Source organism: Nicotiana tomentosiformis, chromosome 3, assembly GCF_000390325.3.
Source record: "Nicotiana tomentosiformis chromosome 3, ASM39032v3, whole genome shotgun sequence".
Classification (NCBI taxonomy): domain Eukaryota; kingdom Viridiplantae; phylum Streptophyta; class Magnoliopsida; order Solanales; family Solanaceae; genus Nicotiana; species Nicotiana tomentosiformis.
Window position 1 is genome coordinate 127,489,737 of NC_090814.1, and position 144,179 is coordinate 127,633,915.

Genomic DNA, 144,179 nt, shown 5'->3' on the forward strand with positions numbered 1-144,179 from the left:
TATGACTTCTTTTGGTGAGAACCAGTGGTAGTTCCATGTAATTTTAGTAGCGGACAACTTTTGAAGATGCCCTCTCCATGCTTCGACTCCCTTGGGGAAGCTACTATCTTCAGTAAAATCTTCAAACTCATCTCCAAGCTCATTGTGGCTCCAATGAACACTAAAATTTTCCTGTGTGGGATGACTGAGAAGGTGCTCTAAAAACCATATTTGGAGTATGATGTTACAGCCCTCAAAGAAATCCTTTCCTTCTCGACACTTGGTCAAGGCACAGTAAATATCAAACAATACTATAGGAATGATAGTGACGTCCTTTCTATGCAATAAAGTGGTGACTATGCCAGATAATCGAATATCAATATTTCTGTCATGCCTCGGGAAAACCATTGTCCCTAGAAATGCCACTAGGAATGCTTTCCGCCCATGGCTTTGCCAAGCTTTGTATCCAATTTTATTATCAAGCTCCTTTCCGTGCTTTGAAAATCCACCTGGACACCCATACCTGACGTACAAGAAATCCAATCGGACGTGCCTTCGTTCCACACTTGCTATTTTATTTTGGCTGATTGTCATATGCTCAAGGAACTCACTGCCAATGACATCCCTTGGGGCCAAGGGTCTCTTCTTCCGAAGCTCATCACCTAACATTGTGTATCCAGCTATCTCCTCCAAAGTGGGAGTCATTTCAAAACCATTAAAATGGAATACGTTGTAATTAGGATCCTAGAAATGCACCAATGCCTCGATTAAGTCCCTCCTTGGGTTGATCTCCATAATGTTCATAAAGTGACCCAGATGGTCCTTTATCTTTTCCTGCTCACAAATTCCCATATGTTCCCACTATTATCTCAACAACCGGGGTATTTTATGCACAAGCCAAATCTGTGAGGGCTCGTCATCTTTCGGTCTTTTGTTAGATCTTCTTTTTATTGCATCCATATCGCTCCTAAGTAGTAGAACATGAGGTTAGGACCGATGCAAGCTTAAATAATACAAAAGTCTCTGATACCTTGGGGTTTGACTCATGAAAGTTAGAAATGGCAATGTGGGACTCAAGTAACTAACCCTAACCGTGTTTTGAAGTAAGGGTTTACTGAAATTGAGCGGACACTCTCATTGGGAGATGATACAATTTCGAAAGATCAGTCAATTGTGACCATAATGGTAGGACTTGACCGATTTAGACGGGGCACCGAACCATAAAAGGGTTGCCTAGGTATCTTGCATAGGGTCAGGAATCGAGTGCGCGTAGTTCGTACAAGAGACAAAACTGGACTACAAACTACAAAGCCTTCTTACGAAAACGAACCTTTCGCACTTCCAAACATAGGGACAAAATGATAAAAAGTCGAAAAATAAATAAAATGGCTATTTCTACGAAAACGGATCATCGATACTCCCGAGAGAGGCTTAAAGGTTGTCTCGAAAAATTCTACGACCATAGGGACAAAACAATAAAAGGTAGACAAAAATAAAGAAAATGGCTATTTTTTCAAAAATGGCCCTTCGGTACTTCCGTTGAAGGTTTTAAGGGTGTCTCGGTTAAACGGCCAGACACGAGGGCCAAACAGTAAAAGGTGACCAAAAATAGCAAATTTATTTTTTAAAAATTTTATGCACATGCGTAACTTTTATGCTTTTTATTTTTTGAAAAATGTGGGTTGAACCCGATGGAGGTTGCCTACGTATCTCACATCCGGTGAGAATCAAACCCGCATAGTTCGATGATAAAATTTCCAATGAAACTAACTATATTTTCTCTCTTTATGAAAAATTAATCATGGACACCAAACGCACCAAATCACTTCGGTTTTTTTTTTTTTTAATTTTTAAAAGAACGAACATTTGTATAGAAATCGGGAGCATATTTTATTTTATTTTATTTTTCTCTGCTTATTCAACTAATCCACCCTAAAGCTGGTCAACATACAAGCCTCCCAAATAAAGTAACATGTAGCACATAAGTGAACATTATGATCTCAAAGAGGATACCTGTCTTATACGGACCCGACTCCTGTGTTGAGTTTCACTAAGTCAAATGCACTGATGTAAATAAAGTGAACCTACTAGGGATATCCGGTATGAGGTATGTTCTTCTAGGTTTAAATCCTGATGGAAAAGGTATCTAGACTGGCTTACTCGGGCGGACAAATCGAGCCGAGGAGCGTCAAGCGTCACCAGTAGTAGAACAACACTGGCTAGCTAACGGCTCTCTCGCCTAAGCATGTGTGACTAAATCTTTCACCAGAAACTGGTAGGCTAACTGGCTCTATCTCAAGACAGAAATTTTATGATGCTGGTAGAAAAACACAACATAAATAACTATAAGAAGACTCAGAGGGGTGCGAGAGAGGATACAATTTATATGTACAGTTCAACAATATCAAAACGGTAAAAAGTGGACAAGTAACACATTAGGCCCAAATAAATCACAATATATACAAAAATTAATAAAGTCAAATGAATTCAATGTACAAGCTCGAATTCTGAATATTCCCCAGCAGAGTCGCCAGAGCTGCCACACCCCTTTTCTACCCCCCAAAAAAGATAATATATGTTATTGATTGTGGCTTAAAGAGTTTTTTCAATTAAAGTGACAAACTTGAGTAGAGTTTATTTTATTGTTCAGAGTCGCCACTTGAAATTAATTTTTGAGTGTTCCAAGTCACCTTTTATTTGAATCCCTAATCAAAGGAAGGTTTGACTCTATTATTATTGGTCTGCAAAAACAAAGTTGAGGTAAGAAATTTTATTGACCGGGGAGAAGGTGTAAGGCATTCCCCGAGTCCCGTAGTTCTAGCACGGTCGCTTTATTGACTTAAAACTTGGCTTGAATTAATTTTGGACAAACTGTGATTTATATGATTTTCATGTTTTACTTATCCGCTTTTATCTCTTGATTATTAGAATTATTAAACAAAATGATTTGGATAATATTGCATTGTCATAACCACGCTACGCAAGCGAATGCGTGATCGAATAACAAAATTAATTAACTTATCATAATTGTGCCTCGCTAGCGAATCTGAAATCATGACAATCAATTATTTGTAGTACTTTTGAGAAATTACTACATTTGAGAAAACGTAATTTTCAGAAAATTATTAAAAAGTCACCTATGGCACTACGCAAGCGAATCCGCGAATTTAGCAAAGGATTAACTAAAACTAATGGGTATGGTATGAGATTATTGAACTAATTTATTAAATGTTAAACATCACATTACACAAGCGATTCCATGAAGTTGAAGCGCGCCTACTAATTGCCTAGCGTTTAAATCAATTACTAAGGTGATTAAGTTGTAAAGTTATTTTAATAAAAGAAAATTCTGATTTATTGAGATTAATTGACTAAGAAAATAAAAATAAAAATTGGGTCAACTTGTTATTTTAAAGAGTGGGCAGCCATCCAGCAACTTTTGGGAAGAAATGGGCAAATGAACTTTAAAGGCATTGGGCCTGCTAGGTGTTATATTCTTCTTGGGCTTAGCTGAAATTATTATGTGAATGAGTCTGACAAGCATTAGGAAATCTGGCCCAAAGTCCAATTAAAACAAGATTCAGCCCAAGATCAATTCATTAAAAATTTTAAAGGTACAAAAAAAAGATTAACTTGGATACAATCCAATTTAGACCCAATCCTCCTGTAATGAACTCGTTTCTTGGAGCAGAGAAAGACATTTGTAGGGAAGAAAATATATTTCCTAAGTATTGAATTCTTTAAGAAACCCATTAAGCTTCTAAGCTAGGAAAAGATTATTTTAAAACTTTTGGTTAATGATTTGCACCGAAACTAACCTGCTGCAAAATATTCCTAAAAAAATTTACTTTGGCTAGCTTATGCTTATTGACAAATAAAATTAGGTCTTTTCTTTTTGCAAAAATAACCAACTTTGTTCCCGATTATTTTATTCTTTTTTCGACATCTTAAAGAAGATAACAGATCCAAAAGGGGAAGTAAGTTAAACCTTTCATCTGACTACTACACACTTTGAATGCATGGTACTTGGAGAATATAATAGCCTATAGAAGGAACTTGATACTACTAAGTTTAACATGTGCAATATATCATACAAAAATAATAAAAATAAATAGCAGTGGTAAAAACAATAATCATCTAGTGATAAAAACAGCAAAACAGAAAGAACACCATTAATATTGCACAAACGAATAATGAACACAAGTACAACCAATTAATCAAGTCCTTCAAAATATACATCTTTTATCAATAAGTTTTTCAAATAAAAACTTTTAGAATGTAATCCTTTAAATTAAATATATCTCAAATATACTTCCTCCAAATAAATATCTTACGAATATAATTCTTTCAAATGCATTACTATTGCCATGTTCATATATGTGGCCTTATTTAAAAAATATTGCATAACACAAACACATTACTTAAAGAACATGAAAGCCCTCCTTGGATTAACGAAGCATCTTCTCATTAATACAAGGTTATAGTGAATTTATTACGCATGCTTACATACAAAACTATAAAAGAAACAGAATGTTGTTAAGCTTATAATAAATTGAAAAGAACTCAAATAGCTTCATTTCCATTCATTGTTGACCCCAAAAAATTACAGTACCATATGAGGGAATACCTGGATAACAGAAAAACAAAGATCAGTGATGAATGAACAGAAATTCCAGCAACAGTAACAACAGCCAATCAGTGTGAGAAACAGCGCAGAAAATCCCGCGAAGACACTTGAAACTAGTAACTAACAATCTCAGAACTTAGCCAAACGATTGCTTTATTTTCTTAATGATTTTGCACTCTATGAGTCACTCACAAAGCTCACAAATTTTAACTTACTAAAATATTCAGTTGCTGATCTTTTGTTCAAAGATATGTGTGTTCAAACAACTCTAAAGATGTGTCCCGGTATAAGATAGAGTGTGAGCCCCTTTTGCAGGAGAAGAGCAGACCTTTAAATAGGCAAATAAATAAGATTTTTTGAACAGATTTTGGTTCACCAAAATTCTATCCAAAAGACTGACTTTGTGTGTGATCACGCCCAACTATGCCTTGTAAGAAGGACTAAGCGGTCACTGCAAATATAACCCGATTCAAGTCCGGAGTCGAATCCCACAGGGAACTAACCTATTTACTACAACCTTAAATAATGCTAATGATAAGCTCAGACAACTTTCAGATGCAATAGTTTTATGAATAATCAGTGGAATTTATTTAGCCAAGGAAAAATGACAATAAAATTAGCAATAATCAAGATTAAAATTGAATTCAAGGGTAAAATGATCTAGGGCTATTGATTTCCCAATTGCCGGATTAATTCTCAACTCTTTAGCTATAATCTCGTCGTAATACTCTATGAGGATTATGAGTTCCGGGCTACCGTAATTACCTTTCGATCAATTACGATAATTTACTAGAAGCATTCTCTCGAACTACTCTAGTTAACAATTTATGCAACTCAGAATCATCCCACCAAAGCTTCGTTATTTCTAACCCCACTTTTAAATTCAAGTAATTAATCTCTTAACTTCCCCAAAGTGGTGTTGTTCAACAACAATCTAACCAAGTGTTCTTTCTCAAGCAACACAAGGTGAATAGACACGATTAATCGAGGGCCCTTTCAATTAACAACAATACAATACGTAATTGAACAATCATAGAACAAACACGGCTCAATTATAACAAAATAGAGTCAAGACTTCATCTAGTAATTGGTTCTATCAACCCTAGATAACAGATTTAGCTACTCATGCTAATGGAAAACAAATCACTAAAATAATTCATAATCAACAAATAGAAGTATCAAGAAGAAGATGAAAACTCTTAGGAATTTATCCGTCTCCTCCTCCTCGTTCTTGCCTCAAAAACATCTTCTAAAAGCAGCTCTCTCCCACTTCTGGGCGAGTTTAGGTTTCATATAGGTTTAGGTTAGTCGCCTAGGAAATTTCATAATTAACCCTGCGTGTTTGGCTTTCGTCTGCCCGTCCGCGGTCGTGGATCCGGCTGCGGATTTGGACTGCCTCACTGCCTTGAGTTCGCGGCCCACTCCGCAGCCGCGCACCTGGAGGGTTGTTTCGCTTGCTTTTCTCGCTCCTTTTTTATCGGGCTAACCTTCGATTGCCCTTTCACATTCTATGTTGACACCAAAACACTCGTTAGCTCCCTCCTAGCTCGGAGTAGCTCCTGCAAAGCATCGAATTCTTAATTAGAGCATTTTGTTATCTTTTAGCATTCAAATATCAATAAAGTGCGGCTAAATTAGAGTGTAAGTAGTGTCTAAATTGCATGAATATAGCCTACTATCAACACCCCACACTTAAACCATTGCTCGTCCCCGAGCAATCAAACCACACTCTAAGAGGCTTCACTGAGCGACTTCCCTACTCGTCACACCAAGAATATTTCATATAAATTGAGTACATTAGTGCAACATCTACACCTCAAGAGTTGACTCCCTCTAGCCATGCAATGTTCCTAACTGGCTTACTTACTCTATATCAAAGGTCCAGACTTACCTCTCCTTCATAAATCAAGTGCTTGCTCACAACAAAAGAGACTCATTTCAAAATCAGTAAAATTCACACACATTGAGGAACTTTAAAAGGAACAGAATTCACTCACCCTCAGAAATGACATTCTTGTGCCACAGAAAACGCACTATAGGCTTGTCCGTAGTATACGACTCTACTAATTGAGCTCACTCAGTCTATAATCAAGTAGGACTTTATTTGGATGTAATATAGGTTGTAGGTTGGGTAGGATATATTTGGATATATAATAGTGACTATACTTCCCTAAGCACTTTAATACATTTATTTTACAATCAAGTCCACACCTAAGTTAAACCAATATTTTCATTTTTTTTAACACCACATATACTACCCCACACTTCTTCTTTGAGTACAATCACCTTAAAAGCCACCAAAGATTTATTACCAATCAACATGATACACTATTAACAATGTTCTTCTCTTCTTTTTTTTTTCCAAGTGGCCTTTTCCAACAAGATTTACCTTTCTCCTTATTTCTTAGTTCCACTCAAAAGCTCCATTAACTACCCCACACATTATCCTTTGTAAATTCATAGTATTTCCAGTGCTTACGAGAGGTAAAGGATTCAAAAAGATGGTCAATTCAAACAAGGGATAGGGCTTGTAATGTGGTTGCCAAGGAAACAGGATTACAGGCTCAACGGAATTAACTATGGTACATAGCAAATAGGTGGGTGGAGTATGTATAAATATGGTTCAACAAAGAAATGCATATATCACTTCCCAGACTAAACAAGACTACCATTTCGCTTTGCAGACACACAGGGCAAGTTCTAGGTGTTAAATGTCGTGCACATAATATAACAAGCCTCCCACACACATGGCACATGACTCATACCAGATTAGATCATCAAACACTCAGATCAGGGTATTTCAGCCAAATTAAGAACATACATTTTAAGGCCTTCTTACAAGAGTCAACAAATGAGCCTAAGCGTCATACTAAAGTAACCGCTATATTCAAGGCATTACGAAATCAAACAAGGCTTCCTATTTTAATTCTGCCCATAGCCCATAAGTTCCTAACTAAAATAATAATAAAAAGCTAACTACATCCAGTTCAAACAAAACCATTGGAAAAGAACCGTGGTTTGAAGAAAAACCAAGGGGGAATTGATACACTACTACAAAAGAAAATCTCTTCTTTTCCACTTTAGTCCCTCAAGAAACCCGTCGAATGATATCTATCGTTGGGCCAAGTCGAAATTGATTTATACAAATAAACTACGAAACTATTTACATACAACAAAGTATCCCCCACCCCACATTTAAAAAGATGGCATGTCCCCATGTCATACAAAGTAAAGTAATGTGAGGTAAAGGAACTTCCTTGGTGGATCAGTCTTGATCGGAAACAGTGCCAGGGTGGAGATGACATGCTCTCCCTAGCGAACCCAGCCAGCCCATGATTTTCTTTTCTGACTTTGCATTTTAGGTTGCCAAAGCATCAACTCTGGTCCCCAATTCTGTGACGGAAATGCGCAGTCCTGCCATGTCTTATTCTAGGGTTGTCATTCGCGTGCTCCGTCTGACCTGGCATGGTCCTTCAGCCACTGCAGCTTGTTCCAGTAGGGGTGAGGCAGGTTCAACCTCCTCCTGCCCTTCATCGCCCTCTTCCTACGCATTAGAATCGTCACTATGAGCTGCTCCTAGTGCCACCGGGTCTTTCCCGATGGTCACTTTGTCTACCCGAAACTTTGCTTCTTTCTTTACCATGCTATCTGCATTTGGGTTCTCATGCACCCTTGCTACCCGGCATAATCTAGTGATCAGAAAGGGGAAAAAGAACCCATACCTCTTCTGTGTTGAACGGACGAACATCTCAGACTGAAGAACCTTGGCCACATCGAAGTCGTGGCCATTCACGAAGCACCATATCAAGGCTACTCTCGGACCATTTACCTCCGTGGTGTTGTGGGACGACAGTAAGCAACTGTTGATGATGTACAACCAGCATTTTCCTTCAAAAGTGAGTGAGGAAGAGTGTAGCTTCGATCCCGGCACAACCCACACTACCTCTTTGTATGGTGCACAGATAGTTCTGAAAAGCCTGTTCCGTGTGATGGGTTCTCTCCTGTAAGTATCATAGAAATATTCCTCCCCATTGAATTCAGGCAATCGATACACTCTCCTGATGGCTTCTAACGAGGCATCCACCCTCGTGTGTCACACAGTGCATATTCTATCCTCATGATCGGGGCAGTTGGCATAGAACTCCCGAACAAGCATCAAGTTACCCTCCTCCGACTCTTCGAAAAAACTGTCCAATATGCGCCTGATCAACTCCCGATACATATAATGGCATTCATCCTGGAGGGATGCCCGGTCAATACCCCTTTTCGGTACAAGTTTTTTAGTGGCCTTCAAACTGAAATAGTCTTGGGCAGCTTTGGAGACAAACCTGGTACGATCAAACTGAGCTGCACTGGTCTGTGCCCATCCCCGAGATGAGCCTCCATGACCACTTGATGAGGCCCTGGTAGCGCATCTCTTCCTTGAGGGTTGCATTTTACCTACATAATAAATACTACTATCAGTGGATAGAGAAATATGTGTCCCAATGGCGGTTACTCAGACTTCACTCGCACAATTGGTCACAATTTATCTTCAATACTCATTAAGGCAAATCAACAAACAGGTAGTGTGCATATGTACCCCAAGTCACCCAAAGATCCAATCAAACCTAACAATGGCTTCCTCCAAATCATTCAATTCAAATAGCCTCCATATACCACATATAAACCACAATCCAAATCCCAAATAAAAGTACCTATGATTTTACTACCCTATACAGAAAAGGAAAATAAAATTAAAAAAAATACTAAGAAAAAGGAATAAAATCATGTACTTACTTGGAGATCTTGAGAAGAACGGAGGTTGGAGATCGGTTGAGTGGAGAAGAGAAGGAAGGAGAAGAGTCTTGTATTAAAAGGAAAATATGGGGGAAAGGAAGGGTTTGGGTTCTTGAGGTTAGGGAGGGAAAAAGAGAAGTGGGGGGGAGTGAGGGGTTTGGGTTCTTGAGGTTAGGGAGGGAAGAAGAGAAGTGTGTGTGTGTGGGGGGGAGTGAGGGGTTTGGGTTCTTGAGGTTAGGGAGGGAAGAATAGAAGTGGGGGGGAATGAGGGGTTTGGGTTCTTAGAGTTAGGAAGGGAAGAAGAGAAGTGGGGAAATGGGGGGTTTGGGTTAAGGAAAATAAGGGGGTGGGGGATTAAAATAAAAAAAACTTACCTGGACAAGCCCGGGCTTCTGCGCCCCAATATGCAGTCCAATCCGCGGCCGCGGATTCTGGGCAGAGAGGGTTCCAAAATCTGCGGCCCAATCCGTGGTCCAATCCGCGGCCGCTGACGGGGGGCAGAACACAGGCCTAAATCCGCGGTCCAATCCGCGGCCGCGGATCTCCGTCTCCAGCTAATATTTGTGTTTGCCGCATTGTTTTACCTAGTCTTGGGTTAATTTCGACCCCCGAATCCTTCCGATGTGCATGATCTTTACCCTGCACATAGTAGGTCGGTCAAAGTCATTCAAAATCAATTACAACAAACAAATTAAGAAAAATAATGGGTTGCCTCCCAAAAAGTGCCTAAGTTAACGTCGCGGCACGATAATTTACAACAAACCATGGGTTGCCTCCCAGGAAGAGCCTAATTTAACGTCGTGTCATGATGCAGACTTTCATTATCACTCATCGTTTGTGTACTGGGGCTCTTCCAAAGTTATCAGCACTCTATCCCCTTTCTCTTCGACCATTCCAAGGTAATGTTTCAACCATTGCCCATTTACCATGAACACTTGCACTACTCTGAAGGGTCCTGACCATCTGGACTTCAACTTACTCGGAAACAACCTCAATCTCGAGTTGTATAACAACACTAGATCTCCGAGCATTAAGTTCCGATCTAAGATGTGCTTATCATGGATCATTTTCATCTTTTCTTTGTATAATCTGGCATTTTCAAAAGCATGGAACCTGAATTCCTTGAGCTCAGTAACTCAGTGACTCTGCTGGTGCCTGCGGTCTCTATATCCGGATTCAGCTGCCGCAGTGCCCAAAGTACTTTATGTTCGAGCTCTACCGGAAGGTGGAATGCCTTTTCAAACACCAACTTGTACGGTGACATACCAATTGGAGTTTTGAATGCTGTGCGGTATGCACATAATGCATCATCCAGCTTCTTCGCCCAATCAGTCTTTGTTGCATTCACTGTCTTTGTCAGGACACTTTTAATTTCTCTATTGGACACTTCAACTTGCCCGCTCGTCTGTGGGTGGTACAGTGTGGCTACTTTGTGGCAAACTCTATACTTTTCCAACAGACGTGCGAATGCTCTATTGCAAAAATGGGTTCCACCATCACTGATTATAGCTCTCGGGGTGCCAAAACGTGTGAAGATGTTTTTATTTAGGAAACTTGTTACCCATTTTGCATCATTGGTTGGGAGAGCCATTGCTTCGACCCACTTGGAGACATAGTCAACCGCTACCAATATATATTTGTTACCATACGAGCTGACGAACGGCCCCATAAAGTCAATCCCCCACATGTCAAAAACCTCCAACTCTTGAATTGTTGTTATCGGCATCTTGTGACGGTGAGATATGTTGCTTGTCCTTTGGCATTCATCGCAACTTTTGACCCAAGCATGGGCATCCTTGAACAGGGTAGGCCAATACAATCCCGATTCCAACACTTTTGCTGCTGTCCGAATTCCTCCAAAGTGTCCACCATATGGTGAAGCATGGCAAGCCTACAAAACAGAAGGTTGATCTTTCTCGGGGATACACTTCCGGATCATGTTATCTACACATATTTTAAACAATAGAGGTTTGTCCCAATAAAAGGCTCGACAGTCGCGGAAGAACTTTTTCTTTTGAATTGAGGAGAGTTCATAAGGTACAATACCGCTTGCTAAATAGTTAGCAATATCAGCATACCAGGGCGTCTCCTCCATTGTCACTGCAAGTAACTGTTCATCCGGGAATGTCTCTGTTATGTCTTCAACCTCCATTCTCTTTTCAGCTCCTTCCAATCTTGAGAGGTGGTCTGCCACTTGATTGTCTGTCCCCTTTCTGTCACAAATTTCCAGATCGAATTCTTGTAGCAAAAGAACCCAGCGAATCAAGCATGGCTTTGACTCCTTCTTTGCTATCAAGTACCTAATTGCCGCATGGTCAGTATAAATAATAACTTTTGAACCAATTAAGTACGACCTAAATTTGTCGAAGGCAAACACTACAACCAACATTTCCTTTTCCGTTACAGTGTAATTGAGCTGTGCACCGTTGAGCGTCCTGCTTGCATAGTAAATCAGGTGCATCATCTTGTCTTTTCACTGCCCCAAGACTGCTCCTATAGCATAATCACTGGCGTCGCACATGAGCTCGAATGGTTGCTCCCAGTTGGGTGCAACAATGATGGGTGCAGTTATCAGTCTCTTTTTCAGCTCCTCAAATGCCAACCTGCAATCATTAGAAAACACAAAGGGCTTATCCTTTTCAAGAAGTTTACATAAAGGGTTAGCAATTTTGAAAAAATCTTTTATGAATCGCCTGTAGAACCCGGCGTGCCCAAGGAAACTTCTCACTGCCTTGACAGAAGTGGGCGATGGCAATTTCTCAATCATATCAACTTTAGCATGGTCGGCCTCAATTCCCTTACTGGACACTCGATGCCCCAAAACTATTCCTTCTTGTACCATAAAATGGCACTTTTCCCAATTTAGCACCAAATTTGTCTCCACACATCTTTTGAGCACTCTTCTTAAATTGTAAAGACAATCTTCTAATGAATCCCCCACCACGGAGAAATCATCCATAAAAACCTCCATAATATCCTCCACCATGTCAGTGAAAATGGCTAACATGCACCGCTGGAATGTAGCTGGTGCATTGCAAAGTCCAAAGGGCATTCTCCGAAAGGCAAAGATGCCATATGGACAAGTGAAGGATGTTTTCTCTTTGTCTTCAGGGGCTATTGATATCTGGTTATACCCCGAATATCCATCCAAGAAATAGAAGTGGGACCGCCCAGCTAACCTGTCCAATATTTGGTCAATGAAAGGCAATGGGAAATGGTCCTTTCGAGTGGCTATGTTCAGTTTTCGATAGTCCATGCAAATCCTCCACCCCGTGACTGTACGAGTCGAGATCAACTCGTTATTCTCATTTTGTACGACCGTTATTCCTCCCTTTTTCGGCACACATTGGACAGGACTGACCCATAGGCTATCAGAGATGGGGAAGATAATACCCGCATCCAGCCACTTGATCACTTCCTTCTTTACTACTTCCTTCATATTTGGGTTCAGACATCGTTGATGTTCCCTGGAAGGTTTGTGCCCCTCTTCCAGAAGAATCTTGTGCATGCAAAAGACTGGGCTGATACCCTTTATGTCTGCCATGGTCCAACCAATGGCAGTCTTACATTCTTGAAATACCTTCAATAGTTTCTCTACATGCACAGCTAGCAAACCAGATGATATAATAATAGGCAAAGTAGAATTAGGCCACAAGAAAGCGTACCTAAGGTGGGCTGGAAGCGGTTTCAGGTCCAGCTGTGGTGGCTTCTTTATTGATGGTTTTGCAGGTGGTGTTGCTCTCTCTTCTAAGCGTAGGGGCTCGAACTGAGGTTCCCTTTTCCATAATCCTTGACCTTCGAGAGCCATGACCCACTCTGCCAACTCTTCACCGTCCATCTCTTCCAAATTCATCAAGTAGGCTTCTAGTGGATCCTTGACATTAAGGGTCTCATCCTCTTCTTGCAGTATCACATATACGGCCTCCACTAATGAGCAGTTTGCAAATTTACTGGGTCTCCTCATGGATTATTGAAAGTTGAATATTATTTTTTCATTGTTCAACCTCATTTTCAACTCTCCAGTCTCACAATCAATTAATGCTCTCCCAGTGGCTAAGAATGGCCTTCCCAGAATGATGTGTATCTCTTCATCCACCTGACAATCAAGAATAACAAAGTTTGCAGGAAATACAAATTTCCCCACTTGCACAAGCACATCATCAAGAATTCCTGTCGGTCTTTTGACTATGCGATCAGCCAGTTGCAGTAACATTGAGGTCGGTCTAGCTTTGCCAATGCCCAATTTCGTATAGATTGCCAAGGGCATCAAGTTTATGCTGGCTCCCAAGTCACACAATGCTTTAGCAACAACATAACTCCCAATAGTGCAATGGGATAGTGAAGCTACCTGGATCAGACACCTTTTGGGCCATAGGTTTTGTCACTACCGCGTTGCAGGTCTGTGTAAGAGTTATAGTGGACATGTCCTGGAAGTCAAATTTCCGCGACATCAGGTCCTTCATCATTTTTGCATACCCTGGCATTTCCCTCAAAGCATCCATCAGTGGAATATTCAATTGAATTTGTCGAAGCATTTCCATGAATTTCCTCTATTGATCATCTTTCTTTTGTTTTGCCAATCTCTGAGGGAATGGTGCAGGAATCAATCTTTGTCCATTACTTGATGTCTTTTCTTTGTTGGAAGCTTCTGGCACAAGAGGTGCCACCTGTTCTGAGACTTGTTCACCGTCCTTCTCCTTACCCTTGTCAACCTGTGCTTGTTCAATTACAACCTCAGTGAGCTCTTCTGACTCATCTATCTCTAATGTAACTGGAGTAGTTTTCGTAGTCTCTCTCCTAAATTGAGAAAATTCTTGCTCTCTGTCTAAATCTCTTCCATTCCTGAGACTCACTGCCATTATCTGATTTGGGTTCTGTTCCTTTAAGTTAATATTTTTATCTGCAGGCAATGTTCCTTGGAGGCGATTGTTCAAGGCCATAGATAGTTGTTCCAGTTGAGTTTCAATGCCTTTGATTGCTGAATCATGTGCTGCTAACTTTTCTTGCATCTTACCATTTGTTCCAATGAGTTGTTGCAGCATACCCCTGACTTCTACCATATTGTTGTCCTGTTGTTGATGAGGTGGTTGGTAGGCCAACTGTTGTTGGTGCTTCTAATTATAGCCCTGCTGCCTTTGATAAGGCACAACTTGACCTTGTGGTCGTGCGCCTCCAGAATTGGGGTTGTGTTGTGGAAGGTTGGGTCTGTACTGCTGGTTTGGTGTTGGTCCCCATTGTTGCCAACCTTGCCTCTGAACTCCAATATTATTGACATAATTCATGTCTTCTCTGAAGCCCTGATTGTTATTCTCTCCACTCCACGAGCACACATATGACTGGTTTATACAAGGAGTGCACAATCCTCCATTCATTGTATCAATAATGTGCACTTGTTTTGTACCCATCTCATCAATTTTCTTTGTCAGTATGCTCATCTGAGTCATGAGAGTGGCTATGTTCTCTGCATGGGAATTGTTTGGGTCAAGAGCAACAGAATGCACTATTGGTGTAAGTGTCGTACCTCTAGCCATCCAGCCTGAATTTTGAGTCATCTTGTCAAGAAGAATCTTGCACTCTGTAAATGTCTTGCTCAAAAATGCACCCCCAGCTGAAGCGTCTACATTAGCCTTCAAACTATCTGCTAAACCCATGTAGAATCTTTGTTCCAGCATCTGATCTGGAATGCCATGGTGTGGACACTTTACTAGCATACCCTTGAACCTCTCCCAGGTTTCTTGCAAGGACTCAGTTGGTTTTTGCCTGAACTGCAATATCTCATCAATCTGCCTTGCAGTCTTTTTGGGAGGATAAAATTTGTTTAAGAAATGTTTGACTAATCTTCCTAAGTGGCAATGGAGTTTATTGGGAGTGAATTCAGTCAAGTTTGAGCCTCTCCAGTTACAGAGAATGGAAACAGTAATAGCTTGATGGCTTCAGGAGTCACATTCGGCTGTCTTTGGGTCACACATATTGATAGAAAGTTCTTCAGATGTTGTTGTGGGTCTTCAATGTATGACCCGGAGAACAGTCCCTTATTTTGCAATAGATGCAGCATGTTGTTGGTGATCTGGAATGTCTCTGCTTGTATCTGAGGTACAGCAATGGCGGTGGCTAAGTTATCAGCAGTTAGTTGTGCCCAATCATATAGAGCAGCTTCTGGCACAAGAGGTGCCACCACTCCATTGTTTGGGTCAACCCGATTATTCCGATTGTTTTTGTTGACATCGTCCACGTTGTCCATTTCAATTTTGAGTGTGTGTTTTTGTTGTAACTGTTTGTTCTTCTTATTGGCTCGATTTAATGCCCTGAATGATTTCTCGGGGTCTGAAAGTCCTTCAAAAAGTTTACCAGCCCTCGAAGAGCTTCTAGGCATACACCTGAGTCACACGAGAATTCAAACGTGAGAATTTCAATTAAAAAAAAATTAAACACCGTAAGAAATTGATCCAAACTAAGAATCCTAGCAATTCTTCAAAGTTGTAATAAATAACACCGTTAGTTCCCCGGCAACGGCGCAAAATTTGATCACGCCCAACTATGCCTTGTAAGAAGGACTAAGCGATCACTGCAAATATAACCCGGTTCAAGTCCGGAGTCGAATCCCAAAGGGAACTAACCTATTTACTACAACCTTAAATAATGCTAATGATAAGCTCAGACAACTTCCAGATGCAATAGTTTTATGAATAATCAGTGGAATTTATTTAGCCAAGGAAAAATGACAATAAAATTAGCAATAATCAAGACTAAAATTGAATTCAAGGGTAAAAGGATCTAGAGCTATTGATTTTCCCAATTGCCGGATTAATTCTCAACTCTTTAGCTATAATCTCGATGTAATACTCTATGAGGATTATGAGTTCCGGGCTACCGTAATTACCTTTCGATCAATTACGATAACTTACTGGAAGCATTCTCTCGAACTACTCTAGTTAGCAATTTATGCAACTCAGAATCATCCCACCAAAGTTTCGTTATTTTTAACCCCCACTTTAAAATTCAAGTAATTAATCTCTTAACTTCCCCCAAAGTGTTATTGTTCAACAACAATCTAACCAAGTGTTCTTTCTCAAGCAACACAAGGTGAATAGACACGATTAATCGAGGGCCCTTTCAATTAACCACAATACAATACGTAATTGAACAATCATAGAACAAACACGGCTCAATTATAACAAAATAGAGTCAAGACTTCATCCAACAATTAGTTCCATCAACCCTAGATAACAGATTTAGCTACTCATGCTAATGGAAAACAAATCACTAAAATAATTCATAATCAACAAATAGAAGTATCAAGAAGAAGATGAAAACTCTTAGGAATTTATCCGTCTCCTCCTCCTCGTTCTTGCCTCAAAAAAATCTTCTAAAAATATCTCTATCCTACTTCTGGACGAGTTTAGGTTTCATATAGGTTTAGGTTAGTCTCCTAGAAAATTACATAATTAACCCTGCGTGTTTGGCTTTCGTCCGCGGCCGCGGATCCGGCCGCGGATTTGGACTGCCTCACTGCCTTGAGTCCGCGGCCCACTCCGTGGCCGCGCACCTGGAGGGGTCGTTTCGCTTGCTTTTCTCGCTCCTTTTTGACTGGGCTAACCTTCGATTGCCCTTTCACATTCCATGTTGACTCCAAAACACTCGTTAGCTCCCTTCTAGCTCGGAGTAGCTCCTGCAAAGTATCAAATTCTTAATTAGAGCATTTTGTTATCTTTTAGCATTCAAATATCAATAAAGTATGGCTAAATTAGAGTGTAAGTAGTGTCTAAATTGCATGAATATAGCCTACTATCAGTGTGCTAAACACTGTTCAAAAGCTGTCAAAAAGTATTGTATTTGTCACCACACAATGACTTTTGAGTTTTGTACTCCAAAGTCTTTGCACAGTAAAAATAACCAAATTTGTACTATTCCTTCTTTAATTTCAGCTTTATCAACACAAAATTCAAATACTCAAATTCAATAAAAACAAATTCACTAAGTACTTGAAACTTTTATCATAAACTATCACGACTAAGCGAATAGTTATTTCAAAACTAATGAATAAACTAATTATCAGTGATTAATAACTATGAACGACTAAGCTAACATAGATTAAACACAACTAATACTAAAAAAAATAATATAAATAATAAAAATAAAAATAAACAAATAAAAAATTATAAATTATAAATTATGCTAGACATAAACTAAATACAATACAATTAGAAAAAATAGACAAAGGAAACGAGAATAGGGGTATACCAAACGAGGGCGTTCGGGGTGATCGCCGGAATTTGGCCGAATTTTTAGTTGCCAGATTTTCGGGATGGAATTGGCATCAATAGGTAGGTCTTGATGAGCTATATCCATTAATGTAGGTATTGTGGGGTGGTAGTGGCCGGTAACTTCAAGATTTTAGGCAAAAAAGTGGCGGCTAAAGTTTTCTAGATCTAAAATTCAAGGAGTTTGAAGAGGTTTTGAAGGATTTGGTTTGGATATATGGAAAGAGGAGGTTGTGGAGATTGCATGGTGTGAATTTGGGGGTGTTTGGAGGTTGGCCGCCGCCGGTGGGCGATTTCCGGCGGGTGGCAGCGGTGGTGGGGGCGGATATGAGAGAGAGAGAGAGAGAGAGAGAGAGAGAGAGAGAGAGAGAGAGAGAGAGAGAGAAGAGAGAGGAAGAAGAAAAGAATTATGGGGGAAATGAGGGCATTTTTCAGATTTCTGAGGCTTTAAATACCTCTTGAGAGATCAAATATGGACCATTAGATCAAGGGGTGATCAATGGGTGAGATTTGATCTTGGGCCACTTAATGAAACGACGTAGCTTTGAGGCAAAACTACGTCGTTTCAGACACTTTCAAGGGCAGCCCCTTATCTTGCACTTTTGGCCACTTTCTCTTTCAAATTTAGCCCAATTTCTTCCTTAATCCTATTTATTAAACTAAATTTACACAAACGAATAAATTAATTAAGTAATATATTCAAATGATCAATTAACTAGATTAATTCACCAATTGAATAGTTAGTTAATTCCTAAAATGCACAAATAAAGAAAGAACTATCTTTTGGTATTTTTATGATAGGAAATATGCAATCAAAGACACAAAAATTGGGAAAAATAATTAAAGTAACAAAACATTAATGACTTTAGGAGGTGTTAAAACAGTGCAAAAATTAGGTATTCACACAGGGTGAAAAGTGCGCGGTCGATGCGCGGTTGATGCGCGTTCTGTCCGGGAAAAGTATCCTTTTTCGCGTAGGAGAAGATATAATTGTTTGGGCCCGACCCTACTTGGTATATATACATGAAAAATAGTATTTTGAGGACTTTTGACACGCTTTGGACCTAAGGAGGCAGAGACACAATAGGAGCAAGGCGGGGAATTCTTCTACGAGTTTTTCACTTCCTTCTTCCTATTTCCATTATTGGTTATAAATTCTAGTATTGTAGTTATGCATACTATTATGATTAGCTAATTTGTTATCTAGGATTTTAATGGAACCTCTTGGAGGATGAATTCTGGTTATATTTTAATATAATTTAACCCTTGAATTTGTCTATTTGTTCAACTACGTGCTTATTTCAGTTGATTGAATGGCCATCGATTGACTGTGCCTATTTATTATGTGTTGCTTGAGAAAGGATACATATTTAGGTGGTTGTTGAACAACGTCACTCCTAACGTATGTGAGAAATCAATACATCGGGTTTAAAGGTAGGTTTAGAAATAACAAAGCCTTGACGTGGTCATAATGAGCGGTTAGATAAAGCCAACTAGCGTAGTTCGAGAGAATATGTCTAGTAAATTGTTGTAGTTTCTCGAGAGAGAATTACGGCACCTAAAGTGCTCACGATCAGTAGAGAATACATAGGCGAAATTGTAGGGAACATAGCGGGAAGGATTCCAACATTTGGGAAAATCATAACTCTAGACCTCCTAAATTTAATCACCAACCCTTAGTATCTTTAGTTGTTAATTTAATGATTTAGTTTCTTAGTTAATTAGTTAGATATAATAATCTTAATCTTTATAACTTAAAAATTTATTCGAGCTTGTCTTCTCATTGATATTGAACAATTATGGCGAAACCTTAGTTCTCTGTGGGATTCGACTCCGGACTCTTAGATCGGATTATATTTGCAGCGAACGCTTATCCTTTTTAGGACTAGAGTTGGGCGTGATCAGTCAACCTATATGAAATTTGACCAATATTTTAGAATGTATTTTTTTTATCATATTGACATGAGAAAAATTAAAACTTATAGTACTTTTCGTATAGTTTTTAGTATCAAAATTTTAATTTTAAAATATTAAGTTGAACTAATTTAATTTAGTTTTAAAATTTAGTTAAATTGACTTTCGTTAAACGAAATAAGTCTATAAAACTGAAATAGAGAGAGTATTATATTTTCCAAATTCACCCTTCATACACCAAGCAGTAGAATGTTAATTAAATGAGATGTTTAAGAAAGATAAAAGGTACTTAGTAGTTTAAACGAATATTCTTATGATTAAATTATTCATGTCTTTAGTGGAATGTTAATTAAACGAACTTTTTGGTGTTGCTGCTAAATTATGAGCGATTCTCAACAAGAAACTTAGCCATAAGATATAGTAATAGATGTAATTTATAGTAATAATTTCTAGCTTTGCACCGAAAATTTGCAAAGGAGAAAGACACAGTGAGTAGAATTGATCAAGTGCTCTAATAAGATAAGAGTCTCGATTTCGAATGGGAGGCAGAATCATTAACATTATGCTAACTAGAAAGAAAAGTGGTTTCACTATCATATCATATGAAGACCATAATAGGGTTGCTACAATTTTGAGAAATTGCACACAATTCTTGGTTCATTTGGTAATAAAACCATCGTATCTATCCTACAGTCGAGTCGAGGTGTGCAGAAACTTTTTTTTTCTTTTTCTTGTAGTTAATTTTATCAATAATAAAATTCTCAAGTGTTTCTTACGTCATGTAAAAAATAAAAAGTTGCAAAAATAAGAAATACTAGAATCAACTTAGAACTAGTAGTATGTTCTAAGTTGATTTTTACAAACTGGATATCTAAGGTGTGCGCAAGCTGATCTGGGTTTCGAACAACTTTTTTTCATAATAGCGTCAAAATCAAAATTTCATCAATTTTCGCTAGTGATTGCCCGAGTTGGTGTGGTGATCTACAGTTAAAATAAAAATTCAACTCTCCTATTACCCATATTTTAAAAATTCTTGTGTGTGTTTTGAATGGAATGGATACGTTGCTACTGTATTTTATAGCCATAGAGAAGTTATATGAACACTCTGGAAAAAAATTCAAAATATATAACAGTTTATTTTATTTTTGGTGGCATTCAGGATATTATATAGTATAATTCTACAAGCCCATTTATTATTTTGGTAGGGATAATGATTTTATTTATATGAGTAGTTGTCAAAATTAATAGTAAAACTTATTGTACAAATGAGCTCTGTATACAGTTTCTTCTTGCAGTCTAATTTATGTAGGTTTTTGAAAGCAACTTGCAGACCTGAGGTACGACGACACGTACTATTTGAGTACACCAATTAATTTTGTCAGTTATGGAAAGTTAGGTTTTGGAATTAATTTGGAAATTTATGGTATTGTTAGGTTTTTTAGGGCAAACTGGTTTTACAAAGGCTCGTTATTTAATTAATATGGTCCTTTTTGTTTTACCATGATAAGATGCCTTTAGATGATTAATAAAAATGGTCCATTTGAGACATTTACTCTCAGTAATTCATTACATCATCCCTCTACTACTACTTTTTTTTTCTTTTTTTTGCTTTTCGAATGAACGTATTACCCTATATTTGTCCATTAACCAGGAAAACAAAATTTAGCTTCTTCAATATTCGGAAAACGAAAAACATAAAAAGAATCAGGCAATCGCATTTTAGAAAACTTTGAGAATTGTAATTGGCTATGAACCATTTAAATAAGTTAACTACACTTCAATCCTAGTAAATAAACTGCTTATTTAAACTTAAAAATTACTCCCTCCGGTTAACAATAAGTGATTTTTTTACTATTTCACACAGATTAAGAAACCCGCCTTTTAACATTAATTAACAATGAAATTGACCATATTAATATTTACAATCTCTTCACATAAATACTCCTAACACGTACTCCAACACTATTTACCCCAAGGGCAATGTAGAAAAAATAATAATTAATTCATTCTTAAAATCTGATCAGATTTTTTTGAACCACAAAAAAAGACAAAAAAATCAATCATGGACAAGAGGAAATAATTATTTAACTAACTTTTGGTGATACCCAAGAAAAAATCTAGAATAGAGGCTCCAGTTGCAGGAGGGACATTTGTGGGTTTTTTTGGGGCAAAATACATAAAGACCTCATTAAATTTGTCCAAAAAATAGGTTTGAACACTTAATTCAGAAAGCTCCAGCCTATTATACTGGTGTTTTGTTCCGGTTTTGAATTAAACATTGTAACACAATTTTATGCAGTATTTTTTTCTGATTTTGAATCAAAGATACCTCCAGTACTAAATGCTGCAGAGTTTATAGTTTTGACATATGTAATCATAAAAGTCTAGCATTTTATTCGGGACATTAGGGAAACCTTAAAAACTTAAATGTGTTCTTCTTATTTGAATCACATGTACTTGCAGTATAATCAGCTGGAAATTTATGAGTTTTAGATATTAATAAGAAAAGTCCAAGCATATTATACTGGCATTTTGTTCTGCACCATTTTATGTATTATTTTTTCTGATTTTGAATTAAAGATACCTCCAGTATTATATGCTGCAGAGTTTGTATCTTTCACATATGTAATCATAAAACTTTAGAATTTTATTCAGGACATTAGGAAAACCTTAAAAATTTAGATGTGTTTCTTCTCGTTTGAATCACAGATACTTTCAGTATAATTTACTGGAAGTTTTGGAGTTTTACATATTAAATTAAAAAAAAGTGCAGCATTTTATACTGGTGTTGTGTTCTATACCATTTTCTGGTTTTGAATCAAAGATACCTCCAGTACTATATGCTGCAGAGTTTATAGTTTTGACATATGTAATCATAAAAGTCTAGCATTTTATTCAGGACATTAGGGGATCCTTAAGAACTTAGATGTGTTCTTCTTATTTGAATCACAGATACTTCCAGTATAATCAGTTGGAAGTTTTTGAGTTTTAGATATTAATTAAGAAAATATTATACTGGCATTTTGTTCTGCACCATTTTATGTATTATTTTTTCTGGTTTTGAATTAAAGATACCTCCAGTACTATATGTTGTAGAGTTTGTATCTTTCACATATGTAATCATAAAAGTTTAGCATTTTATTCAGGATATTAGTCGAACCTTAAAAATTTTACATGTGTAATCACAGATACTTCCAGTATAATCTGCTGGAAGTTTATGAGTTTTACATATTAAATTAAGAAAAGTGCAGCATTTTATACTGGCGTTGTGTTCTATACCATTTTATACATAATATTTTTTAGTAGTTTGAATCAAAGATACCTCCAATACTATATGTTGGAGACTGTGTAGTTTTGACATATCTAACAATAAAATTCCATCTTTTTATTCAGAATAGTAGGTGAATCTTAAATATTTAGATATATTCTTGGTGTTTGAATCATACATACTTTCTGTATAATATTCTGGAAGTTTATAAGTTTAATATATCTATTCAGAAAGGTCCAGTATATTATACTGGATATTTTGTTCTGCAATTAATTCATCTGCCACCACTTTTACTGTGTATTTTTTAAAGAACTAGACATTTTCGGTATTTAGTGACAGCAGAAATTACTTGAAATTAAACTACATTTATATATTATACAATTAAGCACAGAATAAACGTTTTTCATATAAAATTTATAATAATATCAGAAGAATGCAGATATTATTAGTTACGATTTGAATTACAAACGAGAAGATATATTATACAATTAAGTACAGATTAACGCATTGAGAAGAATAAGAAGATCAAATCAGAAAATTCGAAGAATAAGAAGAATAATTGTGAGAGCTTACTTCAATCTGTAGATTACGCCGCAAGATTCTGGTAAAACAGAGTGAGAGGCCGTATTGCGTAAATTTATAAATAGAGTAGGGGTATTTTAGTCAATAACTTGTTCCTGTGCTAATTTAATGGTTAAATAAGGTTGACTATTGATTATGTGGCTAAATTTGATTGACAAGGCGTGAAAATGACTATTTATAAATTCTTGGTGAAGATTTCCTTTAGCAGTAAAGTGAAGACAAGATTTGGGCTGATATATTAAACAATTTCCCTAATTCAATTTTTTTTCTTTTCAAAATGGCATATTATAGTCTGTTTATTTCCTTTTTGTCAGTGTGTGTCTAAATTATAAGTTTGTTTGGCTGACTTGAATAATGTAATGGGACGATAAGAACAAGCCCGAAAAAACTAATCTAATGTGCTCTTCTAACTTCCGTGGACCAATAGAGAAGGATATTTAATTGTTTCTAAATATGCACTAACCAAATTGAAGTAGGGGTCGGAAATTACATACAGAGTGAAGTATTTATTTTAATCCAATATAATAGAAGATGAAAACAATAATAATGGATTTAAGTACATATATTTTATCAACAAAAACAAAAAAGACGGTCAATGAAATTACCGGACTAATGATACTCCCACACCGGGTATTAATTAGAAAGTTTTGTGGTTTAAAAACGGATTAGCGTGAGGAGTGTTCGCACCTGGTGTGGGGATGAGATGGTTTGCAACACATGTTGTGTCAAACCATATATACCTAAATCCATGCAAGTTTCAGTAGCTTACTACTACGGCGGTTCGTTTGGCCGGCTATGACCTTGTGGTTCACATCTCTATGTTGAATATTGTTCACTATCAAATTTCATTATTTAGCAAGAAAGCATTTGCAAATCCAGCTAGACTTCATAATTCTTGCCTGGTTTGTTTTCCCTCGTGTATTTTGGGTGTTGCATAGCTCTTCATGAGCTCACTAAAGAGATTATATATATATATATATAATTATTAATTGTATACAAATAGCGATTTTTTTGTTTTCAACCCGCCCCGCATAAGTTCTTTTAATTTTTTTTTTTCTATTTATCTTTCATTTCTATTGATTAGTAACATATTTTAATGACCCGCTTATCTATTTTCTCGTAACATGTTGCACAAAAAGTTAATGCTATTTATAAAACAGTTTTAGGACTAAAAATTTTATGATATCTATAAAATTTCACTTATCGATTAATCTATAAAGTAAAACTTTTAAAATTTGATGACTAAACTTAATGATCTACAAAATATTAGCACATGCGAATGGAAAAAATATATAACATCCCAAATAGATAAACTGGCATTGTAGTTTTGATAAACTATGAATTAATAGAAAATATCACTAGAATCAGACACATAATCAGGTAAATGTGTTTTGGAAAAGAAAAAAAAACAGAAAAAGCAACGATATAATTTTCCTATAGAAGATGGTTCAATATGTAGTTGAAGATTTTGATTAAACAAAGGAATTGACTTTCAGTGTTAGCCTAAAAGGCCCAAAACTGGATAAAGGAACTGGAGGGTAAAAGAACCCGCAACCCGCCCCCCGCTCCACACCCGCATAGCTTCAACCCGCACCGCACCCGCATAGGTTTAAACCCGCCCCGCCCCCGCCCCCGCCCCCGCACCCGCACCCGCCCCGCCCCCGCACCCGTCCCGCCCCATTGCCATTCCTAGGTGCCTTCTCGAGTACAAGAGCTTTCAACAATATATTAAAGTTCTTGAAGAAGGAATCAACGACAAGAGGGGTTGCTTTTATGGTCAGCATCCTCCACCTACAATTCCAGAGTTGTGGGTTCGAGTCACCAACAACAAAGAAAGTCGAAGGAGAATTAAAGGTGAAGAGGACTCAACAATAATTCTAGCAAAAGAGCATTATTCAGTTAATTGAATGGATATTCAGTTACATAAATAGTTGACTAAATTCAATATTTACTTTTTTTTTAGCCGGTACATATAGATTATACACAGTTATACATATATACATCCTTTTGCTATTTTTAGTTTAAAAGATTAGGTGGGCAACCATTTGGGTTAATTTTTCTAATTGGTATCTCTTAATTGAAGGCGTTTAACTTAATCTCTTACTTGAATATATATAAATTGTAAAATAAATTCATTTAGTTTTGGTAATTAGCAAATTTTAGTAAAATCAGATAAAATAATTTGTAATTTCATATAATATGAAATTGCTACAAGTCAATTATGTAATCAAAATTAAACTAAACCGTCCAGATTGACACGATAATAAACTAATATAATAGTGTGGAAGAGCTAGTTGTTCAAGAAAAATGAATCGATCCAATTAAAAAATTCGATATCTTTTTGAGGAATTTACATAGAATACAGCATTTTTAACATGAATTTAAATTTTCTAGAACTACTTTCACAAAATTACATAAAATACAGTTTATTTTAAAATTTTCAACGTTTTATGTCCCTAATATATCTCTTCTAAGATTCTCTCACCTAAAATGTACCCTAACATCTCTCTTAAGATTCTCTCTCACCTAAAAGTATCTATCATATCAATTTTTCCCTAATTTCTCCATTAATATATTGTACAAATGCATATTTTCTTATATAAATTATATATTATATAATTAAAAGTATTCAAAGCAATGCGTTATAATATATATATATATATATATATATATATATATATATATATATATATATATATTTCTCACACACATATTTCATTATTTCTTCACTAAATATACAGAACAATAAGTTGTATAATTCAATATACTATAAGTTTTAAGAAAAGTTCAATGGTATATAAGTAACATTAAGTTATCTTTTTTGAACTTTCAAAAAATGAGGAGTATTATGACAAAGAGCAAGAGAGTTATATCTGGACGCAAATTACTCTCTGAATGAGGTAGAGTTTAATGAAGAGAGGAATAAATATGTTACAAGTTCCAGTAAGATTACCCCTACTGCTTTGGATGGAAGTTATCCGTATAAGTTAATTTTGGTTATGCCCAATTGTATAGGGATTCTTCCTACTTTTCAGCTTTTCATTATATAAGTAATTTGACGTGTAACTTGTTTAGTTGTACATTATGTAATATATAATTTGGTTGTAATATATATAATTAAATTTTGTAGATATTGTGTTTATGAAAATTTTCCAGAACCGAGAAAACACAAACCAAACCAACTATATAATTACCTATTTAAAAATTATAATTACACATGTATATGTATATTAATTTAAAATTTTACGATATATATTAATCATTCTACTTTTGATTTGTAGTCTAGTTCTTTGCCTTTATAGTGATCTAGTATAAATACAACACTGAGTTAGTTGCCTACTCCATTTGAATGAAGTTTGATTCGAAATTTCCTGCATAACTATTACTCATTTTTGTCCCAAATATTAGTTGTTTTGGCAAACTGAATTTGTTTCAAAGTATTTGATGTTTTAAGAAAATAGAAAGTATTTATTCTTCATCCGTTTCAATTTAGATGACATATTTCTTTTATCGAAAGTCAAACTATGTGAAGTTTGACCAACATTTTAAAATGTCTTTTTCATCATATTGGCATGAGAAAAATTGAAACTTACAGTAGTTTTGATATAGTTTTTAATATCTAAATTTTAATTTTAAAATGCTGAGTTGAACTAATCCAATATAGATTCAAAGTTTAGTCAAATTGATTTTTGATAAGCGAAATATATCATCTAAATTGAAATAGATGGAATATTGTTTTTCCAAATTCACCCTTCATGCATCAAGTGGTAGAGTGTTAATTAAGTGAGATGTTTAAGAGAAATAAAAGGTACTTAGTAGTTTAAACGAATATTCTTATGATTAAAATTATTCATGTCTTAGAGGAATGTTTATTAAATGAACTTTTGATGTTGCTGCTAAATTATGAGCGATTCTAAACAAGAAAGTAGGTCTACAGTGAAACTTAGTCATAAGATATAGTAATAGATGTAATTTATAGTAATAATTTCTTGCTCTGCACAGGAAAATTTGCAAAGGAGAAAGACACATTAAGTAGAATTGATCAAATGCTCCAATAGGATAGAGCCTCGATTTTGGATGGGAAGCAGAATCATTAACATTATTGCTAACTAGAAAGAAAAGTGGTTTCCACTATCATATCAGATGAAGACCATAATAGGGTTTCAACAATTTTGAGAAATTGCACGCAATTCTTGGTTACAGCAAACTTCCTCACTATCTTCTCAAGAAAGGCGTAAGACTGCGTACACACAAATTTTCTCAAGACATCATTTGTAGAATTTTTGGATTTGTTGTTATTGTTGCACACAATTCTTGGTTGATTTGGTAATAAAACTATTATATCTCTCCTATAATCGAGGTGTGTGCTGATTCAAATATCACAATTATAAAATAAAAAAATCAACTCTCCTATTACTCATTTTTTTGTTACACAAATAACCGACCATATTAAATGTTCATTTTTTATAGTCGGTATACATAGATTATACATTGCATATACACAGTTATACATATATATATATATATATATATATATATATATATATATATATATATATATATATATATATATATATATATATATATATAAACGCTGATTATTTTTAGTTTAACAGATTAGGTAAGCTACTATTTGGGTTAATTTTCTTTTAAAAAACCTTTTATGTGTGTTTTGAATGGAATGGATAGGTTGCTACTGTATTTAATAGCCATAGAGAATTTATATGAGCACCCTGCAAAATATTTCAAAATATATAACTATTTTTAAATTTTTGGTGGCATTCAGGATGTTACAAGCCCATTTATTGTTTTTGGTAGGAATAATGATTTTATTTCTAGGGAATCTTACAGAAATGTCCCAAAAAAGTTCTAACTTACCAACATCTAGCCATTAATCATAAACTTAGCAAAACTAGCTAAATACATATAAAAATTGAAAACCCAAAGAAATAAGGTTCTTTCTCTCCAAGAATCAGACATAAAGATCTCCTTCCATATTTTTAAGTGTGATTAACAACATCAGATGCAAGACGGGAAGAAAATTTCATGGATGAGGTAGCAAATAAGGTGATGAATACAATATATATATATATATATATATATATATATATATATATATATATATATATATATATATATATATATAAGATTTCAAAAATCTAAGTAAAAAAGGATTTTTTTTCAATGGGTATTGTTGAGATTCATTGAAAACATATAGATGAGTCAATATACAAAATTTGAGAAAGATTGGAGGTGATTTGGACTGAATTGGTATCAAAATTCGTACTTGTTAAAATCGAGTTTAAAAAGTTCTTCTGCGACACATGTATCAAACATGTATTTCACACGCAGGTATCTCACACGCAGGTATACATGGATATACATGTGATACACATTTCATACATATATGATACACATATCATTTTGTCATGTTATTCTACTTCAAAATTTCAATTCAAACCATCTCAAAACTCCACCAAATTATCCCAAAATTGAGATTCAAGCTCCTTAAGATGTACCCAATCTATTCTAATAACACTTACTCAAAAAAAGCAAAAACTTGACTTTTTTTAGGTTACAAATAGCTAGTTGGCTAATATTAGTAATATCCCATGAATTAACTAATTTTTGTAATAAGCTATTTATAAATGGACATAGCTGTTATTTTCCCTTATTTCTACGAGTAGTTGTCAAATTTATTAAAACTTGTCGTATAAATGAGCTCTATATACAGTTTCTTCTTTCAGTCTAATTTATGTAGGTTTTTGAAAGCAACTTGCAGACCTGAGGTACGACTACACGTACTATTTGTGTACACCAATTAATTTTGTCAGTTATGGAAAGTTAGGCTTTGGAATTAATATGGAAATTTATGTTATTGTTAGGTTTTTTAGGGCAAACTGGTTTTACAAAGGCTCGTTATTTAATTAATATGGTCCTTTTTTTTTTTTACCATGATAAGATGCCTTTAAAATTTAAATGATTAATAAAAATGGTCCATTTGAGACATTTACTCTCAGTAATTCATTACATCATCTCTCTACTACTACTTTTTTTTTTGCTTTTCGAATGAACGTATTACCCTATATTTGTCCATTAATCAGGAAAACAAAATTTAGCTTCTTGAATATGAAAACGAAAAACATAGAATGAATCAGGCAATCGCATTTTAGAAAACTTTGACAATTGTAATTGGCTATGGACCATTTAAATAAGTTAACTACACTTCACTCCTAGTAAATAAACTAATTATTTAAATTCAAAAATTACTACCTTCAGTCCATAATAAGTGATTTTTTGGCTATTTTACACAGATTAAGAAATCCATCTTTTAACATTAATTAATAATGAAATTGACCATATTAATCATTTACTATCTCTTCACATAAATACTCATAATACATACTCTAACACTATTTATTCCAAGGACAATATAGAAAAAAATAATTAATTCATTTTTGAAATCTAATCCGATTTATTTTGGATCACAAAAATGGCCAAAAATCAGTGGACCAAATAATTATTTCAGTAACTTTTGGTGATACCCAAGAAAAATCTAGAATTGTGGCTCCAGTTGCAGAGGGACATTTGTGGTTTTTTTTATAAAGAGCAGGGACCTAAAAAGTGACCATAACCTTTTATAGTCGATTTTAAAATAATAGTCAAAAAATACATATTTTTGTATATATATATATTAAAAATGATCGTTGCCCACTTAAAAATGAACTTTTCATGTACTTGTAGTTTACAAAATATGCCCAAAAAAATCTAATAAGGAAAGAGCTTTCTGAGTAACAATTGATTGATAATCATTGTTCACAGGACCACAAAGTGTTGCAATTATTCATAAGTATGTTTAAAGTTGTTTTAATCTCACTATTCCTAATTAGGTATCAAGTCAAATCCCATTTGTTAAATTGTTAAATTAGTCCCAAATTTTATGGGATATGTCTCGATTTTGCTCCATTTTTCTTATTTAAATCTCAATCTATGAATTTGTTTTTTTAAAAGGCCCTCACGCTAATATAGGTAAAATTCCTTCGATTTAATTTCCAAGAATACTCAACTTGCACCCGCCTTCTAGATGTTAATTTGGGAACTTCATGTAGTTTGGAAAATTTGACAAAATAACTCAAACTACGTTTTGACTTTCAAGGGCATAATAGCATTTTTTTTTTCTAACCTTAATTTGCCATACATTTAATTTATGAAAAAATGATATTGTATAGCTGGTCTTAAATTTATGAACATATATTTCTATATATTATATACAAAAAAATATACAATTTTTATATACTTATGCGGCTATCGAATATAAATAGTTTCGGTCGCGAGCTAAAAATAATTTTTGTCCTACATTTGTTAGTTTGGTATAAACACTCTCTACGATTAAGTTTACCTTCAAATGATCTTTTTCTTTTTGGTCCAAATTGAAATGATCTTACTTGAAGCGCAATGGGGCATTTGTATTTTTTCATGGTGTGCAAATTTGACCCACTCCTATAGGGACAGGATTGCCAGTATTAATTTTTCTTTTCCCCCTAAAAAATCAAACGGCAAAATTTCGTGCTACATAATTACAAGGAACTTCCGCCATAAAAAATTATAAGGAGTTATAGTCTATACACCTACTCTTCACATACATAATCAATTGTTCTTTATATATCACTTGAAAGTTTAATAGTATAGACACTTGTTGTACTGCTATATGTTTTGTGTTGATTTCCCTCTGCCTCCTTTTTCAAAGACTACTAGGCTACTTGATAAGGGTATATTATTATAATAAAGGATCTATTACGTAGGTTATGTAATTTTTGAGTTGTGCGTTTGGTTGGGGTGAAAGAATAAGTATTGGAGGAAAGATAAAGTACTAGGGAATATCTTAATATGTTTTGTTTGCGATTGACTTTTTGACTGTTCGTCGATAACTCAATGTTTCGATCTTATTTGATTCACGTACAATTGCATTTTTCTTTTTTGAATTTCGGTTAGGATATCTGGTTTCGCCCCAAAGTGGAGGGGTTATATACTGGATACCATCTACTTCACAATTTCATCCTTAGAAATTGATCCAAAAGATCACTTATAGTAATGTTTCTCCTTCAACTTTGAGTGAATGGATTTGTTTTCTGCTTTTAACTTTTCCTTGAAATGGCTTATTCAATTTTAATGCCAAATAAGAGAAAGTTGGTAGATATCACTTATCCTACATTAAAATGGTCCCAAACCGTGAACTACAACTCATTACTTTCTTCATAATCTCAGAATCTGCTTTTCTTAAAGTAACCTTCTTTGGGTCATTAGAGTTACTAGTACTATATATACTCTATACCGAGATTAGATTAGAGCTTTATAAGTACGTAATTTTCTTAGGTCATTAATTATTTTCCCTGATGATGTGCAAGGACATGTGGAAAGTTAAGTTTATGATTAAGTAAAGTGCATATGGCAAGACTCTGAATAATTTTATTAGACACCAAATACTTTTCTGACGAAAAATTTTCTGCATGTGACAGAGCAGCATGAGATTTGGAAGTCAAAGTTCACTTTTGGATCATGGTCATCAATAGATAATTAAGTTCACATTAATAAAACAAGTGTAGTGTAAGACTAGCACTAATATTTTCTAAAGAATGCTTTTTTCTTTTACACCTAGTACCCGTTTTGAAACTCTAACTAATAAGGATTTGTGTCGTGACATTAAAGGAGAAGTGTTATTTTTTGGGATTGTTACACAAATAACCGGTCAGATTAATTGTTTATTTTTTCTAACTGGTATACATAGATTATACATTGATTATATATGATTATACACAAATTATACATGAATTTTACATATATTATACATCCACCGACTATTTTTAGTTTAAGAGATTAGGTGAATGACTATTTGAATTAATTCTTCTTCTTTTTTTATTACTTTGAGAGGTCAAACCCGAAACCTTTGATGAAAGATGAAGGGAACTTATCTATCCCACCACGACTTTTATGGGTCGTTTGGTTTGAAGACAAGTTATGCTGAGATTAGTTGTCCTTGTTATTTCTTATTGAATATAGTGTATTAATCTTGGGATTGTTAATTTTACTGATTTATCCTAGGATTACATTATCTTGCAGAAATGCATGAAAATGTTGCGTACAATAGACCCTTGTAGTCCGGCACTGTCACAACCCAAAATCTAACCATGGTCGTGATGGCGCCTATCGTGTTACAAGGCAAGACTACTTCCCAAAATATAACTACTAAATCGATTATAAGAATTTAATAAAATATTTTAACATTTAAATTTCTCATAAACTAAATCAACTCTAAATATAATATAGAAAAATACGGAAACGAGCTCCAAACATCGGGGTGTCACTAAGTCATGAGCGTCTAAAATTATAAACTAAGATATATAAACTGTCTAACTGTCCAAAAGAAGAAATGACAAAAGGAGTAACAAGGTCCTACAGATGCTAACAGCTACCTTGCAGTCTCCAAAGATAGCCGGCTGAACTCAACGATCGCCACTTTCTAACTCACCTAGATCTGCACATAAAGTGCAGGGTGTAGTATGAATACAACCCACTCAGTAGTAACAGAAATAACTAAGGAACTGAGCAGTAGTAACGAGCTAAGCAGAATAATCCAATTATTATTTTCACAATTAATGACAAACAAGAGTAGTAACGAGCTAAGCACGGACAACTTACGTGCCATCATATCAACACCTGGATTCGCACGGCCAACTCACGTGCTATGCGGATAACTCACGCCCTCGGCCTCACTCAATCATGTACCTCACTAGCCTCACCATCATCAACAAATAAGGGAACACAACCCACATCAAGTATCACAGCATATTAGGAAATAATAGAGATTGAAGTAAACATGTACAATAATTTCTATGACTGAATACAAATAATGTGAGCATGAATAAAGCCTAAGCATGATCTCTAACATGAAGGCGGACAAGTTCAACAACAAGTAACTACGTAAATACAGATGATGGTCATGAGGCCTCATGGGACGGACCAAGTCTCAATCCTTCGAGGTATACACCCACACGCCCATCACCTAGCATGGGTATCACCTACAAACAGTCACACGATATCAAATTCTCCGGGTTTATACCCTCAAAGCCAGAGTTAAAATTGTTACTTACCTTAACAGCGTAAAATCCTAATCCGGGATGGCCTCGTCTCTGGACTCGGTCTCCAAAAGATCCAAATCTAACCATAATCAGATTAATACCATCAACATAGGCTAACGAATCGAATTCCACAATAAAAACTATAAAATATGCCAAAAATTCGAAACCGGCCAAAACTCGGCCACCGTGCCCATGTCTCAAAATCAGTCAAAAATGGAAGAATAATAAACCTCGTCCTCTCCCGAGTCTAATCATATAAAATTCATCAAAATCAGACTTTGTTTGGTCCCTCAAATCCTCACTTAAACTCTCCAAAACTCAAACCCTAACTCCCTCAATTTCACTTTGAAATCATCAATCAAATCCTAAAAACGAAGATGGATTCATGAAATATAACTAAACCTGAGTAGAGAACTCTTACCCCAATACTTATGGTGAAAATCGCCCCAAAAATCGCCCAAATCCGAGCTCCCCAACTCAAAATATGACCGAATGAACAAACCATCGTTTTATATATTTTTCTGCCACCTATTCTGCCTCGTTTTTTGTGCCAAACGATCCCGAAACTCACCTTTTATGCCTCCAATGGATTCGTTGTATAATTTTAGTCAAGTTAGACTTTTGAATCACTCAATTAAAGGAGACATATAGGTTTTAATATTTGCAAATCGTGCAGATTTTTAAATACACCGTCAGTAGCAATTTCGTAATTAATTTGAAAAATCTAGTAACCTAATTCTTAGTAAAATGATCATAAAATTCTCATACGATGTCCAAATTCGACGATTCTTTTTGTTACGGGTCCGTAATTACGATACAAATCTAACGCTTCAATCAAAAAAGAATTTGGAGCTTATTTGTTCAATATGATATCATTTATGCTTGAAGAAACGGCGTCGAAACATAAGAAAAACGAGCGCAACACAACCCAAACCTATCCGAAACTCACCCAAGACCCTCGGGACCTCAACCAATAATTTCAACAAGTCATATATCACTACCCGAACTTAGTCGAACCTTCGGAACACCCAAAACAACACCCAAACACCAAATCAACCTCGGATTCAAGCCTAAGAACTTCTAAACTTTCAACTTTCGCCAATTCAAGCCTAATTCTACCACGGACCTCCAAATTACATTCCGGACACACTCCAAAGTCTAAAATCACCCAATGAAGCTAATCAAATCATAAAAATCCAAATCCGAATTCGTTTACTCATAAGTCAACTTTCGGTTGACTTTTCTAACTAAGAGAATAAGTGTTCATTTCACTCCAAAACTACTCCGAACCCAAACCTACCAACTCGATACAACTCAACACAGCTGAACATCACATAAATAAGCATAAATGGGGGAAATGGGGCTATAACTCTCAGAACGAACGACCGGGTCGTTACATCATCCCCCTCTTAAACAAACGTTCGTCCTCGAACGTGCCAAGAGTTGTTCTCAAAACCAATAAGAACTCTCTCTGAACCCCAATGGCACAAAACCAATCTATCAAGACTGAATCCTTTTAACTCAACCAAGCTACGCATACCACAAAAAACCCAAGGACATTGCCAGAAAATACCTGTAAAACTCATTACCTCATACACACTCAAAGAACTAATCATACCCATTACCATGCCGATCCAACCTACTACCAAGATGTCCTATCTATCCGATTTTCTTCTGAATTACCTTCAAATTGATACTTTGCCCCGCCATAACACCACAATCCTTAACCCATACTCACCACACGAGACCCAAGCATAAAATCACACCGCCCTAAGTCTCATAAGCCACTGAATACTCTCTTAAATATCCCTAAAAGAACCACAAGCATGCGCTCACACAATCAACACCTCAATGCTCAAACTACAGTCAAAAATCGACCCCATGTCCTACAGACTGGCTCGACATCAACACATAGAAATCACATCTCGCACCTCATACAGGGAATCACAAGCCATCGATGCACAACTGATACCGAGCGCCCATATGCGCATACGAATGCGTGGAAGGAATTCAAAGAGTTACACTTCAAGCTGAATCAATACTGCACGAAAAGAATTCAAGAATGTAAAATTTTCCTAAAGGTTCTGCAGCCTCTCGAAAATAAGTACAGACGTCTCCGTACCGATCCGCAAGACTCTACTAAACCCGCTCATGACTCGTAAGACCTATGTAACCTAGGCTCAGATACCAACTTGTCACGACCTAAAATCTAACCATGGTCGTGATGGCGCCTATCGTGTTACAAGGCAAGTCTACTTCCCAAAATATTACTACTAAACCGATTATAAGAATTTAATAAAATATTTTAACATTTAAATTTCTCATAAACTAAATCAACTCTAAATATAATATAGCAAAATACGGAAACGAGCCCCAAACATCGGGGTGTCACTAAGATATATAAACTATCTAACTCTCCAAAAGAAGAAATGACAAAGGGAGTAACAAGGTCCTGCGGATGCTAACAGCTACCTTGCAGTCTCCAAATATAGCCATCCTGAACTCAATGATTTCCGCCTTCTAACTCACCTGGATCTACACATAAAGTGTAGGGTGTAGCATGAGTACAACAGACTCAGTAGTAACAGAAGTAACTAAGGAACTGAGCAGTAGTAACGAGCTAAGCAGAATAATCCAATTATTATTTCCACAATTAAGTACAAACAAGAGTAGACAGGTAATTTCATAAATAAGTAAGACTATAAGGAAAAGTAACAGGTAAATGCAGTAACAACAAAAGTAAATGCAACCTCACAGCAATGTCACTCCATCACTCAGCACTCGCACTCACCACCCAACGCTCAACACTCTGTGCTCTGGGGGTGTGTACAGACTCCGGAGGGGCTCCCAAAGCCCAAGCGCTAAGCACGGAGAACTCACGTGCCATCATATCAATACCTGGATCTGCACGGTCAACTCACATGCTACGCAGATAACTCACGCGCTATGGTATCAATACCTGGACCCGCACGGTCAACTCACGTGCTACGCGGACAACTTATACGCTATGGTATTAATATCCTCACAACCAGGCCCTCGGCCTCACTCAATCATGTACCTCACTAGCCTCACCATCATCGACAAATAAAGGAACACAACCCACATCAAGTATCAAAATATATTAGCAAATAATAGAGACTGAAGTAAATATGTACAATAATTTCTATGACTGAGTACAAATAATGTGAGCATGAATAAAGCCTACGCATGATCTCTAACATGAAGGCAGACAAGTTCAACAACAAATAACTACGTAAACACAAATGATGGCCATGAGGCCTCACGGGACGGACCAAGTCTCAATCCCTCGAGGTATACACCCACACGCTTGTCACCTAGCGTGGGTTTCACCTCCAAACAGTCACACGATATCAAATTCTCCGGGTTTATACTCTCAAAGCCAGGGTTAAAATTGTTACTTACCTTAACAACGTAAAATCCTACTCCGGGATGCCCTCGTCTCTGGACTCGGTCTCCAAAAGCTCCAAATCTAACCATAATCAAATTAATACCATCAACGTAGGCTAACGAATCAAATTCCACAATAAAAACTATAAAATATGCCAAAAATCCGAAACCGGCCAAAACTCGCCCCCCGTGCCCATGTCTCGAAATTAGTCAGAAATGGCAGAATAATAAACCTCGTCCTCTCCCGAGTCTAACCATATAAAATTCATCAAAATCGGACTCTGTTTGGTCTCTCAAATCCTTACTTAAACTCTCCAAAACTCAAACCCTAACTCCCTCAATTTCACTTTGAAATCATCAATCAAATCTCAAAAACGAAGATGGATTCATGAAATATAACCAAACCTGAGTAAAGAACTCTTACCCCAATACTTATGGTGAAAATCGCTCCCAAAATCGCCCAAATCCGAGCTCCCCAGCTCAAAATATGACCGAATGAACAAACCCTCATTTTATATAATTTTCTGCCACCTATTCTGCCTCGTTTTTTGTGCCAAACGATCCTGAAACTCGCCTTTTATGCCTCTAATGGATTCGTTGTATAATTTTAGTCAAGTTAGGCTTTTGAATCACTCAATTAAAGGAGATATGTAGGTTTTAATATTTGCAAATCGTGCAGATTTTTAAATACACCATCAGTAGCAATTTCGTAATTAATCTGAAAAATCTAGTAACCTAATTCTTAGTAAAATGACCATAAAATCCCCATACGATGTCCAAATTCGACGATTCTTTTTGCTACGGGTCCGTAATTACGATACGAATCTAATGCTTCAATCAAAAAATAAATTGGAGCTTATTTGTTCAATATGATATCATTTATGCTTGAAGAAACGGCGTCGAAACATAAGAAAAACGAGCGCAACACAACTCAAACCTATCCGAAACTCACCCGAGGCCCTCGGGACCTCAACCAATAATTTCAACAAGTCATATATCACTACCCGAACTTAGTCGAACCTTCAAAACACCCAAAACAACACCCAAAATACCAAATCAACCTCGGATTCAAGCCTAAGAACTTCTAAACTTTCAACTTTCGCCAATTCAAGCCTAATTCTACCACGGACCTCCAAATTACATTCCGGACACACTCCTAAGTATAAAATCACCCAATGAAGCTAATCGAATCATAAAAATCCAAATCCGAATTCGTTTACTCATAAGTCAACTTTCGGTTAACTTTTCTAACTTAACTTTCTAACTAAGAGAATAAGTGTTCATTTCTCTCCAAAATTACTCCGAACCCAAACCTACCAAATCGATACAACTCAACACAGCTAAACATCACATAAATAAGCATAGATGGGGAAAATGAGGCTATAACTCTCAGAACGAACGATCAGGTCGTTACAGGCCCTTTCCCGGATCCCGCACATAGTGAGAGTTTATTGTACCGGGATGCCTTTATCCTAGGATTACTATTCCTTCTTATGGCATGTATAAGTTATCCAGTACTATTTTTAACCATGGGATAACTTATCACATGATTAGTAACCAAACAAGAGATAAAATAATACTAAGAGCCCGTTTGGCCATAAATTATTTTGCATTTTTTTTTGAAAAATTTCACCTTTTTCGAAATCAGTTTTCGGTCATAAAACTTTATTTTTTCCCTTGAAGATTAATTTTGAAATTTTTTAAAATTTTGAAAAACTCTAAAAAATTATTTTTTAAAATTTTCATTCAAATCACTCACAAAAATTCAAAAACAATCCAAAATTATATTCATGTCCAAACACAACTCTACTTTTCAAATATCATTTTCACTTGAAATTTATTTTTACTTTTTCCCGAAATTTTAAAATTCTTATATCCAAATGGCCACTAAATTTTTATCCCAAAATTTTGGAGGCTAGAGGTGTACTTGTTGCTTACGTTAGATTGATTAAGGACATGTATGATGGAGCAAAGACCCGAGTGAGGACGGTGGGTGGGGACTCAGACTATTTTTCCGGTTATGGTGGGGTTGCATCAGGGGTCGACACTTAGCCTTTTTTTGTTTGCTCTGGCGATGGGCATACTGACGCGCCACATCCAAGGGGAGGTGCCGTGGTGCATGCTATTTGTAGATGATATTGTATTGATTTACGAGACGCGAGATGGTATGAACGCGCAATTAGAGATATGGAGGCAAGCCTTGGAGTCTAAAGATTTCAAGTTGAGCAGGACCAAGACATAATACTTGGAGTGTACGTTCAGTGGCGAGACTCAAGGAGGGGAAGGGGAGCTGAGGCTGGACTCATAGGTTATCCATATGAGAGGATGTTTTAAGTACCTTGGGCCTATTATTCAGGGGATGGGGAGATTGATGAAGATATCACACATCGTATTGGGGCGAGATGGATGAAATGGAGACTCGCTTCTAGTGTTTTGTGTGACGAGAAGGTGCCACCGAAACTTAAAGGTAAGTTCTACCGAGTTATGGTCAGACCAACGATGTTGTATGGGGCTGAATGTTGTCTAGTCAAGATCGCTCATGTCCAGAAGATGAAGGTAGCAAAAAATGAGGATGTTGAGATGGATGTGCGGACATATCAGGTTAGATACAATTAGAAATGAGATTATTCGCGATAAGGTGGGTGTGGCCCCTATTGAGGACAAGATGCGGGAAACACGGCTTAGGTGGTTTGGTCATGTGAGGAGGAGGAGTACAAACGCCCCAGTGAGGACGTGTGAGAGGTTGACATGGGAGGGCCTACGGAGAGGTAGAGGCAGGCCAAAGAAAAGGTGGGGAGAAGTGATTAGGCAAGACATAGCGCAACTTCAATTGACCGAGGACATGATCCTTGATAGGAAGGTACGGAGGTCGATGATTAGGGCAGTGGAGTAGGTAATCTAGGTTGTTCATAACAGTAGTATTGGCACGCAGTCTCGCTTTTTGTTGATAGTAAGTTTTTATGACTAACCGTTGTTTTCTTTCATTGTTGATCACCTTACTATCTTATTGTTTTTATTCTGCTTTTATATTGCTTTTTGGTACTGTCCCTTCTTGTCTATATTTCCATTAATGTGGGCTTATGCTTTTCTGAGTCGAGGGTCTATTGAAAATAGCCTTGCTATCCTTACAAAGTAGGGGTAAGGTCTGCGCACACACTATCCTCCCCGGACCCCACGGTGTGAGATAATATTGGGTATGTTGTTGTTGTTGTATCTATGGTACCAAACGACCCCTTAGGAATTTTTTTAAGGAAGCTCGTGGCAATTCACTGTATATTTTTTTCACATGGACGGTAATCATCATATTTGAAAAGGCAACTCGAAATGATTTGACATCATAATCCAGCCATGAAATTCGGCTCGAGCATGCTAGTGCTAGAAAAACTTGGGTCGAGATCTTGTTTATGTCTTTTTCTGTTTATTAGAGAAATTGATATTTTTTCTCCCACGAAAAAAAAAACAATAAATCGAAACCAAACTTATCTAAAGCAGCTTTTTTTCTTATTGAGTTATCATCTAATTACAACACTATTATATCCATCATTTAATATATAAATCACATTTCACAAAATCCTTTACCGCTTCTTTCTTTTTTTCTTTTTGCCTTCCCCTTATTCACTAGTCATTTTTCCAAAAAATGAGAGTAGTTGAAATAGATCAGAGAATCAAGAACTTGTTTGCAACTTTGAAGAAGGAAAATGGGTTTTAGAAATGTAAGTGGAAAAAGGGAAGAAAAAAATGTAAGTGGAGAAAGTGAACAGAAAAAACACTGAAACAGCTAGTAGCATATAAAAAGAAAAATCCACTCTCATTGTTCCCCATCTTTACATCATTCTATTCACTTTCCCTTTCCCTTTTCTTTTTCTTTCTTTATTCACCCTTTGCCTCTTACTTCTCTCCTTTGCCTCTTACTTCTCTTACTTTATCTTTGTCCTTTCTATATCTCTCCTCCAAACGTCATAGGGGAGAAGCTACAAAATTAATAATGAGTTTAGAGAAATTCATTAATTTTTACTTAGATTTTGCACCTGTCTAAAAATCAATAACTAAAACAAGTTATAAATAATATTTATGAACATCAAATTTTATAAAGCCAAAGTGGGGCCCTCTGCCAGCCCATCCATTAAGATCACAACTGTTACACAAAACTTGAACCAAACCATACTTTATAAACAAATATAAACACAGTGTAATTAGTCAACACCAACTCAAACCAACATGTTCCTAGGTTCCTTCCAAAATCCTACACAGAGAGTACATTCCACGCGTTACATTTTTGGCAACTCACACCCTTTAGGACCTGTTCCTTTTGGAGATTGTCAGCCTTATTTTTTGTCAGTGTCTACACTTGCCAATCTTAAAATACCACATACTATACCATATATATCCCCAAAAAAAAAAAAATCATATGGGATTCAAACTTTTCGCTAGGAAAACACCAATTAAACTATTTTAAATAAATACCCTACAAGAACAAACAAGACTAGAGAATTTTAAATTTCTCATAAAAGTCAATAAAGACTCGTTGCTATCAAAGACTGCCAATTCTTTATTTTCTTTTTCCTCATCAATTCTTTTCCCACAAAAAAAGGGAAATAAAAACAGCCTATAAACTTAACAAAGCAGAACGTCAGTGTAAAAGGCCACCAAGTTCCTTTTCACCCCGTTGATTACGCTGATTCCGTTGCTGCTGCTGCTGTGACTGCTAACCCCATTAAAAACCTCATTTTTCCCTCTTGTCTACCTTCCGTAATTGCCGCAATAAAAAGTTAAGAGAGAAAAGGAAGTGACTTTGAGCAGAGAGTTTCTTTTCTTGATCATATAAATATAATTCAGAATTTGCGTTGCTACTTCAGAACTAAACTTGACCCACGTCAAGATTTAGCCAAATTTCATCTGGGTTGGTCTTGGTTTGCAGTGAAAGCTGCTCTCATGGTGTTTCTGGGTAACTGACACGTGTCCACCATGGGTTGTGTGGCGTCCAAGCAAACAGTGTCGGTAACTCCTGCATTTGATCATTCAGGGGTTCTCAGAGACAGTGAAGATGTCGGGTCGGGTCGTGGCCGGGTCGGGAGCGGTGCTTTTGGACTGGACTTTGATTTGAAGAAGGTGAAGAAGAGGGCTGACTCAGGACTGAGTGGAGGGAGCGAGTTGGGTGAGTCAGGGAGAGCGAGTTCGAATGGTTGTGGTAGTGAGTCAGTGAGTTTTAGGCTTGGGAATTTGCAGAAATATGTGGAAGGAGAACAAGTGGCTGCTGGTTGGCCTGCTTGGCTCAGTGCTGTTGCAGGGGAAGCTATTCAAGGATGGGTTCCTCTCAGAGCTGAGTCTTTTGAGAAATTGGAAAAGGTTTGTTTTTTACTGCTGAAGTTGTCCTTATTACTTACTCCAGTTGTCTTTACTCAATTTTGTCGTGATACTACTGCGGCTTTAGGGAGGTTTGATAAGTATTTTGTCATTTGATTGTGATATATCAGGTAACGTATAGCTTCTACTGTGAATTGTGATATTCTGAGAATCTCACATGTTAGTTGCCTTTTTTGGCAATATTAGATTTAGGAAGTGACTAAGTTTCATGAAAAATAAATGAATACAAAGTCTGTTTAATATATATTCCTACTGATTTTAGTTAATTTATTGAATTACTTCTATCTCCATTGTTACTACTCTTCTATCTTCTTTTTTCTTGTTTCTGAGAATAGGGCTCTATGGGGCAGCGGATACTAGAATTAGGAAGAACAGATGAAAGTTCTATACTTCGTTGGGGTCCTTTTGCTTGTTAGTTGAAAGCATTATCTCAAAATGGAAAAGGAATTGGGAGGTAGTAGTGTTTACTGCTCTAGCCTTTTTAATGGTTCTTTCAATTCAATTTAAGGCCAGAAAATTATAAAGGTTGAGTAGTTAACTTGCTTCTTTCCCTTGCAAATCACTTGAGCTAGACTAATGTTTGGATTACAGCAACGTTTGGCTTATTTGATATAATCTTACAAGTTTCCACAACAGGCAACTAGGTCTCTTAAGTCATTTGTTCTCTTAAAAATTCCATGAATACTGTTACATTGATATTTCTTCTGTTTAAAGTTATATATCTTTTGTCTAGTTCTGCTAAATTTTGACCGCAACATCCTTTACCGCATATATTTAACTTGGATCACTGTTCCATAGAGCTGATAAGTGAAAATTTTACCAATTCTGAATAAATTGAGAATGATTTTACTGATATACCTATTTGGTGAAGTTTTGGGATCAAGAGGAGGAGGCTGCTGTGCTGAAATGTGAGACTTACTATAAATGTTATTCACATAAAAAAAAAATTATGATGGCAGAACCTTAAAACTCTTGAAGAAAACTAAAACTGCATTTTTATTTGATGCTCATCAGCTGACTAGTGTCAATATGCTTCTTCCTACTTGGTAAACTTTTTAACAATTTATAATATTGTTATGCAACGTTAGGTTTTCTAGCTGATGAAGGTTTTTCCTATGCCATTTCACTGCTCTAACAGATAGGTCAGGGTACATACAGCAGTGTATTCAGAGCACGTGATTTAGAAAGTGGAAGGACAGTTGCCCTGAAGAAGGTGCGATTTGATAACTTCGAGCCGGAAAGTGTTAGATTTATGGCACGAGAAATTATGATTCTCCGCAGGCTTGACCACCCCAATATCATTAAATTAGAGGGTCTCATTACCTCCAGATTGTCTTGTAGCATGTATCTTGTGTTCGAGTACATGGAACATGATATTTCCGGACTCCTGTCTCGTCCAGAAGTTGAGTTCAGCGAATCACAGGTTTGCTAACTTTTCAATAACTTACCTTGCTGCTTTGTCAACTGAATCTTTTCAATGAGCAATTAGCAAAAAAAAAAATCCAATATGTTGAAAAATTTCCTTTCATTTTGTTTCCAAATTTGGTAGGGAAGGGGGGGGGGGGGGTGTTCTAGGATAGTAAGAAGGAAAGGATGGGATCATCTCCCTATATCTAAGTAAGAACTCTTTTTTTTTTGGCTTGTAAAGATGAGCTGGGTCATTTTACAGGTTAAATGCTACATGAAGCAGTTGTTGTCTGGAATCGAGCATTGTCATTCTCGAGGTGTAATGCACCGGGATATCAAAGGTGCAAATCTTCTGGTAAATAATGATGGAATTTTGAAGGTTGCAGATTTTGGATTGGCGAACTTCTGTAACCTTGGGCGGAAGCAACCACTAACCAGCCGAGTTGTCACTTTATGGTATCGTCCTCCAGAGCTTTTGTTGGGTTCCACAGAGTATGGAGCTTCTGTGGATCTTTGGAGTGTCGGATGTGTGTTTGGTGAACTTCTTACTGGTAAACCTATTCTTCAGGGGAGAACTGAGGTACCTCCTTCAATGATTAGATCTCTTAGTACACTGAAGTGGTTAAAACTATCAATCTTTTTAGACAAACTTGCTATTGATATGAAAGTAATTCTTTGCTCAATTACTTGTTCTCGCTATTCTATTTGAATAGTAGATTAATGACATATTTATCTGGAAACCTTATAGTGTAAAAAGTTTAATGCTCAATACTTTTCAATCCTCCTCTTTCCTTAATAATGCAATGTACCTATCTAGTTCAAACTTCACAGTTAGGTTTCTCATTGAACTGATCCATGACTAGCCAATTAAGCTGAATACTTTTTAGTATTTTGCTGTATGAGTAACAGCAGAACAATCTATTTCGTGCTACAGGTTGAACAGCTGCATAAAATTTTTAAGCTCTGTGGATCTCCACCAGATGATTACTGGAAGAAATCTAAACTTCCTCATGCAACTCTATTTAAGCCACAGCATCCTTATGAGAGCTGTCTTTGGGACACCTTTAAAGATCTAACCAAAAGTGCAGTCTCACTCATAGAGACTCTTCTTTCAGTGGAGCCACATAAACGTGGAACTGCCTCTTCTGCCCTTGTATCTGAGGTATTGTTTTCAATCTCTTTTTTGTTTATATAGTAATGATAGTTTCTCTTATCGTATCATACACTTTAGTTTCTTTAGCCTGTAAGAGTTTTTTTTATGGTTTGGTTCTGCTCATGTTAATTGTTAACAACAACAAAAAACCCAGTGTAATCCCACAGGTGGGGTTTTGGGAGGGTAATGTGTACGCATACCTTACCCTACCTTGTGAAGGTAGAGTGGTTGTTGTCATGTTAATTGTTAATGAATGATACAAACAAGTTTGTCTGTATCTTATAAATTGAATTATTTTAAAAAAATAATTCCATATTCCTTTATAAACATGTGTACTGTTTTTGCAATGATTTTCTTATATCTTACAAATGCATAAATTTCAAAATCTCTAATTCCGTAACTTCCAAATTCTATCTTTAGTACTTCAAGACAAAGCCTCATGCTTGTGATCCTTCAAGCCTGCCAAAGTATCCACCAAGCAAAGAGATTGACGCCAAACATTGCGAAGAAGCAAAAAGGTAAGAACCTGATAATAATTATGCATGAAAGAGATTTTGTTTTAATAATTTTCTGGTTATATTTACATTTAACAGATAATTACAATGGTTGGACAAAAAGGATATACCCTGTCCAAGATCCCTTTGTATCCCGTTCCCCCAAAAAACTAACCCTAAACAAAAAGACAAGGAGGAAGCATTCCATCCGTCATTTTATAAGGGTGTGATTATGCTAAAATCAGGTCAATAATGTTCTTAAAACCATGACAATTAAAGAGAAGTATAAGCTTGTCTGACTAAAATGGCGAAACTGGTTTTGATAGATTGATTACTTCCACAGTATGATAATGTTTAAGGTCACTATCTTGCTCCTTAGCGCTGGCACAAGCTCTTGCATTTGCTACATTTTCTATTTTGCATAGATCTTCCTGAGTTACAATTTAATTATATGAGAATGTTCAGGAAGAAGCCTAGTGGAAGAGCCCGTGGACCCGAGACAACCAGAAAGTCAACTAGAAAACATAATGCAACCAATAAACTGGCACCTGAAGAGGTCCTCTCTCTCTCTCTCTCTCTCTCTCTCTCTCTCTCTCTCTCTCTCTACCTATATACAGCTTGGATTCTTCTTCCTTCCTGAAAAAAATTATAAGTTCATTTTTTCTTTACCTTGCATATTATAGGCAGAGAGAACTAAATGAAACTTTTCTCTGCAGAAGTTACCGGTCCAAAACCAAGGTGTTAATAAAACTAACGGCAGTAGTCTGTGTGCTCAGAGAGAAGGAGATGTTATTATAGGTCTCACGCGACCTAAACCATCAGTTGATTCAATGGGCGAGGCTTCCCACATCAAGAATGCATCTCAAGGCGATGTCCCCTTTTCAGGTCCTCTTCAAGTTTCTGGATCAAGTGGTTTTGCATGGGCGAAAAGACGCTTTGATGATTCGTCAATGAGATCGAGGAGTAAATCAAGTTCAAGAAGCCTAAAGTTTGAACCTTCAGGTGCACTTCATATTAAAAATAGCCTGGAGCTAAAAAGACAAGACAGTGAAGCTACAAAAGGAAGTCGGACCAATTCCAAGGGCCGTGACACCTATGAATTCACCAAGCATGCAATGCAACAACATTGGAGCCAATTAGAGCAAACAGACTCGTTTGATGCTTCTGATGGCTACCACTCACAAGAACTGTCTCTAGCTCTCTATCTTAAAGAGGAAACAGCTTTCAAGAGGATCAATGTGGTTAGTCAAAAAATTTTCTCAGGATTCAAATATAATAAATGCACATTTTCTCTTCGCATTGTTAACATCTGCTTAAAATAAAGTAATTGGTCGCTGTGCTTTAGAATAATTAAAACGCCGTGTTTGTGACTGAAACATTCAGAGAGTATAGCCAATTACAAACCTCTGGAATCTGGAGTCAAGAAATGGAGTTGCATATTTTATCATTGGGCTTATATTGATCATTTTGGAATTGTACTTTGAACAGATTCAGGATCAAGGGGACAAAGTTGAATTCTCGGGACCCTTGCTATCTCAATCACACAGGGTTGACGAACTCCTAGAGAGACATGAGCGCCAGATCCGCCAAGCTGTTCGACGATCATGGTTCCAAAGAGGTAAAATGTTTCACTATTTAGGAAAAACCTTGTAAATCACTACATGTATAATATATTAGGCCTCTGAATTTATATGTTTCGGTAGAGTGACCTGCAATTAACTTTCTTGCTACTGTCGTTAGATTTGGAAGTTAACAAGAGTAATAGCAAATTGCTAACAATGATTTTTAAATACATTTCAATACATTGCTAATCAGTCGTTCATATATTGTTGATGGTCATCACATCTCTTCATTTATGAATTTCGTGGAGTGTTACTCCATTCATACAGTTGGAAATCAGCTTGCCTTTGCTTAGCTATAATCACCAACCACCCGACTGAGCTTATTTTTATTTTCCTTTTCAGTGAGGAAAAATGGAAACTGATTGCGTGGTGCTCCCAATTCACACGGTATACAAAAAAGAAATCAGGTACATGAATTTTGACGGTGAGGATTCATAACAAACAACAAGGTCATATACTCTGAAGTAGCCGAATCCAGGGAGCTGTTGATCTCGATCCCTAGCAGTGTGCTGGTGACTAACAACGCTAAAAACCAACTCTATTCAAGAGCTGAAAGTGCTTCAAGATAATAAGGGCTGTTCATTCTTCATTCTTTCAATTTGTTAAGGCCCTGAAAACAATTTCCCCGAGTATTTCTCGGCAAATGTATAGTTCTTAGCTGTCAAAAATCACTCACTCATGTTTACCCTTCATCACAAGAGTAGTGAGTGTATTTTGTACCTTGCTGATACATATACTTGTTTCAAGGCGGCCGAGTTAAGAGTCCCGGCATGTCATGTTTAGAGAACACCATTGTCATTGTCCAAGAAAATCCAAGTAGAACTAGGAAAAAGATGCATGTTTTCCCCCCAAAATAGTAGAGATATAGAATGTGATTATATGAGAGCTGATAATATTAGGTATGTAATGTTGATAGGACCACATGACCACATTCTGCTGGAGGATAATGATGTGTGTGATATGATATCAAATCATTGCTATGTGAGTTTTGATAATTGGGCTCCACCATTGTGATATTTTTTGGAAAATGGTCCAATGGGCTATTGTCTCAAGGACCGTTTGGTTTTCACTTTGGGCGACACTAATTATGCATTCTGTAATTTTGATCACGCGGATGCCAAACTATGTCCAGAAAGAAATTTTTTTTTTATCGAAAGGAGAAAAACAGTGGTGCGTATTCAACTCGAGGTGATAATCGAAATACAAAAAAGAAATATTGAATAAAAAAGAAAAAAGTATAACAACAAACTCAGTGTAATCCCACAAAGTGAGGTCTGGGGATGGGCAGAGTGTACGCAAATCTTATCCATACCCTGTGAAGGTAGAGAGACTGGTAATAATACGAGAATACAAAGCTAAGTCATAGCAAGATAAGATGATAGAATAACCGAAGCGAAAGAAATAATATATAGTAAAAGAAATATGCAGATAAGAAAGATACGAAAATACGAGATTAATACATTCTTTTGTCTTTTTGGCTCCAGGTTATTTTTAAATATAAAAGTATATCATTTCTTTGGGATAGACTAAAAATAAAATAAAAGTATGTCACATGAATTGTAACAGAAATACTTTCTAAAAGTTTCTTACTTTGGTAGCACAAAGCATCATCTAAATATTATTGTCAATCTTTGCTATCAGAACTACCATCAAAACACAATCTCCTCCCTCCTATTCCTTCCCCCCCATTAAATATCCTACTAATATGACCTACACTTATGCCCAACACCGCAAAATTATTAAAATTTTAAGTAAGACATTTTTGACATACATACAATATCTTACACCAAAGAATATTTAACTTCGTATATACACCAACTAAGATATCAATTCATAAAATTGAATTTGGACAGGTATTTTCATTATAAAGGGTCAGCATTTGTAACATACAAAAATGTTTTTCTCCTCCCACATTTCTAACGGTTGGGTGTAATGACCCAACCGGTCATTTTAACTTTTAGAAATTCATTCCCTAAAATTAAACTTTTCGTATGTGCTTTTAATGATTTATGACTTGCGGGGATGGTTGGTTCGAAATTTAGAAGTATTTGGGTTGAAACCAGAACACTTGGTTCCTTAAGTTAACTTTAAATGGAAAAGTTTGACTTCGGTCAACATTTTGAGAAAACGACCCCGGAATCAGGATTTTACAATTCCAATAGGTTCGTATGATGATTTTGGACTTGGGCGTATGTCCGAAACGGATTTTGGATAACCTAGGAGCGTTTTGACGCTTAATAGTAAAAATCAACTATTTGAAGGTTTAAAATTCTTTAAATTTGGTTTGGATTAGGATTTTGAGTAATTGAAGTCCGTTTGGAATTCCGAGTTTGGGAATAGTTCCGTATAGTGATTTAAGACTTGCACGCAAAAATTCGTGCCATTCTGAGTAGTTTAAGTATATTTCGGCACATTGGAAGTAAATTGAAAAACTTGAAATTCTTAAGTTTGAATCAATTTGATTTAGGGTATGATTCTTAGATTTGATATCGTTTTACGCGTTCTGAGAGTTCGAGCGAGTCCGTTTTATGATTTTAAACTTGTTGGTATGTTCTGCCGGGGTCCCGGGGGCCCCTAGTGTCAATCGGACGAGGCTCAGACCAAGTTGGAAGTTGGGAGCCAAAACTGAAGCTCCCAGCTACTGTCAGAATCGCACATGCGCTTGGCCAGTTGCAGGTGCGATATTCGCAGATGTTACAGAAGCTCGCAGGCGCGGCACTCGCAGATGCGAGATGTCTTCGCAGAAGCGGAAAAGGGAAGGGGAGGCCATCGCCGCAATTGCGGAATTTTGGCGCACCTGCGATCGCGCATGTGCGAAGCAGTGTGCGCAGAAGCGAGTTTGGCCAAGGCTAGTGAGACTCGCACCTGCGAGAATTTTTCCGCAAGTGCGAAAGCCGCAGGTGCGGTACACTGTCTACACATGCGAAAGACCTGTTTGGCAGAAAGCTTAAAAGAACGGGAATTCACCATTTTTACCCATTTTCTTCTATTCTTAGGCGATTTTGGAGCTTTTTGAGAGGAGATTTCAACTAACAACTTTGAGGTAAGTTAATTCTACACCCTTTGAGTTAAATACATAGATTATAACTAGTAAATCTTAGAAATCAAAGATTTAGATGAAAAATCTAAATTTTTATAAAAGTGAGATTTTAACCACGAAAATAGTTATGGAATTGGGTAGAAATTATATATTCAAGTTATTGAGATTATGGGTAATGTTTTCATCCGAAAATTTCCAGAATCCGAGTACGTGGGCCCGGGGTGAATTTTAGAAATTTTACCATTTTGGATAGGGTAATTTATTTAATAGATGAATTTTGAACATATATTAATTATTTTATATAACTTTTGGATAGTTTCGGATTTTTCGGCATTGAATCGAGAATTTTACGCGATGCGATAATCGGAAAGTGGACTTTGAGACGAGGTAAGTCTCTTGTTTAATCTTGTGAGGGGAAAATTACCCCATAGGGAATAAATTGAATAATTATTGATAACTGCGGGGGCTACGTACGTACGAGGTGACGAGAGTCCTTGCGTAGCTACTATTAATGCTAAAGTTCGGGTAGTTTAGGACTCAAAGTATGAACTACTTGTGTAAATTATATTCATTGTTTAATTAATATTATTTGATATATATATATATATATATATGTATACCCCATAGGGATTAAATTGAATAATTATTGATAATTGCGGGGGCTACGTACGCACGAGGTGACGAGAGTCCGTGCGTAGCTACTATTAATGCTAAAGTCCGGGTAATTTAGGACTCAAAGTATGAATTACTTGTGTAAATTGTATTCCTTGTTTAATTAATATTATTTGATATATATATATTGTGAATTGTTAGATAAAAATATTAAAGGATGAAAAATTTATATGCTTGATTTTCTGTTTAAATTAATTAATTGTTAAAAAAAATTTGTTCTTCTTCCCAAATTTATCTTATAATAAATATACTCTCCTTCCGGAGGTACATATAAAAATGTCCTCCTTTATTGTGGAGCGGGCCGAACGTCTCGGTAGGATAGATGCATCTATGGATCGCGCCGCACGTCCCTCGATAGTGTACAAGACACTCTGGATCGGGTCGTACGTCCTCGGCATAAATCGTGCTTAATAATAATAATAATTATACGATATTTTAATAATTTATTTCAGCTTGCGAAGTTAATTGATAAATTGAGAAATCCTTGGAATTTAATGAGTTATTATTCTTGTTTGTTAAAGAATTAATTGTTATTCGTGTAAATAATAATTAATTGATAAATTGGAAAATTAATTGAATTGAAGGAATTTAATTAATATATTGAGAATTGTTGCATTTGAAGGAATTTGATTATTTCCGCTGATTAAATAAATTATTTTAAATTCTATAAATCATGCTTATTTAAATATCATAGTTGTATTTCAATTATTATTATTGACCCGTAGTGAGTGTCAAAGTCGGCCATCTCGTCTCTACCACTTCGAGATTAGCCTTGATACTTATTGGGCACACGTTGTTTACGTACTCATACTACACTTGCTGCACTTTTTGTGCAGGAACTGAGGCAAATACTAGTGGGAGACCTATCGTCTTACACCCACGTTATCAAGGGGCATAGTGGTGAGCTGTTTTTCTGATCCGTTCTGCAGCTACTAGTGTCTCTCTTTGTATTTTTTTTTTCATCCTGTCTATTTTTATTTCAGACAGTATTTGAGGTTTTGTATAATCTACTAGATGCTCATACACTTGTTACATCAGGTCTTGGCACACACATTGGTAGAGTTTGGATTTTATTAATTCTCTTGGTTTTAAATTTTGTCAATGAATGCTTAATTTATTAAGTTGACTTGCCTAGTCGTAGTGTTAGGCGCCATCACGACCTATGAGTGAAATTGAGTCGTGATATTTGGGGGTAAATGGAAGTTAAAGTAAAGTGAGTCATAGAACGATTACAGGTCTCTACAAAGTTGTCGTCTTCTTTTTTAACCCTCCTCAAGCTTAATGATGATGTTGATAAAACCTAATTGTAAGTTAGCACTATTGTATTTTAGATTTTCTATTTGATTTTTACGTTGGGATTTCAACTAATCCAAATTAGCACAGTATAAAGTATATTAAAGAAAGAATATGATTTTTTTTCATTCCGTAGGCTTCATAAGTACTTCACTTCCCTGGGAGTTGGAAGAAGCAAATGCATAGCGCTCACCAATTAATTCCCCCTTTTACTTCAACCAAAATGCGTAATAAAGAGCCATATACACTTGATAAATACGGCATAAAAGAGTTTCTGAAAATACCGTAACTATGTGATATGTAAAACGAAGGAGTTGATTAAGTGGAGTTGCAATTTTCTGAACGACTTTAATTTACTTGCAGTGAATGTGAATTGATTACAAAACAAACAATCTTTTATTAGTTTTGTTAACAAAGTTTGATCTATTCAAATGAAGTTTATAAAAATATTGCTTATTTCCTTGCAATGCTTCAGTTATCCAACCTAGAGTATGTCGAAATAAAAGGAAAATTCCTTTCTTTTTTTAATAGATGTTCTAAGTATCAGTAATAATAGAAATTGCAACGAGAAGAATAATAGAAAAGGGAATTCACAAGGCAAAATTGATAATTAGGAAACACATGATGCCAGCGACATATACTTCTCTAATGTTCTGGAAATTTGAAAAGATTACCACCTTTTGTCAAATCTTTACTACTAATAATCTACCATCGCAATTCTCCTTTTCTCTAATTTAATCTTATACCATCATCATCTTCCACAATATTCCACTAATTGTGTTTGTAATCTACTTATTAGCATATGACAAAACACGTGGTGGGTCCACTCATTCTACCCAACCCCACCTTCAGCTTTGCATTTTACTATGATTATTATTGGACTATATATTAGCAGAGACAAGATTTTCATTATTGAAAGTCAAAATATACAAAAATAAATATAATAAAATTCAATATATAATTTATATAAATATATAAAATTAGCTAAACAATATAATTTTTATGCGAACCCACTATCATTAACCATTTCACTTTCTCTTTTACAGCCGTAAATTACTTGTAAGTTGTAACACAGTAAATTAATGCACTTTCAATTATATATTATGGGAATTTTAGTTTTACGAGAGCCACCCTATATGCATTCCATGCATCTTTGAGTATAATACTTAGAAAAGTGATAGATTGGTAATGTCTCTTTCACAACATGGCAACAAATTATGGACACATGACTTTGTTGTAAATTCCACTACATTTTTGTTTGATCTTCACATCTACCCCAAACCTAGCGTACGTTCCTGTCTTTTTCTCCTCCCTTCTTGAAATATCAAAGCCTAATCATTTTCTGCACCTCAATTGTCGCTCAAAAAGAAAATTAAACGTATTGTAACCCTTTTGAGTTTTGACTTACTCGCATGTCCTAATTATATGACATTATTTGATATTCAAATCGTGGCATGGTTGACATTTTTCCACTATTATTATGTTGGAGTATATTTTTTGCAATTTTCAAGAATTTTAATCCATTTTGCTATCTTATTTATACTTTTATGTGATGATTTTACTATTAGCTAATTATTTCAAAAATTAACTTGATATTTCTTGGATGTCAACCTTGCTGACCGTCTCAAATATCATGATCAGGAATTTTTATAAAATACTACGATATAGAATCTAATTACCATACGTAACTATAGTTTGTCTAATTGCCTTTCGTAACTATAGCTTGTATTCAGACGCGTAACGAATGCAACATGTGTCAATTGTATTCTTTCGCACACCGAATACAACATGTATCAACTGTATTTGTTCGCGCCGTGAATACAACCAAGGCGAAATACATGGGTATATACAAAGGATACAACCTGTATCGACTATATTCGTCTACGCAATGAGTACAACCAAGATAAAATACAGAAAAATAGAATGCTCTCATCGAGAGTCATGCTCAAGACCTCCGCTTATTAAGCGGGTGCTCTGAACAAGTAGGCTAGGAGAGCTTATTGCTCTATTCCTTTAATTTAAAACAGTTGATCTTTTGTTTTAGTACTACAGATGAATTTGCTATAAAATTCAAAGCTACGAATAATAATTTTTTTAAAATATAACTATATACAAATTATAAATATAATATATATGTTTACAGTGTAGCGTAATTTTTTCCTTTTATTAATGGTTGGAACCGAGGAATATTTGTGTATTGTTATCCGAAGTTTCGCATAGCACTTCCATTTCTCTTGTTTTATTTTATCTTCTCATTTGTTTCTTTTATATGCTTAAAAAAATACCGCCAGGTATTAACAAACATGCTTCACGCTGTCGCCAAAAAAAAAAAAAAAAAAACTAAAGAAAAGATTTATCACGTGACAGAGCATTTAGATCAGAGAATTCTTTTTATAAATTTACCTTTGGCGTGGGGATTCTATAATACTTTGGAACTGCTAGTTTCGATAGTCGTGCTAGCTACTTTGATTTCTTTGGTGTTGTATTTGTTTTTTTTTTTTGGTTAATTATTCTGACTGATATGTTGTAATTTAAACAGACAAGCTAATATTGTATGTCAAGTTAGTCATTGTTGAAATATATTTGTAATATTATTATTACATTATATTGTCTGTTTCTTTTGGTAATTGTTATTATGTCAACTTAAATTGTACGAAACTAAATTATTCGAGTTCAATTACAATATTTGTACAACGTGTCACATAATCTAAGTTTATTTTACTTTTGCGATTTATTTTAACTCATTATAGTTTTTGTCATATATGTGTCTTATATAACTTATTGTAATAACACAGTAAGAATACATAACTCATCAAACTACCACGTTAGTCTATTATATAACCAAAGAAGAAACAAAGCACCCTACAAATAAATAGATCGCACCAGAAACTAATCAAAAAGTGGGCTTACAAGGTTAATAGGTTTTGAACTTCAACTATTTAATTTCGTTATAACAATAATATTTAATTTAAATTAAGGACAATTACTGATAAATAGTCAAATTATCAAATGGGTATTTTTTTTGTCAGTACCTATATTTGTTGTTCTGAAATCTAAATCAATTCTGGAATTTCAAGTGACTGTCACAATAATTAAGGTTACAAAAGGGATAATTGCAATATATATTAAATTTATCATTGAGCCAGCTTCATTACAAAAAAGAAAAAGAAAAATAAGTCAAATCACAAGGATCCTTAACGAAGATTTGAAATTATTCCATAAAATTACCTTTCATATCCGAGCCGTTTGTCCAAGACTTTGTTACAAATTTGAAGAAGAGAGCCTAAAATAATGGGGAAAAGAAAAAATTCACAAGGAAACGAATAACCCAAATTCAGACAAAGAGAAAAAGAGACCCGATTCAGTCGGGTCGGTACTTTCGACTTTTTGTGACGCATGTGAGTTAAAATTGGCTTTTGTCCGAACTCGTACGCGCCAAATCCTTATCTCTCTCTTTCTGCGTCGGCATTTGTGTGTCCATATATGCCACGTGTACATACACACTAGCCCTATACTGCTTTTTCCTCAACGAACAACAACAATCGAAAGTCGAAACCAGTTTCAAGTTCGGGTCATAATTAATGGTCGGGTCCGAGTAAACAGTTCCTGTATGTTTACGACTAGTCTCTAACTTTTCAGTCCACTACGTTTCTTTCTCCCCCACCTCTCGCTTTTCTTTCTCTCTCCATGTGACTTTCCTAAAAACAATGGCAACGATCATATCCCGCATTCTCATCTAATCCCGTCAAATCTTCTGATTTTTCGTTTTACCTCTCTCAACCCTAAATTACATACTCATTTTCACCTGGATTTCACTTCATCTACTGCTCACTTGTTCTACTCTAAATCTTGGAGTTTTCTAGAGAATTCTGCTCTTTTTCATTTCAAATTGCTTTGAGCTAAAGAGACCCACCTGTATTTGCATTCTGGTTACTCTTGTACTTAGTTAAGTGATTTTTTTTTGAAGTAAGTTAAACTATTACCACTGTGAGATCAATTGTGCTGTTGAATTGGGAATTTTATAGAGATCCGTTGTAGGTATCAATTTGGGTACTCTGGAGTGAAGAGTGGAGGTATATCAAATTGGGAGTTTTGGATCGGACCGGGGGAGAAACAGCGCCATTAAATGGCGCTGTTCAGACGCTTCTTCTATAGGAAGCCGCCGGATCGGCTTCTTGAGATCTCTGAGCGGGTCTACGGTAAGCTCCTCCTTTTCTCCGCCCAGAATTCTATAATTTTGTGCGTGCTTCTGTTTTTAATCTTATGTACTGTGTTGAATTTTTTTCAAGTATCTACTTGTTTCTACATTTTACTTGGACTTACTTTGGTCGAGCATATTACCATTTTGACATTTCTCTGCAATTACGGAGTCACTTATTAGCTACATTTGTAATTACAGACTTTCCTGTGAAAAATGTCTAAACCTAGTACCCTACATTTTAGTGTCTCACCTTGTTCTTAGCCTAAGTTAGCTTAGAAGGTGAAGTGAGTATATTATTTTTCTAAGTTGGGCCGCTATTGTGCTTCACGAACCATATTACTGGCAGTACGTCAGAGCAATAGCTTCTTCAGGTTGATAGTGTAATTATTGACGCTCTGTCTTCTTTTTGTTTGTACTCCGTACTTGCAGTGTTTGATTGTTGCTTCTCCACGGACGTGTTGGATGAAGATGAGTACAAGACATATATGGGAGGGATTGTAGCTCAGCTGCAGGACCACTATGCAGATTCTTCTTTCATGGTTTTTAACTTTAGAGAAGGTGATAGGAGGAGCCAAATATCTGACATATTGTCCCAGTATGATATGACTGTGATGGATTATCCTCGGCAATATGAAGGGTGTCCACTTTTGCCTCTGGAGATGATCCACCACTTCTTGCGCTCGAGTGAGAGCTGGCTTTCACTTGAGGGCCAGCAAAATGTCCTGTTAATGCACTGTGAGAGGGGAGGCTGGCCTGTACTTGCTTTTATGCTTGCTGGCCTTCTTTTGTACAGAAAACAGTACACTGGTGAGCACAAGACTCTTGAAATGGTGTACAAGCAAGCTCCTAGGGAGCTTCTCCATCTTTTGTCACCTCTGAATCCGCAACCATCTCAGCTTAGATATCTCCAGTACATCTCCAGAAAGAATTTTGGCTCGGAATGGCTGCCATCAGATACACCTTTTTCTTTAGATTGCATCATACTTAGATTTCCTCCTCTATTTGATGGTGGGAGAGGCTGCCGACCAGTAGCTCGCGTTTATGGACAGGACCCTGCTTCAACAACCTCTAATAGGAGCTCTAAGCTACTCTTTTCAACTTCAAAGACAAAAAAACATGCCCGCTTCTACCGACAGGTAATCCCCAACTTTAAAATGGTGGGACTTTTATGAAGAAGTTAGCTGAAATATGAAGTTGTCTGCTAACTCCTCACTGCAGGAAGAGTGTTCACTGGTGAAAATAGACATCCGTTGTCGTGTCCAAGGAGATGTTGTTCTCGAGTGTGTTCATTTGGAAGATGACCTAGTAAGGGAAGAAATGATGTTCAGGGTCATGTTCCACACCACATTTATTCGCTCAAATGTTTTGATGTTAATGCGTGATGAAGTTGATGTCCTGTGGGATGCGAAAGACCAATTTCCTAGAGGGTTCAAAGCAGAGGTCTGGTATTTTTTTCTCTGACTTTGGATCTTATTTCCCCTCTTTAATGTTTACCATGATATTGTCAGAGTTGAAGCATACTCATATATATACCAGGTGCTCTTTTCGGATCCTGATGCTGTTCCATCCACTGAAGAAGTGCCAAGTGAGGATGAGAATGGGACTGAAGGTGCTTCACCTGAGGAGTTTTTTGAAGTCGAAGAGATATTCAGCAACGCTGTTGATGGACAGGATGGAAGGGGGGAATCTGGACCCCACATTGTTAAGGAAAGTTTGGAGGATGATGATAGTATCGAAATAATCTGGAAAGAGGAGGTGGAACATCATGCATTTCAAGATTGTGCATCCGACGAAGTAAATCACAAGCAAGAAGGAAAGTCTGCATCAGAAACCAACATTTTAGGAGGTAGAGACAATTCTATAGCCTCCAAGGTTGTAGTTTCCAATGTTTCTAGCAAGATGGAATCAGAACCGCTAATGTCTGGTGATTGTGGCCCATCAGAAGATGGGGAGCTAAAGCAAGATAAGGAAGACACTCTGAAACAAAAGAAGTTGGAGAGGGAAGGTGTACAACAGAAGATGAGTGCTGATATTAATAAACAAAAAAGTGATAAGACAGTCTCATCTCTAAAGAAACAATCATTCTGCAACTCAAAACCTTCTGCTGATGGCGTTGGTCCAAAAAATAAATCGAAACAGCAGGAACCCCAGGGCACTGTTTCACGACAGGCAAAGCCAAATGCAGTGTCCCGGTGGATCCCTCCTAACAAAGGTTCTTACACTAATTCAATGCATGTAGCATATCCACCATCAAGGTATAACAGTGCTCCTCCTGTGCTTGCTCTCACCAAAGATTCTCAGTCTGGGGTTAAATCAAAGTCACCATCTCCTCGAGCTTCTTCAGAAGCTATAGTTTCTGCTGAAGCAGGGTGTGTTCCAGGTAAAGACTCCTCATGTCCTGCTACAATCTCTGCTCCTGAATTAGCTGACAGGCAGGCCCTGCAGCTTCATCCATCTTCTCGACCGCCAAGCACTTCATCTCATGAAACGCCTGATGCTGAAGTAGCAGGAACTAATTCATCATCAGCTTCTGCAACTCCACTTTTGTCTCTGCTGGAAAGCAATATTTTGACAGCTTCTTTTACTCTGCCAGCCTCCAATTCTCCACCAGCTCCGACCGTGCCTCCCCCGCCACCTCTGAGCACGCCATCTCTGTCTCTTTCAAGTAATGTCCAGTCTTTTTCACCTCCTCCTCCACCTCCCCCACCCCCTCCACCTCCGCCATCAACTAGCTTGAGGATGACTCCGATGGGTGACTTTTCTCCTATCCCACCACCACCACCTCCTCCTCCACCTCCGCCCACATCATCCAGTGTATTAAATGTTGGTAGGGTCTTCTTGCCACCCCCCCAACCACCCCTTTGGTCAAGTGGAGGGTGTGGAACTTCCTCAGAAGTAGTATCTAGTTCATTGCCGCCTCCACCTCCTCCACCTCCACCTATATATGCATCTACTGTACCAAGATTGGCTACTTTTGGGGTTTCCACACCATCACCACCACCTCCTCCCCCTCCACCTCCTATGTGTGCTGTCTATTCTCCTCCTCCTCCGCCTCCACCACCACCTCCTCCTTTACTTGGCTCTTCAGCACCACCTCCCCCTCCGCCACCACCACCTCTACATTCCTCACGATTTGCTCCACCTCCACCACCCCCACCACCTTTGCGAAATGCTCCTCCTCCACCACCCCCACCTCCTTCCAGAAATGCTCCCCCTCCCCCTCCTCTGCCTCCTTTATATAACGCTCCATTTGCACCATCTCCACCTCCTCCACCCCCTCCTCCTTTCTCTAGAGCACCAACACCACCGCCACCGCCTCCTTTGCGTGGCTCTGTACCCCCACCACCTCCTCCATTGCCTGGAGCTCCACCCCCTCCTTCATGGGGGCCTCCACCTCCTCCGGGAGGTGGCCCACCACCTCCACCTCCACCTCCTGGAGCACGGGGGCCTCCAGCTCCTCCACTTCCTCCTGGCGCTGGTCCTCCTCCACCACCTCCTCCAATACGGGGAGCACCACCTCCTCCACCTCCTCCTGGAGGTCGCGCACCTGGTCCACCTCCCCCACCCCCTCCAGGAGGACGCGCACCTGGTCCACCTCCCCCACCCCCTCCGGGAGGACGCGCACCTGGTCCACCTCCTCCTCCAGGAGCTCCAAGACCTCCAGGTGGTGGACCTCCCCCACCACCACCATTTGGCGCTAAAGGACCTGGGGCAGTTGGCCGAGGCCTTCCTCCCGGGAGAACGCAGGGATTTTCACGCACAACTAGTGGTGTAGCTCCTCGAAGATCTAACTTAAAGCCTTTGCATTGGAGCAAGGTAACTAGGGCACTGCAAGGAAGCTTATGGGATGAACTGCAGAGAAACGGAGAGCCTCAATTGTATGTTTCGTGCTTTTTGAAGTTTGTTATTGCTTGTACTTGAGTCTTAAATTATTAATATTTTTGCTTCAAATCCAGGTCACCAGAATTTGATGTATCAGAACTTGAGACTCTTTTCTCTGCTAATGTCCCCAAGTCAGATAATGCGGGTGGCAAATCTGGAGGCCGAAGGAAGTCTGTTGGATCTAAACCTGATAGAGTTCACCTGGTAATCAATGTGATATAATATCCTGTTTCTAGTAGGCCATTTGTAAAGAGTTCTGAGTGATACGGACCCAATTCTCTGTTCTTGTGGTCTTTCTGGCTTCTACTTGCCCCTTCATTTCATGTTTCTTTTTACCTGTGCCTTGATACCTGCTAGATGATTGCTTGTAGTTGCTTTACCTGTGTATTGGGTTTTGATGGTAGAAGGAATTATATTTTCTTCCTTGTTATATGCAAGTTTACTAATGTTTCTCCTTTTAAGTAATTCTTTTCTTTTCTTTTTGTTTGGTAGGTTGACTTAAGGAGGGCGAATAATACTGAAATTATGCTCACAAAGGTGAAAATGCCACTGCCTGACATGATGGTGAGTTTTGGTGCTATTCTTCAATCTTCCTTTCTCCTTTGCTTTTCTTCTCAAAGAGGCTTGTCTTTTTTATTTTTTCTTTCTCAACGGAAGTTAGACAAGGAGAATTTTTGGTGCTGTTTCAATCCAAAAAAAGAAAATGAATTTCTAATGCTGTTGGAATCCTCAGCTACACATTGTTAACTGAGATGCTTTGTAGTCTTACCAGGACACAAGGAAAGGTGCTTAGACCTTGTGATACTTTCCTTTCAGCTGTTAGGCTACCTGCATTTTTCTGCTTTCTCTTTTGGCTCTGTTTAGCAGATCATAAACAATATTGAAAATTGCCGGTTAGAGCCTGTTCTTTGTCTGGGTAAGCCAAAGGTTTGTAGAACCTGAAGTTAGGGTGAGAATGACCGCAGAAGTATGAATAAGGAAATTTTTTTCCATATGGTGTTCCTTGTGGATAGTTACTGGGCCATATTTGGTCGATCTAGCAGCTAGTTCTTACTGTACCATATTTGGTTGACCTAAGTGATATCTTTATTCTACATAATCTTGCTAGTTTGCTTGATGTTCTAAAGGTTCTCATGCTTGCTTGCTATCGGCTCACCCATTAAAGTGTGGTTGTTGGTTTACCTATCCTTACCTTATCAAAAAAATGAAGTGAGGTTGTTGGTTTTGGTCTGTAGGCAGCTGCGCTCGCAATGGATGAGTCAATTTTAGATGCTGATCAGGTGGAGAATCTTATCAAGTTTTGTCCTACAAAGGATGAGATGGAACTTCTCAAGGTGAGCTTACGCAATCTGCGGCTATTCTAGTGGCTGCAACTTTGTTTTCATGTTCCTCTTCCTCCTGTCTCTATTAATTGATCTTTCCACTCTTATTTCTTCTGAATATTTGCTATTACAACTGCTCAGAATTACACTGGTGACAGGGAGCTCCTGGGAAAGTGTGAACAGGTTAGCTAATCATATTCTCTTGCTGTCTCCCCAGTCCCACGACATCGTAGTTCTATTTCTTGTTAGATAATCCTCATTTGCAAGTTCCATTCTCTTTACGGTGATATGTTGCCATATGTATTTTGTTGTAGTGAAAAAACAGGGAAAATATCAGATTATTTTTGCAGAACCCGTGTTTCGCAATTAAAAATTGATGCCCAATAGTGCATGTGAGTTTTTAGCTGATGCGTGGACCTTAAATGGTGTAGCATTACTACATAAGTCTTATTTTAGGTTACTCGAGGTAACTGCCGTTGTGTTACAATTTAAAGTGGTGCACTCTGACTAACAAAAGGCTTCTTTTACCATTAACCAGCATCAATAAATGCAAACATCCCTTCTGCTTCTGTTTTGGCTGAAGAGGAACTGGAGTGGGTAAGAAAAGCATAAGAGGACAAATACGCTTCCTTCACAATGTTTAGCTGCAGAATACCTAACCCAACAAATTAAGAATTTTTTAACTGCAGAATTGTTCCTTGGTAGACCTATTTGCAAATTGGCTTTGGTATATGATTTAGTAATTACTAATTACTGAAATTGGAGTTCACCATCTTCTGCTATTTGATAAAGAAAGCATGGAAGGTAGATATTGTTGATTGCATGTGAGACTGTCTTTAATAGCGCAATGCTCAAGATGAGGAATGAATTAATGCTGAGTGAGGAAGGATCTGGCTCTTCCAGATTTTAGGAGAAAGATTGGTGAACCAGGGTGGAATATTGAATATCTTGTGTCGGTTGAGGGTGTTCCCCCCCCCCAAAAAAAAAAAAAAAAAAAAACTCTACTGGTATTGTCACTTCTCACCCATATAGTGTGGCAACTGAATTCCAGTTTAACGAATTTTGGCTGAGCTATAAATAAACAAGTAACGCAAAACCTGTCCCTCAATTTGACTTGATGTTTACATTTTTAGCTTCAACTTTGCTGAAACACTTGTACCAGATTCTTTTCAAAAGAATTCACAGCTGAGTTTTAAATTCAGACAATAGATGATAGGAAATTCCAATTTTTTGGTTGTAAAATCTGAACATTTTATCCTGTCAATTGTAATTTGAATCTTAGCTGTTATTGGTTCCAGCGGTTAGCCTCAAAATGTGCTGCTGTTTCTTGTCTGTGCCCGAAAATAATATCTTCACCAGTGTCTGGAAGACTTGGGATATCTTATGGTAGCTGTGGAGATATATATTCCTTTGGGGATATTTTCCTATGAAACCTTTTTTTTTTTTTGTGTGTGTGTGTGTGTGTGTGTGGGGTGGGGGAAGAGCCGAAGAGGAGATAGAAGGGAGAATAGAGGCGGATGGGGGATGTAAGATGAGAAAAGGTCTTACAACATTGATGTAATTGGTTGGCTGGATTATGAGTAGTTGGATAAGAAGGGAAAGAACTAAGGAAGAAAGCGAAAATGGATTGGCTGATCTGGAAAAATGTAGCAACATCCTCGACCATGTGAAGAACAAAAGAAAGGTTTCTAAACAATGCTGAAGAGAAAGGAGAAGAAAGAAGGAATAAAATTGCTTTTTTACTTAGTCTCAACCTTGTATCTCTCTGTCGATTATCACCTGTTTATCACTGTGCCACTTTATGTAATGCTTTTATTAATATTTAATTACAAATAGGTGGTTTCTGTCTGATATGTTAAAGAACCACCACAAGAACCAAAATTTGTGAAACATACCAAACAAATGAAGCACAAGCTAAATTTGGCTTCTGTGCGGATTATCACGATACCCTGTACTATTCCAGGGTGAGAAGTGATGGCATTTTTAATATTCAGTGTCTCAGAGAACTAATTTGAGAGGCTGGAACGTGTAAGATATTCATGATAATGACTTGTACCCTGTTATATTATTGTTGTCTAGCTGTAGAATATTTTTGAGTGCTGTTGGTTTTGTTGATGATAGATTTGCAAGTTCCATTATCAATTTTCAGAACATTCTTGTAACTATGGTGCCTTTTCCCTGCCTTGCTGGCTCTTTAAGATTAAAAGACAACTGATTTTCAGGGTAATATGATACCATATTTCTGAATCCCAATGCATCGGTGGTAAGTCTGATATTGTTTGTCTTTCAGTTTTTTCTGGAGCTGATGAAGGTGCCTCGAGTAGAGTCAAAACTAAGAGTTTTTCTCTTCAAGATCCAGTTCAACTCTCAGGTTTGTTTGTATCTAGTAATCTTTTGAAATAAGTATCATCAGTATGATCTGAGATTAGCTTTATCTCAGGTCAAGGACTTCAAAAAAAGCTTAAACACTGTGAACTCTGCTTGCGAAGAGGTACTTTTCTAGGTTCTATATTTCTCTTCTTTGCTTTTCCTATTTATCTTAGTATAACTCAGTGCTTGTAGCAGGTCCGATATTCTCTCAAATTGAAGGAAATACTGAAGAAAATATTGTATTTAGGGAATACATTGAACCAGGGAACTGCTAGAGGTAAGACTTTTTGTAGCTGGAATTTCTCCATTCCTCTTGAGTTCTTTGTAATCTCAGATTTCTTAATATGAACTAATGCTGGAAAGTTTGAATATCATGTGTGACTAACTCAATTGCTTCCATTGGGAGCTTGCGGCTTTTCAAATTTATAAATTAAGTACACTATTGCGCGACTAGATAAACAAGGAGAAATACCATAACTAGAGGTTTCAATTGTTTATTATGAGTTTTCTATTTCGAAATGAGTTGGTTACGTGCTTTTACCCTAAAGTGGTGGTTTTCTCATCATGGATACAATTTTTTTTTTTTTTTGATGAAGTAAGAGAATTTTATTAAAGGCATCAAGAAGATGCAAGAAGTACAAAAGAGAGATACATAAAGACATAGTCAGCTCTATAGACAAAAAATTAGGCTAAAGGTAAAGAGCTGACGAAGTCCAAAAAAATTAATAGGACAATTGACAAGAGCTAAATTCTGCCAACTATATAACCATATAAGTCATCTAGCCTTAAGTGCGTATATTGGAGTTGATATCCCATCAAAACATCTGCGACTCCTTTCTGTCCAAACACACCACAAAATACAAGAAGGGATCATCTGCCATACTTTACTGATGGATTTATCAACTTTCCATGAAGACCAGCTTTCATACGTATCCTTAATGTTCTGAGGCATGACCCAGCTTAAACCAAAGATGGCAAAGAACATACACCAGATATCTGCTGCTGCAACTGGGCAGTGAAGAAAGAGATGCCTGTTGGATTCTGGCTGCTGCAAACACATATAACATCTGTTGGCCAGTTGAAAACTTCTTCTGCTGAGATTGTCCTGTGTTAGGCATGCTTCATTTAGGACTATCCAATTGAAACATGAGATTTTTGTAGGTAGCTTGGTCTTCCAGACGTATTTCCAAGGTCATCTATCAATGATTTCATTGGTGGAGCAAAAGTAAGTGTAGCCTGCTTTAACGGTGTAAAGGCCATTCTTGGAACTCGCCCACCTTATACTGTCAAAAGTATTTTCTTTGACTGAGAGGCCATCCAATTTTGTCGGCAGATTTTGAAGTTGTGGAACCTCCCAGTCCTGCATATCCCTCCTGAAAAGAATGTGCCAACTATTGTCTTGCCAATTTTGAGAAATAGTGGAATCTTGATTCTGAGCTATCCGATAAAGGCTACGAAAGTCAAACATCAGGATGGATCCTTCAAACCATTTATCTTTCCAGAACTTTATGTGATTGCCATTGCCCAATTTGAAGTAGGAGTTCCCGGAAAATTCACTCCAAAGCTTCCTAATGTTCTTCCATGGACCGACCCCAAATGGACTTTTGGACAGCTTAGTACACCAATGATTCTCGGACCCATGCTTGGCCTTGACCACCTCTTTCCATAGTGAGTTCTCCTCTTGATTGTATCTCCATAGCCATTTCATCAGCATGCATTTGTTTGGGATGGAAAGATCTCTGATGCCTAGGCCACCCAAATACTTTGGCATGGTTACCTTTGACCACTTGGCTAGATGAAATTTATGAATTTTGCTGCCTCCTTCCCATAGGAATGTTCTCCTGATCTTGTCAAGCTGCTTTAAAATTTTGTTGGGGATTGATATGAGGGACATCAGGTATGTTGGGATGCTATCTAGCACACTGTTGATAAGTGTCTGCCTTCCTCCCATTGAAAGATACTGCCTTTGCCATGAAGCTAGCTTCTTTTCAAATGTTTTGCTGCAAGAGGTAGACCAAGGTATGTAGTAGGTAATGTAGCAGTGTGACAACATAGAATTCCAGCTAGTTCCTCCACATTGTTGACTTCATTTATAGGGTAGATAGTGCTTTTTGCCATGTTAAGGTGCAAACCCGAAATAGCTTCAAACAGATTCAAGGTTAGGTTAAGGTATAGCACTTGGGTTCTTTCAGCCCCACAGAAGATCAGAGTATCATCTGCATAAAGCAAATGAGATACTGAGAGAGATGGGCCAGTGTTAAGGCCCACTTGAAAGCCACTAATCCATTGTAGCTGCTTCGCTTTGTCCAACATCTTGCTAAGGCCCTCCATGGCCAGAATAAAAAGGAAAGGAGAGAGAGGGTCTCCCTGTCTAAGTCCCTTTTGAGGGGAAAAGAATCCCAATGGCCTTCTGTTGACAAGTACTGAGAATTTAACTGTGGTAATGCAAAATTTTATCCATTTAATCCACCTGTCACCAAATCCCATCTTCCTAAGCACATTTAGAAGATATGCCCAATTCATCTTATCAAAGGTTTTTTCTACATCTAGCTTGCATAAAATTGCCAGTCTAATACTTCATTTGCAATGAGGGTTGCATCAGTGGTCTGTCTGCCTTTTATAAAGGCATTCTGATGTCCAGAAACCAGACCACCGACCACTTTCTTTGAGCCTTTCTGCAAGTAGTTTGGCTGCTATTTTGTAAACACTACCAATCAAACTGATTGGTCTATAGTCTTTGATTTCAATGGCTCCCTTCTTTTTGGGAACTAAGGCTATAAAAGTGGCATTGCAAGACTTCACCATGTGACAATTATGATGAAAGCAATTCAGGGCAGCCATCACCTCTCCTTAATGATCAACCATGCTTTCTGGAAAAATGCCATTGTGTAGCCATCTGGCCCTGGAGCCTTATCTGGAGAGCATGTTTTAATAGTAGAAAGGACCTCCTCCTCCTCAAAAGGAATTTCCAACCATGATTTGTCTTCTTTTGATATTCTTTCCAGATCATCAAGACTGGCTGTGGGTCTCCACTGTTCAGACTCAGTGTATAGTTGTTGGTAAAAATCCAGAATTTCCCCTTTTATCTGTTCCTTATCTTCGATAATCTCAGAATCAATCATAAGTCTGTCAATGCAATTATTTCTTCTACGGGAGTTCGCAATTCGTTGAAAGTATTTGGTGTTCCTATCTCCTTCTTTGAGCCATAGGCACCTGGACTTCTGCCTCCATGAAATCTCCTCAGCTTTTGCTATTTGCTCAAATTCTAATTTTAAAGCGAACATTTTGCTTTTTTCCTCTACAGTTTGAACCCTATTCTCTGTGACTTGTTCCAACACTAAAAGTTCATCTAAAACTTTACTCTTTCTTGACTCAACCTTGCCAAAAACTTCCTTATTCCAGCAGGAAATGTCTTTCTTCAATAGTTTCAATTTCTGAATTAGAATATAGTCTGGACTCCCATGTATGGTATAACTCTTCCACCACTCTTCAATATTCTCCATGAAACCATCTGCTTTTAACCACATGTTCTCAAATTTGAAGTAAGATGGATTCACCTCCCAGTCCCCACACTCCAGAAGTAAAGGTTTATGATCAGAAAAAACGCTTGGAAGGGCAATTTGTTTCACATCCTTAAAGCATTCATTCCACTCTGGGATATAAGAAATCTATCTATTCTAGAGGCTTGATAAATGTCTTCTCCCCTAGACCATGTGTAGAAGGCACCTTGGAGAGGTAAATCAATAATTCCCAGGTCTTGAATGATATCAGAGAAACCCCTCATTGCTCTGGATCTTCTAATGCAGTTGTGCCTTTCATTCTCATATCTGCAAACATTAAAATCTCCCCCTACCACCCAATTCTCACTCCAGATACCCCTAACTGCAGCCAATTCATTCCACATGTCCTCTCTTTCCTGATTGGAGTGAGGACCATAAATCCCTGTAAAGTACCATCTGAACTCTTTTTGTGTGCTCTCCAATATGCTTGAAATAGAAAAAGTCCCATGGTGTACCTCCAAACAATTCCAGCGTCTTCTATCCCATAGTATTATGATGCCCCTCCTTGTACCACGACTTACGCTCTGCCCAATCAACCCACCTGTTACCCCAAATCTGTCCGGAGAGATTAACAGACCAATCCTCTATTTTTGTTTCTTGCACACAAAGAATATCAATCTTCCACTTGCGAACCAATGAGCTAAGAGTACCCCTTTTATTGTTATCATTCAACCCATTCACATTCCAGCTCAAGATTTTGAGCTTCATTCAGAAAAAGCCTTGTAGTGCCTCCCCCTATCTCTTTTGTTCATCCTTTCATAATTGATCCCACATTTCAGCTTGTTTATTTCTGTTTCCCCTTTCTTCTTACTGTGTTTTTTAACAGGATTTGATAAGTTTTTGTGTTTTAGCTGAATCTGCCTTCTTTCCTCCATTCTTAAGATGATGTCAAGCAGCTCGTGTTCCAATCCCGCAACATTCACCCCAAAAGCCTTGCATGCCTTCACCATTATCAGCTTTGTCCACCTTGATGTATCTATCACTGCCGGTTCGATAACCAGTGTTGAAGTCGACCCATTCTCATGCCATGAGAGCAGTAGAGGAAGTGAAGAAGACGAGAAATCAGATTCATAATCATGTACATGCAGTGGTTGTGACATCAAATTTTGTTGGTGAAGCATTATGCTGAAATTTGTTGGAGGGTCAGCCTCGTCGTCAGCATCTGAGCTCTAATTGGGGTCTCCTATAGTAGTTTGAAGAGTATCGAGCATAAGAGAGCTACTGGGATGAAACCCTCATGGTTGGCCTGGTGGCAATTGACTTGAGCCTTGGGGTTTGCTCCCTTTCAAAGTCTCAAGTTCGAAACCCACTGGGTGCAGACAATTTCTGAGGGCCATCGGACTGGGTAAAACCTGAATTAACCGTGGTGCACTTGCGGGAAACTCCTTGCCGAGGGCCTGTGCACCCCCGGGATTAGTCGGGTCTCAAAGAGACTCGGACACCCGGTGCAAAATCAAAAAGAGAGCTACTGGGATGTTCTGGAATAATCTCTGAGTTTAAGATTGGGGCCTCAGATAAATCCTTGGCCCTAATATAAAAAACCCTTTTGCTTTCCAAAAAGTTTTGGGTTGACTCCTATTTAAATGCCCTTTCTTCTTTTTTGGGCCTCTTTCATTATAGAATCTTTCTGTCTGCTGGCCTAATAAATTTGAGGGGCCCCTAAATTTTTTACCCTGTTTTACAGCCCCTTTTTGAAATTAAAGTAGCCACAGGGCCCACCACGTGCTGGTTACAAGATGGGATTGGAATAGGTTTTTGTTGGCTTGAGGGGCCTGACCCATCAGTCATCTCAACAACACTTTTTCCCTTTGCCATCGAAATAGAATTAACACCGAAGCCGGAGTTCAATATATTGCCGGATTTCTTCGCAGTTCGCACGAGCATCTGGAATTATCGAAATTTCATACGTCCATTCACTCACCGGTGATTCTAGTATACGAGGAAGATCGTTGGCAGTATTTTTGACACATATGCGGGCCCAGGACAGATGACTTCTTCCCTTTGTATCTTAATCAATGGCTATAAAGCCACCACAGAGGTCGCCGATGATGGTGAAAAAATCTTGAGACCATGCGTGAAGTGGAATCCCAAAAGCTTTTACCCAAGTATGTTCTTCTTTTCTGATAGCCATGTCCAAACCCGACACTGGAGACCACCGATCAAGAGATAGGTGTCTACCGTTCCTGAACCATTCACCGGCTTTAATGCGAAACGCCTCTTGCTTCGAGGGAAAATCAAATAGGAACATGTTGTGATTTATCTGGGTAACTTTGAGACCTGCCGTGACTTTCCACCTGTTTATAAACCACTTCTGAATCACTTCAGGGTTGGGGCTTATATTAAAGGTATCATTGAAGACACCAACAAGACACTTTGAGAGGAATTGAGCTTTGACACATTCTGATGAGGGACAAGCTTCGATTCTCTGTTGAGCTGCATTCTGAACATCACCAGATGGCCATTGAAGGATCTTTGCTGCTTCCATATAAGATTTGGCCTGCTGACATGCCAGGTTGAACCTTGAATCCGAGAAATTTCCCAGAAAACGAAGTATTTTATTAGCAATATCACCCCATCCCTGATTGTAATCGTTTTCTGGGATAATAATAGCATCCCTTTTAACCCCGAGCCAGGCTTCAATCCTTAAAAATCTGCCATGAATGTTGTAGTTCTGGAAAACTCTGTATGAGTATGCTTGAATTTTCCTCCCCCATTTTCTACCGAGATTCCCTTTCCCCTTAGAGGCCTGAATCATGGCATCACACACCCATTGCAGATTTTCCCCATCAATAGTAAGTCTACTAGTGAAACCCCTCCTGCGCTCCGTGAAAGAAAACCACCTGTCATAACCTTCGCCAATGTCGATTAGTTCAAAAGATTTCTCGCTAGAAATAAAGAAAAGATTACCAACTATGTCAATAAAGTAAAGGAGAGATGATCAGAAAGAGAATCATTTTGAAAAGAGTTTGAAAAAGCCAAAGAAAAGTTTTTAGAGAGAAGTCAGACCTTCTCTTTCTAACTTTTTCTCCAAAATATATGTGTTTGTGATGAAAATCTGGATACAAGTTATTAAAGCAAGTCATTAAATTCATTCATTGTTGTTACAGTTTGTTATTTTGCAAATGAAAAATTTAAATACATTGAGAGATTCATAATTGTGGGGCTACTGTTACAGAATATATACAGAAATGTTTTGCTTAGACTATTTAGTATTTATGTGGATGATGAATAAAAATGCTAAAATGGGTACCAAATGGACCCTTGATTGATATATGAACTATGTTACCTCCTGTTTAGCTGTCCCAAGGCAATTAGAGGATTAGCAAATTGTTTTATCTGATGGAAGTGACAACAACAACATTAATCAGAAGTGACAACAACAACATACCAGTATTATCCCACACCGTGGGGTCTGGGGAGGGTAGTGTGTACGCAAGCCTTATCCCTACTTTGTGAGGATAGAGAAGCTAATTTCCAATAGACCCTCAGCTCAGGAAAGCATAAGCACCACATTAATGAAAATATAGACAAGAAGTGACAGTACCAAAAAGCCATATAAATGCAGGAAAAAAAAAAACAAGACAGTAAGGTGATCTAACAATGAAAGAAAACAACGGTTAGTCATAAAAACCTACTACCAACAGAAAGCGAGACTGCATGCCAATACTACTGTTATGAACACTCTAGACTACTTACTCTACTACCCTAATCCTCGACCTCCATACCTTCTTATAAATGGTCATGTCCTCGGTCAGATGAAGCTGGGCCATGTCTTGCCTAATAACCTCCCCACCTCTTCTTTGGCCTACCTCTACCTCTCTGTAGGCCCTGCAATGTCAATCTCTCACACCTCTTCACCGGGGCGTCTGTACTCCTCACATGACCAAATCACCTAAACCGCGCTTCCCGCATCTTGTCCTCAATAGGGCCACACCCACCTTGTCGCGAATAACCTCATTTCTGATCCTATCTAACCTGGTGTGCCCGCACATTTATCTCAACATCCTCATCTCTGCTACCTTCATCTTCTAAACATGAGCGATCTTGACTGGTCAACACTCAGTTCCATACAACATCGTTAGTCTGACCACCACTCTGTAGAACTTACCCTTAAGTTTCGGTGACACCTTCTTGTCACACAAAACACCAGAAGCGGGTTTCCATTTCATCCATCCCACCCCAATACGATGTGCGACATCTTCATCAATCTCTCCATCCCCCTGAATAATAGACCCAAGGTATTTAAAACTCCCTCTCCTATGACCTGCGAGTCCAGCCTCACCTCCCTTACCCCTCCTTGAGTCTCGCAACTGAACTTACACTCCAAGTATTCTGTCTTGGTCCTGCTCAACTTGAAACCTTTAGATTTCAGGGTCTGCCTCCAAACCTCTAATTGCGCGTTCACACCGTCTCGCGTCTCGCGTCTCGTCAATCAATACAATATCATCTGATGGAAGTGAGTGTTAACAAATTTTGCTCAATAGTTTTGCTCCTGAGCTAGATGATTTTTGCCTTTTGGGAATCTTGAAAACTCAAGCATATGTTCTTACTTAAAAGCGAGTAAATGTTTTGTGCCTTAACATGGATAATTCAGTTGTTGCAACTATTTTGTACTCCCTCTGACCTAATTTATGTGTCGTACTTCCCTTTTGGTCCGTCTTAATAAGAATGGCATACTTCCTTATTTTGAAACAATTTAACTTTAACTTCCTATTTTATCCTTAATGAGAGGATTTACAGCCGCACAAATGTCTATGATTTGTTTTAGATCACACGTTTCAAAAGTTCTGATTTATTTCTTAAACTCCGTGCCCAGTAAGATATAATATAGTGCTCATAAATTGGGATGGAGGGAGTATCTAACACAACTTCTTGGATCTATTGTGCTACTTATTCCAATTGGAGCTTTTTTAAGATATAATATAGTTCCGGTGGAACTTAAGTACCTCATCGCATACTATGGATGTCGTAATGTATGTGGTCCAGCAATTTGAAGTTTTCAATACAGAATTCCAAACTAAGTTGTACTTTCTTTAATTCAGGTTCTGCCGTTGGATTTAAGCTGGACAGTCTTTTGAAGCTCACTGATACACGTGCTACGAACAACAAGATGACACTCATGCATTATCTTTGTAAGGTGTGGATGTACCCTCGGTTTCATTTTTGTTGTCTCTAATGGCATATTTATACATTTTCAGTCTTCTTTCCAATTACTATCCTTTGAAAATGGTACCCTTTGATCATGCTTTCATCAAAATCACCTCATGAAAACACTGTTGGTGTTGAATCTTCTCCAATGCGTTGATTTTCCTTTCCACTGGTTGCTATCTGAAAAGCACTATGGAAGAAGATTATTTTCAGAGGACCATAAAGATTGTCTGAAAAGCTGTGATGGCTTACAAGCTGCTCTTAGCAATGGTTGAAAATGTTGTCATTTTAACCCAATCGCTTAGTAAGAAATGCTCCGTGAAAAACCTGGCGCAAGAAGATTGATGAATTTGATGCATATGTGGTCTTCCTATTTTGGTCAAGCTCAGTAGTTATGTATTTGCGAGCGTGTATACATTTTATTGGGCTTGCTATGGAGGTTCTATAGTTGAAAATGATGTCATGCATGTTTTGTTTTAGTTACAAGTATTTTACATGGTAGATGTGGGACTGAAAGAATGAAGTATTACATTGGTGGTCTGTCCTTAGTTTACTTGGTACTGCATAAAAGACCAGAAAGGATAAATTTTATATCTAGCTATATACCTATTCATAGTTAGTACTCCCTCCGTTTCAATTTAGATGATGTAGTTATTCTTTAAAAAAAAGAAGACTTTTGAAACATGTGGTCCTAAAAGCTTAAGGGGCAAAAGCTTTGTGGGGCTATGACACTTTTGTGGCTATAAAAGCTTATCATCAAGGGTAAAGTGGGTAAAATTAAAAGTTTAAAGTTAAATTATTTCCAAATATAGAAATGTGTCATTCTTTCTAGAATGGACTAATAATGAAAGTGTGTCATTTGAATTGAAACAGAGGGAGTAATAAGTTTACAGAATGGCATCTCTTGGAAACAGAGTTAAGTAGTTTACTGTCTGGGCGCAAGGAATATGAAGGGGTTAAATAAATCCAACTTTTCAAACGACAGCCTCTTTTTGGTTCAAGATGCGTCTCACCACGGTCTGCATTTGATTTGGTATCTTCTTTCCAGAAATGAAAAGTACGTCCTGTTATGGAGCCTGGATGTAATAAAACCATTGATGTGATATAGGGACTTCTGTATCAGGGATTATGAATGGTATTTGCACATATGTATACCTTATTGGTTCATAATAATAAAAGCAGCATTGCATCATTCACTGAAGTAACTTACCATGCTGAAAAGGCGTGCTCTTTAGGTAGCTCCCCTGTGTGAAGCCAATGAAAGAAATGTGTATTCGAAGTGCCGAAGCAGGTTATCTGTGGTCCATTTTTCTTCAGTAGGAGCACCTTTGATTTGGCCTTTTTATTTAAGAAACATATATTTATTATGATGGCCTGTTTGAGGTATCTGTGTTCTTTATCAAGTAGGTGCAGGTCCATCCATTTACTTTTCGCCATATCTGCCTTTTGTTTTGATATCTAAGGATATAAATAGGCGATAACAGATAATAAATGAATTTAACTCTTTTCTGCTGAATGAAATTATCAGGTAAACTAAAAAACGATTCTGATATCACTGTATTCCGGCACGTAAGTGCTCAAGTGTGATCCTTACCCCAAAAAATAAAAAGTGCTCAAGTGTGATCAAACTTTCTATAGAAGCTCTTCTTGAGATGTATATTTTGGAAATATGAACCTCAAACTATACCTTTACGATCCTTGGCTATCATCTGATAGTTAGCTGAGTCTTGCCGAAGCTCTATAGTTTTAGGCATTATTTGGTGCAAGAGTGATTATGTATCACAATATTGTCAAAAAGTTTTCAAATTAAGGCACACTACTTAAAAGGTTACTCCTCTTCTCTTATACATTGGTTATAGACAATCTTTTGTTTGTAAAGAAGGGTTTAACATTGCCATTCCTACTATTCTTAGTTTTATTCACTTGTATGAGATGCCTCTTTTTTTAGTTGTCTGGACATTTCTGTCACGAGAAGTTTTTTCTTTTTTCTTTACTTATTTGTTCATCTACTGGGTCGTTGTTGTTGTTGTTGTTGTATTTGTTCATCTACTTGAGAATACTATTCCATTTGATAAAGGCCTCCTTAAATCCGTCTGCCTGAATTCAGGTGCGGTTATGACCATCTCAGGTAGTGTGGTGTTAGTAATTTTTCTCTTTCTCAGGTTCTTGCTGCCAAGTCACCAGCACTTTTAAACTTTCATGTAGATCTTGTAAGCCTGGAAGCTGCATCAAAGGTTACTGTCTTATCTCTTTATGATGATATATCCTTGAATTTATCAAGGTTGGTTAGAAATCCGTTTCTCCTTGCAGATACAATTGAAGTCTTTGGCTGAAGAAATGCAAGCAATCATCAAGGGTTTGGAAAAAGTTAAAAAGGAACTGGAGGCATCTGAGACTGATGGCCCTGTGTCTGAAATTTTTTGTAAGGTATTATGATGGTTGTATTTTGTTTTTGATCAAAATGGTGGTCATATTTCTTTTAAACTATGTCTTAGTTTTATTTGCTTATGTATGCAACTATACATGGTGTTAGGATGTGTAGAGCACTCCTTTGTTAATCAGGTTAAGCTATTACTTCTAGCTTGAACAGCACTTCTAGGACTTCAAATATCCTCCTATTGTCTTGTGAGATTTAAGAATTTAATGAAAAAGATCCATTTAGTCTTTTATCAAACTGTTGTATCTTATGTTTTCCCCCGAGTTTTAATATCTCCATTTGGTATTTGACTATTTCTTGATCTGATGGATAGATTGTGAATCAAGATATATTTTAACTTCATTACGGCGTAAAGCTGCCACTGTAAAATTCCACATACCTGTTGATGAAGAGAGCCTGAATTCCTCTGTCATCTCTTCTATAACTCTGGAAATTGGATGACTTTGTTTTACTGTTTGTCTCGTGTCTTTCCTTTATTTTTTTTATTCATTTAACAAAAGGGTTGAGGGAACAGCATACATGGTTTTGTTTTTATTCATTTAACTCTGGAGCATGCTATTATCATTATTAGAAAACTAAGTGCACTACCTCACCTTCCCCAAAGAAAAGGTGGAAAAAAGAAAATCTTTTGGTCCTTACAACTTTGTTCTTTTGTCCTGCAAATCAGACCTTAAAGGAATTCGTTGGTGTGGCTGAAGTAGAGGTTGGTTCTGTCAAGGAGTTATATTCTGTTGCGGTAATTTCCTTTGCATTTTATTATCGCTTTGCTATATCATACTGCAGAGTCATCTTCCTATATGTCTACATAATGTTTAATTGTCATAACTGATGCACAGGGCAGAAATGCTGATGCAATTGCACTATATTTCGGCGAGGATCCTGCCCGCTGTCCGTTTGAGCAAGGTAACATATGTACAATATATTTTTAATCCTTTCCTTGACTCCGTGCTGGAAAAATTGAGCGGATGAAAGTTGTCCCCTTCAAGAGTTTTGAACTATACTTTGTTTCATTAATGTCCTTCACATTTACAATTCTAACTACAAGATATGATTAAGTATGTTAAAGTTAATTCAGTGTTATTTCTCTTGGACATAGAGACTGCTCCATGATTTTATGGAAAGTTATGACTGCCTTTATTTAGCTCTTTGTTAGAGCTGGAGTTTTAATCAGTATGCTAATTTATGAGATTGGTTGATCGAACATGATCCAATGAAGCTATGCATCTTGTATGTGGGGATGTAAGTATTTCATTTGGTTCAATGTGATGAATAGCTGCCAATAACACCCAGCAGTTTAACCTGCCTGACCTCTGACGAGTTGGTACTTACTGGATGGAATTTACTCAACTTTTATTTTGTTATGATTGATCTTGATTTAATAGTTACACCAATTGTAATTTTGATAGTGAACTAAAAATGTCGGTACTCTATTAATGTTTTTTTATATTTTTCACTGCTCCGATGTCAGGTAATTTTTTGATATATCATGTGGAGGCTTGCAGTAATCAGCCTTGATCATTTGGTGGTTTAAGACTTATTTCCAGCATATGAATAAGCATGAAGCACCTCTTTTTTGTTTTATGTTGATGATTACTCAAGAACTTGTATATATTACTGCATTTTACCTCAATGAGATGCATTTGATGGATCTGTGACCTTTGCTTCTTTCATGTTTCCCTGTTCTCATTTGTATTCTTTTGCCTTTGATGGCTCTGGATTTTCGGCTGCTAACCTTTTCCTCTTTTTTCTTTGGTTCATCTGTTTGACAATCTGTACAGTCACTGCAACCCTCTTAAATTTTGTGAGACTGTTCCGCAAAGCCCACGAAGAAAACTTGAAGCAGGCTGAATTAGAAAGGAAGAAAGCTCAGAAGGAGGCTGAAATGGAGAATGCCAAAGGAGTTAATTTAACAAAGAAGGGTATCAAGTGAATGGGAACGATTTCATTGTTTCAGTGAATATTGGGTGTCGAACAATCCATGCCTGTTGGTTAACCATGTTAACTGAGGATATCTTCCAAAGACAGACCAAAAGCCTCCAAAATTAATGCAAGTGCTGTGGCATTCTTTGGGTTCAAGAAAGAATATTGAGGCTTGTGAACCCCTGGAAGTGCAGTGAAATGCTTTGCAGATAGGAAGCTGAACCCGACACATCATTGTCGGAGCTCTTGGATGATGCAAGCAGCCTGTTGCTCCCTAAATCAATCCCCTTGATTTTATTATTGGCAGGATTGCTATCCATCTGGAGAGATTTGCTACATGATTAAGCAGATGCTGCAATCAAGACCACGGATTTGGATATGCAATTATGGAGCGAACATGATGGACTCGGTGGCACAAAAAATGTAGTTGCCACAATGACAACGTTCACCATTGACCGCCATTACGCCATGTCAACTGTAAATTAAAAGTGTTACGTCAGCTTGTATAAAGCCTAGCCAGTGTATCTAGATTCAAAGTTTGATTCTTTTCATTGTAACATAGAAAAATGGGTTCCCTGCTGTATCAGTTTTTGATGGGAACCTACCACGAAATTGATTGTACAGAAAGCATAGGAGAAGATAGGGATAGGTTCTTTAGCAATAGTAATGTATCAAATATCACTATGCAGGCTGTAGGATTAGCTTCCCCTCTTTCCAAGATTCAAGTTTTGGAAAATGTTCTAATATCTTCATTCATTAATGGCAGAGAAGTCTGCATTTCCTTATTCCTCTTGGTTATCTGAGGTCTTTGACTTTTTTTTTTTTTTTGTGCTCAAGCAGCTTATCTAATCCAAGATTTCTTAGCTTCACCTACTTGGTTTAAGGAGCTTGTTTAAACCAATTTAAGGGATCCATTGCAAGCTTAAGGCTCTGTAGGGAAGTTGATTATCAGTAAAAAGTGCCTTGTCGATGGAGGGGGATACAGGTTCCAATATCAAAAAGGCGAATTTAAGACGAAAGATGTCCATCTTTGATGTTTTTAATAGTTGTTCTTTGAAAAGCATTTTCTATTTTATTCTTTAGTCTTCTTTACATAGGGGGCTCTATGGAAAATCACTAGTTATTGTTTACCAGTAAGAATAATGGGTGTCGAATAGGGAACGAATTTTGTCAAATGGGATGTGCATTTTAACACCCCTTCAATCTGGGGCAATCGTCCCATCGGCGACATTTGATGAATTCACACGATATGGAGAGAATTTTGGAGCGTCAAAACATGGATCGACTGTATTGGAAGGGCTCCGCCCAGAATTATATCAGTAACGTTATCAAACTATTTTTCATATCCTTAAAATCACCTAATTACATGTAATTTTTCAAAAAATATAACTGCTAGCTAATTTTGTGACACTGTTGATACAACGGATAAAATTCCTGTGATCATAATGCGAAGTTAACTCTCAAATCAAGAACATGAGCTCACGAGGTGCATTTTCATAAGTTGAGTGGAGTTAGGAGGAGGTTTAGTTACGGTAGCAACAAGTGTACTTTGGTATGAGCTTTATGGGGAAAGTTGACCTCATATGTAACAAGGTTTAGGTGACTGACTTTTAGTCTTTTGTTAATAGTGTAAAGAAATAATAGATTAGATTAAATTCCATAGTAAAAGTTTGGAAGAAAGCCACTTTCCCCTTTAACGTAACAAGGAGCATAGCTCCAAACGAAGCAAAGAACGACTAACAAGTAACAACTCTCTCTTCAGTGGGGGAAAAAAACATTTAATGCTCAGCTCCCCATTTTTATACTCTTAACTAACTTCATCTTTATGACTGAATTTCGTGAGATAAAAGGAATCAAGCAAAATAGGCTGCATGCCCAAGTTATTCTGAAGAGGCAGGTCTTTACCCACAAATGACTAACCATAACCTCTTTCCTCTTTGAAGTAGTTAAACTTAAAAGTACCTACTAACATTAATGGGCTCTGGCTTACTCAAGTTAAGGTTAACAACCTAGGTGATAGATTATAACAATTTCATTTTTTGTTTAACAATTTGGTATTTGAATGTTTACCGATTAATTCAGATTCATATCGAGTAGAGGGATAAAGCGTGTTTTACAGAAAGATCCTTTATTTCAAGGCTCAAACGTGGAGGAATTCCATAATAATGGGTATATATTATAACACTACATGTTGGTCAAACCAGTCCTAGAATGCCATTAAGCCTTAACCCAAGTGGTGATCATGGTCTTGTTGTCAAAAAATAGATAAATAAATAAGTCTGGTTTGCCAAAGACCTGTAAGGATCTTCAAACTCCCCAATCTGAAAGAAAAGAAGTTCTTAATACTCCCAAAACTAAATAAATAAAATCGTCCAAGGATTATTAACTGCAAATCCTTCACCATTTGGTCTTTGCTTTTGCTCACTTGGCATCAGCTAATGATGTCCGTGGTCAATTTTGCTAAGTATTCTCTTACAAGTTAAGAAAGTCTTGTCCTACCTTAACCAACTCCCCCCCCCCCCCCCCCAACCCCCACCCTCCCAAAAAAAAAAAAGAAAAAGAAAAGGAAAGAACCTTGACTAACTTGCACGGCTAGAACTCTTATGTGCAAATGTATAGACATGGCCCTGTATATATGACCAGAGACATAGCTTGACTGCTACGTTGTGCAAAGTGAAACCTCCTTCAACTTTAGGTACAATACAAGCAATCACCTTCAACTTTGCTCAAACAAAAGCTATCTGAATTTTACATTGAGCAACCTTTTTAAAAAAAATGGGATTGTTACATGAATAGCCGGCCAAATTTAAGGTTTACTCTACATCAAGAATTGGGGACAAGAAGGGAAAGGGAGACAATAAGAATCGAACCTACACAGTGTGAGATACTCTCATCGGTACACATTGGCAGAGCCAAAAATTTTAATAAGAAGATTCAAAAATTGCAAAAATGTTCGCTTATATCACAGGGATTCTAACAATTCATATATATATGCAAAGAAAAAAAGAGATTCTACTTTTTTACCCTACTTACAAAGTATAATTTTCCGAGATGAGCTCTGACCCTATCGGTACCACTAGACTGTAAACCTTGCATTAATCAAATTGATTTCAGAAATTCACGTTTTTTTTCTCTTTTCATTGTAAATCCAAATATAAACAGTTTGCAAAGAGTCTTTTCCGGATTTTCTTCTAACTGTATACAGAAAAGCTGCTACATTACATAAAAAGAGAATAAAAAGAGAATATGGGGTTGTAAATCATACATCAATGTATATTCTGCAGATTACAAAAATACATTTTAAATCCCAAGAATTGCTTCATCTCTTCCTCTGATCAAACCATATTTACTCCTGCAGAGAGCAGACCCTTTTTATTATCAGAAAACAGAATCTGCTGAATCACTGAACAACCTTAAAAGAACTCCTCTAATGTCTTTATCTTCAGAACTGTATGTTCATCTCTATCTTGAATCTCAACTTGATATGGCAAAATTCTCCCTTCATCCGTTTTACAACTTCTGTAGAAAACAATGCTGACAATTGTATCAAGAACCAGCAGAATTGAATACATATAGGCAATGAAAATTCCTTCTAAAGCTAAAGAAAAAAGGTCTGTTTTTTCTTGATAATAAGCCCTCACAATTCTGTATTGAAACAAAGCTTCAACTGCAGCCAAAGCCAAACTCACAGGCACAGCTAGTGATAATGCTGTCGCTGTTCTTCCTCTTATTAAAATACAAGATTTGAGAATTGCCATATACCCTCCAATTTTCTCTGTTCCTGATATTACTAAAGCCAAGTTACAAATGATTAATGTGTTGGCAAGAATGATTGAGCAAATTACAGCTCCAGTTGCTGAACACAAAAGAATTAATCTTGGAGATGAAAGCCCAAATCCATAATCAACAAGATTAAAACCAAAGAACAGGACAGTAAAACAAGTTGCATTTGCTGAAATGATGACTAAAGAGTTGCAGAGTTGGGTAAGAAGAAGGGGGAAAAAGGAAGAAAAAAATGAAGGATTTTGGGCTGGTTTTGAGGAATTGAGAGCTTCAATTACTGAAGCTTTGCTGAAGAGAAAAGATGAAATGGTAAAAGGGAATGCAAGAAAAGATATGGCAATGGTTTGAGAAATCTTGGAATTTAAAAGGGTGAAAAATTCAGAAGAAGAAGGGAAACCTGCAGCATCAAAAAGTAAATGCAATCGCTCATAGATTATTGGGAAGAAAGATGAAGAGGGGATAAATGATTGTAGTAAAAGAAATGAGGCTGCAAAAGGGAAGGCAAAAAAAGCTGCTGTTGTTGTGAAGAATTGATAGTTTTGCAGAAAACTAAAGATTGATCTTCTGATGATTTTGGTTGTTCTCTGCATTGGAATAGAGGAGTTGTAATCTTCCATTTTTTTTTTTGGGTATTTTTTGATGTGAAGATGATTGGCAAAATCAAGAAAATGAGCTATATATATATTGATGTTTGTTTCTCTATTTTAATGAGGGAATCTCATTCTTCAATGGTTGTTTGGAAAATGTTTGGAGAGTTGGTTTTTTTGGAAGGAATGGATAGGCCAACAACTAAAAAATAACAAAAACCATAGAGGAGTTTGTAGCAGTGGAGTTTTTTTGCTTTGTTTTTACCAGTGAGTTTGTTGGGATTTGGTTCTGAATTCTGTCTTTGTAATCTCCAAAACCTCTTCTTAGTTATAGTTGGCTTAACTTTGGGTTTAGCAGGACAAATTTCATTTTTGAAGAATTAACCTAACTAGCCTCCAATCAAAATTGCTTAAACTAAAAATAGCTGGCATATGTATAATATACTGAGGTAGAGCCATAATTTGAAAATTATGGGTTTTGAATTTGTCATGGAACTCATAGCTCGTCTTATTTACGGGGTTCACAATTAAATATTTATATATTATTTAATGATTTTCCAGTACAAATACAATGTTTAAGTGAAAGTGACTGGGTTCGATCGAACCCGCGCCTAATAGGCTAGCACCTACTCTAATAATATATGAATAATCTATATATAACATATATATAATCAGTATATAATTTGCGTATACCGGTAAGAAAAAATACGGGCTATTTTGTAAAGAACCCCAATTTTTTCTCCCTTTTTGCACTTTTAGGAGCGTGTAAAGAAGGCATCTTTTGTATTATGTGAAAAAAATATTTAAACATCATTAACATTTGAGAACCTTTGCTATATCTAGGCTCTTTTCATGTCTTGCTTGCTAAAGGAAAAGGAAAACTTCTTTTTGTTTGTCTTGGAATTTACTTCAACGTGTAGGAACATCAATTGTTTATTTAGGAATTATTTTATCTTACACAACTTAGGCATATACTATAAAAGTAAAGTGAGGCCAGGGGCGGCCCAACCTCATCGGAGGCCTAAAGCAAAATCTTAATAAATATATATATATATATATATATATATATATATATATATATATATATATATATATATATATAAAAATTTAATGAACATTGTTTTTTAAAAAATTAGACAAGTAAGGATGTGGAATTAAAAAAAATGAGAACTTAGTTTTATAAAATACAGAAAATTAAATGAATTTAACGTTGATTACATCACAACTGAAATGGGAGAACCCAGAAAACATAAGTGACTCCTTTTTTTTAGTAAGTCTCTTTCTATATTTTTACCATTAATGAGATGATTTCTAGCCCAAAAACTTCTATGATTTATTTAAGATTACAAGTTTCAAAAGCCTTCCTTTATTTCATAAAATACATATCCAGTCAAACTCTTTCATATAAATTGGGACGGAGAGAGTATAATTTATGTAAGGAAAATAAATAATAAGTTAGATTATTAGATATAGTTACGTGACCAACTAATGAATAGAGAAATATAATTAAGTAAAAAAAGATTGACAGAAAACTATTTTAGTTATATTAATTAGAGGAAGAAATCGAGTTATTAAAAATTAATATGACAATAAAGAAATAAATTTATCAATAATAAATGATAATTATATAAATAATATACTACTATATATAGAAAAATACTAGTAATTTTGGGGCCCTTAAATATTTGGGGCCTAAAGCAATTCACTTGCTTTAGGGTTGGGCCGCCCCTGAGTGGGGCATTTATTAGTTCCTTTTTATAGTTTACTATTTTTCTTTTTTTTTCTTCTATTTCTGAAAACACCATCATATCAGTGGGATTGTGCCAAAGAGGAATTTCTTTTAGGGGATCCCTTAAAATTGACACGATATTAATATAAATGTTAAAATGAGAAAAAACTTTTCCAACTATACAATTGTAAAACAAGGTAACTCTGAAACCTGTTTCTTTTCATACAGATTTATTAGTGAAAATTGTTATTAAAAGCATATTCCTTTGAAGTTTCTTTTTATCACTGTCTATAGACAATAGAGTATTACTGTGTAGTCATATTTTAAAATTGGTTATTTTTTCATACTTGGAAGACCCTCAACCACGTAAAAAAGATATATTTGGTAGCCTTTATTATAAGAGTGTTTGTCTAATAATATATTTTTTAAATGTCTTACTTAATTATCATTATGCTAATTTGAGCAGTAAGCGTGAATTTCAAAAAATAATAATAAGTGCTTCTTATCTTTTAACAAATCGAATATTTTGAAACAACTTGTGCATCAATGTCTGCATATATTTCCTTATATTTCATGAAGGAATTCTCATTTCATATAAAGGATTTAATTTGTCAGGATAATTAAAAATCAGTATGGTTGACTTTTTTAACAAATTATATGCAGTAGAATAATGTATTGATGTATGATGAGTAATAGATGACATAAACAGGAGGGATAGCTGGCAAAGTCGTTAATCTCATTTTGGATTTACAAAATGGCAAATATATATGCAGTTTGTTTGCTACCTTTGGTTGTCATTGCTTGCTCATCACCTAATTTTACACAGTCAGCTGAGCATGAAACTTGTGCTCTTTCTTGGACTGAACGAACATAGAACGTAAGTGAAAAACTTAACCAAAGCAAGAGGTGGCAATTAGCAATATCTGTCAAAATAGACAAATTTATGTGTGCTTTTCTTTTGTCATATATATATATTTGGTGGTCATTCATATCCTTCATGATACTTGCTCAATGCTCATCTTCTTATGATGTTTTTCATGACCGTGGTTTCTTGGCCTTTTCCTCAACTAGAAGTCTCTATAACCCAAATCATTATAGCCAAATTTTGAGGTGAAGATGTTATACTCTTGTGCTTAGTCTATTTTAAAGATTTTTGGTGAGATAAGTTAGAAGAATTATTTAAAAATATCGTGTCTACATAAAGTGTAGTTTGATTGCTCGAGGACGAGCAACGTTTAAGTGTGGGGTAGTAATGTTTGGTTATAATGATATATTTTTAGTGCATTACTTACCATACATTTAGGAGCTTTAATGCTGAACTACACTATATTTGTGCTTAATTGAGTTATTTTATGTGTAGGTACATTGGATATGAAATTGTGAGCAAAGTGAATATTTTAGAAGTATATTATATATATATTTACATGAATGCATGCATTTGTCGGACACAAGGATCAAAGAATGAAGGCATCACTCAAAATCAACAAGCTTCGAGAGACAGTTAGGCAAAGCAAGTCAAAAAAGTAAATGAAGCAATAGTCGGGCGAAGCGAGCTTTGTGGCTCGCTATAGAGCAGGCGAGGCGAGCATTGTAGCTCGCGTTAGAGCATGCGGCGCGAGGCTTACCACGAGAGGATGCGCGCGACAGAGCTTGCGAGGCACAGTGTATAGCGAGGTGGAGCGCGCTGTAGAGCTCGAGGCGCGAGGCTTGTAGCGAGGGTGGTCCGGATTTTTAAGGCCCATTTTATCTCCTATTTGGTTTTGGACTTGGTTATTTCGTCTAGGTCTTTTTTCTACACATATAAATAGTCATTAAAAACTATTTTTAGAGGATTTTTGGCGACCAGAGGCAAGAATAGCACATGGAACAACTTTTGGGGGAAAGAATCATCGAGTTCTTCATTCCTTCATTTTTTCTTTTTAATTTATTTATGCAAATTACTTGAAAAATTGTTACTATGAATATGAGTAGCTAAACTTCTAATCTAGGGTTTTGATGGAACCTATTGGAGGATGATTTTCCTATTACATTTAATATAGATTTGCCTTAGCTTTTTCTCTATTTGTTCAACTACGTTTACATTGTGGTTGATTGAAAAGCTCTCAATCGACTATGCCTATTTAGTGTGTATTGCTTGAAAGAGAATGAATATTTAGATAGTTTTTGAATAACATCACTCCTAACGTATGTGAGGGATCAATACGGAGGGTTTAAAGGTGGGATTAGGAATAACGAAACCTTGGTGTGATCCTAGTGAGCAGTAAACTAGTACTAGCTAGCGCAGTTCGGAAGAATATGTCTAGTAAATTGTGATAGTTACTCGGAAGAGAATTACGACACTCAAAGTACTCACGATCGGTAGAGAATACTTAGGCAAATTTATAGGAAATATAGCGGGGAGGATTTCGACAATAGGGGAAATTATAACCTTAGACTGTTTCAAATCTTGTCTACAACCTGTCCTTCTTTAGTTATCAATTACTGCATTTTCGTTGCTTGGTTTTTAGTTAGTAAATATCCAATTCATTATTTAATATTTCTGAAGGTTGATTACTTGAATTCGTATGAGTCTAGTGGCTATAATTAGTAGATTAATTCCCTGTGGGATTCGACTCCGGACTTGTTAACCGGATTATATTTGCAATGACCGCTAGACCTTTTAGGAGGCATAAATGGCGTGATCAAATTTTGGCGCCGTTGCCGAGGAATTAACGGTGTTATTAATTGCAGCTAAAAGAAGTGCTAGAATTCTTAATTTAGTCAATTTTTCTTCATTTCAAACTAATTATATTGAAATTCGAACGTTTGTAGTGTTGGGTGTTACAGGTGCATGCCTAGAAACTCCTCAAGAACTGGTGAATTGTTCGAAGCATTATCAGATCCTGAGAAAGTTTTCAAGGCATTGAATCGTGCAAACAAGAATGACAAATGAAAACAGAACTCAACTGCACGAATCGAACAAGATATGGGTGACGTCATAGACGACCAAAATAACCGGAACAATGTGAACGACCCGAACAATCGGGGTGTGGCACCCCTTGTACCAGAAGCGGCCTTGTATGATTGGGCACAACCCACCGCTGAAAATCTGGCAACCGTAATTGCAGTCCCTCAGATACAAACAGAATCATTTCAAATCACAAATAACATACTACACCTGCTGCAGAACAAGGGACTGTTCTCAGGGTCGTACATTGAAGACCCACAACAGTATCTGAAAAACTTTTTGTCAATTTTTGTCACTCAAAGGCAGCTGAATGTGACACCTGAAGCAATTAGACTGTTATTGTTTCCATTCTCAGTGACTGGAGAAGCTCAAACTTGGCTCAATTCGATCCCCATAAATTCCATCACCACATGGGAAGAATTGGTCAAGCAGTTCTTGAACAAGTTCTACCCGCCAAATAAGATTGCCAAGCAAGTTGATGAGATATTGAGCTTCAGGAAGAAACCAGCAGAAACATTGCAAGAAATGTGGGAGAGGTTCAAAGGTATGTTGGTTAAGTGTCCACATCATGGCATTCCAGATCAGATGTTGGGACAAAGGTTCTACATGGGATTGGCTGACAACTTGAAGGCCAACGTTGATGCTTCAGTAGGAGGAGCATTTTTGAGCAAATCATTTAGAGAGTGTAAAGTACTGCTAGATAAAATGGCTCAAAATTCAGGATGAATGACAAGAGACACTACAATCACCCATGTAGTTCACTCAGTGGCTTTGGACCCAAACAATTCCATAGCAGAGAATATGGTCACTTTGATGACGCAAATGAATATCCTCACCAAGAAGATTGACGAATCAGGCCAGAAGCAGGTACACATAGTTGACATAACTAATGGAGTCTTATGTACACCATGTATTAACCAACCATATGTATGCTCATGGAGTAGTGAAAGCGACAACCAGAACTATCAAGAAAATATGAACTATGTGGCCAACTATGGAGGACAGAGGCAAGGTGGTCAGAATTGGGGGCAACAGAATCAGCAGTATAGACCAGCACAATAACGGTACAACAATAGCAACAATCCTGGAGCTATGCGACCACAGGGACAAGTTGTGCCTTACCAAAGGCAACAGGGATATAATCAGCAAAATCAGCAGCTAGCTTATCAATAGCCTCAACAACAACAGATAGTGAGACAAAATGATGGGTTATTTGAAATTAAAGGAATGTTGCAACAACTGATTGGGTCCAATGAAAAAATGCAAGAGAAAGCGGAAGCACATGACTCAGAGATAAAAGGCATTGAGATTCAATTAGGGCAGATATCTATGGCTCTGAATAATCGTCCCCAAGGGACGTTACCTGCAGATACACATGTCAATCCAAAAGAGCAGGGCCTGAAGCAGCTTATGGCGGTGAGTCTGGGTCGATCTTCAGTCCTTTATTGTCATGTCTCGAGCTTGGCTTACCATGTCGGAGGCTAGGATGCACCACGAGCTCGATTTCGACAGTATACATATCTACTATTTGTTTCAATTTGAGTGAATCTTTATACATAAATTTATATATTACGTAAAAAATACTGGGTTCAGATGAACCAGTACGACAAGGCTACATTCGCCTCCAGGGGCGTTTCCAATGAATAAGGTATGAGTTTATCTGAACTCATAACTTTCGGCTTAGTCCATGTATATGTATTAAAAAATTAACTAAATATCTACAAATAATAAATTTTGAACCCTGTAAATTAGACAGAAATGATAGAATTACAAATTTGAACCCATAAAATTCAAATCCTAACTCACGTTCGCCTTTGAGTATAGTGACAAAGGGTTCAAAGGTCACTTTTAGATCCCAGATTTGAATACCAAGTGACATTGACATTGATAAGTTCTTGGCTCCGCTACTAAGGTTACTAATATATTTTCTTGGTTGGCCATATAGAAGAGTTGATCAAGTCGAGATCAGCAGATGTGTGAGCTGCCATCAATTTCCTAACTGAAAACCGAAAAATAAAATTAATCAAGCGTGCAGACTTCTGAAATAATATAGAGAGAATTAAGTGAAAAAAAGGGGACCAGTAGTAAGTGGGCCTGGAGCGAAGGAAGAAAAGAAATTGTAGTAAAATGATGATTTAACATAAGCAGCCATCATTATGAAGTTGGTGCCAAGTCTCTTCTAACCTAAAACACTTGAACGTTGGTTGATTATAAGATTAGTTGAGGGTCCATTTTCCATCCTTGTTGTTTAGGTTGCAAGAAATATGCACAGACTTGCATCTATTGATATTCTTTTTATTTTTTTCGATTTCCCATCCAGTATTAGTATCCGTTTTAGTACCCGATTCACGCGACAAAGTTTTATCTTGGAGTAAAGCGCTCCCTACCAAAAGTAACTTCTTATATAAGAGACATTTGATTAAAAATGGATGAATAGTTACCGCTACGCTACAACCTTTATTGGTGCATCTATTGGTATTCAGTCATTGTACCTATGATTTTTCTCCTAACTGACATTGATCTTAGTTCTCACTCACTCCCATATTAGTCCATAGTTTAATCAATTCATATTGCATGTTAACTAATCCTTATATAATTAAATGATGCTGCTAACTAACATAAATAGTTCTTAATCCACTTAGCTTTGAGGTTTAGATTTGGTAGCACCAGTACATATTGTATTCTCTTGGTGTGTAGTCAACGTAATAATTCTTTTAGAAAAATAAGCAAAGCTAATTTAACCTTTAAACTAATCCAGATTGGTAATATTCCAACTTACAACAACTTATTTATTTTCATACCTTGTGCATTCGTTTTATTGTTTTAAAACGGTCCAAGGTCTTGGAAGATATCTAATTCTTCTTTTAATTTCTACGCTTTTTAACTATTATTATATTATCAAATATAGCTAAAGTGATTGCTTTTTGAGTAAGTACTGGATTAGACTAATTAATGGAAGTTAATGAGAATAGGTGGACAGCCACATGGCTGTAATAGTGTAATGCAATGATCAAATCTATGTTTAACTTTATACGAAAAGGTTAGCAAGGGAAAACTTAGCTATAATCAAACCAAAAAAAAAAAAGTATACTAACAATTGTGTTTGCATTTGAAGTTTACTCTGATAGAATTATACGTAGCTAAAAATATATTCAAACTTTGTGTTTATACCAAATAAACGAATGCAAAGTATGTGTAATCTTTTATACATGCATTTAGCTCTTAATCATGTTTAATTGATACATGTATGTTAACTTGAGTTTTTAACTTGTTTAGTTTGATATAAACACACCGTATGGGTAAGTATTTATTAAATTTGCATATGGCAAAATTAAAATAGCTACTTAAGTAGTTAATTACGTGCCTTTAAACCTTATCAAAGTGTCAAAATATTCTGATGGCACTAATATATTAGAGCTTCTTTAAAAGAGTTGGGTGGGGTTGTCGGTGATTATGGATTTAAGGATTTCACAATTGGAAAACACCTAAGTTTAGTTCGTATGACTTTTCTCTCCTCTCCGTAATCTTTTCCCTTTTATATTTTAATGGAAAAAACAAATCGCTGTTGCATTACTTCACTATGTTTTAAATGACTCTTCTTTATTTTGAAATTTCAAATATATAAATTTTGTTAAAGGACATGATAAAAGTTATCATCCATCAAGCTTGTTTCTATTAATGTGGGTGTAGAAATAAAAGAGAAAAAAAATAAACTGGCACGCTAAATCAAGTGAATATAACTAGCTAACCAAAAAAAAGTAGTAATATAACTTTTCTTAATATGTTAATGAAAATTAATAAGATCAATATAGTATTTGTTTGTTTGACCTAAGACTTTTTTTAAAATGTTTAATTATTGTTGGTTCAATATTATAACATATTTCCATTAAGACGGTAGAGTGTTTCTGTGTGTATATATTAAGCATCAACCTTATCTAATTCTAATAAGAAATATGTAGGCCATCAATTATTTTGATTGGTTCAAATAGAAAATATGAAAAGGGATGAGCACATAAATTAGTTTGTAGATGGATATTGAATAGAAGCTATTATTATACAATAGAATATGATAGGTTAGCTCCTTCCTCTTTGTCTTCTCAATAATGTTTGTGCTATATAATTTGAACTTTGAAACCTGTATCCATTTTGATATGAATGACAAATCTTGCTTATGATATATCCAAACAACTATCAAAAAGGACGTTTCATTTTATATGATTCCATCACTCGCATACTCGCTTTTTTAGTCTATACTAATATTGTATTTTAATATCATTTTCATATTATTTTTTCAATGTTTTATTAGGTAGGGGATCAAAGAAAAAGAAATCGAGAAGGGAGTTTGAGAATTAAACTCAATCACGCTGGTGTCACTAGTCGGTAAGCCTTTTTGATAATACTTATATAAGTTAAACGTTACGCAATGTATCATAAACAAGTTTTACTATGTGATGATAATACTTTTGACACTAAAGTTGTCACCTTAATGGGGAAGGTCGATCAACTTCAGACCAAAAAAGAGCTAAGTTGCTTAAAATGGATCATTTTCGTATATATATTTATTTTTTGGGGCCACCATTGAAAGAAATTATATTCACATCGCACAAAATTTTACAAAGTGTACCCGTTTGGATCTGAAATAGTTCAATCTCTTTAATGCAACTTCAAAAATCAAATCTGAAATTCTTTTATCTTTTAAATGTAACTTGAGAAATTCGAATCTTAAGTAGTTTAATTTTTTCGATGCAATTTCAGATTTCAAATCTTAAGTTCAGAAATATAAACTTGTTCTTCGAATTTCAACAATCTAAAGCAAGATTCAACACCCAAATCTACTCCGGATTAGCTCAAATCTGAAACATAACTTTCAAATATCATAAAGAACAAACCCTAATCATCAAATTGTCAAAACAAATAACAATTTTAACAAACCCATTTGCAACTAAGAAGAAGAAGAAATCCTAAGCACAAAAAAGAAGTAACACCCAAGAAGAAGACATACAAAAGTGTATGTATTTGAAGTTATTCAAAAGTTGGATATCAGTTAATGTTTTTTTTCTAAAAAGTGAGTACAAATTCAATGGGTGGTGCAAAATTGGCTGCCACATAAATATTTACTTAAACTCAATTATGTCGATATCACTAGTTTGTAAGCCTTTTTGATAATACTTATAAAAGTCAACTTACGCAATATATCATAGACAAGCTTTACTTTGTGGTGATAATACTTTTGACACTAAATTTGTCACCTTTAAGGTGGGAAAAGTTGGTCAACTTCAGACCCAAAAAAAAAGCTAAGTTGCTTAAAATGGGCACAGATGCTAAGGAGTACAACAGTTGGATCTGTATATGAACTGGCCCGTAGAATTAGGCCTAAATTGTTCAGACGAATTAGGCCCAAAACTATTTGAGATGGACAACCTTGTAATGGGCCTCATTGAGGAATTGGGCTAATTTTGTCGTTTTCGATACAAAGTGGAAAGATGTAACGAATTTGTCCATATCCCGTTACGTATTGCTGAGTCAGATTCTAAACCCGAGAACTTACAAAGCTCCAATCACTTTCCTTCACTGTCTGAAAATTCTCCGCCCTCTTTTTTTCCTCTCTTTCCCGAGGAAAATTCGCGCATGCACTGTCAGAAATTCAACCCATTCACTTTCTAGGTATTTTTTCTAACTCTTTTACTTCCATTTTCTGCTAGTTATCATATTTGCAAAATTCTTGGTTTTGTGATTAATTTTGTCATAAGTTGAGCAAAATCGTGCTGTGAATCAGTAATTACAGTTTCTGAGTTGAACTTGATCTGGCTGTTAATCTTTTTTCTTGATCATTGATTACGGAATCCTCAAGTTGATAACTTCTCTAGCGGAGCTTTCGAAGTTTCTGTTATTGGATTACATGTTCAATTAAAATCTGCTTTCTTTGATGCTCAGTTGACCTAACTTTATAATGTGATAATTTAAGTTGTTAACTTTAGTTAATCTGCTGTATGTACAAACTATGCTTTGAGAAGAGAATGGATTTACTCTGTGATTCAAAACCCTGATGCTATGAATAGCTAGATATCCAACTGTTTTGACTAAATTGCTAGAGGTGTCAATCATGTGTGTTATAGGCAAATGAGTAGCAGAGGTGGTGGAACTACAGATACTCCTTTTCTAAGGAACTACAGGCTTGGTAAAACTCTTGGCCATGGATCCTTTGGTAAAGTTAAAATTGCTGAGCATTTGCTGACTGGGCACAAAGTGGCTATCAAAATCCTTAACCGTCGAAAAATGAAGACTCCCGACATGGAGGAAAAATGTATGAAGCTCATGCCTGGGGTATCTTTATGTTATCAATAGATGTGGTTTCTGTTTGTTCCTTTTCTTTACACCATGAACATATTTTCGTGAAGTTCAAAACAAGTTTAACTGAGTCACGTCTTGGTTTAGTTCATTTGATATTAAGAAGGTCATTCGCGGGACATCTAAATTTTCTATCTTTGTGCAGTGAGAAGAGAAATAAAAATATGTAGATTATTTGTGCATCCACATGTCATACGACTCTACGAAGTGATAGAGACACCATCGGATATATATGTCGTGATGGAGTATGTTAAGTCTGGTGAACTCTTTGATTATATTGTAGAAAAGGGCAGGTTACAGGAAGATGAAGCTCGCCATTTTTTCCAGCAGGTAGAGTTGATCTTTTATCTTGGTCTTTTTGATGGTGCAAAATGGCAGTCTTAACTGTGGGTTTAGGTCTTACGATATGAATGTAGTTTCTCTTTTTCACTGAAATCATAATTGGTTGGTTGTTTCAATGGGGACAGATTATTGCTGGTGTAGAATACTGCCATAGGAATAGGGTGGTTCATCGGGACCTTAAGCCTGAGAATCTGCTTTTGGATGCAAGGCACAATGTAAAGATAGCAGATTTTGGCTTGAGCAACATTATGCGAGATGGCCATTTTCTGAAGACAAGTTGTGGAAGTCCAAATTATGCAGCCCCTGAGGTGGAAACATGTACAATTTTGTTATCTTTAAGACAACCATTTCTCTTTTTAGCTGGAAGGCTGAAGTCATCGACAACATTTATTTGCAGGTTGTCTCTGGGAAACTTTATGCTGGTCCCGAGGTAGATGTTTGGAGTTGTGGCGTTATCTTATATGCTCTTCTTTGTGGTACACTTCCTTTTGATGATGAGAATATTCCTAACCTTTTCAAGAAAATAAAGGTACACCCATTTTTCTACTTTTCTGTCTGGTTTCCCTAGATTTTCCGAGCTTTTACAGTTGAAGTAGTGGTTCTTTACATGGTTGACACTGTGTCATTCAGAGTGGACTCTACACCCTTCCTAGTCATCTATCAGCTGGAGCTAGGGATTTGATACCAAGGATGCTAATTGTTGACCCTATGAAGCGGATAACCATGACTGATATTCGTCAGCACCAGTGGTTCAAAATTCATCTTCCTCGGTATTTGGCCGTCCCTCCACCTGATGCTATGCAACATCTCAAAAAGGTAAATATGACATTACTTTGGTAAGAACAAAATTTATCTTGTATGTTGCTGAAAGGGTTCCAATTGATTTTACCCCTTTTTTGTCGACTGCTACCTCAAATCCAACTTAATATGCTGCTGCATATCCGGTAACTTATACTGGACGCTGGTTTTTGTGGTTTCTCCACTTGTTACTCCTGTATTAATTCAAGTGGTAACATAAAAGAATCATCAAGTATAATTGACATCGAAACATTGTTATCAATCTTCACTTCCTTTTACGACATTAGGGAAAACTTATGTATCTTGCTGCCATTTCAGAGGATTTTGTTTGACTAGATATGTCAAAAGCTTATCACATCTATCCTATATATCTCATTCCTCATGCATATTATTATTTGTTTGTTAAATACTTGAGGTATGCAATTCTTTCTCTTTACCTATTCCTGCTGATACTGTAAGCTGTCTTGCTTTCAACTCTGCAGCTTGACGAAGAAATTCTCCAGCAAGTAATGAGGATGGGTTTTGATAGAGACCAGTTGCTTGAATCTTTGCAAAAGAGAATACAAGACGATGTATGTTGCTTCTTACATCATTACCTGCGACTCTGTCTCTTGGCATGCTACTTTTTTCTTCTTGTAGTTTTTCTCCATTGCACATGCTTACTAAGGGTATTGGAAAAGGGAAAAAATCTAGCAATTGTAGATATACTTGAATTTTACATTTCTACCTAGAAATTGAGGCTTTTCAATGTTTCTAATCCTGGGGGGGGGGGGGGGGGTATGCACATGATTCTACTTAAGTTTGGGCTTACATTCAATCAAATTGATTGCAAAGGAATGAAATGTAGTCAACCTTTTAATTATTTCAGCTTGTTTATACCTTATGTGTCTATCTCAGGCTACTGTTGCATACTATCTGGTGTACGACAACCGTTCCTTGGCTTCCAGTGGCTATCTAGCAGCTGAGTTTCAGGAATCTATGGTATGCTCTCTCTTATTTTAAAGTCATTATTTTTCATAGCATAAATTTTTTGGGCTGTTATTTATTACCCTTTCTGTCAAAAAGAGTATGTGAACTGCAGAACCGTTGTGCTGTTGTGTGATCGTCATGAACTATTCTGCCTACTGTTACTGTGTCACTTCATATAGGAAAATTTTAATTTGTGAAAATCCCATCACATGGAGATACTCTGACTATAGACATGCTGCTCTCCTTTTGCACAAATTAGGATGAAGAGATGCTACTAAGTTCTGCAGTTCTCCAACTATATCCTAATTCTGATTCACCTAGCGCTTTCTGTATTATCTCTGAATTTCTTACTGATCGTATCAGAGTCTAAAAGCAGTGTTACAACTCAGAACTAGCGCATTTTCTAACCTCTTTTGTGTTTGGAGTTGGGGGAAGAGGTAGCAGTTCCCCTGATATTTGCTTGATTGAATCCGTTGGCTTTCTAGAATATGAAGGTGCAAAGCATGTCAAGAGTCATATTCTTTTGCATATGACTAATTTCAAGATCCACTACTATGGTTCACATTGTCACTCTTATTACAAGTTTGAGAATACTGGTAGTTCAGTTCTGGCTTTACACAATATTCCCCTCGTAACTTTCCTGTCTATTCCCTAAGTTTAGAGCTATTCTTCTTCAAATGTCACTTAACTATTTACTATAGCCTCAAGTATTCCACACTCGTTAGGTTGACCTTGATATTTATTTTCTTGTGTTTCTTTAGGATGGTTATTCCCCAGGATTGTTTCCAAATCTTGATCTACAGCTGTCCACTGGGAATGGAATTTCTCAAGAAGCGAATTTGAGACACCCATTTTCCAAAGAAAAAAAATGGCTAGTTGGACTTCAGGTTAGTTGTCTTGCAGTATATGTAGTGGAAAGATTGTATGAATTTCCTCAATTTCATTGTTTATTACTTTGTCAGTCTCCAGCAAATCCACGGGAGATCATGAATCAGGTTCTTGGGACTCTGCAAGAACTAAATGTTCGATGGAAAAAAATTGGGCACTATAATATGAAGTGTTTATGGTGTCACGATCTTGATTTTCATAGCATGGCCAGCAATCATATGAATGATGATCATTTAATTAGCAATGCGACTGCCCTAAGTACACATTTACAGCCACAAACAGCTGTGAAGTTTGAAATGCAGGTATAATCATCTCTTTGTTTCATAATCTTTTGCTCTCAACATAGTGGTTTTTTTCATAAATTTGATAACTGATGCATAAATTTGGACAGCAGTTTTTGTTTAAGATTGTCAGTTCTAATCTATCGTCTATGACCTAGCATCTAGTATTCAGTTACATCGATCGCTGAATCATGTTCACCAAAAAAAGAGAAAAAAGAAAAATCCATTCAAATAGGGAATACCAGTGATTCTACTAGTAGGAGCTTTTTTAGTTTTGTTCTATTTGAATCTCCCTAATGTGGATTTGGGTAAATACTGTTGCAGCTCTACAAAACTCCAGACGACAAATACCTGCTTGATCTCCAAAGAATTAGCGGTCCGCAGTTCCTCTTCTTGGATTTCTGTGCTGTTTTCATTATGCAGCTGGAGACACCACAATGATTGGAAAGAAAGAGGATGTCTGGAGCAATTGTGTATTTTGTTGACAATGAGAAACCTTGTTGTACATATCAATGTGACTGGTTTTCTAGTGTTGTTTTTTACAATTATATTTTGTGTTCATGTTTATATGGGTGTGTTTTTTTTTACCAGAAGTAAGCTTTACCTGATTCATACTCTCTACAAGTGAGGAGCTCTCAGCTTTCTTTCCTACTGATTATAGTGTTCTGACATTCACTTGTTATGGTTTTTTTCTCTCAATTAAGATTATACAATATACTTCTTCCGCTCAAATTCTTGCCATACTTTTCTTTTTAATCTGCCCTAATACTTCTATCTGCTTTTTAATTATGTGAAATGTATCACCACAGTATCTTAAATACTACAAAAAGTTCTATAAATATACTTCTACACATTCCAGTAAAATTTCATCTTTTAATTAATTCTATTTCTGCTTAAAATCCAATTTATGCACCAGACTATGACAGAAATTAAGCTTCAACTCACAACTCATACAACCAATTTATGAATGTAAGAAGTGTAGAACAATCTAGTTCATAAGAAGTGTTGTATAACCATTATCTATAGATGCTGCTTCCCATATTGGCTGAAGTATGAAATTAACTCATATTTCCTGTCAAATGTGAATAACGATATCAGAATGGAGTTTCGAACAATCATGATTTCCACGATGTCATAAGACATATTACCACCCGCTTTGGCGAGGAACGTTGGGGGTCGAAACTGAATTAAGGAGATTGAGGAACTTCAACACAATAATTTGCCATCTAACAGTTTATAGGTTTCTCAATTCTATTGGAAAACAACAAAAAGTATTGAAAAATAACACCTGAGTGAAGATAAATCTGTAAATATAGCTACAAGTACTTAAAAGTGAAACTCAATTAGCTCCTCTTACACAGACAAACTTTGGCATGTCTCCAGTCATCATGAACTAAACAAGAAATCAATCACAGATAACCCAAGATTGCTTGAGAAGTAAAGTAAAAACATGAAAGCAGAAAATCAAATGAAAAAAAAAAAGAGTTGGTGTAATATCAGTTATCTTCCTTGAAAATCTTCTAAGAACATAGGAGAACCAACCACCACTCCAGAATCATCATTGATGTTAATTAGCTGATCCTCTTTATTGGCCTTCGGATTCATCCCAGGTTGTTCTGAAGAACTTGGCTTTGAATTTTCGTTCTCATTTTCCACTGGAAGATCACTCTGTGGGGATGCTCCTTCAAGTTGCAAAGCATACTCTAAGTTCCACAAAACATCTCCCATTGTAGGCCTATCAACCCCATATTCTGCCAAGCATTTCTCTGCAGCTTCCACGTATTTCCTTAACGCCTCGGGCCTAATGGTTCCTGCAAGATTAGGGTCCATGATCTTCTCCAGAGAACCCTTTCTGTGCTGCTGCATTGCCCACTCTGCTAAATTTACTTGTTCTCTTGGCAATGCTGGATCAAGTGCAGGCCTTGCACATAATACCTCAAATAGGACTACCCCAAAGGAGTAAACATCAGATTTTTCTGTTAGTTGTTGTCTTCTGAAGTACTCAGGATCAAGGTAACCAAAACTACCCTTCACTGCTGTGCTAACATGCGTTTGCTCCAGTGAAGGACCAGTTTTTGACAAGCCAAAATCAGCCATCTTTGCGACAAAGTTCTCATCCAGAAGGATGTTTGTTGTTTTGATATCGCGGTGTATTATTCCTTGAGTTGATCCAGTGTGAAGGTAGTGTAGTCCTCGAGCAGCTCCGATGCAAATTTCGAGCCTTTGTCTCCACGATAGAGTTGGCAAAGTGGAACCATAAATGTGGTCGCGAAGAGGACCATTAGACATGTACTCATAGACAAGAATCATTTCTGATTGTTCGTCGCAATACCCAATGAGTGAAACAAGATGTCTATGCCTAAGCTTGGATAGCAACTCAATTTCCGTTCTGAATTCGTTTATACCTTGTGAGGACGATGGATTTCCTCGTTTTATGGCGAGTTTTATTCCATCTTCCAATTCACCAAGGTAGACTTTTCCGAAGCCTCCAACACCAATGACTGCCTTTTCATCAAAGTTTTTTGTTGCAATCTTGATTTCATTGAAAGTGAAAAGCCGGCCAAAGTTGAGGCCAGAGGATATGATTGTTGAACAACTAGTCTTGCTCTTGCTTGACATGAAACTACAGTAACTGGCATTGAGAGGAAGCCAAGAGGAGAATGTCTTCTGCCTCTCCCAACCATTTTTTGGTTTCCTTCGCCACCTCACAATGCCCATTACAAGCAGTACTATTGCTGTAACCCCCATTGCCAATCCAAAAGCAGCAGCAATTCTCATACCGCGAGATTTTGGCACTAGGCCTGCATTCGGTCCACCAGATGAGAACAGCCCATCCAAACTTCCCGCCATGTTGCTTATCTTCATGACCTCTAACCCATTGAGGATGGCATTTGGGAGGCTAGACAGAACATCAGCAGCGGGCCCCACCTGCACGATGATTGAGCCGTTGGTTATGGCTGTGGCATTGAGCACAAAGTCTTTGTAATAAGGGGTGGCCAAATCTGAAGTGAGTGTTGAGAGGTCAAGACTAGAAACCCCCGTTATCTCATTAATATAGACATTGAAGTACAACTTATTTAGGCCTTGGCTCACAATATCACAGAAATGCATTCTGATCAAGTAAGAAAAACTCGGATCAACGTTCATCTCCCACGTTAGCTTAAAATTAGAGTTTGCCACACCAGCATCTGCCATCCTATCAGCTGTGGAATAAACCCATCGCGGAGCAATCAAAGGTGTTGCACCTCCATCCGGATATTTGATCGTCTCAGGAGGAACCGATACATTCTGAGCTCCTTGTGGAAATACCATATACTGGTCATCAGGCAACCATGTCCTCCACAATGTATCATTTTTAGGTGTGACAATTGACCCTCCAATATTTAGCCGATAACTTACTTCAAACGCGAATTGAGACAAGCCATTGAAATCACCAACAGGGGAAACTGCAGCAGCTGAATCAGGAATGAGATCATCTGGTGCTGAGACAAACTCAATAGCATTGATAAAAGCAAAAGATTTCTTCTGAGGTGAAAATCTGAGGGTAAATTGAGATGAAGTAATATTAATAAGGTATTCTTTGAATACAGGTTTACTAGTATCCTTCACTGAGAAATCATGCAGTAAAACAATACTATCAGAAGAAACACTGAACATAGCACTTGTTAGATTGTAATTTGGATGTGAAAGAGGATAAAAGTACAAACGCACCCAATGCCTGCCCGGTTGAAAAACAAGAAATCTATACAAAGATTCACTTTCAAATATTCTTGCTGTTTGATACAACAAAGATTCAGAGGAAAAAGAAGAGACCTTTTCTTGTAAAGACTTAACAGAAGCTAAAATAGTCTGATCAGTAGACAAGTAAGAAGCAGATTGAGGATCAGACTTAAAAGTCCTTCCATCATCAAGCAATGTAGTATCAGGGGATCCACAGTTGATCAGATAAGTATCAGCCGGCGTAAATTTTCCTTTAGAAGTTGAAGTGGCTACATTTGCAAAAAACAGTACAAGAAAAGCAAAAATGACAAAATGGTGTTTTCTTTCTCTCATCTTTTGTTGTATGAGAGAAAGATTATTGATGTTAGAATTACTAGTAGAATTTTTGAATAGACATAAGGATAGCAAATAGTGGGTAAGAGTAGCACGTTTATGTTTGTAAAGGTCAAGAAGAATATTGTGAGCTTAATGAAATGGCTAAAAGAGAAAGAACATTAGTTGTTAACATGTTAGTATAGAACGTGCCTTCTTGTATAGTTGTTTGAAAATATAGACTTTTTCTGGGAAGAATTAGTATTTGAAAGCTTTTTCTGTTAAGTCCCCAGTTTTAAATTTTAAGAAATGATTTGATTAACTAACAACAAACACAAAAGTCCAATAGCGCGTATCCAGCTGGGAATATAATGCTTAAAGAAAAGATTGTTAATTGGTTGACCTTTCAAGGGAAATGGGCTACCATCAACAGCAAAATCAGATAATCATCCTTTGGTTATGCAACTTGTGGGACCAAACACCCAATTTTTAGGAATTTTAATTTATCCTCACTAATGCCAGTTAAGTAAGTTGGGATTATGGTCTCTCTTATTGTCCATAATTCTCTAATCAACTGATTTTTTCGGTTAATTTAAACGATTATTGATCTAAATAAACTAAGTGATGGAGAAAAAAGTAAGAGAATTGAAAGGTAATTGCTTTCTTGCAAGCAAAAAATTGTAGCTGGAATGAACATAGCAATAAGTCCATTTGCGAATACTCAATGGACTAAATTCAAATTCACCTTTGTATGCCATGAAGAAAAGCTGACAATACCAACGACACCTCAATTCCAAGCAAATTAATGGTCGACTATATGAATTTTTACGATCCTTACATGTCTGAAATATGGATAAAAATATTGAAATTAAATAGCTAGGCCTTATATGAATGAGCTTTACACAATATTAATCATTTTTCCAATAAATAAAAAAAATCAATCATATAGTATAAATAGTGGAATTAATTACATATCGACCAAAAAATTCATTGCAGCCGGAAGTCTTGTCCTTCTGCTTTCATGTGAAGGAACTATAACATGTTCGCCAAATATTATTGCAGTCGGCAACCTTATTCTTCTGTTTTCATGTAAAGGAGTCCTCGCCTTATCCTCTACAGATAAATTAAGCACAATCAACAAATAATAAAAGCGACTAATCAAGAAAGAATCAGACGGATTCCACTTGTAATAGCTCTTCAACTAATTCAAGGGATATTAGTGCCTAAGAAACATGGCTTTTTGACAATCTACATGTATATCTAATAACCCTTCTTGTCCTATGTTAGAATATATAAGGTTAAATAATTTTAATGTGTATCATATTAGATGTTGAATTCTCTTTGCATTTTTGTATTTTTATTTTTATTTTTTGAATTTCTTTAGTGCCCGTGATGTTTAAAATTTCAACAATTCAATTCACGATCCTATCACCTTTAATACCTGTTAATTGTTATTCAACCTCATGGACTATATACCTCTACTTTGATATCATACCTCTAAACATACAACAATTACGCAGCACAAGTAAATCAGAATAAAGACAGAAAAATAGACAATCGGAATTGTTAATATCTTACTGATGATCTTGAATAAGCTTCCAAACCAGCAGAACTCAGAGGCATTGTTACAAGTAGCATCAAGAGCTGAGATAAGAGCAAAAAGCAAGCAGAGAGCAGTGAGGTGAAAATTCGTCGTTTCACAAATCACAACAAAAGAACAACCTAAGTCAATAACAGTCCAGGTCTTTACAATAAAGAATAGTTGAAGTCAACAATACATCTCTCTGAAAGAGGAGAGTTGGGTTGAGAATCAAAAAATGTTGAAATTAAATAAGCCTATATATATGAGCTTTACACAACAATCAATCATATATTACAAATAATTGAATTAATTACATATCGACCAAAAATTCATTGCAGCCGGCAGCCTTGTCCTCCTCCTTTCACCAAATATTATTGCAGTCGGCATCCTTGTTCTTCTGCTTTCATGTATAGGAGTCCTCGCCTTATCCTCTGCAGAATAAATTATGCACAATCAACAAATAGTAAAAAGTGACTAATCGAGAAAGAAGATATAGAACATTCCACTTGTAATGCCTCCTCAAGTAATTCAAGGGATATTAGTGCTTAAGAAACATGGCTTTGACAGAGGCAGATTCAAGATTTTAATTTCATAGGTTCGATCTTTAATGTTCTTAGCACTGAACTCATTGTACTATTAAAATCATGGGTTAAGATCTAATATTTGATAAAATTGTGGACTTTTACATAAAATTCCTTACTCCGCGTCGAAAATACTGGGTTCGGATAAACAATCCGGATCCGCCCTTGGCTTTTGACTGTATATACATGTACGTTTCTAATCCTTCTTGTCCTATATGTTAGAATAACTAAGGCAATTCGCTTGAGTTGCTCAACTGCTCTTTAGCCTAGTGCTCATGGCGTGCTACAAGCAACATCCACTGTGTGGTGAGACCTTGTTCTTGAAGAAAGGAGTTCAAGAAAAAGATAGTTTAAATTAAGTGCTATAGAACAAATACCTCATGTGTATCTCTGATCTGAAGCAGGTCTAATTTCTCTGTTGGTCTACGACTGGTCAGAGTTGTAAGCTGCATTTATTCAGACGCCAACATATAAATTACTAATTCATGTCTACTACTTGTTTTTAACTTGAACATGGATTCAAGTGTTACCCAAAAACTTAAACGCTCAGGATCCTGTGGCGATGGCATCAATCCTTCTGCTTTGAAGAGTTCTGCACGTCTACGATCTGCAGGCAAAGTCTAGGTCATGATGTTACCAAAAGGATATTAACCAAAAGAATATTTAAGCTCTACTAAATACACAAAGCAGAAACACTAAGGTCAGCTTTCTGCCTGATGCCATCCAACATATTACCAGATTGACAAGGACGACAAGTTTTCCAGGTCATGTTCACCGATTTTGATTGATAAAACTATTTTTTGATAGTTCAAAAGGTTCTTGATATCACACCAATAAGGTGTCATTTACGGAAGTGCGGTAGCATGTATATCCAGCCTTCAAAAATCTAACACCTATCTATGCAAGTGGTACTTCTACTTTCAAAATCTATCTATGAAAGTGTAGTCGCTATGTATTGAAGTATCAAAAGACATCAAATAGCTATTACCAAAAAAAAAGAACATCAAATCTCATCCCACAAATGGACCAATTACAATCATTTGCCACAAAGGAGACAAGAAAGGGAAAACTCTATTAATGACTTTACCTCCTGCCACTTCTTGTGCGTTCCTCAACCACTGTTGAGCAAATGCTGCCGCCTTATTTGCCATCTCCAGTAACTATCAGCAATTGACAAATTACAATTGAACATTATAAGCTAAGACACTTGAGCGACGAGCTAGAGTTTGAAATGCATTAGGTGGTTGACAATGAATAAGTTCCTGGTGAAGCAAGGCACCAATGCACACAGAGTATACAAGTACATACACACAAATGCACACAGTATATATCAGTAGCAGCATATAAGAGACGGAAATGAGCTATTTCCATCATAATTCAATGGTCAGTAAGAGAGTGAAAAGAATTTCTCATATGAAATATAAGGCTGTCAGTAATCTAGTTGAATTTCAGAGGAATCCCCAAAAAACATTTTACCCAAAAAATACTCAACCAGAGAGACACGAGAAACAAGAAACTTTCTTTTAGCAGGTAAAGATGAAAAGATTCATATGCCACAAAAATAAGGATCTTATATAAAATGGATCAACAAATCTCTCTCAGAGGAAATACAGTACAACTTACTTCATGCCTCTCTCTTGTTCCTTCGGCTGGGCATATATCCTGTATCCATTCAACCTCAGCAACACGATACCTTCATAATAATGGCCAAGGAAAAATATAAAAAAGCAAGCTTAAGGAAGAGTATAAAATAGCAGAACAATGGAAAAATAATAGCATTGGTGCTGCGCTTAATATTTTGGGATGGCATATTGGATCCGACCTCCTGACTCACCGCAAAGCAATAAAAGGACCAATCCAGAGATTTCTAATATCCCCTCTCCTTAGTAAAATTTCACATCTTGGCTTTTTTTATTCGTTATAGAATTTACTTCTGGGAAATAATTTAAAAAGGGAAATCATCTTCTTCAAAAGGTTTGTATGAAAGGAAAAGGAAAGTTCAAAACAAGAGGAAACCAATTCCTTCAAGTTCCTACACTTTTCCCAGGACTTATTATGGAGAAAACATTTTTCTTGTGAACTTTTTGAACTGCTTTTCCTACAAATCCCCTGCTTGCATAAACGCACAGAAAAGGTCAGAAGTTATTTTTCTGCATTTTCCTTTTCCTTTGGCAACCAAATGGTACCTGAACCTGTGTTTCCGTGCCCTTCTTACTACTCCCTCCGTTCTAATTTATGTGAACTTGTTTGACTGGGCACGGAGTTTAAGAAAAAATGAAGACTTAGTAATTTGTGGTCCTAAACAATTCAAAAAGGGCCTAAAGTATTTGTGTGGTTATAAAAACTTCTCATTAAGGGTAGAATTGTAAGTTTAAGCAAAATTGTTTCCAAATTTAGAAAGGGGTCATTCTTTTTGGAACAGACCAAAAAGGAAATAGGTTCACATAAACTGGAACGGAGGTAGTACTTTTTAAACTTAACTACCCATTTCCATCTCTACCAATAAAGAGTTGGTAATTGAACTAACCCGTCTTGATCCCAATATCGTACGATGCGACATCTACGTCGACTTTCAACCTGCATAAATTTGTGATAAATCAGATACAAGTTAAGAGAACTTTGAAGATTTGTATGAAGAAAGAAAAGATTCAGCAGAATTGCGGCTTTCTTATGGTGGAACATTTAGGCATGACACCACCTCTGGATGGAAATAACAGCTTTTTTACTTCATCCTTAAGAGAGAAACAACCAAAACCAGGGTTCATTTGGCAAGGAAATAGAATTCTCAATTTGCTGAAGGGAAAGTTGGTCAAAGTGTTCAAGAAGAACATTCACTTTCATAGGGGCACAAAAAGTAGCTATAGTGTTCACTTTGACACAAACGATCAGGTGCACCGAGGATATTGTACATGGATGCAATATTATACATGCTTTATTGTGTGGTGAAGAACCTTGACTATTTTACACTTACAAGTCCTCATATAGTAGTCTGCACCTTCATATTAATGAACTCGTAAGTAGTAAATAAGCGATGCTAACAGGAAGGCTCATGTTACAAACAAAAAAAAAAACAGATGGGATGAGACAAAGAGCTGATATTCACCTCCAGATAGAAACGCCCGTCTGGAAGTGGCTCACATCTACACGAAGAGATGCAGGTTATCAGTTTCTATAAAACAAGAATAAAATGATGGAATCTTTAGAAGAATAAACGTAAAAGATATCCCCAAAATCTGAACAGCCCGCAAAACACCTACTCTATAATCTCCACTTCACAAGCACAATCAGCTATCGAACCAGTCGTAGGATCAACAACAGCCTGCATGATTAACGGTGAAGCCTCAGCCAAAAGTGAAGACTGCAAAACCAATAGGCAATAATAACAACTGAGGAGAAATCAAAGGAAACTACCATTCCCATTCGACGATTTCCTTCCATTATCCTCCTAACCTGTTTCAACAAAACAATTTGTAAACTTCTGCAAGAAGAGCTAAAATAGAAGCCATCTCTGTTGCCTAAAATAGGAGGCCATCTCTTGCAAAAGTAAGCAGGCCTCACAGATTGAGCAGTACCGTTGTTTTTTTTTGGGGGGGAGAATTAACTAAATAGGATAATCCTACTTCTTTTTTATAATAATTAGAACTTCTATTGGTGATAAGTTCAATCATCCGCACATTTTTTACCTCATCTTATCATTTTGTCAAAGTAGCACAAAAGTAAATTTTCTTTCAAACCTTGTTCTCTTCTCAATCTATATATCTAGTAAACTAAGACACAATAATTGAGGCCATAGGCAATAAAATTCTTTTTTTTTTTTGAGAAGAAAAGATCTAGAAATACAATAATGATGGTTCATCTAGGTCGTGACAACCATGCGAAAGAGGCAAAACTGCATTCTACACTAATACTCAAGAACATAATAGTTAAGTAGCACTCACCATAAGTCTGTAACGAGGTTCAAAAATGTTAAGTGCAAGCTTCTCGCATGGTAGAATAACGTCCATGACAAAAAGAGGCAGCAAGTCAACACCAAGGTTTATCAGACTGTCATTCTCAGCCTTCCTTTCAACATATTCCTCAGGAAAAGTCTTTTCTATTATGTTATTCAATGTTACACTGAAAAAGTTCAAAATAAGAATGAGGCAGTAGCCACACAAGACAAAATAGAGATAAAGCAATCTTAGCCACATGAGACAAAATGTGTTCTAATACTCATTAATATTAGTGAGAACAGTCATCAAGGAGTGTAAAGGTACAGACACGATATTTTATTCCTTTTGCAAGAAGATTTTTGGTCCAGACAATCAGTCTCTTTTATAGCATTAAAAGAGAGGAAGCAACAAAGCATGTGACTGAATGACAAATACCAGTAGGATCAATTACTATCCTAAAAAGAAAAAGAAAAATAGAGAAGCTGTAGTCTCAGCAGTAAAGTGTAAAACAAGTACAATGGGAGGATGTACCATAAGCAACTAACCTGATTGCACATGTTCTGGGACTAATGAAAAGAACTGTTCGGCACAATGGGCATCTGTTATCTAGAAAAAAATTCATCAAAAGGGTAAAACAAGAGTAAGGAGATGAGAATACGATGGTCGTAATTCAATATATAAAAAGAAGCCAAGGTAGATAGGCAGGCAAATCTAAAACTTACATCGGTCCATTGATTGGAAGAGGCATGCACGGCAAAAAGAATGTCCGCAAGGAGTTGTTATAGGTTCATATAATAGCTTTAAGCACAGAGTACAGTCAAAATCATCACTGCGCTGTGGTCTCCCGTGGATTCTCGTTCCAAGTGTAGCTTTGATCCATTTCTCCAAATTTAGAAGGGGATTGCTACATCGCAGAAGAAACAGCGATTAAGAACTCACCACATAATCAAACTTTATCAAAATGCTTCTGGGAAACAGAAACTAACATGAGAAAGCATGCTGTAGTTATGCTTATTACCATAATTTGCTTTACCTTAAAGGATTCACTTGAAGGCCTGAACGGATTACATCTTGGGCTAGCTCATTTTTTTCTAACTGGCAACTCAAGAAATTTGAGATGAGTGTCAAAAAGATTGTCAGCCAACCAAATATTTAACAAGAGATTGGAAGTATGGCAATCTCCTTCACTACATTCAAACAGTTACAACAAACTAGTTCACAAGTAAAGAAATAAGCATTTGATGAGATAACAATTGAAGCATCTGCCGCTCTCATGATAGAACAACAAATATTATGTGGTCCTAACACACTAGGACAAACCCAAATTAGTTATTTCCCCCACCTCAAAGTATAAAGAGTTTAGGAAACAACAAAATAAGGAAATAGAAAATTAGGCTATGTTCCAAAGTCCACCCATGTTGAAACCATGTGCTTTCAAGTTAATGATGCACCACATATAATGTCCTTACCAAAATGAGTGAGTTTGCCTTCAGAATATATGAGTTTACTGAATTGTTCTGTGGATGCATCACCTTCTCAGCATCCTTTAACGCAAGCTGACATTGAAGTAAAACAATTTAAATTTGCTGCAAAACCTCGTACTGAGAAGGTAGAAATCATAAACTATAGCAAAAATCAGACATACCCCAGCAAGTGTTGTAGGATCCAACCCACTCAATGGCCTGTATTCTGAATCTGATGCAGTTCTACTTTTCAGAAATTGGCTAAACCTGGACGAAATTCAGTTATAAAAAAACTAAGTTCAGCTACTTGGGAACTAGCAAGCAGTCAAATAGAGAACACAGAATACAGATGGCAAAGTCAACAGAGACAAATCAAAATGGAAGTTAAACATTCAATATGCATCAGAAATACCAAGCATAAAATAAACTTTACCTGAGGTACGAAGCGCATCTGTTGCTAAGAATGATAGGGTCATTTGGCCTAGTGTTGTTAGCTCTTGTGTAACAATTGATAGCCTGACCAAGGAAATAAACTTATTGAGAACACAAGAAAAGAAGTGCAATTATGCAAGAACACAAGCCCTTTTTATCATGATCAACTAACACATTATAGCCTGAAAATCATTCTTGGGAAGGAGCTAGTTTTTGAGGTAAACATTAACGAAAAATTTTGATCAATAGACTAGGCACTGGTATGTTGTCAGAACAACATCAAGAACATTACTTCAAACCAGAGCCCCTCAACCACCTTGAATTACCTGTGCCATGTAGTTATAGAAGGATATTGGACCACATGCACTAAATTCAGATCCCTAAGTCTCAAGATTTTATCCATATCTTTAGAATATCAAACTGCCAGAGAAACTTCACACCCTCAAGAAACACAGCAAAAAAAAAAAAGAAAAAAAAAGAGCTAGTCCATTCTTCACAAACCATGAGAAAGAGAGTTCATAAACACTTCGGCTTACATCTTATGCATCTTTCAAATGCCTAACATAAAAGTTTTGATTGCTAACAAAATAAATATCTTGAGTTACAGAATACAGAAAGGTACCATACCTCATAAAAAGAAGATGAAAAATGAAAGGACAAGGGTGTGTTTTGCTATGGAGAAAAATATTTTCCACGATGAACCATTTTCTAGTGTTCAGTTACCAAACAATATTTTCACAAAATCATGGACGGAGGTCAGTTTCCTTTCCAAGTATCACTCACTCATACTCCATAAGTCCATATTACTTGCTTCAACCAACACATAAACACTGTTTCGATCCTTTATGCTAAAAATATCACCAAAATACTATTCTCATGCCCTATCATCCACCTTGTATGATTAACATATGCCACCAACTTATACCCAACCAAATGATAGAAATGGTTCATAAGATGATCTTCCAAGGTGAATACATTTTTCAGGGTAAACATGTTCCTCCATATCAAACCGCCCTTGGGGGGGTATGGTACGAAAAGCAGAAAACTTCCTCCAGCAATGAGAAGATACAGGCAAGATTCATGAGATCACTACTAACATAGGCAAGATTACTAGAGATGAATAGTTTATGTGATCAATCAATTCCATTTAATGTTACGCCACGGAAACAAGTCATGTTATTCGGATTCACCAATTCCAATATTTCGGAAAGGCGATCAAAACAAAGGCAGTTAAATTGCACAACTCTTTCTTTTTTTATTTCTTTGGTTCTAAATCTTCAGTTCTCAATTCTTTAATGGACAGCTACATTGACTAAAGAAAATATATTTATCAAGAAAATGAAAATTTACCTCGTCCCATCTGTTCTCACGGTATGCTTTGTTGCCCGTTTGCACAATATCGTATAGATGACTATACCTATCCCACGACATAGATGGCTCTCCTTCATTCGCCTACATTCATCAGAAAATTCCAGAACAAGTATCTGAATCTAAGTGACTCAACCAAATAGACCAAAAAGAAATAAAGCCCAAGAACGATGGACTTGTAATTGGGATTGAGAGAGAGAGAGAGAGAGAGAGAGAGAGAGAGAGAGAGAGAGAGAAATACTGACCCATGGATAATCTTGAACATCATCAAGCCCCTCTAAACAAAACCCAGAAGAAGAAACAGAAACAGAAGCAGAAGCGTCGCCGGACATTGTAAGCAAGAAAAACTAAGAGAGCTGTAAAAGAAGAAGTACTAGTACTGAACTGAAGAAACTTATTTGCAGGTGAAGAAGGGTATAAAGGCGAACTGAAGTAGTTGTATCGTGTTCTCCCAAGAATCCTTCATTACATACATGGACTGTATTCGTTTACGTGGTCCTTCACTCTCTCTTTCCTCTTCTTGCTCTTCTATCTCTCTCTCTCTCTCTAGAAACGAAACTTTTTCAATCGTATACGATTTGGCGTTATTCAGACAGCTTTCGTTCTCAAGAATAAAGGACGCCCAATCTTTTCACTTGGGGAAAAAACGATTCAGGGGTAAAGTCTTCCATTCATATTTATAGGACACAAATTGCACAAAAGCCGCACCTGCCAGCCGTGTAATAAAAGACAATGAAACTACTCTATCCTTTCAAAATAAATGATTTTATCCACAATAAAATATTACTTTCTCCATCTTGATTATGTATATTTTTTTCATTAACTGTTTCGAAAAGGATAATATATTCTTATTATATTTAAAAATAGTTTGTTTTTTTTATTATAATAAGAAAAATTATAGGCACACAAATTTAATGGCGTGTTGACAATTGCAATTTTTTTTAAAAAAAAAAATTACTTTCTTAAAGTGTCTCTAGTCAACCTACTTTACATGAATTGAAATGGAAAGAGTAAAATAGTGTAAGTTTCATTTTGAGCTTAAATATAATATTATAATTTTCTTGAAATATTAAATATTATAAACCACGTTTATATTTTTAAATGTATAAAATAATAATCATTAATTTATTTACGTACCTGAGTAGTTGTAATATACTGTAAAATTTGTTAGAGGGAGAAATCATCAGTAGGTGATTGATATATGACAAGCGCATGATGTAAATATTAGAGAATTAATTCATGTTTGTGTTGTTTGCTTTTTGTTTTTTCTCTTGGAAGCATCAACCAAACATGTCATCGGAAATAACCTTGGAAAATCGAAACTACAACTCTTTTTAAGTGGCCAATTGAAATTGCCATGTAATTTTCTCCTTGGAGTAGGAATCAAAAGTATTTCGAAAAATATAGCAGCCTGGCGATAAGTGAGTTGGAAAATGCTACTACTTGTATATTTCATTTACCTTTTGAATGCAATAAAGAATATCATTGAGTTAACATTTCCGGTTGTTTTATAATTAGAAATCATCTGTTTAAGTTCATATCATCTATAAATTATTTAAATTAGATACATTTTATGCATATTTTTAAGATATTAAAACTTTTAAAATGAACATAAAAAACTTTACAAATAATATTAATTGTACTAAATATTTTCTTGAATAAAAAGAATTAGTATGGATATTTACTTTTTGTTTTCCACCGCTTCTTCGTCTATCGAAAACAACATATATACCTTCACAAAGTAGGACTAAGGTTCTTCCTCAAATCTCACTTGTAAAATTATACTGGATTTATTATTGTTGGATATTTACTTTCTCATATTGATAGAGGGCATGGATAAGATGTAGGCAAGCGAAGCTTCCGAAGTATAGGCATGGGATTTTATAAAATAGCACATATACTAGTCACGTGTCTTTTTGTTATGTGACAACTGTTAGTGAGTTGTCCAATAGTTGTGCAACAAATCTGCCCAAGGAAGACAAATTTGCTGAGAGAGCCAAAGCAGCAGTTTTGATGGGATACTCTGAAACGCATAAGGGATATATACTTATGGATTTACAAACTAGATACTTCTTTACTAGCAAGGATGTTGTTTTCAAAGAGTCTGAGTTTCCTTTTGCCAAAGGAAGCACTAATATGAGCAAGAAATCTGAATTGTCTATGTCTTCTCCTTTACATATGAAGATATCAGATTACAGTAATACTCATTGTGGGTCAAACTTACCAGAAACAGCAGGAGGTGTAGCTCACACAGATGTTGAAGATGATATACAACATGAAGTTGAGAGGGCAAGTTCTAATAGTTCTGATGCAACAGGTTTTTAGGATGCAGAAGCTCAAAGTTTCAATGCAACATTCCAGGATGCAGAGGCTCAGAATGAGTTGCACAATGAAATGCAGCAATCACTTGAAGACGAAAATGAAAATGTACCACCAAACATAGGCAGGAAATATTCAAGACAGACCAAAGAGCCACTATGGATGAAAGATTTCATCACTACAAAAAAGGTTGTTACCTGTAATTATCCAATTTCAAACTATTTGTCTTATGACAAAACGTCCTCCAGTTATCAATGTTATTTGGTCATGTTCTCTCAACAGGTTAAGCCACAGTCCTTCAAAGAAGCTGTCAAGGACAATAGGTGGATTGAGGCTATGAAGTAGGAGATAAAGGCTTTGGAAAATAACAAAATATGGTGCATAGTTGATTTACCAGAGGGTAGTAGGCTCAAAATGGGTATATAAGATTAAGTATAAAGCAGATGCGGACATTGAGAGATATAAGGCAAGGCTAGTGGCAAAGGGGTATAGTCAAAGAGAAAGATTGGACTATCATGACACTTTCTCTCCGGTGGCAAAGATGGTCACTATGAGGTCAATCATAGCACTTGCTACTTCAAAAGGGTGAAACATGTTCCAAATGGATGTATACAATGACTTCTTGCAATGTGATTTATATGAGGAAGTTTATATGGAATTGCCTAAGGGATTTAGACAACAAGGTGGTAGGAAAGTTTGCAAATTGATGAAATCCTTATATGGGCTTAAACAAGCCTCAAAACAGTGGAACATCAAGCTAACAGAAGCACTCCTAAGTGCAGGTTTTGTTCAAAGCAATAATGATTGTTCCCTATTCACTCTGAGTAGCAAGGAAGAGGTAGTGATTGTCTTAGTCTATGTGGATGATCTTCTTATCACAGGAAGCAGTGCAAGCTTGATTAAACATGCCAAGGATATCCTACACCAAAAGTTCAAAGTCAAGGACTTAGGAGAACTTAAGTACTTCCTGAGAATTGAAGTACTAAGATCCAAGGCTGGCATTTTGTTGAACCAGAGGAAGTATGTACTACAGCTCATCTTAAAGATGGGGTTAAGTGGGGCTAAGCCTGCTTGCACGCCCTTGGAGGCTAATGCAAAACTCACTTCAGTGGAATATGATCAAGCAAATGGAGTCAAGGATGATTCCCTATTACAGGACATCAGTGCCAAACAAAGGCTAGTTGGCAAGCTGCTGTATGTCACCATTGCAAGACCTGGCATCAATTATGTTGTGAAAACCTTAAGTCAGTTCATGCAAAGGCCCAAGAAGTCTTATTGGGATATTGCAGTTAGAGTTGTAATGTACTTAAAGGGTGCATTGGGACAGGGAATCTTAATGGCTTTTGATCACACATGGGAGTTAGCATGTTATTGGTGTGATTCAGACATGGCAACATGTCCCAACACAAGAAGGTCAGTTACTGGTTATTATCACGACCCAAACCAATGGGCCACGACGGGTGCCCGAGTCCTACCTGTCGAACACCCTTAAGCATGCGTCTAAGATATAAATATGAATAATATCCGCTGAATTACGAGAATAACATGCGTGAGAAAAACCTGTCCAAAAGACATATGTACATATACATGCGGAATACGTAGAGCGAGCCGACAAGGCTGCTATAGACAACTACATATCCAAAACTGGAAGCCGGCAAGGCCACATACTATCCAACTATACATACTGTCTACAGATCTCTAAAGCCGGCAAGGCCACATACTATCCAACTATACATACTGTCTACAAATCTCTAATAGAATATACAACTGTACAAGGACGGGACTGGGCTCCGTCATACCCATATGTGTATATAAGCATATCGTACCAAAATCAAAAGCAGTTCCAGATCAAGTGGAGCATGCCAACTCTCGCTGATCAAGGATCCTAAGAAGAGGGACCGTTAGCTCGTCCACATGTACCTACGGGCATGAAACGCAGGCCCCGGGAAATAGGGCGTTAGTACGAATAATGTACTGAGTATGTAAGGCATAAATATCCGTACATAACAGACATAGATGAAACATGGAATAAAAAATTCCGTCTGTAAGTCTAAATCACTTTGTAAATCCTGAAACATTTGTAATATCATGCACGTGCGTATAAATGTCGTGTCATGCATAGGTATAGGTGTACATAATATTATCAAGCCTCTGAGGGCATCCCATCATATCATCTCGGCCACTGTGGGCAAAATCATCAACATGTACCAGTTGATCAAGTGGCGGTGCATATATAACGCCATAACCTTTTCTCATATCCCATATATATATATAATATATTCCTATATAATATCATCTAGTCATGGGTCAATGTGCATGTATAAATGGATGAAATGCATAAAAAAATATGTTAATAAGATCAATATACCTTTCGGATAAACTTTATCAACTACGTATTTTTCTGAGACCCATGAACAGAAGATATAATAATATGTCACGTGGGGAATCAAGAATATAGACACCCCTAGTACTTCTATGAGTAGAGTTATTTATGAAAGCTGTCTGTTTGCTCATTTCGTTTGTATCATTTGGATCATGCCAAAAAGAAAGAAGAGATAACCTTAACATACCTGAGTCGGTTCTTTAGACAATCCTTCTAACACACGATAATTGCAACAAAACTCGTGACAGCGGGATCGAAATAGGGAACAATTCGTATGATATTCTTGAGAAAGATTGTACCGTATTCTCTTAGAATCGCAAACCCCACGTTGCTATAACATTAAGTAGTCTGCGTATGAAATGTTCAAAGCAATAACATTGCTTATTGCAAAATCATCTTTGATGAAACACTTTCTTAAGAGATGTAACGTTGCTATGCAAAGAAATATTTACTGAAAACTCTTTCCTTAGCAATTGATTTTGAACTAGAAATGTTACTTTTATCCTTTAGGTAGGCCCTACTTAGGATGACTAACCTTTCCTAAAGGCTTCTAATTTGGCCACCTAAATGTAATGAATCTTATTCATTACTTGGGGCTGGCACATTGGGTTCCTTGGTCTTATCCAAGGTTGTTAATTAATTACTCACTAATTTTAATTAACTTTCTAATTCCCCCATTAACCAATAATTCATATAATTAAGAATTATCTTAAATTACTTAAAATACTACTTACTTTTAATACACTTTATGTACCCTACTATCATGGTCATGTAGTACCTTGTATGGCACTAGTCTATAAATATCGGGTACTATAGCTCGCACCGTATTTTATCTCAAATCGACAATCTTCAACGAAACTCATTTTATTTGATTCGTTTACCCTTTAACCTTCACGGCACTTTACTTATCGCCTATTATGAATAGCATAAATGCTTATAACCTCAAGATAATCTCATCCTCGAGTCTACGTTGATTATCTGAAGAGGAAACTTTAACGTAAGAAAATGCGAGATGTAACATCCTTCCCCCCTTAGAAGCATTCATCCTCGAATGTTTAACTTCTCGGGATCCATATAAATTTGGCAGGGTCTCCTTTGTAACAGTACTACTGTCAACCTTTTCTGTAGAAAACCCAATAATTCAATGTCACATAAGACCAATGGTAATAACTAACACAAGAATCCATACACGTACCTTAATGTTGTGATGTCTCAGTCGGATCCTTCTCTGGAAGAGGAAATAAGTGAGGATATCTATATTTCATGTCTTCTTCGGCCTCCCAAGTTATTTCTTCCACATTGTTGTATCTCCAAAGTACTTTCACCGAAGCTACGTCTTTAGTCCTCAATCTCCAAACCTGTCTATCTTGTATAGCAATGGGAATTTTCTCATATGATAGTTGTTCTGTGACCTGAACATCGTCAACTGACACAACTCTGGAAGGATCTCCAATACATTTACGGAGCATAGACACATGAAAGACTGGATGTACAGATTCCAAGTCAGAAGGCAAGTCTAACTCATATGCTACCTGGCCTACCTTGCGTATGATCTTATATGGTCCAATGTACTGAGGGATGAGTTTTCCTTTCTTTCCGAACCTCATAACGCCTTTCATCGGTGATACCTTTAGTAATACCCAATTGTCAACCTGAAATTTCAAGTCTCGCTGTCGATTATCCGCATAAGACTTCTGACGGCTTTGAGCTGCTAATAGCTTTTCCTGTATAAGCTTAATTTTCTCGATTGCCTATTGTACCAATTCTGGTCCTACTAACATAGTTTACCCAACATCGAACCACCCTATAAGTGACATACACTTCCGTCCATAAAGAGCTTCATATGGAGCCATCTAAATACTGGAATGATAGCTATTATTATACGCGAACTCAATAAGCGGAAAATGATCATCCCAGCTACCCTTGAAGTCTATCACATAAGCCTGTAACATATCCTCAAGTGTCTGAATAGTACACTCAGCATGTCCGTCTGTCTGGGGATGAAATGTTGTACTAAGACTTACCTAAGTCCCCAATCCTTTTTGGAAGGACCTCCAGAAATTAGCTGTAAACTCAGCCCCTCTATCCGAGATAATAGATATAGGGACACCATGAAGTCGTACTATATCTTTAATGTAAAGCCTTGCATAATCCTCTGCGGAGTATGTAGTTCTAACAGGCCGAAATGGGCTGATTTTGTATGTCTATCAACAGTCACCCATATAGAATCGAACTTACGTTGGGTACGAGGTAAGCCTACGATGAAATGCATATTGATTACTTCCCACTTCCAAGTCGGAATCTCTATAGCCTGCAATAATCTACCTGGTTTTTGATGCTCAATCTTAACCTGCTGACAGTTATGGCACTAAGCAACAAACTCTGCTATATCCTTTTTCATACTGTCCCACTAATATATTTTCCTGATATCATGATACATCTTTATTGCTCCTGGATGGATAGAATAACGAGAATAGTGAGTTTCTCCCATAACTTGCCGGCGCAGCCCTGCAACATTAGGGACACAAAATCGCCCTCGATATATGAGGACCCCATCTCCTGTAATTTCAAATGGTGTCTTCTCCTCCATAGGGGATGTATCTCTATAATGAGTTAACACAGGATCCTCATATTGGAATTCCTTTACTTCAGTTACTAGGGAGGGTGTTGTCGTGTTTTGAATAGTAATTCCGGTATCACCTGAATTCAATAGTCGAACTCCCAAACTAGCTAGTTGATGAATCTCATGGGCTATTCTCCTCTTCTTTGGCTGTGTATATGACAAGCTACCCATAGATCTACGGCTGAGGGCGTCGGCTACTACGTTCGCTTTTCCCGGATGGTATCAAATATCAACGTCATAGTCTTTAAGTAGCTCCAACCATCTCCTTTGGCGCAAATTCAGTTCCTTTTTCTTAAAGATATACTGAAGGCTCTTATGATCCGTATATATATCAACATGAATGTCATATAAGTAGTGTCTCCACATCTTAAATGCATGAATCACCGCGGCCAACTCTAAATCGTGGGTCGGATAATTCTTCTCGTGCTTTCTTAGTTGTCTAGAAGCATAAGCTATAACTTTACCATGCCACATCAGTACACAATCCAATCCAACGCCTGAAGCATCACAATAGATAGCATAACCATCGGTTCCCTATGGGAGTGTTAGAACTGGTGCTAAAGTTAGTCTATCCTTCAATGCCTGGAAACTCCGTTCGCAAGCATCAGTCTTCTGAAATTTAGCTCCCTTCTGAGTCAACTTACATGGTTATTCTAATATTTTACAATTCATTAAATCTCCCCTTTCGAAGGCCCAAACGTCATCCTTTATCTATTATAATTACGCTCTTATTCTATTACCAGGGCAGCATTCCAACTCTTTTAAACGCTACTAATCTTAGACTCATTTGAGCTCATTCAGGCTATACTGAGTTTTCTATAATTTAGAGAAACCATCAGCTCTCTTATTTTCATGGGCTTAATCCTGAGGACTTATCCATTCTCGTCACCTTTTCACTTACCTTTTCTTATCCTTACTTATGTCTTCCTAAAACCTTGTCGCTCTACCATACTTTAGCTTGTGACCTACACATATCTATTTATACTTATTCGCAACCTTCCTTCAACTTGCTTGCACTCTACATTTCCTTATGTTATTCTGGAACATCAAGTGAGACATCACGTCGTCACACCACTTTTGTCAAAGGTGTTGAAAGAGAAGAAAATCCTTTTACAAGTCTCCTATAATAACCTGCCAAACCGAGAAAGCTACGAACCTCCGTCGGTGTCGTGGGTCTAGGTCAAGTCTTTACTGCCTCAATCTTTTGTGTATTAACCCAGTTACCTTCACTTGAAATAATATGCCCAAGAAAAGCTATAGAATTCACATTTAGAGAATTTTGCATACAACTTCCCTTTTTGTAGAACTTTGAGCATGGTATGCAAATGATCTGCGTGCTCAGTCTCTTAACGAGAGTACACTAATATATCATCAAATAATACAATCACGAATAGATCTAGAAAGGGTCTGAACACTCGGTTCATCAAGTCCATGAATACTGCTGGGGCATTAGTCAAACCGAATAACATGACACGAAACTCAAGGTGCCCATATCTGGTCCTGAATGTTGTCTTCGAGATATATTTCTCCTTAACCCTTACCTAATGGTACCCGGACCTCACGTCTATCTTCGAGAAACACTTGGCACCTTGCAACTGATCAAATAAATTATCAATCCTCGGGAATGGGTACTTATTCTTGATCGTCACCTTATTCAACTGTCTATAATCGATACATATCCGCAATGAACCATCTTTCTTCCTCACAAATAACACAGGTTCTCCCTACGGTGATGTACTAGGTCTGATAATGCCTTTTTCAAGCAAGCCCCTTAGTTGTTCCTTTAACTCCCTCAGCTCTGCAGGTGCCATTCTATAAGGAGGAATAGATATTAACTGAATACCTGGTAATAGGTCAATAGGAAACTCAATCTCTCGCTCTAGCGGGAGACTCAGAAGCTTATTGAAAACAAATATCGGGAAACTCATTAACCACAAGGATAGATTGAACGGTTGGTGACTCTACTTTCACATCCTTTACCCGAACTAAGTGATAAATGTAATCCTTTCTGATCTTTTTCCTTGCCTTGAGATAGGAAATAATTCTACCTCTCGGCGATGCCGTATTACTTTTCCACTCCAAAAATATGCTCTCCTGGGAATTGAAATCGAACCATCTTTGATCTACACTCGATGTTAGCATAACAAAAAGCCAACCAATCCATACCCATTATAACATCAAGTTCTACCCAACCGAGCACAACGTACCTTATCCTTGTTTATTATCAAACCTATCACGGGCCATTACGGGCCACATCCATATATATATATATAAGTAACAATATTAGGACTTAACTCGCATAACTAATTTAGAAAAAGGTTTATATAGATACATAGGGGTTGACAAGGCCGTAGACATGTCATACCCAAAACTATACACGTGATATTGTCTGCAAAACCTCTAAGAAAACATAACCATAATATATCTATAAGTCGGGACAGGGCTCCCTACATCCTCATAAAACAACCTAACATATTCAGAACCCTGACTTGGTAATACTCCAAGAAGAAGTAGAACTCACCAACCAAAAGCTGACATCTGGAGGAAGTCTACAGTAGAGGGTCCTTGCCTCGTCCTATATGAGAGCCTCGATCAGACACACTTCGAAGCGGAATCTTCATATCCTTATTAGTTACCTTCCTCCTCTTGGCCCGATAACTATCCTCTTCCTCTGCATATCCCATAATATACACAGACAAACCTTGATTGACGGACTCCCAAGATTGTGGACTATCTGGAACCTCAGAAGAACTGGTGTCTATAAATACACTGACATAGTTTTGAGCCAGAGGGGAACCCGGTTGTGCCAATCCGTGTACCACTCCCCTTATACCCTGATCAACGGGCCCTGATAATGAAACTAAGGGCCTTGGTGAGGTCAGAACTCCTCTCACCCCATCTTCTGTCGGCGAGATCGAAACTGCTTGAACGGATGACTCATATGGATCCTCAGAAGGATCTTTCTCAATATAACCCATGATCTCCGATGGGTCTGACTCCATAGTGTAACTTATATCTCATTCTAACACTTTTGTAGCCTTCTTACCCATGCTAGCAGCTTGCGCCTATTGTCTAGTAGTAATAGGCATCACTAAAAACATAAATAAGGTAAAGATTAGAAGCGGATACTTACGACTCAGTTCTACCGCACAATCTGGATTAGAAGGAAAGGTAACCAACCTAAATATCCTGTAGCCTCTTGTTTATAAGTGTGGTGCACAACACACCCATAAACAAGACTCTACGAGACACGATCTGTAGACAACCCTAGGACAGAACTGCTCTGATACCACTATTGTCACGACCCAAACCGATGGGCCGCGATGGGTGCCCGAGTCCTACCTGTCGAACACCCTTAAGCATGCATCTAAGATATAAACATGAATAACATCCGCTGAATTACGAGAATAACATGCATGAGGAAAACCTGTCCAAATGACATATGTACATATACGTGCGGAATACATAGAGCTAGCCGACAAGGCTGCTATAGACAACTACATATCCAAAACTGGAAGCCGGCAAGGCCACATACTATCAAAATATACATACTATCTGCAGACCTCTAATAGAATATACAATTGTACAAGGACGGTACTGGGGCCCGTCATACCCATATGTGTGTACAAGCATATCGTACCAAAATTAAAACAGCTCCGGATCAAGTGGAGCATGCCAACTCTCGCTGATCAAGGGTCCTAAGAAGGGGGACCGTCAGCTCGTCTACCTGCACCTATGGGTATAAAACGCAGGCCCCGGGAAATAGGGCGTTAGTACGAATAATGTACTGAGTATGTAAGGCATAAATATCCGTACATAACAGGCATAGATGAAACATGGAATAAAAAATTCCGTTTGTAAGTCTAAATCACTTTGTAAATCCTGAAACATTTATAATGTCATGCACGTGCGTATAAATGTCGTGTCATGCATAGGTATAGGTGTACATAACATCATCAAGCCTCTGAGGGCATCCCATCATATCATCTCGACCATTGTGGGCAAAATCATCAACATCTACCAGCTGATCAGGTGGTGGTGCATATATAACGCCGTAACCTTTTCCCACATTCCATATATATATAATATACGCGTATATAATACCATCTGGTCATAGGTCAATGTGCATGTATAAATGGATAAAATGCATAAAAAATATGTTAATAAGATCAATATACCTTTCGAATAAACTTTATCAACTGCGTATTTTTTTGAGACCTATGAACAGAAGATATAATAATATGTCACGTGTGGAATCAAGAACATAGACACCCCTAGTACTCACATAAGTAGAGTCATTTATGAAAGCTGTGTGTTTGCTCATTTCGTTTGTATCATTTGGATCATGCCAAAAAGAAAGAAGGGATAGCCTTAACATACCTGAGCCGGTTCTCTGGACAATTCTTCTAACACACGACAATTGCGACAAAACTCATGACAACAAGATAAAAATAGGGAACAATTCGTATGATATTCTTGAGAAAGATTGCACCGTACTCCCTTAGAATCGTAAACCCCACGTTGCTATAATATTAAGTAGTTTGCGTATGAAATGCTCGAAGCAATAATGTTGCTTATTGCAAAATCATCTTTGATGAAACTCTTTCTTAAGAGATGTAACGTTGCTATGCAAAGAAATATTTGCTGAAACTCTTTCCTTAGCAATTGATTTTGAACTAGAAATGTTACTTTTATCCTTTAGGTGGGCCCTACTTAGGATGACTAACCTTTCCTAAAGGCTTATAATTTGGCTACCTAAATGTAATGAATCTAATTCATTACTTGGGGCTGTTACGTTGGGTTCCTTAGTCTTATCCAAGGTTGTTAATTAATTACCCACTAATTTTAATTAACTTTCTAATTCCTCCATTAACTAATAATTTACATAATAAAGAATTATCTCAAATTACTTAAAATACTACTCACTTTTAATACACTTTATGTACCCTACTATCGTGGTCATGTAGTGCCTTGTATGACACTAGTCCATAAAAATACCGGGTACTATAGCTCGCACCGTATTTTATCCCAAATCGACAATCTTCAACGATACTCATTTTCTTTGATTCGTTTACCCTTTAACCTTCACGGCACTTTACTTATCGCCTATTATAAATAGCATAAATGCTTATAACCTCAAGATAATCTCACCCTCGAGTCTACGGCAATTATTTGAAGACAAAACTTTAACATACGAAAACGCGAGATGTAACAGTTATGTGATAATGTTTGTTAGTTCCTTGGTGTCTTAGAACTCAAAGAAATAACAAACTGTGTCAAGGAGCTCAGCTGAAGCTGAGTACAAAAGCATGGTTGTTGCAATTGCTGAGATCATATGGTTACTTGGTTTGTTTAAAGAGTTGGGTGTGAAGATTACACAACCAGTGACAATCCTTAGTGATAGTAAGTCTGCTATTCAGATTGCAGCAAATCTCATACTTCATGAACGGACAAAACACATATAAATCGATTGTTATTTCATTAGAGACAAGATCAAAGAAGGGGTAGTTCAAGCAATACAAGTGAATACAAAGGAGCAGCAGGCAGATTTGCTAACCAAAGGCTTAGGAACTGCTCAACATGTGCATCTACTCGACAAGCTTGGAGTGCTTAACATTCTACACCCTCCAACTTGAGGGGGCATATTGTGATATAAAATAGCACATGTATTAGTCACGTGTCTTTCTGTTAGGTGGCAGTTATTAGTAAGTTGTCCAATAGTTAGTTGCTGAACTTAAATTAGTTGGCTAGTTAGACGAGCGCAAAAATATTGTATAAAACTTAGGCTCGCTAGTCAAAGATAGTATAATATTAAATTGTCTCCACAGGGATTGGTTTAAATAATGTTCTAATAAATTTTCATCTCAACACTATCCAGGATAATAAAATTTTGATTGATGTTATTATCGACTACAAATAAAACTAAGATTATCAATTGTAAGAAACTAATCACACTTTAATGACTAGTAGCAACAATTGAATATCAGGGTGAGAAGTAAGGGTTGTGACAAGATATGTGATCAACTATTGTTCAGGGTAACTCTGGGTTAAGTCCATTCTTAACTTCTATTGACTCCTTCGATTTCAATAGATGATTAGGCTACTTTAAGGATTCAAATTCTTCTTCCGAATGAATGAGGTTCCTTTGATCAACCTAATAATAGGTCCTACGAACATATGCACAAAAATAGTGAATGAATGATCTTTCGAAGAACACCTCTCGATTATTCTTCTAAACTGGTTAATTGATAACTTTCTAAACTCTTTTGATTACCGAAAAGAGGCGTAAAATCAACCCAAACAATATGGCACAATGCGAATAACAGTAACACTTCTCTTTAAATTAAAGTAAAATCATAATAAGCCTTACAATTCAATTAATAACTCATTTGATGAATTTGGGCAGTTAACATAGAGTAAAACCCAAAACGATAGTCAAATCACAACATCCGTCAATAACCCTAAGAAAGATTACTCCATAATGGAGAAAATATTCATCGCAAGAGTAATATAAGAACAAGAAAATATTATAATTTCCAAATTCAAACAAACTTCCGTATTAAATGAATTAGATCAAGTATTTTGTGTTTCCATTGCTTTCTTGCCTTCTTCTCTCCCAAAAATTCCTCTCAAAATCCAAGATACACCTTTTTAGATGAGCTGAGCTTCAAATAGGTCAAGAGGAGTCGCCTCCGAAATTATAAAAATATGCTTGAGAAATTTTTCGGACCGGACGTGCGCTGCCGTGCACCTGGGCAGGTGATCGCGCATATGGCCGCGCACTTTGGACAGTGTTCTGCTCTACTAGCGCGCCTACTGCGCGACCGCCCACATGGGTGGCTTCCTGCTCCATTCTTCGTTTCTCTTCATGAAGTGCATTATTGTCCCTTGATCCTCGATTACGATCCCAACTTAATCCATGAGCTTTTACTCAGACTTCAAAGCTCCAGAATAGCTCAAATTAGCTCCACAACCTCATCGTATTTCGGAATCGCTCCTACAAAGCATAAAACACACACTCAGTGCAAAATAATACCATTTAAAGTTCAAACACTAGTAAAGTGCAGCATATTAGAGTTCAATTAATGGCCAAAATACGCAATTATAACCTATCATCAACACCCTACACTTAAACCATTGCTCGTCCTCGAGCAATCAAACTACACTTCACTTAAAATACTACCTTTTTCAACAACTCTCAAGACTCATCACACCAAGACTCTTCAAAACAGATTAAGCACAATACTGTAACATTTTAACCTCAATATTTGACTCAAAAGCACCAAGCATTATCTATAACCCGCTCACTTACTCTAACACAGAGGTCAAGTATTACCTTTCCTTCGTGAATCCAGTGCCCTCACACAACCATAGAGAGTAATTCCACACATAAAAGATATTACGAATAATTAGGAACTCAAGATAGAAAGAATTCACTCACTCTCAGAAATAACATTCATATGCCACAAAAGACGTACCATAGGCTTGCCCGTAGTGTATTACTCTACTAATTGAGTTCATTTATCAAGGATCATTTAGGAATTTAATTGGTTGTAATGTAGGCTGCGGAACGGGTAGGATACATTTGGATATGAGAGTGACTACACCTCCCTAAGCACTTTTAATACATATACTTAACAATTCAAGACCCCACACTTATGTCAAACTATACTCCACATTCACATCAATATATATTTTAACTCCCTACTTCTTTAAGCACAATTAGATCAAGGGTCACCACTATCAAAGAATATTTTGCACAACATTTCACTTTTTTCTTTCTTCTTTTTTTTTTCCAATTCAAGTGGCTCTTACTTTTTCAAACTAGTGCACCTGTCTACTTATTTCATTAGTTCCACTCAAAAGCCAAACCAACCACCCCACACTTCAACTTTTACAAAGTTCACAATAATTTCAAGTATTCATGGGAGGTAAAAGGTTCAAATAAAAGGGTCAATTCAAATAAATGGGTAAGGCTTGTAATGTGGTTGCCAAAGAAACAAGATTACATACTCAAAGGGGTTAACTAAGATATATAACAATTAGGTGGATAAGGCATATAACTCGCTCAACAAAGAAATGCCTATATCACTTCCAAGACTAAATAAACTACTATTTCACTTTGCAAACACACATGGCAAGTTCTAGATATCAAATACAATGCACAGAATAAAACAAAACCTCACCCACACATGGAACATACTCACTCAGGATCAGACTCATCAAGATGCTCTAGTCAAAGCTGTCAAGCAAAGTCAAGAACATACAATTTAAGGTACTTCTACGAGAGTCAAAAACTGAGCCTAAGCGTCACAACTAGAGCACTCACTATTCTCCAGGCATAAAAGAGTCAATATATGTTGCCTTCCATTCAAATCAGAGCTCAAGGTACCTACTCCTAACACACAAAAATAACTAACTACACCCGGTTCAATCAAAACTCTTAGAAAAGAACCGCGACACAAAGAAAAACCAAGGGGGAATTAACACACTACCTAACAAGAGAAATTTTTTTTATCTTTTTCTTTCGAATTTAATCTCTCAATAAACCCGTCGAATGATATCCATCGTCGGGAAAAATCGAAAAATTTAAGTATTTTATGTATTTTTGTTTTTTCATCTATCTCTAACTACTGAAACAAACAACAACAAACTACAACTACCAAAAACAAAACTCATATACATACAACATACAAATATTCCCCATCCCACACTTTAAATGGTGGCATATACCCATGACATACAAAGAAAAATGCAAAGATGAAGAAAACTCCCTTGATCAAGTCAGTCCGTGTCGGAGACGGTTCTGGGGTCCAGATGACAAGCTCGGCCAAGTGCACGCATCCATGTCATGATATTCCTCTCGGATTTGGCATTCTGTGTAGCAAGGGCATCCATTCGAGCTCCCAAGTCAGTGACAGAGGTACGCATCCTTGCCATTTCCTGCTCTAAAGCTCTCATTCTTGTGTTCCAACCACCACCTGAAGTTACCCCAACACCCGGCTCATGTGGTGGAGAAGCAGCGACATCCTCATTTCCCTCTTCAGGTGCATCACATTCCTCGCTATCCGCCTCGACGAGCCCAACAGGATCCTTCTCGATTATAACTTTATCAGCCAGGAATTTATGTTCGCGCTTTATTTTTCCATCCAAGTCCCTGTTTTTCGGCACTCATGCCCCACGACATAACTGAGTGACTAATGATGGGAAAAAGAACCCATACCTCTACACAAGACAACGAATAAATATCTCGGCCTGAATGATCTGAGCCATATCAAAATCGTGGCCATTGACAAAACACCAAATCAGAGTCGCCCGAGGACCATTCACCTCAGTGGTGTTTCTTGAAGGCAGCAGGCGGTTATTGATAATGTAGAGCCAGCACTTCCCTTCAAACGTCAGCGAAGCTGAGTGAAATTTCCGCCCCTCTTTTATCCACACTACCTCCTTGCTAGGTACACGAATGGTTACGAAGAACAAGCGCTACAGGTATGGTTCTCTGTTATGCGTGGCATAGTAGTCAACTATATCCGGATCTTCCATGAATTCCGAAAAATGATAGGCCCTTCGGATGGCCTCTTTGGAGAAGTCCACCCTCTTCTTCCTAACTGTGCAGACATGGGCGTCATGTTCCGGGCAGTTTGCATAAAACTCCCGAACAACCATTAAGTTCGCATCATCAAGTTCTTCAAAAAATATCCCCAAGTCGCGCCTGACCAATTCATGATACACATGAGGATAGTCATTCTGGAGGGACCCAATATCAATTCCCCTATCCGGTATGGGCTTCTTACTTGCCTTATGTTGAAATCGTTCCTGGGCATCCCAGGAGACGAACTTGTTCTGATCATACGGGCGAGCAGATGCCAAAGCTCATGACCGGGATGTGCCCGCTTGACCACTTGTGGAGGCACCTGTGGTTTTTCGCTTCTTGGATGGCGCCATAGTACCTGCAACAAACCGCCAACTATTAGTTAATGAATCACATGGCGAACCAAGAGAGGCTACTCAGACTTCACCCTTACACTTGGTCACAACATTACACCCATAATCTAATTGAGGTAATTACACAAACACTTAATAAGCACAATTCTACGAACCCCCCTACAAATTAATTCCAGCCCTAATTAGACCAAGGATACACCAATGTCACACCCAGCCACTTTATGGTCAGTATCTATGTTGAAACTCGTCTTCCACCCCACAAGAAAAGGAGCATAAAAAACAAAATCTGCAACAACACAAGTAAAATAAAATACAACAAACTAAGAAAATAGAGAGAGAAAGTATCTCACTTACCTGAGGGGACTCGGGAGAGAAATCTCGTGAGGTTGAGTGAAAGGAGAAGAGGAGGGGTGGTGGTGTGTGTCTTATAGAGAGGGGATGAGAGAAGGGGGTCGAATTAGGGTTGTTTAGTGTAGGGGAGAAAAAGAGGGAAATTTTAGAATTGAGGGTTTTGAGAGGAAAAAGTCCAAAATTAAAAGGAAAAGGGAAAAACTTACCTGATGCGCGGTTGCGTACGTGAGGCAGTACACAAGTAAAAGTGCGTGGTCACCCCATCAGATGCGCGGCCGCGCATATCTCGCATCATATAACATTTCCTGTTGCGCGACCAAATGCACGAGGTGTCCCCCCAGGTGCGCGGTCGCGCAAGAATACACTTAAAAGGGGTTTTTAGACACCTTAATTCCTACCTTCCGCGACATGTACCTTCCTGTACCTACCACATCATACTATACACTAATTTCTATCTATTCTGCACTATAAATAAAAGTGAAAAGTCTAACTAATAGAAGAGTTAGAAGTAGTTCTGAGTTATAGTCGTCAGTTTGACTCAACCAGGCATCCTCAACTGATTTTGATGCTCGAGGATTGCTGAGAAAATCCTCCAGCAATTTACGATTTTAGTTTGTGCCCATTCACTTTGAAACTTTCCATTATGTCCTCTATCTGGATCTCAATTTTCCCATATGGTGATACATGTTTCACCACATACGGTCTAGACTTAAATTTTCTGGGGAACAATCTGAGTCTACTATTGTATAGTAAGACTCTGTCCCCTTTATGAAACTCCTTTGGCTTAATGAGACGATCATGCCACCTTTTAGTCTTTTCCTTGAAAATCCGTGCATTTTCATACGCGTCCAGTCTAAACTCCTCCAATGCATTCATCTGCGCCAACGTATATACACCTGCAAGACTAAGATCAAGATTAAGCATCTTAATTTCCCAATAAGCTTTATGTTCTATCTCAATAGGTAGGTGACATGATTTTCCATACACTAGTTTTAATGGTGAAGTCCCTATGGTTATTTTGAACGCAGTTCTGTACGCCCATAGAGCTTCTTCCAACTTTACCGACCAATCCTTACGAGAAGCACTAAGCGTCTTTTCAAGAATTCGTTTAAGTTCATGGTTAGCCATTTCGACTTGCCCACTAGTTTGGGCATGGTACGGGGTTCCCGTGTTGTGTGTGACCCCATACTTGGACACCAGTACAACAAACTGCTTGTTCACAAAGTGTGACTCGTTGTCACTGATAATCACTCTAGGTGTCCTAAAGCGGGTAAAGATATTTTTCCTTAAGAATTCGCACACCACCCGAGCATCATTGGTCCTAGTAGGGATTTCTTCGACCCACTTAGAGACGTAGTCAATGACTACTAGGATATACTCATAAGAGTGTGACGATGGGAACGGACCTATTAAGTCAATGCCCCAAACATCAAAAAGTTCACATACCAGAATGGAGTTGGGAGGCATTTCGTCCCTCTTGATAATATTACCTGCCCTTTGACACTTGTCACATGCAGCTACATACGCTCTCGCGTCTTTGTACAAGGTAGGCCAAAAGAAATCGGCTTCCATGAGCTTTGCTGCAGTATGATTCCCGCCATAGTGTCCTCTAGCTGCTCCATCGTGGCAATGAGACAGAATGCTTTCCATTTCTCCTTCTGACACATATCTTCGAATAACACTATCTGCATACAGTTTAAACAAGAAAGGGTCATTCTAAAAATAACATTTTACCTCACCTTGCAGCTTCTTTTTCTGATCGGAGGTCAATTCGTGTGGTAGCCACCCACTAGCCAAGAAGTTGGCTATGTCTATGAACCATGGTGGTGTATCGGAGACTGATGCAATGGAAAAAATCTGCTCATCTGGGAACTTTTCCCGAATGCCCACCGCTTCAACATGTTATTTCTCCAATCGCGACAGGTGGTCATCCACTTGATTTTTTGTGCCCTTCCTGTCCTTGATTTCTAGAGCAAATTCTTTTAGCAACAATACCCACTGCATCAGACGCGGTTTAGACTCTCTCTTACTCAGCAAATATTTCAGTACTGAATGATCAGTATACACTATTACCTTTCTTCCCACCAAATAGGATCTGAACTTGTCGAAAGCAAAGACTACTGCAAAGAACTCCTTCTCCCTAGTAGCATAGTTCACTTCAGCATCATTCAAGGTCCGGCTTGCATGGTAAATAGGTCGGAACAGTTTATCTCTCCTCTGCCCCAACACTGCTTCTACTGCCACATCACTGGCGTCACACATTATCTCAAAAGGCTCACTCTAGTTAGGAGTCACCATTATGGGGACACTCACTAGCTTCTCCTTGATCAGTTCAAATGCTCTGAGACACTCCACATCAAATACAAATTTTACATCCTTGGCAAGTAATGTAGTCAATGGCTTGGTAATGCTAGAAAAATTCTGATGCTCTTCACTGAGGTCAGTGGCGGGATCTTGGCTATCATATCTACTTTAGCTCTATCTACTTCAATACCTTTAGTTGTGACTTTATGGCCCAGGATTATCCCCTCTTTAACCATGAAATGACATTTTTCCCAGTTGAGTACTAGGTGAGTGTCCTCACATCGTTTCAGAACACGTTTGAGGTTCCTCAAGCAATCTTTAAAGTCATCTCCAAATAGAGTAAAGTCGTCCATGAACACTCTAGACACTTCCCATTCAAGTCTGGAAATATTGACATCATGCATCTCTGAAAAGTAGCTGGTGCATTGCATAGTCCGAAAGGCATTCTCTGCAAGCAATGGGTATTTTATTATACCCTGAATATCTATCTAAGAAGCAATAACATCCTCACCCTACCACCTTCTCCAATATCTTATCAATGAAAGGAAGAGGGAAGTGATCCTTCTGTTAGGAATTAGCTCATTGTCCTCATCTTGTACCACCGTCATGCCCCATTTTTCGGCACAGCCTGTACGGGGCTAATCCATTGACTGTCAGAGATGGAAAATGTTATGCCAGCATCCAGCAATTTGAGTATCTCTTTTTGAACCACCTCCTCAAGATTTTTGTTCAATTTTCACTTGGGCTGCACTGTTGGTTTACTCCCTGCTTCTAATAGGATCTTGTGCATACAGATTGTAGGGTTGTTCCCCTGAATATCGGCTATACTCCAACCGATTGCCTTTTTATGCTCCCGCAGTAACTCTACAAGCATGTGTTCCTGTTTACCTGTCAAATCAACAACAACAATCATGGGAAAAATGTTAGTCTCCAAAAAAGCATATTTCAAATGTGTCGGGAGTACTTTCAATTCCAGCTTCGGTTTGCTCTTTTCTTTCTCGAATTCTTCTTCATCTACCACCCGGTTCTCATATTCTAGCACCTCAACTTCCTTCTTGATTTCAGAATCTTCATCCTCTATTGTGCTTGATTGACTAATGCATCTCTCTAGTGAGCCACCTACCAGCTTATCCAGTTTGTGATGTTCAGCTAACTCTCCGCCGTATCTAGTTTGAGATATGCATAGGCAGATGCCTCATCACATGGGTATTTTATCATTCTCTTCATTTGAAATACCACTTTTTCTTTTCCCACTCGTAGCATGAGTTGCCCCTCATATATATCAAGAAAAGCTCGGCCAATACAAAGGAATGGTCTCCCCAAGATTAGAGGTACCTCCTTATTCACTTCCACATCTACTACAATGAAGTCTAGTAGGAAAATAAATTTGTCTACCCTTACTAGAATGTCCTTAATTATTCCCTCCGGTATGATCGTGGTCTGATCCGCCAGCTGCAAGGATACCGACATATATTTGATTACTCCTAGCTCTCCTTCCAATTTCTTGAATACCGATAATGGCATCAAGTTAGTGGATGCACCTGAATCGCACAAGGCTTTGTCAAAATATTTGCTACCCAACGAGCAGGGTATAGTGAAACTTCCAGGATCCCCACACTTCTTAGGAATTTTGTTCTGTAGAATGGCACTGCAGTGGGCATTGAGTTTGACCACTTTCGCTTCCTCAAGCTTCCTTTCGCTTGAAAGGATTTCCTTCAGGAATTTTGCATAGGCTAGCATCTGTGTGAGCACCTCCGTGAACGGGATGTTCACATACAATTGTTTTAGCATCTCCAGGAATTTCCATAAGCATTTGTCTAATTTCTACCGCTTCATCTTTTGAGGAAAAGGTAACAATGGCATGTGCTTGCTTTCCTCAACTGCGTTGTTCACCTTTTGCTTGCTATGCAAAGAAATATTTGCTGAAACTCTTTCCTTAGCAATTGATTTTGAACTAGAAATGTTACTTTTATCCTTTAGGTGGGCCCTACTTAGGATGACTAACCTTTCCTAAAGGATTATAATTTGGCTACCTAAATGTAATGAATCTAATTCATTACTTGGGGCTGCTATGTTGGGTTCCTTGGTCTTATCCTAGGTTATTAATTAATTATTCACTAATTTTAATTAACTTTCTAATTCCCCCATTAACTAATAATCCATAAAATTAAGAATTATCTCAAAATACTTAAAATACTATTCACTTTTAATACACTTTATGTACCCTACTATCGTGGTCATGTAGTACCTTGTATGGCACTAGTCCATAAATACCGGGTACTATAGCTCGCACCGTATTTTATCCCAAATCGACAATCTTCAACGAAACTCATTTTCTTTGATTCGTTTACCCTTTAACCTTCACGGCACTTTACTTATCACCTATTATAAATAGCATAAATGCTTATAAACTCAAGATAATCTCATCCTCGAGTCTACATCAATTATCTGAAGACGAAACTTTAACCCACGAAAATGCGAGATGTAACAGTTATGTGATAAAGTTTGGTAGTTCCTTGGTGTCTTAGAAATCAAAGAGATAACAAATTATGTCAAGGAGCTCAGCTAAAGCTGAGTACAAAAGCATGGTTGTTGCAACTGCTGAGCATATGGTCACTTGGTTTGTTTAAAGAGTTGGGTGTGAAGATTACACAACCAGTGACAATCCTTAGTGATAGTAAATATGCTATTCAGATTGCAGCAAATCCCATACTTCATGAACAGACAAAACACATATAAATCTATTGCTATTTCATTAGAGACAAGATCAAAGAAGGGGTAGTTCAAGCAATACAAGTGAATACAAAGGAGGAGCAGGCAGATTTTCTAACCAAAGGCTTAGGAACTGCTCAACATGTGCATCTACTCGACAAGCTTGGAGTGCTTAACATTCTACACCCTCCAACTTGAGGGGGCATATTGTGATATAAAATAGCACATGTATTAGTCACGTGTCTTTCTGTTAGGTGGCAGTTATTAGTAAGTTGTCCAATAGTTAGTTGCTGAACTAAAATTAGTTGGCTAGTTAGACGAGCGTAAAACCAGTGTATAAAACTTAGGCTCGCTAGTCAAAGATAGTATAGTATTAAATTGTCCCCACATGGATTGGTTTAAATAATGTTCTAATAAATCTTCATCTCATCACTATCCAGGATAATAAACATTTGATTGATGTTATTATCGACTACAAATAAAACTAAGATTATTAATTGTAAGAAACTAATCACACTTTAATGGCTAGTAGCAACAATTGAATATCAGGGTGAGAAGTACGGGTTGTGACAAGATATGTGATCAACTATTGTTCCGGGTAACTCTGGGTTAAGTTCATTCTTAACTTCTATTGACTCCTTCGATTTCAATAGATGATTAGGCTACTTTAGGGATTCAAATTCTTCTTCCGAATGAATGAGTTTCCTTTGATCAACCTAATAATTGGTCCTATGAACATATGCACAAAAACGTTATCCACATGAATAGATCTGATCAATGTAAGGAAGAGGGAAGTGATCCTTCCTTGTTGCATCATTTAATCTCCGGTAGTCTGTGCACATCCTCCACTTAGTGACTTTTCTGGTAGGAATTAGCTCGTTGTCCTCATCTTGTACCACCGTCATGCCCCATTTTTTCAGCACAACCTGTACGGGGCTAATCCATTGACTGTCAGAGATGGAAAGTGTTATGCCAACATCCAGCAATTTCAGTATATCTTTTTGAACCACCTCCTCAAGATTTTTGTTCAATTTGCGCTTGGGCTGCACCATTGGTTTACTCCCTTCTTCTAACAGGATCTTGTGCATGTATATTGTAGGGTTGATCCCCTGAATATCGTCTATACTCCAACCGATTGCCTTTTTATGCTCTCGCAGTAACTCTATAAGCATGTGTTCCTGTTCACCTGTCAAATCAACAGCAACAATCACGGGAAAATTGTTAGTCTCCAAAAAAGCATATTTCAAATGTGTCGGGAGTACTTTCAATTCCAGCTTCATTTTGCTCTTTTCTTTCTCGAATTCTTCTTCATCTACCACCTGGTTCTCATCTTCTAGCGCCTCAACTTCCTTCTTGATTTCAGGATCTTCATCCTCTGTTGTGCTTGATTGACTAATACATCTCTCTAGTGAGTCACCTACCAGCTTATCCAGTTTGTGTTGTTCAGCTAACTCTCCACCGCCTCTAGTTTGAGACATGCATAGGCAGATGCCTCATCACATGGATATTTTATCATTCTCTTCATTTGAAACACCACTTTTTCGTTTCCCACTCGTAGCATGAGTTGCTCCTCATATATATCAAGAAAAGTTCGGCCAATACAAAGGAATGGTCTCCCCAAGATTAGAGGTATCTCCTTATTCACTTCCATATCTACCACAATGAAGTCTACTAGGAAAATAAATTTGTCTACCCTTACTAGAATGTCCTCAATTATGCCCTCAGGTATGATCATGGTCTGATCCGCTAGCTGCAAGGATACCGACATATATTTGATTACTCCTAGCTCTCCTTCCAATTTCTTGAACACCGATAATGGCATCAAGTTAATGGATGCACCTGAATCGCACAAGGCTTTGTCAAAATTTTTGCTACCCAATGAGTAGGGTATAGTGAAACTTCCAGGACCCCCACACTTTTTAGGAATTTTGTTCTGTAGAATGGCACTGCAATGGGCGTTGAGTTTGACCACTTTCGCTTCCTCAGGATTCCTTTCGCTTGAAAGGATTTCCTTCAGGAATTTTGCATAGGCTGGCATCTGTGTAAGCACCTCCGTGAACGGGATATTCACATACAATTGTTTTAGCATCTCCAGGAATTTCCATAAGCATTTGTCTAATTTCTCCAGCTTCTTCTTTTGAGGAAAAGGAAACAATGGCATGTGCTTGCTTTCCTCAACTGCGTTGTTCACCTTTTGCTTATCAACATCCTTGTTGCTAACATTCTCATTGGGCAAAGATCCACCGATTTTCTGTTCTTCAGCTATCTTGGTTGAGTTGATCTCCTTCTCATCCCTTGGTTTTGCCTTTGGCTCTGCTAATGTTTTCCAACTCCTGGGAGACACAAATTTGATTGTCTCTTTTGGATTCTTTTCAGTGACTGCCGACAAAGTCCCCGACGCCCTTTCTGACAACAATGTTGCAAGCTGCCCTATTTGTCTTTCCAGATTTCGAATGGTTGTGCCTTGCTCCCTGATAGCGGTACCTTGAGTCTCAAGTTTTTCATCGGATTTATTTATAAATGCCTTCATTAGATCTTCTAAACTTGAGTTGTTGGGTTGTGGAGGTTGGTATGGTTGCCTATGTTGAGTTTAGAAACCAGGAGGTCCTTGTACTGGTGCTCTGGGATTTTGCTACTGCCGTGAGTTCAAACTACCAATTGAAGAACTCCATGAGAACCTTGTATGTCTCTGTCTCATCGAATTGAAACTACCACCTCCTTGATAGTTGCCTTTGTTGAAGTTCCCCACAACATTGATTTTCTCAGCTGTAGCTTGATATTCATGTGTCGGGTGTTCCAATCCACAGATGTCACATCCCAACTGTGGTTGATTTTGCACCTGATCTAGCGTCAGTTTATTGATGTCCTTAGCCATAGCTGCAATTTGGGCCTGCATTTCCACCGACGATTTGTAACAAGCTGACCAGTCATCTCCAAAGTTATAGCACCGTTTCCCCCATTTCTGCTTTTTTTTTGTTCTTCAGCTATATTATGATATGTCGGGTTAGTTGGTTCGGGTCCGGAGTGGTTTGAAAGTGAATTGAGACACTTAGTCTCTTTATTAGAAGCTTAATTTAAAAAGTCAACCAGATGTTGACTTATGTGTAAACGATCTTGGATTTAAATTTTTATGGTTCCATAAGCTCCGTTAGGTGATTGTGGACTTAGGAGCACGTCCGGAATGTGATTTCGAGGTCCGTATGAGAATTTGGCTTGAATTGGCGAAAGTTGGAAATTTGGCGATTTTGGTCGGCAGTGGAAATTTTGATATCGGGGTCGGAATGGATTTTCGGAAATTGGAGTAGGTTCATGGTGTCATTTGTGACATGTGTGTAAAAGGTCATTTAGGCGTGGTTTGGTAGAATTCGGCGTCGTTTGTGAAATTTGGAAGTTTAGGAGTTCGTAGGCTTGAATCCGAGGGTAATTTGGTGTTTTGATGTTGTTTTGAGTGATTCAAAGGTTCGACTAAGTTCGTATGATGTTATGGGACGTGTTGGTATGTTTGGTCGAGATTCCGAGGGCCTCGGGGTGATTCCGGGTGGTTAACGGAAGAATTGGAGTTAATGAAATGCATCTGAAGTTGTTGGTTGTGGTGTTTCTGCACCTGCGGAGTGGGAACCGCAGGTGCGAGGCCGCAGGAGCGAAGGAAGAGCCGCAGGTGCAGCTAAGGGAGACCTGGGCTCAGACCACTGGTGCGATGGAAATCCCGTATCTGCGGTGGTCGCAGAAGCAGTTTGGGAGGCACAGATGCGCAGATGGATCGTAGGTGCGACTTGGGTCCCGCATCTGCGATGACCGCAAATGCGGTCAAGTGATCGCAGGAGCGGAGTCTGGCTTTTAATAAATTTCCGCAGAAGCGGAGCCCGGTGCACAGATGCGGTTCCGCAGGTGCGGAACTAGGACCGCAGGTGCGGTTTTCATTGGGCAGAAAATCCCAGCTCGTGGCTTTGTCTTCCATTTTCAATTTTGGACTTGGGGAGCTTGGGAGAGAGGCGATTGTTCGAAGGTTTTCAAGGAGGACATTGGGGTAAGTGATTCTAACCCGTATTGGTCTAATTTCCGTGAATCTATGGCTTTGTTCATCATTTAATTAGGGATTGGAATTGGAAATTTGGGGATTTAGGGCTTGGGAATTGGAGAGTGAACTTTGGGGTTTTGGAGGGGCAATTGAGGCCGGATTTTGGTAAATTTGGTATGACTAGACTCGTGAGTAAATGGGCTTTCGGGTTTTGTGATTTTTGTTGGATTCTGAGACGTGGGCTCGGGGGCCGGGTTTGAGTCGATTTCGGATTTTTGCTATAATTTGGTATTTTTCTTGTGGAATTGGTTCCTTTAGCCTATATTGATCATATTGTATTGCTTGTGGCTATATTCGGGACGTTTGGAGGCCGATTTGAGAGGCAAGGGCATCGCAGAGTAGGATTTTTCTTGGTTTGAGGTAAGTAACGCTTCCAAACTGGGTTCTAAGGGTTCGAAACCCCAAATTATATGTTATGTGATTGGTATTGAGGTGACGCACATGCCAAGTGACGGGCGTGCGGGCGTGCACCTTGAGAATTGTGGCCTGGGTGATTCTGTGGCACCGTTTAGTGACTCTATTCTGTTAATATCCATGCTTTCAACATATGATAAAATAATTAAGGTGTAAATCATGCTAGATATCATATTTAGGCTTTGTGCTGGTATTGGTTGGACCTTCAGCGATCGTTTCTTGCTGTCATCTCACTAGTTTCATTTACTATTCCATACTCAGTCATGATCATGCATTTTTATGTCATATCTCGGTCTTAGTTATTTATTGATTCATCATATCATTGTTCCGGGTTGTTTTCATGACATTGTGAGCCCGTGGTGAGACTGGAGACGTTGATGACTGAGTGAGGCCGAGTGCCTGGTTATGAGTGAAAGTTATGGAATCGGGCTGCACGCCGCAATGGTTATATTGATGATTATGATAGCGCTTGGGTTGTAGGAGCCACTCTAGAGTCTGTAACACACCCCCATTGAGCGCGGATGGTATTATTGAGAGATGGATTTCCCTGGACATGGATTTGTTCGAAGTACTTGATACCTGGAGATGGATTTCTCCATAAGGTTGGATTTCCTTTTTTCCTCGGTACTGGTGACTTATAGTCAGTATTGTATATGTTTCGGGATGGATTTCCCTGGACCGGATGGACATATACAATATCGAGTGGTTGGATACTTGAGAGTGGAGCACATGGTGCATTTTATACAGTCGGTGCATTGGCATGTAGAGATAGCTGAGTTTTATACCTTACACTATTCAGATTTGTATTTCCTTTACTGTGTGAGCTGTATATTTGACTTGAAAGCATGCCTACATTTCTGCACATTTATTTTTGTTATACCTGTTGAGGTTGAGTTCGTCACTACCTTTCAATCCAAAATTTGTACTTGTTACTTACTAACTTGGTGTACTCACATTACTCCCTGCACCTCGTGTGCAGATCCATGCGATACCGGTTGTAGCAGCGGTTGCTTATTGAGGATTCTAGAGTTTTGGAGACTATCAAGGTAGCTGCACAGTGTTCGCGGGCCTTGACTCTCCTTCTTTATCTTTTTCGTACTTTCAACTTGACTCTCATTCTTTATCTTTTTCGTACTTTCAGTTTATATCTCTAGACACTGTAGTAGACTGTATTTTTGATCTAGATGCTTATGTACTCAGTGACACCCTGGTTTTGGGCTGGATTGTATCACTTTGGGAATTACATATATTTTAAACAATTTTTCTTAAATGTTAAATGCTTTCGTTAACGTTTTCAAACTTATTATTGTTGGTGTTGGGTTATTGAGTTGAGGCTGGCCTAGTTCCACGATAGGCGCCATCACGTAAGTAGATTTTGGGTCATGACAAGTTGGTATAATAGCCTAGGATACATAGATCTCACGAGTCATGAGCAGGTTTAGTAGAGTCTTGCGGATCGGTACGGAGACGTCTGTACTTATCTTCGAGAGGCTATAAAACCCTTAGGAAACTCCACATTCTTGAATTCTAGTAACTAAACATCTGTTTATTCTAGTAACTAAACATCTGTTGTTTCATTCTCTCACAGATAGTGAGGACTCGTACTACCGGGTAGGATGGACAGCCACCAGTACCACCAGCCAGGGCCGTGAGAGGCCGAGGGTGCGGTAGGGGCAGAGGTACAACCCGCACAACAGCTGGGGCAGTACCTGCAGATCCACCAGTTGCCCCAGATCAGGACCAGATTCCAGTTGTTGATGCACTAGCTCAGGCACCACCTGTGCCTATTGTGATTCCAAGCCTTCAGGAGGCCTTAGCTTAGATTCTGACCGCGTGTACCAGTCTTGCTCAGGCGGACTCTGTTCCGGCCACAGCAGCCACTTCTCAGGCCAGGAGAGGTGCTCAGACTCCCATGCTCGCACACCAGAGCAGGTGGTACAGGTATTCCAGACACCGGGAGCACCACCAGCCCAACCGGTTATAGCTGCTGAGGACTATATGGTTCCTGCTATGCCTGAGGATGAGCAGCGTAGATTGGAGAGGTTTGGGAGACTCCAGCCTCTATCTTTCAGTAGTGCAGAGGGAGAGGATGCACATGGTTTCTTGGATAAGTGTTAGAGGATACTCCGTACAGCAGGTATTCTGGAGACTAGTTGTGTCTCATTTATTACCTTTCAGTTCTCTGGGGCTGCACTCAGTTGGTGGGAGGCTTACGGGAGGCGTAGGCCGGTCGGCGCAGCGCCCCTTACTTGGAAGCAGTTCTCCGTTATCTTTCTGGAGAAGTTCGTGCCTCAGTCCCGCATGGAGGAGTTGCGCAGGCAGTTTGAGAAGCTTTGTCAGGGTGATATGTCTGTGACGCAGTATGAGAGGTGATTCTCGGAGTTGGCCCGTCATGCTATTTGGTTGGTTCCCACAGATAGGGAGAGGATCAGGAGGTTTATAGATGGCCTCACTTACCAGCTGTGATTGCTTATGACCAGAGAGAGAGTGTCTGGTGCTACTTTTGATGAGTTTGTCGACATTGCTCGGCAGATCGAGATGGTTCGCAGTCAGGAGCGGGTCGAGAGGGAGGACAGGAGGCCTCGTGGACATGGTGGATTTAGTGGTACTCCTTCTGGGGGTCAGTTCCAGCATGGTGGAGGTCGCCCTTTCAGGCATGCTCAGACGGCTCGCCCAGTGCACCAAGGTGCATCATCCGTTCATGGGCCTCATGGTTATCAGCAGGGCCAGACATCATTCGGTGCGCTACCAGCTCAGAGTTCGTCACATGCACCATCAGCTCAGGGTTCATCTGTGTCAGGACCTTCTAGCGATTATTCTAGTGCTCAGGGTTCCCTTCAGTCCCCAGTGGCCGGTAGAGGTTGCTTTGAGTGTGGGGATTTGGGTCATATCAAGAGGTATTGTCTACGCCTGACAGGAGGTTCATCTCAGCAGAGAAGTCAGCCTTCGACTTCAGCACCAGTTCCTCCACCAACCGCTCAGCTAGCTAGGGGTAGAGCTCAGTCAGCTAGGGGTCGCCCGAGAGGGAGAGGCAGATCAGGAGGTGGCCAGGCCCGTTTCTATGCCCTCCCAGCCAAACCAGATGCCATTTCTTCAGATGCTGTGATTACAGGTATTGTTTAAGTTTCTCACAGAGATGCCTCTGTATTATTTGACCCTGGTTCCACTTATTCATATATTTCCTCGTATTTCGCTCATTTTCTAGATATGCCTCGTGAGTCTTTAGTTTTATCTGTTAATGTATCTACTCATGTGGGTGATACTATTATTGTGGAATGCGTATATCGGTCATGTGTGGTGACCATTGGGGATCTGGAGAGCAGAGTGGATCTTTTGCTGCTCATTATGGTCGATTTTGATATGATATTAGGTATGGATTGGTTGTCTCCATGTCATGCTGTTCTATATTGTCATGTTAAGACTGTGACGTTGGCGATGTCGGGGTTGCCGAGGGTTGAGTGGAGTGGTTCTATAGACTATGTTCCCAGTAGAGTGATTTCATACTTGAAGGCTCAACAGATGGTTGAGAAGGGTTGCTTATCTTATTTGGCTTTTGTGAGGGATGTTAGTGCAGAGGTCCCTTCTATTGATTCTGTTCATGTGGTGCATGATTTTCCGGATGTATTTCCTGCAGACCTGTCGGGCATGCCGTCTGACAGGGATATTGACTTCGGTATTGATTTATTGTCGGGCACTCAGCCCATTTCTATTCCACCATATTGTATGGCACCGGCAGAGTTGAAAGAGTTGAAGGGACAACTTCAGGAACTCCTTGATAAGGGGTTTATTCGGCCTAGCATGTCACATTGGGGTGCACCGGTTCTATTTGTAAAGAAAAAAGATGGTTCTATGAGGATGTGCATTGACTACAGGCAGTTGAACAAGGTCATGGTCAAGAACAAGTATCATTTGCCACGTATTGATGATCTATTTGATGAGCTGCAGGGGGCGAGGGTGTTCTCCAAGATTGATTTGAGGTATGGGTATCACCACCTGAAGATTCGGGATTCGGATATTCTTAAAACAGCTTTCAGGACCCGATATGGCTATTATGAGTTCTTAGTGATGTCTTTTGAGCTGACCAATGCCCCAACAACGTTCATGCATTTGATGAACAGTATATTCCAGCCCTATTTGGACTCATTCGTTATTGTATTCATTGATGATATCCTGGTATACTCTCGTATCCAGGAGGAGCATACCCAACATCTGAGGATTGTATTACAGAGACTGAGAGAGAAGAAGCTCTATGCAAAGTTCTCCAAGTGTGATTTTTGGCTCGGTTCAGTAGCATTCTTAGGGCACGTGGTGACCAGTGAGGGTATTCAGGTGGATCCGAAGAAGATAGAGGCAGTGCAGAGTTGGCCTAGACCGTCCTTAGCCACGGAGATTAGGAGCTTTCTTGGTTTGGCGGGCTATTAACGTCGCTTTGTGGAGGGATTTTCATCTATTGCATCGCCCTTGACCAAATTGACCCAAAAGGGTGCTCCATTCAGGTGGTCCGATGAGTGTGATGAGAGATTCCAAAAGCTCAGGACTGCTTTGACTACAACTCCAGTTCTAGTTCTACCGTCAGCTTTAGGTTCTTACACCGTGTATTGTGATGCTTCAAGGATAGGTATCGAATATGTTCTGATGCAGAAAAGTAGGGTGATTGCCTATGCCTCGCGCCAGTTGAAGACCCATGAGAAGAACTATCATGTCCATGATCTTGAGTTAGCAGCCACTGTCCACGCATTGAAGATTTGGCATCATTATTTATATGGGGTTCGTTGTGAGATCTATATTGATCACCGGAGTTTGCAGCACCTGCTCAAACAGAATGATCTTAATTTGTGCCGGCGGAGATGGTTGGAGCTTCTCAAGGACTATAATATCACTATTTTGAACCATCCGGGGAAGGCCAATGTGGTGACCGATGCTTTGAGTCGCCAGGCGGAGAGTTTGGAGAGTTTAGCATATCTTCCAACTACAGAGAGACATTTGGCATTGGATGTTCAGGCCTTAGCTGGCCAGCTTGTCAGATTGGATATTTCGGAGCCGAGTTGGGTATTGTCTTGTGTGGTCTCCATGTCTTCTCTTTATGACCGTATCAAGGAGCGTCAGTATGATGACCCCACTTTCTCGTTCTTCAGGACAGGGTTCAGAAGGGTGATGCTAGGGATCTGACTATTGGTAATGATGGCGTGTTGAGGATGCAGGGCCGAATATGTGTGCCTAATATAGATGGGATCCGGGAGTTGATTCTTGAGGAGGCCCACAACTCGCGGTATTCCATCCATCCGGGTGTCACGAAGATGTACCAGGATTTGAGACAACACTATTGGTAGATGCAGATGAAGAAGGATATAGTTGGGTTTGTGGCTCGGTGTCTCAACTGTCAGCAGGTTAAGTATGAACATCAGAGATCGGGTGGCTTGCTTCAGAGGTTAGAGATCCTAGAGTGGAAGTGGGAGCGGACCACCATGGACTTCGTAGTTGGGCTCCCACGAACTTCGAGGAAGTTCAATGCTATTTGGGTTATTGTGGATTGGCTGACCAAGTCCGCGCACTTCATTCCAGTTGGTACTACTTACTCTTCAAAGCGGTTAGCTAAGATTTACATCCGAGAGATTGTTCGCCTGCATGGTGTCCCAGTTTTCATCATTTCAGATAGGGGCACTCAGTTTACATCGCAGTTTTGGAGGGCCGTGCAGAGAGAGTTGGGTACTCAGGTTGAATTGAGCACAACCTTTCACCCTCAGACGGACGGACAATCCGAGCGCACTATTCAGATATTGGAGGACATGCTACGCACTTGCGTCATCGATTTTGGGGGTTCATGGGACCAGTTTATACCGCTCGCGGAGTTTGCATATAACAACAGTTATCAATCGAGCATTCAGATAGCTCCGTACGAGGCTTTATATGGAAGGAGGTGTAGATCTCTAGTAGAATGGTTTGAGCCGGGTGAGGCTAGGATCTTGGGTACAGACTTGGTCCATGATGCATTAGACAAGGTGAAATTGATTCAGGAGCGGCTTCGCACGGCGTAGTCTAGGCAGAAGAGCTATGCGGACAAGAAGGTCTGTGGTGTGTCTTTCATGGTCGGAGAGAAGGTTTTGCTGAAGGTATCACCCATGAAGAGTGTTATGAGGTTTTGGAAGAGGGTCAAGTTGAGCCCCTGGTTCATTGGGCCTTTTGGGGTGCTTCAGAGGATAGAGGAAGTGTCTTATAAGCTTACCTTGCCACCCAGCTTATCGAGTGTGCATCCAGTGTTTCACGTTTCTATGCTCCGGAAGTATATTGGCGATCTATCCCATGTTTTGAACTACAACACGATTCAGTTGGATAGTGATATGACTTATGATGTAGAGCTGGTGGCCATTTTGGAGCGGCAGGTTCGGAAGTTGAGGTCAAAGGATATAACTTCAGTGAAGGTGCAGTGGAGAGGTTAGCCTATGGAGGAGGCCACCTAGGAGACCGAGCGGGAGATGCGGAGCAGATATCCATACCTATTTGAGACTCCAGGTATATTTTTAGACCCGTTCGATGACGAATGCTTGTTTAAGAGGGGGAGGATGTAACGACCCGACCGGTCGTTTTGAGAGTTATAGCCCCGTTTCTCCCATTTCTGCTTTTTGTGTGCTTCAGCTATATTATGATATGTCGTATTAGTTAGTTCGGGTCCGGAGTGGTTTCGAAGTGAATTGAGACACTTAGTCTCTTTATTAGAAGCTTAAGTTGGAAAAGTCAACCGGATGTTGACTTATATGTAAACGATTTCAGATTTAAATTTTTATGGTTCCATTAGCTCCGTTAGGTGATTGTGGACTTAGGAGCACATCCAAAATGTGATTTGGAGGTTCGTAGGAGAATTTGGCTTGAATTGGCGAAAGTTGGAAATTTGGCGATTTTGGTCGGCAATGGAAATTTTGATATCGGGGTCGGAATGGATTTTCGGAAATTGAAGTAGGTTCGTGGTGTCATTTGTGACGTGTGTGTAAAATTTGAGGTCATTCGGACGTGGTTTGGTAGGTTTCGACGTCGTTTGCGGAATTTGGAAGTTTAGGAGTTCTTAGGCTTGAATCCGAGGATAATTTGGTATTTTGATATTGTTTTGAGTGATTTGAAGGTTCGACTAAGTTTGTATGATGTTATGGGACGTGTTGGTATGTTTGGTCGAGGTCCCGAGGGCCTCGGGGTGATTTCAGGTGATTAACGGAAGAATTGGAGTTGATAAAATGCAGCTCAAGCTGCTGGTTCTGGTGTTTCCACACATGCAAAGTGGGAACCGCGGGTGCGAGGCCGCAGGAGCGAAGTAAGAGCCACAAGTGCGGCTAAGGCAGACTTGGGCTCAGACCGCATGTGCGATGGAAATCTTGCATCTGCGGTGGTCGCAGAAGCGGTTTGGGAGGCGCAGATGCGCAGATGGATCGCAGATGCGGCTTGGGTCCCGCAGATGCGGTCAAGTGATCGCAGGATCAGAGTCTGGCTATTAATGAATTTTCATAGAAGCGGAGCCCGGTGCGCAGATGCGGTTCCGCAGGTGTGGTTTTAACCGGGCATAAAACCCCAGCTCGAGGCTTTGTCTTCCATTTTCAATTTTAGACTTGGGGAGCTCGGGAGAGAGGCGATTTTTCGAAGGTTTTCAAGGAGGACGTTGGGGTAAGTGATTCTAACCCGTATTGGTCTAATATCCGTGAATCTATGGCTTTGTTCATCATTTAATTAGGGATTGGAATTGGAAATTTGGGGATTTAGGGCTTGGGAATTGGAGAGTGAACTTTGGGATTTTGGAGGGGCAATTAAGGTCGTATTTTGATAAATTTAGTATGACTAGACTCGTGAGTGAATGGCCTTTCGGGTTTTGTGATTTTTGTTGGATTATGAGAGATGGGCCCGGGGGGGGGGGGAGCGAGTTTGAGTCGATTTCGGATTTTGACTATAATTTGGTATTTTGCTTATGGAATTGGTTCCTTTAGCCTATATTGATCTTATTGTATTGCTCGTGGCTAGATTCGGGACGGTTGGAGGCCGATTTGAGAGGCAAGGGCATCGCGGAGTAGGATTTTTCTTGGTTTGAGGTAAGTAACGCTTTCAAACTGGGTTATGAGGGTTCGAAACCCCAAATTATGTGTTATGTGATTGGTATTGAGGTGACGTACAT

At 37.7% G+C, this 144,179-nt stretch overlaps 6 protein-coding genes and 2 non-coding genes across 9 annotated transcripts; 4 read left to right on the forward strand and 4 right to left on the reverse strand.

The window, feature by feature from the left end:
* The first annotated feature begins 15,067 nt into the window (after positions 1–15,067).
* LOC117277739 (small nucleolar RNA R71) lies at positions 15,068–15,174 on the forward strand. Its single transcript, XR_004508082.1, has one exon. It is a non-coding gene; the product is annotated as a small nucleolar RNA R71 (small nucleolar RNA).
* A 26,182-nt stretch (positions 15,175–41,356) lies between these two features.
* Positions 41,357–47,999, forward strand: LOC104109538 (protein IMPAIRED IN BABA-INDUCED STERILITY 1-like). The gene is made up of 9 exons (XM_009618869.4): positions 41,357–42,300; positions 43,457–43,741; positions 43,988–44,305; positions 44,660–44,887; positions 45,299–45,396; positions 45,838–45,928; positions 46,089–46,613; positions 46,861–46,990; positions 47,337–47,999. Exons 1-9 carry the CDS (start codon positions 41,920–41,922, stop codon positions 47,354–47,356), a joined length of 2,076 nt encoding a protein of 691 aa, XP_009617164.1. The 5' UTR covers positions 41,357–41,919; the 3' UTR covers positions 47,357–47,999.
* Positions 48,000–55,611: 7,612 nt separating this feature from the next.
* On the forward strand, positions 55,612–77,624 carry LOC104109539 (formin-like protein 20). Of its 2 annotated transcripts, XM_009618870.4 has the most exons (17): positions 55,618–56,198; positions 56,630–57,336; positions 57,419–57,640; positions 57,737–60,078; positions 60,157–60,286; positions 60,575–60,646; positions 61,318–61,416; positions 61,546–61,587; positions 63,695–63,775; positions 63,845–63,895; positions 63,970–64,051; positions 72,377–72,471; positions 74,645–74,716; positions 74,793–74,909; positions 75,587–75,655; positions 75,756–75,822; positions 76,698–77,624. In XM_009618870.4, the coding sequence occupies exons 1-17, from the start codon at positions 56,126–56,128 to the stop codon at positions 76,847–76,849; spliced, it is 4,473 nt and encodes a 1,490-aa protein (XP_009617165.1). In that variant the 5' UTR covers positions 55,618–56,125; the 3' UTR covers positions 76,850–77,624. The 2 variants fall into 2 exon arrangements, with proteins under 2 accessions (XP_070053679.1, XP_009617165.1); XM_070197578.1 differs by lacking the exons at positions 74,793–74,909; positions 75,587–75,655; positions 75,756–75,822; positions 76,698–77,624 and having other exon boundaries at positions 55,612–56,198; positions 73,356–74,716.
* Positions 77,625–80,252: 2,628 nt separating this feature from the next.
* LOC104109549 (uncharacterized) lies at positions 80,253–81,239 on the reverse strand. Its single transcript, XM_033659535.2, has one exon. The coding sequence runs from the start codon at positions 81,237–81,239 to the stop codon at positions 80,253–80,255; it is 987 nt and encodes a 328-aa protein (XP_033515426.2).
* Positions 81,240–86,353: 5,114 nt separating this feature from the next.
* On the reverse strand, positions 86,354–86,460 carry LOC117279907 (small nucleolar RNA R71). Its single transcript, XR_004510356.1, has one exon. It is a non-coding gene; the product is annotated as a small nucleolar RNA R71 (small nucleolar RNA).
* A 4,929-nt stretch (positions 86,461–91,389) lies between these two features.
* Positions 91,390–96,243, forward strand: LOC104109541 (SNF1-related protein kinase catalytic subunit alpha KIN10-like). Its single transcript, XM_009618872.4, has 11 exons — positions 91,390–91,549; positions 92,002–92,189; positions 92,379–92,563; positions 92,701–92,883; positions 92,973–93,104; positions 93,206–93,391; positions 93,856–93,945; positions 94,271–94,354; positions 95,104–95,229; positions 95,305–95,532; positions 95,836–96,243. Exons 2-11 carry the CDS (start codon positions 92,006–92,008, stop codon positions 95,950–95,952), a joined length of 1,515 nt encoding a protein of 504 aa, XP_009617167.1. The 5' UTR covers positions 91,390–91,549; positions 92,002–92,005; the 3' UTR covers positions 95,953–96,243.
* Positions 96,244–96,834: 591 nt separating this feature from the next.
* Positions 96,835–109,372, reverse strand: LOC104109550 (probable receptor-like protein kinase At5g61350). The gene is given in 20 exon segments (XM_070199135.1): positions 96,835–99,695; positions 100,289–100,385; positions 101,491–101,556; positions 102,084–102,152; positions 102,237–102,313; positions 102,794–102,866; positions 103,330–103,399; positions 104,234–104,283; positions 104,810–104,846; positions 104,964–105,025; positions 105,118–105,156; positions 105,645–105,822; positions 106,184–106,244; positions 106,361–106,542; positions 106,672–106,733; positions 107,108–107,194; positions 107,284–107,368; positions 107,535–107,617; positions 108,884–108,985; positions 109,147–109,372. Coding segments are annotated over 20 exon segments (4,251 nt in total). The 5' UTR covers positions 109,234–109,372; the 3' UTR covers positions 96,835–97,011.
* A 22,918-nt stretch (positions 109,373–132,290) lies between these two features.
* LOC104109553 (uncharacterized) lies at positions 132,291–134,068 on the reverse strand. The gene is made up of 2 exons (XM_070199136.1): positions 133,071–134,068; positions 132,291–133,002 (listed from the first exon to the last, which is right to left on the reverse strand). The coding sequence occupies exons 1-2, from the start codon at positions 134,066–134,068 to the stop codon at positions 132,291–132,293; spliced, it is 1,710 nt and encodes a 569-aa protein (XP_070055237.1).
* Positions 134,069–144,179: the final 10,111 nt, after the last annotated feature.

Bases quoted from the DNA above. Each gene is read 5' to 3' on its own strand.
- LOC104109553 (XM_070199136.1), bottom strand. From the start codon at position 134,068: ATGAAGGCATTTATAAATAAATCCGATGAAAAACTTGAGACTCAAGGT. The intron at 133,003-133,070 runs GTTTCAAATGAA...GTCTCAAACTAG, and splicing joins GTGGGAAACGAAAAAGTGGT to AGGCGGTGGAGAGTTAGCTG.
- LOC104109539 (XM_009618870.4), top strand. From the start codon at position 56,126: ATGGCGCTGTTCAGACGCTTCTTCTATAGGAAGCCGCCGGATCGGCTT. The intron at 56,199-56,629 runs GTAAGCTCCTCC...CCGTACTTGCAG, and splicing joins GATCTCTGAGCGGGTCTACG to TGTTTGATTGTTGCTTCTCC. The intron at 72,472-74,644 runs GTGTGGATGTAC...TCTCTTTCTCAG, and splicing joins TCATGCATTATCTTTGTAAG to GTTCTTGCTGCCAAGTCACC.
- LOC104109538 (XM_009618869.4), top strand. From the start codon at position 41,920: ATGGGTTGTGTGGCGTCCAAGCAAACAGTGTCGGTAACTCCTGCATTT. The intron at 43,742-43,987 runs GTTTGCTAACTT...GTCATTTTACAG, and splicing joins TTGAGTTCAGCGAATCACAG to GTTAAATGCTACATGAAGCA. The intron at 46,991-47,336 runs GTAAAATGTTTC...TTTCCTTTTCAG, and splicing joins ACGATCATGGTTCCAAAGAG to TGAGGAAAAATGGAAACTGA.
- LOC104109541 (XM_009618872.4), top strand. From the start codon at position 92,006: ATGAGTAGCAGAGGTGGTGGAACTACAGATACTCCTTTTCTAAGGAAC. The intron at 92,564-92,700 runs GTAGAGTTGATC...CAATGGGGACAG, and splicing joins CTCGCCATTTTTTCCAGCAG to ATTATTGCTGGTGTAGAATA. The intron at 93,392-93,855 runs GTAAATATGACA...TCAACTCTGCAG, and splicing joins CTATGCAACATCTCAAAAAG to CTTGACGAAGAAATTCTCCA.
- LOC104109549 (XM_033659535.2), bottom strand. From the start codon at position 81,239: ATGGAAGATTACAACTCCTCTATTCCAATGCAGAGAACAACCAAAATC.